The sequence below is a fragment of the Desmodus rotundus genome, chromosome 8 (assembly GCF_022682495.2).
Source record: "Desmodus rotundus isolate HL8 chromosome 8, HLdesRot8A.1, whole genome shotgun sequence".
Taxonomy (NCBI): Eukaryota; Metazoa; Chordata; class Mammalia; order Chiroptera; family Phyllostomidae; genus Desmodus; species Desmodus rotundus.
This window is the reverse complement of record NC_071394.1, coordinates 48502188-48646366: the sequence shown is the minus strand read 5'-3', so window position 1 is coordinate 48646366 and position 144179 is coordinate 48502188. Positions and strand designations below refer to the sequence as shown.

General features: G+C 37.0%; 1 protein-coding gene and 1 pseudogene across 1 annotated transcript; one reads left to right on the top strand and one right to left on the bottom strand.

Annotated features, from left to right (window-relative positions):
- Positions 1–70354: 70354 nt before the first annotated feature.
- On the bottom strand, positions 70355–74092 carry PPDPFL (pancreatic progenitor cell differentiation and proliferation factor like). The gene is made up of 5 exons (XM_024578349.4): positions 73942–74092; positions 73519–73631; positions 72270–72335; positions 72067–72166; positions 70355–71237 (listed from the first exon to the last, which is right to left on the bottom strand). The coding sequence occupies exons 2-5, from the start codon at positions 73571–73573 to the stop codon at positions 71225–71227; spliced, it is 234 nt and encodes a 77-aa protein (XP_024434117.1). The 5' UTR covers positions 73574–73631; positions 73942–74092; the 3' UTR covers positions 70355–71224.
- An 8815-nt stretch (positions 74093–82907) lies between these two features.
- On the top strand, positions 82908–134578 carry LOC112320782 (dnaJ homolog subfamily B member 14-like; annotated as a pseudogene).
- Positions 134579–144179: the final 9601 nt, after the last annotated feature.

The window sequence follows — 144179 nt, the reverse complement described above, 5'->3', positions numbered from 1 at the left end:
TGTCTTGTTATTCACAGAGTAAGATAGATGATGCTGATTGTTATCCACTTGATAACATAGGTGATGACAACTTTATTACCATAGGGTGAACAGCATGGCATTTCTCTTCCTACACTTTAGGTGGGAAAAATTATTGGAAAATCCCTTGAAAAATATTGAAACAGTTTTGGTACACAGCAAGCTTTAAGCTAAAATTTATTAAATATGCTAAAAAGCAAGACAACAGAGCTGCTGAGAGACACTTAGGATCTCCTCCTACAGAGAGTGCCATCAGATTGTGGAGGCAATAGAAAGAAAAGAGTCTTCAGATGCCAAGACAGAAGAAGGCAATGCGAAGGGAACCTCTAAAGTGGCCAGAGGTGGACCAGGTGATGAAGACATCGATTCTGGAACAGCATCAAAATTGGATCTCCATTTTAACCGAGATGATAAAAGAAGACAGAGCTAAAATAATTACACACACACACACAAAATGATGATTTATCAGGGACACCTAAATGGTGCTTTAACTTTATGAAGAGACTTCTGGCCAAGATGGAGGTGTAGGTAGATACACTTTTCCTCCTTATACAACCAAAAGAAGGACAACAACCAAATTAAAAACAAAAAATAACCAGAACTTCCAGAAAATCAAACTGTATGGAAGTCCAACAACCAAGGAGTTAAAGAAGAAACATTCATCCAGACTGGTAGGAGGGATGAAGATGGGCAGCCAGGGTGGAGTGGACTTGTGGCAAGGTGGCAGCTTGCAGAGCCAATGGTCTCACATTTGTGTGCGGATAAACCAGGAGGAACAAATGGGAAGCAAGACAGACCGCGCAACTCAAGATTCCAGTGTGGGGAAATAAAGCCTCAAATACTCTGACTGAAAAATCCTGTGGGGGTTGAGGTGGCAGGAGAAACCTCCAGTGTGATAGGAGAGTTCGTTGGAGAGACCCACAGGGTCCTAAAACTTATGCAAAACCACTCACCTGGGAATCAGCACCAGAAGGGCCCAATTTGCTTATGGATAGCAGGGGAAGTGACTAAAAGCCTACTGAGAGCTGAGCAAGAGAAATCGATTCCTCTCTCACCCCTTTCCCACATACAGTGCCACAACGCAGTGAAGTGTATTGCCCTGCCCTGGCAAATACCTAAGGCTCCATCCCTTACTAAGTAACAGGCAGGCCAAAACTTGGAAAAAATATGGCCGAAATGAAAGAACAGATCAAAGCTCCAGAAAAAATACAACTAAGCAATGAAGAGATAGCCAACCTATCAGATGCAGTGTTCAAAACACTGGTAATCAAGATGCTCACAGAAATAGTTGAGTATGTTTGCAAAATAGAAAAACTGAAGGCTATGAAAAGTGATATAAAGGAATATGTACAGGGAACCAACAGTAAAGGGAAGGAAACCGGGATTCAAATCAATGGTTTGGATCAGAAGAACAAAATAAACATTCACCCAGAAAAGAATGAAGAAACAAGAATTTGAAAATATGAGGAGAGGCTTAGGAACCTCTGTGACAACTTTAAACATTCCACATCCAAATCATAGGGGTGCCAGAAGGAGAAGAGGAAGAGCAAGGAATTGAAAACTTACTTGAACAAATAATGAAGAACTTCCCTAATCTGGAAAAGGAAATAGACTTCTAAGAAGTCCAGGAAATTCACAAAGTTGGACCCAAGAAAGCACACACCCAAGGCACATCATAATTACATTACCCAAGGTTAAAGATAAGGAAAAAATCTTGAAAGCAGAAAAAGAAAAGGAGACAGTTACCTACAAAGGAGTTCCCATGAAACTGTCAGCTGGCTTCTCAAAAGAAACCTTACAGGCAAGAAGGGGCTGGAAAGGAGTATTCCAAGTCATGAAAGTCAAGGACCTACATCCAAGATTACTCTATCCAGCAAAGCTATCATTTAGAATGGAAGGGCAGATTAAGTGCCTCCCAGATAAGGTCAAGTTAAAGGAGGTCATCAACACCAAGCTGTTATTATGGTAAATGTTAAAGGGACTTATATAAGAAATTGAAGAAGATCAAAAATATGAACAATGAAATGACAACAAATTCACAACTATCAACAACTGAACCTAACCCCCTCCCCCAAAAAACAAACTAAGCAAACAACTGGAACGGGAACAGAATCATAGATATGGAGATCACATGGAGGGTTATCAACAGGGAGGTGGAAGGGGTAGAATGGGGGAAAAGTTACAGGGAATAAGAAGCATAAATTGGTAGGTACAAAATAGACAGGGGGAGGTTAAGAATAGTATGGGAAATGGAGAAGCCAAAGATCTTATATGTATGACCCATGGTAATGAACTAAGGTGGAGGAATGACGCTGGGAGGGGCGGTCCTGGGAAAAGGGGAATAAATGGTAGAAAAAATTGGGACAAATATAATAGAATAATCAATAAAATATATTTTAAAAAACTGTATGAAGAGATAAAGTTTGAGCATAAGAACACAAATAAAACTTGCCCTAAACCTTCTGGCAGCCTATGAGAATCAAGTTTTGGAATTTAATTCTTATGTTACAATCTTCAAAATACTTACAACTTTGAGCTGTCCCAAATTGCTAATATGGATAAGGCCCCACTCACATTTGATGTGCCATCCAACAAAGCTGTGGATGTCAAAGGAGCAAAGACTGTGGCTGTTAAAACTAGTGGTCATAAGAAAACACATTTCACTGTTGTTCTAGACTGTTGTGCAGATGGGACACAGCTACCACCTATGATCATTTTTAAAAGAAAAACATTTCCAAAAGAAGAGATTCCAAGTGCAGTTATTGTCCATATGCATGAAAAATGATGGATGAATGAAGAAGGCATGAAAATTTGTTTTATCAAAGTCTGGTCACAAAGGCCTGGAGGATTACTTTTAAAACCAGCTTTGCTTGTATTTGATCATATCAAAGCCCATGTTACACAAACTGCAAAAATAATGGCTGTGGACTTGAAAATCCAACTTACTGTGATACCTGGTGGGCTAACCAGACAACTGCATCCTCTAAATGTGTCAGTAAATAAGTCCTTAAAGGCCCCAGTGAAGAAAGAGTGGACATCGTGAATGCAGTCAGCTGGTAGTAATTTAACACCTACAGAAAGAATCAAGAAAGCATCCATCGCCCAGGTTTGTGACTGGATCCTAAGATCATGGAATAGTGTCAAGAAAGAAGTCATTGTGAAATCATTTTAAAAATGTGGCAACAGTTCCATCCATGCTGTCTCAAAGTGTAGGAGCTCCTTCTTTCTTTCTGCTGTGTAGTATTCCATTGTGTAAATGTACTACAGTTTTTTTGTCCACTCATTTGCTCATAGACACTCAGACTATTTCCAGCATTTGGCTATTGTAAATAACACTGCTATGGATATTGGGGTGCATAGGTTCTTTTGAATTGGTGTTTCAGGATTCTTAGGGTTTAATCTCAGCAGTGAAATCATGGGATCAAAAGGCAGTTCCATGTTTGGTTTTCTGAGGAACATCTATCCTGTTTTCCACAGTGGCTGCACCAGTCAGCATTCCCAACAACAGTGTACCCTTTTCTCTACAACATTGCCAGCACTTGTTTGTTGACTTGTTAATGATGGCCATTCTGACCAGTGTAAAGTGGTGTCTCACTGTGGTTTTAATTTGCATCTCTTTGATGGCTAGTGATGCTGAGCATCCTTTCATATGTCTGTGGGCCCTCTGTATGTCCTCTTTAAAGAAGTGTTTGTTCAGGTCCTTTGTCCATTTTTTAATTGGATTGTTTGGAACTGGAGAGCATTATGCTGTGTGAAGTAAGCCAGGCAGTGAAAGACTAATACCATGTGATCTCACCTATAAGTGGAACCTAATCAACAAAACAAACAAACAAGCAAAATAGAGCCAGAGACATTGAAATAAAGAACAAAAGGCCAGTAACCATAAGGGAAAGGAGAAGAAGATCATGAGGAAAGAAGGGATAGGGTCAGGGAACATGTATAAAGAACCCATTGACACGGGGATCAGCTGCATGAGTGGGAGGTGGGTAGGGCAGGGGAGAACAACAGGGGACAAATTGGGACAAAAGCCTTAAATATAAGTTGTGACACCATAAAAATCCTTCAGGAGAACATAGGCAGGAAAATCTCAGATATTCCACACAGCAATATTTTCACCGATATGTCCCCTAGAGCAAGGGACATAAAGGAAAGAATAAACAAATGGGAGGTCATCAAAATAAAAAGCTTCTGCATGGCTAAAGAAAAGAGCATTAAAATGAAACAAGAACCAATCATATGGGAAAACATACTTGCCAGTGAGATCTCAGACAAGGGCCTGATCTCCAAATTATATAAAGAACTCACATGACTCCACTCTAATAAGACAAACAACCCAATCAAAATATGAGCAAAGGACTTGAACAGACACTTCTCCAAGGAAAACATACAAAGGGTCCAGAGACATATGAAAAGATGCTCAGTATTGCTAGCCATCAGAAAGATTGGAATTAAAACCACAATGAGATAACACTTTACACCTGTCAGAATGGCCAACATAAACAAAGCAATAAACAAGTGTTGGAGAGGTTGTGGACAAAGGGGAACCCTAGTGCACCTTTGGTGGGATTGCAGACTGGTGCAACTACTATGGAAAACAGTATGGAATTTCCTCAGAAATCTAAACGTGGAACTGTTTTTTGACCCAGCAATTCAACTGATAGTAGTATATTCTAAGAACCCTGAAACACCAATCCAAAAGAACATATGCACCTCAATGTTCATTCAGTACAATTTATGATAAACAAGTGCTGAAACTACCTAAGTGTCCATCAGTAAATGAGTGGATCATAAAACTTTTGTATATTTACACAGTGGAATTCTATGCAGCAGAAAGAAAGAAGGAGCTCCTACCTTTCCTGACAGCATGGATGGAACTGGAGAGCATTATGCTAAGTGAAATAAGCCAGATGGTGAAATACAAATACTATATGATCTCACCTTTAACTGGAACCTAATGAATAAACAAATAAGCAAGCCAAATATAACCAAAGACATTGAAATTAAGAACAAACTGACAGTAACCAAAGGGGAGAGAGGAGGGGATAATGGGGGGAAAAGTTTGAAGGGTTTACAGGAACAATTATAAAGGACACATGGACAGAAACAAGGTGGGGTGGAAACAGGGGAGGGATGTGGGGATGGCTTGGGTGGTTAGGAGGGGTGGGGGGAAAAGGCAGAAAATTGTTCTTGAACAACAATAAAATTCAAAAGTATTTAATTTAAAAAAATAAAAATGCAAAAAAAAGAAAGAAAGCTAAGTAGAGCTCAGTGTTTTATTTCCACTGTGTACTAGTGAGCACACTTCCATTTCCACCAGGATGTCTGTGGATGCTGTGTGTTGTGGCAGTAATGAGACCATCTTACCCTTCAAAGTAAGCTGTTATCTTCAGAAGCCAGAATGCCAACTTACACACTCTTGTTCCCTGAGTGTCAGAGGATGATACCTAGGGAGTCTTTCTTTTCTTATGACTTTAAAAAAATATTTTATCAATTATGCTATTGCTGTTGTCTTGATTTTCCCCCTTTCCCCCCTGCACCTAGCACTTCCCATTCCCTCAGGCAATCCCCCACCCATTGTTCATGTCCATGGATCATGTGTATAAGTTCCTTAGCTACTCCATTTCCTATGCTGTAATTTACATCCTCATGACTATTGTAACTACTCATTTGTATTTCTTAATCTCCTCACCCCTTTTCTCATCACTCTTAATTGATTTTATTTATTTATTTGTTTGTTTATTTTCCATTACAATTTATCCCCCTTAAACCCTCTTCCACCTCCATGTCTATGAGCCCTTTTTCTTTTTCCTCGATCTCCTCACCCCTAACCACCACTCCCACAGAGCTGTCAGCCTGCTTTCTATGAGTCTATCTCTGTTTTGCTTGTTAGTTCAGTTTCATCCCACAGAAACAATAAGACACTGCTGCCCATTTCCTCTACTGAATTGTCAAGAGAAGCCAACTACAACATAATATTTAAACAACATCCAGAGTCTCATAACACCCAAAAAGTCCAATGCCAATAGGAAAATTAGTTATCAGTATCATACCACAAGCCACAGAAATCTCAACTTGAATGAAGAATGATAATTAATAAACATTAACACTTAGATGACAGAGAACTTGAAATTATCTGAGAATAATTTAAAATAGCCATTATGACATATTTCATAAAAAATTAAGAATATGCTTAAAATAAATGAAAAAAGTTAGGTATCACTAAATAAATAGAAAGTCTTAGCAAGGTGTTACATAGAAGATATAAAGAAAAACCAAGTATAAATTTTAGAACTAAATATACAAAAAATCAATTAGGAGAAAAAAATTAATAAATAGGTACAAAATGGAAGAAAAAAGAAAAGATTTCAAGTGAGTTTGGAGGCAGAAAAATATAAACTACTCAATCTGAACAACAAAAATATATATATTTAAAATAATGAGTAAAACACTAGAGACATAGGGGACTTAACAGTGAAGCTGAAAATTATTTTAAAAAGATGGCTAAACATTCTTAAATTCCCTCTCCCAAGTAAAATTACAGATTTAACTAGCTAAGTAAACCACAAAGAGTGTGAGAGTATATACTTTAAAAAAATCAAAAAACAAACAAGCAAGCAAAATATAACCAGAGACATTCAAATTAAGAATAAACTGACAGTAACCAGAGGGGAGGTGGGAGAGGATAATGGGCAGGAAAGGGGGAAGGCCTTTCAGGAACAAAACCATAGGGGGGTAAGCCAAAGAAGGGTAGGATCAAGGGTGGGAAGTGGGGATGGCTGGGGTGGGGGAGTGGCTGGGGGGAAATGGAGACTACTGTACTTGAACAATAAAAAAGAGTTAAAAAAAATTTAAAAATACACCAAATCACATCAAGTCAAATGGAAAACTGAAGGCTCATAAAAAATCTTCAAATCAGTGAGAAAAATGGCACCTTATTTCAAGAGGAAAACAATGAAAAGAGCAGCATATCTGCAAGTGTGAACATGAAAAAGAAAAAACACCAGATTAAAAAAAAAATTTGTTGTTATTCAGTTACAGTTGTCTGCCTTTTCTCCCCATCCCTCCACCCCACCCCAGATGAACCCACCTCCCTCCCCCACGATTTTGTCCATGTGTCCTTTATAATAGTTCCTGTAGTCCCCTCTTCCCACTGTCCCCTCCCCACTCCCCTCTGGCTATTGTTAGATTGTTCTTAACTTCAATGTCTCTGGTTATATTTTGTTTGCTTTTTTCTTTTGTTGATTATGTTCCAGTTAAAGGTGAGATCATATTAATGGAACTAGAGAGCATTATGCTAAGTGAAATTAGCCAGGTGGTGAGGGACACCACATTTTTTAAAGGAGGAAGAAAAATAACCTGAAACAGCAAATCATATATTCAAAAAAATATCCTTCAGAAATAAAGTGGAAATCAAAACATTCTCATATCAAGAAACACCAAAAAATTTTTTCACACATAGACCTACCCTAAAAGAATGGGTAGAGAATTCTCTAAACAAAAAGTAAATGATACAAGAACTTTTAGAATATCAGTGAGAAAGAGTGATAGAAAGAGTAAAAATATAGCACTACAACGCATTGTTTTCTCCTTATGCTACTTGATTAAATATAACATTGGCTGTAACAGAAAAATATTGGAGAAATCTAATTTTTTATCTAGAAAAATGATTAAATACATTATATTCATCCAAAAAATACAATATATTATAGAATATATATTAGAGCTATCAAAAACAATAGGTAGGTTAAAAAAACTGATAATAGTGATTTCCAAGATATATGGCAAAGGATAAATATGAAAAATAATGTTACCACCCAATTCTAAGGTATTATAAGCATGACATGCGTTAAATAAAGCACATAAATCTATGGCATTCATTCCATTAGCTTCTGGTTTGTAAACCTGTTCCAGGCATTTTCTTAGGCCTAGATCATGGACATGTGTACCTTAATTACATTTAAGCAAATTGTTTTTAACTTTTTTTTTTTTTGTATCTTTGGGACTCTCATAAAGGTTATATGTTCTCTCTTTTTAGAAAAACACACAACTAAAATTTTGGACACAGATTAAAAATCATACATGGCACCCCCAATGGAATTCAGAATGTTCAATAACCCCAGACACTGAAATATCTAAATTATCTTCCTAAAATTAATAATCCAAATCATCACATGGAGTCTTTTTCTAAAGATAATGATTTTATTAAGCCAGCATCCCCATAGTATCACTTTGAACTGTGTGGCTGATGGTGGACAGAATAATGATCCTCAAGATGACCACATTCTAATTCCTGAAAGGTATCAATATATTACCTTCCATCACAAAAGGGACTTTGTAAATGTGATCAAATTAATGGCATTAGCATGGGAAATTATTCTGAATTATTGTGTAGGCCCAGCATAATCACAAAGGTTCTTACAACAGAAAGAATGTGACAGAGGAGTCAGAGAAAGAAATGTGCTTATGAGTAGAGAAGTCAGAGCAGTGTAACCATCGAATGTAGACAGTCTCCAGAAAAAGAAAAAAAAATGAAGTTCTGCTGACATCTTGATTTTAATCCCATAAGACTCATTTTAGAGATCCATCCTCCAGCACTTTAAAATATTAAATTTATGGATTTTCTTTAAGCCATGAAGTTTGTGGTAATTTGTTAAAACACCAATAAGAAACCAATACAAAGCACAAGGAAGAAATGCTTGATATGTCTTACAAAGTATTTAGCGATAAGCCTCATTGACTTGCCTCCCATCACATCTACTGCCATGTCCCTTTGATCTCTTCGAGCTACTCCAATGCTTTCAGTTACCTCAATATCTTTTTTCTTCTTTTTGCCAGTGATTTCCTCACATTTCTGTATCTACCTAAAATGCCAACCTCATTCACTCTTCACCTCACCAACTGATTCTTCAACCCTCAATTTAGACACCATATAATTTGTTTAAACATTTTGTACACATCACTTCTCTTCCTTTCCATCCTTTGTTCTGTCCAGATTCATCCAACACATATATTTGTATTGTCAAAGTCCATTAATTTCTACATTTCAATTCAAGTTCAGAGAGCCCTTTCAAAGATTTTAAAAGAAGAGATGGATAATATTTAACTTAATTGCCTTAATATTAGATACTTATTTAGTTTTATCCTCAGTATATAAAATAATATATAGACCAAGGTAAATGAATAAGAATGAATAGAAGACTCATGGGCATGGAAAATGTTGGGGATTGACTGTGGGATTGTGGGGGGAGATGGGGCTGGAGTGAGCAATGGAGAAAAAGGTGGGACAAGTGTAATTGAAAAACAATAAATTAAAAAAAGAAATAAATATATTTTGAATAAATAGATAAATTAAAACAGCAATAAAAGGCATTATAAATAAATAATCATGAATAAGGCTTACCAGTGATTTCAGGGTAAACTTGTACAGAAAAACAAGGTGGTTCTGCCTGGTGTAGCTCAGTGGATTGAGCACAGGCCTGCAAACCAAAGGGTCACCGGTTTGATTTCCAGTCAGGGCATATGCCTGGGTTGCGGGCCAGGTCCCTAGTAAGGGTTGCACCAGAAGCAACCACACATTGATGTCTCCCTCTCTTTCTCCCTCCCCTCTCTTCTCTCTAAAAATAAATAAATAAAATCTTTAAAATAAAAAACCCAAAATATCCCCATGTTAACAAATTGTCATTGATTTTTCCTAGTAAAGTTTTAAATCATATATCAATTTCAGCGTGCAGTATCTACTTAATGAATAACTGGATAAAACAAAACAAACAAAAATCCCTGTAGTATTTCAGGAGGTATTTTGCACATTTAAATGTGTTCTGGTTATAAAAAGCAATTTTACACAATGGAATACTATGCAGCAGAGAGAAGGAACTCCTACCTTTTGCAACAGCATGAATGGGACTGGAGAATATTACACTAAGTGAAATAAGCCAGTTGGTGAATGACAAATACCATTTCATCTCACCTATGAGAGGAATCTAATGAAGTAAATAAGCTAACAAGCAAAATAGACCCAGAAATATGGACACATGGAACAGACTGACAGCAACCACAGGAGAAGGAGGTGGACAACGGTAGAAAGGAGAAGGGACAAGTCAAAGAACATGTATGACTGACCCATGGACATAGGCAACAATGTGAGGATTGGCTGTGGGACCAGGGGGTGGGCTGGGTGGAGAAGGGCAAAGGTGGAAAAATTGGGACAACTGTAATAGAATAACAATAAAAATTTTTAAAAAAAAATTTAGAAAGCTGGTACAAGTAGCAGAAAGTTAGTTGGTTGACAACTGGAAACTTGCCTTACTGCTTGAAAAGTTATAGGTTATATAATAATCTTTTCCATATTAACAAAAAAAGAAATATGTCATTTTCATAAGGTTTTAATTATTAATATTTCTAACTCTCTAATTATGTGCTAGCCTGAGCGCAGCCTGGGCAAGAGGGACACAGTGATGAATGCTATGGGATGCTATGGCAGTGATTCTGCCATAGCCCTGAGGTAACTGCTATAAGATACAGACAAAATGTGCTGTGGTCAGAGGTGACAGAGCAAAAAGTTAGCTGGGGATTGGAAGTTTTCTCTTTTTTAAATATATTTTATTGATCATGCTACTACAGTTGTCCCATTTTTTTCTCCTCTTTATTCCCCTCACCCTATACCCACTCCCTCCAGCATTTCCATCCTTACTTCATATCCATGGGTTGTACATATAAGTTCTTTGGCTTCTCCATTTCCTATACTGTTCTTAACCTCCTCCTGTCTATTTTGTACCTACCATTTATGCTTCTTATTCCCTGTATCTTTTCCTCCATTCTCCCCACTCACATCCCCACTGATAACACTCTATGTGATCTCCATTTCTGTGATTCTGTTCCTGTTCTAGTTGTTTGCTTAGTTAGATTTTATTTTTACTTTTTTTTTTTTTTAGATTCGGCAGTTGATAGTTGTGCATTTGTTGTCATTTCACTGTTCATATATTTGATCATCTTCGATTTCTTAGATAAGTCCCTTTAACATTTCATGTAATAAGGGTTTTGTGATTATGAATTCCTTTAACTTGGCCTTATCTGGGAAGCACTTTGTCTGCCTTTCCATTCTAAATGATAGCTTTGCTGGATAGAGCAATCTTGGATGTAGATCCTTGCCTTTCATGGCTTTGAATACATACTTCCAGCCCTTCTTGCCTGCAAGGTTTCTTTAAAAAAATCAGCTGATAGTTTTATGGGAACTCCTTTGTAGGTAACTCCTTCCTTTTCTATTGCTGCTTTTTAAAATTTATTTTTATTTTTTTAAAGATTTTATTTATTTATTTTTAGAGAGAGGGGAAAGGAAGAAGAAAGAGGGAGAGAAACATCAATGTGTGGTTGCCTCCCATACTCTCCCAACCCAGGCATATGCCTTGACTGGGAATTGAACCGTCAACTCTTTGATTCACCGGCCAGCACTCAATCCACTGAGCCACACCACCAGGGATTCTCTTGCTGCTTTTAAAGTTCTGTCCTTATCTTTAATCTTGGGTAATGTAATTATGGTGTGCCTTAGTCCGTGCTTCCTTGGGTGCAACTTCTATGGGACTCTCTGAGTTTCGTGGACTTCCTGGAAGTCTATTTCCTTTGCCAAATTAGGGAAGTTCTCCTTCATTATATTTTCAAATAAGTTTTCAACTTCTTGTTCTTTCTCTTCTCCTCTAGCACCCATATGATTCAGATGATGAATGTTGGAGGTTCAAGGTTCCCAAGACTCTCTTCATTTTTTTTCAATTCCTGTTTCTTCATTCCTTTCTGGTTGAATGTTTATTTCTTCCTTCTGGTCCAAACAGTTGATTTGATTCCTGGTTTCCTTCCTCTCACCATTGGTTCCCAGTACATTTTACTTTATTTCACTTTGCATAGCTTTCATTTCCTCCTCTATTTTGTGACCATACTCAACCATTTCTGTGAGCATCCTGATTATCAGTGTTTTTGAAATCTGCATCTGATAGGTTGGCTATCTCTTAATTGCTTAGTTGTATTTTTTCTGGAGCTTTGATCTGTTCTTTTGTATGGGACACATTTTTTTGTTTCAGCGCACCCATTACTTAGTAAAGGATGGAACCTTAGGTATTTGCCAGGGTGGGGCAACCCACATAGCTGCATTGTGGCACTGTTTGGAGGCGGGGTTCGAAAGTGAGCAATGCTGCTTGCTGGGCCCTCAGTGGCTTTCAGTCACTTTCTCTGCTACCCACAAGCAAATCGGGCCCTTCTGTCACTGATTCCTGGGTGGGTGGTATTGTGTAAGTTCTAGGACCCTATGGGTCTCTCCAACAAACTCTTCTGTGAGGCTGGGAGTTTCTCCCCCTGCTGCAATTCCCATGGATTTTTTTCAATCAGAGTTTTTGAGGCTTTATTTCCCCATTCTGGAAACCTGGGTTATGCAGTCTGTTTCACTCCCCATTTGTTCCTCCAGGTTTATTAGCATGGAAATGTGGGACAACCTGGCCCACCAGCCACCACCTTGCCGTGAGTCTTCTCCGCCCCAGCTGCCTGTCTCCACCCCTCCTAGCTGTCTGACTGAATTTTTTTTTTTTAATTCCTTGGTCATTGGACTTCCATACAGTTCAATTTTCTGGCAGTTCTGGTTATTTCTTTTTTACTCTTAATGTTGTCCTTCTTTTAATTGTGCGAGGAAGGAAAGTGTATCTACCTATGCCTCCATCTTGGCCGGAAATCTTGGAAGCTTTTCTTAATTTTTTTTTTTTTGTGGAGGCAACGGGGGTTTTAATAGAGGGGTTACTATTCGTTATGGATCTTGCAGAAAGAGGTGTTTCATAGACCTTGAAAAGAGCAAAGACGAATTTCAGGAGCAGGATCAGGTTAAGAATTTCAGCAGTCCTCAATAATGAACTATTTTTGTGTAATGTCTCCAAGCCAAATATTTGATAAGATAATAATGCTGATCTGTTTTTGCAAAAAGAAACTCAATAATTCTTATCGTTTTTTTAAAAAAGATTTTATTTATTTATTTTTGGACAGAGGGTAAGAGAGGAAGATAATCATCAATGTGTGGTTGCCCCCTACTAGGGACCTGGCCTGCTACACAGGCATGTGCCCTGACTGGGAATCGAACCAGTGACCCTTTGGTTCATAGGCCGGTGCTCAGTCTACTGTGTCACACCAGACAGAGCTCAACCGATTTTTTCAAATAAAATTTCAGTAATGATTCTTTGGATGCTTTTCTTTTTTTTAAAGGTCAGCTATCAAATTGTTTTTAAATCATACTTTAATTTTCTGCTTCCCTATTGAAAGTTTGTTCTTTCTACTAGATATCCATCTCTGCTCAAGAGCAGCATGATATATCTGGTAAATAGGGATGAGACCATTTTGGCAGAAGCAAAGTAGGGGGAGAGAGCAAGAACAGAGCAATATTTGACATTGGATGGTTTTATAGAGGACATATTGTGAGGAGGGGTTACCATTTAATGAGGAAGAGATTACAGAAGATGAAAAGTTATGTTTTGGGTGGAAGATACTAAATTTGGAATTGAATGTGTTAAAAGGTGACTATCATAATATCCCAAAGGAAAAATAAAAAGAAATCATGAATTGGACATATGTGCGTGCCATATTTATGGATGAAGTCCAAATTTCCCTCCATCAAACACAAAAACCAAAAATAGAGAATGAAAAATTAAACACAGAGAAGGCTTGTTATGACTCTTCATTTTAATCATACTTCAAAGAATAGTGATGCATAAACATGGCATAATTGAAAGAAGTAAGTGGATGACATCCACACTTAAGAAGGTACATGGTCCAATGATTTTTAAAAAATAATTTAGTTAGGAAATGAAACAAAGCTTTGGGTTCTAACAAAATTCTCTTAGGCAGGGCTGTAGTTTGCTGTTCTAGAGGCAGAAGCCAGACCAGATGCACTGGGCAAGAATCTCGTAATTACGAGCAGGAGTTGGTAATTACCTTTTTCTGTTATGAGGGGGGGAAAACAAATAAATAGCCAAGTCAAAGCAGATGCTCACAAAGGGCTTCTGATTGTGAAGGAGAGTCCTAATTTGTACCTAAAAATATCAGGAAATTATTATTTTTCCTACACTATTGAATATTTTGTAAAATAATTATTTCAGGTTTGAAGCAATTGTACAGGTTCATTTAAAATTAGAGCAACAGATATTATTAAATAACTACCAGAGATAGGCATGCATTGAGATTTAGTTAATATGATGAAGTCCACGTCCTCAAGGTCACAGCCTATTGCAATTATCTGGTGGGAGCCAGTATATAATTTAAAGTGCTTATTTAATTTAAGTTTCTCTTTTTACCCTTCAAAGCAGAGGAGTTTAGACCACAGGTTTTAGCCACCAGAAAAACTTTAAGTCTTCGTCATATGGTGATTTAAGGTGCCATCTGATCTGAGAGCTGAGTGAGATGGAGCCAGTTCTGTGACAACACTGAGGAAGCAGCATAATCAAAACCATCTAGCTACCAATAAGGTGGGCCTTTTGGAAGAATAGAAATCAGGTCAGTGTGGCTGATGTGAGTGAGAAAAAGATGGCTGGTAGAAGTCAAGTTAACGTACACTGCAGGTCAGAGATGTGGCTAGTGTAGTAAACTGTTTGCAAAAATGGAAAAGGCAATTTCCTTCTCATTACCCAGCCCTCTGTGTTGTTCCAGCTGCTCTCACCGAGAGGTGGAATCGGTTTCTCACCCCTTCAGTCTGGTTTGCCTTTGGGCAAAGAATACACAGGATGTGCTGTTGTACCTCCAATACTAAGCTCAAAAAGCTTTGTACAATTCTACTCTCCCTCATCAAACATTACCTCTATGCAAATAAACTGACTGTTATGCCAGGGAAGCAATTTTCAAACTTTTTAATCTCATGGCACACATACGAGAACTAATTAGTAAAGCTCTGTGGCACACCAAAAAATATGTTTTTTGCCAATTTGACAAAAACAATAGGTATAATTTTGATTCCTTCACACTGAACGGTTATTGTCTAAGGGAAAAAAGGTCAGTGCCCCCCAACTAAATAGTTCAAGTATTACATGTTTTAAAAATTCTGTGGTACACCAGTGTGCCCCAGCAGTCTGCATTCCCACCAACAGTGCACTAGGGTTCCCTTTTCTCCGCATCCTCTCCAACATTTGTTTGTTGATTTGCTTATGATGGCCATTCTGACCAGTGTGAGATGGTACCTCATTGTGGTTTTAATTTGCATCTCTCTAATGGCTAGTGATGCATATGATCTCGCCTTTAAATGGAACATAATGAACAGAAGAAAAAAGCAAACAAAATATAACCAGAGACATTGAAGTTAAGAACAATCTAACAATAGCCAGGGGGGAGTGGGGAGGGGGCAGTGAGGAGAGGGGATTACAGGAAGTACTATAAAGGACACATGGACAAAATCAGGGGGGAGGGTGGAGGTGGGGGAGGGAGGTGGGTTCAGCTGGGGTGGGGTGGAGGGATGGGGAGAAAAGGCATACAACTGTAATTGAATAACAATAAGTTAAAAAAAAGAAAAATAAAGAAAATCACTGTGCTAAAGGATGGAAGTACACATGGAGAATTGAGGCATCTCAGTTAAGTGTTAGCTCGTCCCCAGTGGACTTGGCAGCTCCCCACAGGTGCAGGAGTGAGCCCAGCCCAGATCATCTGAACTTTGAACTTTGTCTCAGAGCCCAGCCCAACTTTTCAAAAAACCAAATTGTAAACCCAAAAATGTGGTTCTCAGCTGCTAAATTCTGGGATAATTTGTCATGGATTTGTTGTGGAACAAAACTAGCTGATTGAGATTGGAAGCTGATTATATTGAACATTAGACTATGTTAAATAGTTTAGATATCTGTACATTTACAATGCAAAGACACTGGGGTGTTTGAAATTAGTTTTATGTTTTAATATGAACATTCTAAATTGAGAAAGGTTGAGAATAGAAACACTAAACATTATTTAGGAAAAAATTGCATAAACAAGTAATACTGTTATTTAGAGAGGTATGGTGGAAATAGGGTAAAAAGATAGATTTATGTATATTTTGAAAGTATAATAGGGCTTAATGAATGGTGATGTATTGTTAATGAGGAAAAATCAAAATCAAGGATTCTTTCAAAAATTAATTGCACACTTACAAGTTCCTGAGAATAATAATGTATTCTCTGAATAAAAGGAGATACATGTTACTATCTTAAAACTATGATATTCTAGGTGTTAACCAAAAATTCACAAAAATAACCACAAAATTCTTCTTATTATAATGTTTTTAGAGGAAAATTGCACATACTGGTGTACAAGCTGTTTTACACCAGAGTCCATATAGTTCAACACTGCTATAAGGAATCATGTTTCAAACTACAGATTAGGTGTCAAAGTAAATTTATTTTTTCATTATTCATGTCTAGAAATATTTTTGAAAATAAAATAGATAAGAACAATAATAAATATCAGGTTACATAGCAAAGGTTAATAATACTTATAATCTTAGAAATGCATGTTTTAATTTATGTAATGCATTGGGAAGTAATGCTCGTTTATTACCCTATTGTCAATTGCAAAACAAAAATGTTGTGGAAACACTGCTATACTTCTAAAATTTTAACTGTATTCTGCATTTATATGATTTAGGTCAAATGCTTATCAAATTCTTGTGAAAACCATCCTCTAATGTTCAGAAGAACAGAGACGAATACATTCTAAGTTAAAGACCTCAAAATAAAAACATCCCATTTCATTTGACTTAATAATTAGGTACGCATTTGGTTTTCTAGCCCCGAACTAACTGATGTTAAACAACTTCAATAGTTGGTATACAATGTTATATTAGCTTCGGGTGTGCAACGTAGTGTCAACATTTTTATGCCTTACTGCATGGACACTAAGATGTCTGGTGACTATCTCTTACCATACCAAGTTATAACATTACCAACTATATTCTTTATGCTCTTCATTAAATCCCTGTGACTTATTTATTTTATAAGTGAAAGTTTATATCTCTTATTCCCTTCACCTTTTTCACGCATTCCCCCACCCCTTTCTCCTCTGGTGATCAGTTTGTTGTTTATATCTGTGTGTCTGCTTCTGTTTTGTTTGTTAATTTGTTTTGTGTTCTTTTAGATTCCATATGTAAGTGAAACTATGTGGCATTTGTGCATATGTCTTTCTCTGTCTCACTTATTTCACTTAGCATAATACCCTCTAGAGCCATCCATATTGTAAATGGCAAGATTTCATTCTTTTTAATTGCTGAATAATATTCCACACACAATGTGAAGTACTATATATAAATTCACAACATATATGTATATATGTGTGAGCATGTAATTATATATAAGTACATGTATGTATATGTGTATACATATATGTATATGTGTGTATATACACATCTTTATCCATTCACTCATTGATGGATCCTGGGTTAAACTTACCCATTTTGAACAGATTATCCTTCTCAACTTATTGTATTTTGAGAATTAAGAGAGTTGTAGAAGAAATTGCTAGCTTCTATATTATAGTACATACAATAAATAGAATAATGTTCCCTTCAAAGATATCTGTGTCCTAACCCCTAGAACCTGTAATTTAATGGCAAAAAAGACTAGCATTAGTGATTATATTGAGCCACATGACTGAAAATTTTATTGGATTATAAGGTTGAGGCCAAAGTAATCACAAAGATCCTTAAAAGTGAAAGGGAAGAGGGGAGTTAGAATCATAGAAGTAGATGTCACAATGCAACCCGAAGTGAGCTTGATGATTGTCCAGGAGACAAAAAAATGCATGCAGCCTCTACAAGTTAGAAAGGCAAGAAAGTGAATTTGCTCCTACAAACTCCAGAAAATATTCAACCCTGCTCACACCTTGATTTAGCCCATTAACACCAGCTTTGGACTTATAAAGACAACGACTTTAAAATAAGTTTGCATTATTTTAAGTTCAAAAATTTGTGGTAATTTGTTGCAGCAACAATAGGAAACAAATATAGCATATTCTATTCATTAAATCAAACTGACTTTATTCTAGCTAACAATGTACTTAGCTGAAGTAAATTATAGTAACCACAGTGCCTATATAATTTATATATATACATATATATATAATTTCTTAAATAAATTTATTTTACTAAAAATTGAGTAAATTAAATGTTCTACATAGATAAATAAAGTTTAAGGTATACAGAATCCATATATTACTTTTCACTCTCAAATAGGTAATTTGGTTGGCATATCTTTTATATTTATTCATATTTTCTAAATATTTATCTTTTTAAATAACTTTGTAAAATTTTCTTTATTTTCCCATTACCATTTACCCCATACTAAACAGTTCCCAAAGCAATCACCACACCATTGTTCATGTCCAGGAGTCCATTTCCTTTTTGCTCAATCCTTCTAACTTCTCACCTCTCCCCACACTAGCTGTCATCCTGCTCGCCACCTATCAGTACAATTTTGTTGTTAGCTAAGTTTGCTCCTTAGATTCCACATATGAGTGACATCATATGGTATTTATCTTTCTCTGACTGGCTTATTCAACTTCGCATCATGTTCTCCAGGTCCACCCATGCTGTCACAAAGAGTAAAATTTTCTCCTTTTTATGGCTGACTGGTACTCCATTGTATAAATGTCCCATAGTTGTTTAACTCATTTACATGCTGATGGACACTTGGGCTGCTTCTATATCTTGGCAATTACATATAATGCTGCAATGAACATAGGGGTGCTTATGTTCTTTTGAATTGGTGTTTTGGGTTTCTTTAGATATATTCCCAGTAGTGGGATAGCTGGGTCAAAAGGCAGATCCACTTTTAATTTTTTGTGGTATCTCCATACTGCTTTCCACAGTGGTTGCACCATCTGCATTCCCACCAACAGTTCAAAAGGGTTCCTCTTTCTCCACATTTTCACTAGCACATGCTGTTTGTTGATTTATTTCGATTGCTCTTCTGACAGGTGTGAGGTGATATTTCATTTTGGTTTTAATTTGAGTATCTATGATGATTAGTGACAAGGAGCATCTTTTCTTATGTTTATTGGACATCTGTATGTCCTCCTTGGAGAAGTGTCTATTCAGTTCCTTTACCCATTTTTTAAGTGGGTTGTTTGTTTTTTTGGTGTTCAGTTTTCTAAGTTCTTTGTACATCTTGGAAATTAACCCCTTATCAGATGTATCAATGAATATGTTCTCCCTTTCTGTGAGTTGTCTTTCTATTTTGTTGTTTATTTTTCCTTTGCTGTGCAAAACCTTTTTAGTTTGATGTATCCCTATTTGTTTCTTTTTCTTTTTTTCCCCATGCCTGGGGAAATATATCTGATAAAACATTGCTATGGGCTATGTCTGCAATGTACGGCCTATGTTTTCTCAGTATTTTGTGGTTTGGGGTCTAACATTTATGTCTTTAATCCATTTTGAATTTTTTCTTGTGTGTGTTGTGAAAAGATGGTCTAATTTTATTTTTCTGCATATATTGACCCAATTTTCCAAACATTATTTATTGAATAAACTATCGCTAGCCCAATGTATGTACTTGCTTCCTCTGTTGAATATTAATTGACTATAAATGTATGGGTTTATGCCTGAGCTTTCTATTCTGTTCCATTGATCTATGTATCTATTTTTATGCTAATACCATGCTATTTTGATTACTATGGCCTTATAGTATAGTTTGATAATAGGCAGCATGATTCCTCCAACTTTATTCTTCTTTCTCAGGATTGCTGTTGCAGGGTCTTTTGTGGATGCATATAAATTTTTGAAATATTTGTTCTAGTTCAGTGAAATATATCATTTGAATCTTGATAGATAGGAATTGCATTGTATCTATCGATTGCTTTGGGTGGTATGGACATTTTAATGATGTTAATTCTTCCTATCCCTGAACATGATGTGTGCTTCCACTTATTAGTATCTTCAATTTCTTTCTTCAGTGTCCTAAATTTTTCTGAGTACAAGTCTTTTAAATACTTGGTTAGATTTATTCCTAGGTATTTTATTGTTTTTGAAGCAATTGTGAATGAGATTGTTTTCTTAATTTCCCTTTCTGTTAGTTTGTCATTGGCATATAAATACAACTGATATCTGGATATTAATTTTATATCCTGCTACTTTCATTAATTCATTAATTAGTTCTAGTAGTTTCTTGTTGGAAACTTTGTTTCTCTATGTATAGTATTATATCGTCTGCAAATAATGGCAGTTTTACTTCTTCCTCTCCAACTTGGGTGCCTTTATTTCTTCTTCTTCTTGTCTGATTGCTGTGGTTATGACTTCCAGTACTATGTTGAATAAGAGAGGTGAACCTGGATATCCTTTTCTTTTTTCTGAACTTAAAAGAGACACTTGTAGTTTTTTCCCATTGAGTATGATGCTGGCAGTGGTTTTGTCCTATATAGCCTTTACTATGTTTAGGTATGTTCCCTCGATTCCCAATTTGTTGAGAGTTTTATTCACAAGTGCTGTTGGATTTTATCAAATGTTTCTTCTGCATGTGGTTTTCATCCTTCATTTTGTTTATGTGGTGAATCACATGTATTGATTTGGGAATGTGGTGCCAATCTTGAATTAACAGAGTACATCCCACTTGCTCATGTTGTATTATCTCTTTGATGCATTGATATATTTGGTTTGCTAATATTTTGTTGAGGATTTTAGGATCTATGTTCATCAGGAACATTGGCCTATAATTTTCTTTCTTTGTAGTGTCTTTATCTGGTTTTGGAATTAGGATAATGCTGGCCTTGTAAAATGAGTTTGGAAGCCTTCCTGCTCTTGAATTTTTTTTTTTTGAAATTGACAAGGAGAGGTGTTAGTTCTTCCCAGAATGTTTGATAAAATTCACCTGTGATGCCATCTGGTCAAGAGCCTTTGTTGGGAGTTTTTGATTACTGACTCAAAGCCACTAGGGGTAATCTATCTATTCAGAGCCTCTGATTCTTCCTGATTTAGTTTTGAAAGATTGGATGTTTCTAGGAATTTATCCATTTCATCAAGGTTGTCCAGTTTGTTGGCAGATGTTAAAATTTTCTTACAGTCCTTTGTATTTCTTTGCTTCAGTAATCATTTTTCTTTTTTTGTTGTTGTTGTTGGTGAGTCTAGTTAAAGGTTTGTAAAAGTTTTTTATCTTTTCAAAGAATCAGACATTGGATTCATTGATCTTTTTTTGTTATATATATATATGTATATACACACACACACACACACACACACACACACACACACACACACATATATATATATATATATATATATATATATATATAACATTATTGGTATTTTCAGTAACATGTTCAACTGTTTCATCATTAAATGCATATATACCTAATTTCTTATTGTATAGTGTGGGCAGTTATCATATCAAGAAAAGGGCAATTTAAATATTTCATGCAATTATGAAAGTACATAAGAAGAAACAAAATGATATCCCAAAGAATATTGTTTTATGGGGTTACACCAGTGGATACTAATGTTAAATTAGTAAATGATTAATTATAGTAATCCCTTATTTTCATTTTAGAATTTTTTTTTCACTTTGCAACAGCCATAAATGTAAACCTCTGCCTAAAACTCTGGTCTCAAGACTTGTTTCTCTGATAATTAGTGATGTTGAACATTTTTTCATATGTCTTCTGGCCCTCCCTATGTTCTCTTCGGAGAAGTGTTTGTTCAGGTTCTTTGCCCATTTTTTACATTTTATTTGTTTTTTTTTACGAAGTCAAAACTATTTTTATTATCATACTAAAATGCTAATTTTTACTCCCATTCTATTATGAATCTATGGTTTTCCGAAGACTACCTGAGATAGTGCAACAGATTGAATACAGCAGATATGAAAGTCCAATTGATACCCATTAAGCCAGACATTAAAGATATTTGAAAAACTTTTTTTTTTTGCTGGTAACAGTAGGCTTTTTATTTATTTTTTCCCACTGGAATTAATACATATTTATTTATTTAGCATTTTTAAGATCATTACCAATTTTGTTTATTTTTTTAACAATTTTTTTATTGTTTTCCAAGGACAGTTGACTCCATTTCCATGAACCTTGGCCCCCCACCCCACCCATCCCCACCTCCCACCCTCAACCTTACCCAACTTTGGCTTTGTCTATGGGCCCTTTATACATGTTCTTTGGTACTCTGGTTTCTCTTCAGATCGTATAAATCTTTTGCCTTTTATACATGTTCTTTGAGTTGTTTACATTCTTTACATATTTTGGATATTAACCTCTTATCAGATGTGTCATTGGAAAATATGTTATCCCATACAGTGGGTTCCCTTTATATTTTATTGATGGTTTATTTTGCTGTGCAGAAACTTTTTAAGTTAATGTTGTCCCATTTTTTTTTTCTTTATTCCCATTGCTGTAGCAGACATATATGCCAAAATATTGCTCTGAGAGATGTCTGAGGTTTTACTTCTGTGAAAGAAGATGGAGGGGTTAGCCCAGGAACATATATGTATAACACATGTGCACATACAACTGTTGTGATGGTCAGAGGTAAGAGGGAGTAGGAGTTAGGAGGAGAAGGGCAAAGAGAAAAATTTGGGGTATCTGCAATAGTATCAACAATAAAAATAAAGAAAAAAAAGAGTTCTTGTTGTCTCCTCTTTTTGAAACATGAACCAATAGAAGCACAAAATATTGAATCATTTTGATCAAACATTTCATGCATTTTTATTTAGCCAACTATATTTGTTTGATCTGACTAGATTTGTTATTTTTGTTTTTCTAAGTGATGTAATTGATTCAAAAGGAGAAAATAAAACATGAGCAATGAACAATTTGAAAGAAAAATATTTTACTTATGAAGCTATAACAGATGGGAGTTGTAAAAATTATGGATATGCTCACAACACCTGCAAGAATATAATTTATGGACATCATAAGTCAAAATGAAATCTCTTTTCAGCCTCTACAAAAGCTTCTTTTTATTCAATAATGATAGCTAAGGAATGCCTCCTTCTGGTGCCTGTATGAGTACAGTAGCTCAAGTGTATATTATCCTAGTTACTTTTCTTGAATGTATTTTTTAGTAGAAAAATCTGGAGTTCTTCCAATAAAATGAAGAATATATCAGAAACTCTCAGTTGTGCATCTGCTTGTATTTTTTTCTTATTCTGTCCTCAGAATTGTTTTTGATTTTTCACCTAAGGAAAAAACAGAAAGGCATACATAAAAGAAAATGTACATATGAAGTTTCAATTACTGCCAAAAAAATTTCTATTGGTATAATACAGCCATAGTGAGAATATTTGAAGTAAAACAGCTTTATCAACATTTAAAAAAGTATATTAGAATTATTAGTACATGCATTGAATGCTTGGGAATCATTCATTCTATTCTTATAAACATGGGTATTTAATTACTTGAAAAGCATTTTATCATTTATTGTTATAATAATTGTGTAACATTGCATTCCAAAGCTCACTTGCTCCAAACAGCTATTTTTTTTTCTCACACGACTCTGCAGGGGCTGTGCGCTGACTGATCCACAATTAGGTTAGGCAGAGTTTCCACCTGCAGGCTGTGTACAGGGGGCCACCTCCTGTCTCTCACTTACCTTAACCAGTGGGCTACCTGATGCATCTTGTTCTCTAGCTGATGGGAGGTATGAGCTGAGCCTTTCTTTTTAGTGTGTCTGCTAATATCCCACAGGAAAAAAAACAAATCAAACATCAATAAGGAAGGGAAATAAATATACTCCCATTCCTTGTAGGAGAAACTATAAATTCACATGGAAAAGGACATGGATACATGGAGTTAAGATTAAAGCATTGTAACAAGAATGCAATCTACCACAGGTATGTTGTATAGGACAGTATGTGATACATAGTTGTATATCATATATAATTATAATAACACATATATGTTCATAAGAAAGATATTTTGGCATCTTTCCCTGCAACTATAATGCATCATAATTTTAGTATAATTTAAACGAACAGCTGTCTCCATAACTCACACAGGGTAAGTTCTCTTGTACAGGTATCAGTGGTCAACCTATTTCACATAAGGTGAGTAACCGTGGCTTTCAAGAGATAACTGGTATATAGTGATTGCTCTGCTCCCTGACATTATCTTATTGTGTCTCTTAGACACTTTTTCTGACATCTGTCCAAATCAAGTAACAGAACTGAGATCCTAAATGATATCAGATTCTAGGATTGTAAAAGAGGAAGAATCATCCTCTGAGAATTTGAACACATTCGTTTTGCTCCAACAGCTGCTCACCCAATCCCCTATGTCAGCTATGTGTGGTTTTGTTTGGATGCATAATGCATATCGTAATAACATATATTACAATTTCATTTTTAGAGAGTTGTGATTACTAGACATATCTATAAATAATTGATAATTATTTGAATATTCTATGAGCAATTTAGATATTTTAGTGTTGAAAGTATAGTATAATTTTTCTTTGAGCTATATATTAAATGTATATTAAATGAGCAAATCTGATGGGAGAAAACTATAAACCCATATGTTAAAAAATAAATTCTTTTCTAATGTTATCCATTAATGACAAATGCTTATTATTTCTAATACTGAAATGTTCAAAAATTATGTTTTTAAAGACAACATGAAATAATCAGTCTAGGGAAAACACGGTTTCCAATAATTAAGGAGTGAAAAATACACAAAAATGAATTTATTAAAAGAGAGATTATAGAAGAGGGAGGCACATTTTAATAGCTGATAAAAGACAAGACATTTTTTTATTATATCAGACATTCATTAAATAAACGTTAATTGTACACATGTCACCTACACAAAGTGCTGGGTATAAAACATAAGCATAAAATACATTTCTTGACTTTCAAAGATTTTATCACTGTGGATTTTAGAACTATGTGGAAACAGAACAATGTATTAAATATTTAAACATAACTACATATGATATTATAGGGCTTTTACCAGATTATTTGGGCCATGTATGAAAAGGGTATAAATGATAAACAACCCTAAGGTTAATGCTTTATTATAAAAACCAATTACATCAAATAAGAATGTTTATTGGATTATTTTCCCCATTGATGAACAAATGTAGAACTGATAAAAAGTGATTATGATTTCCGTACATTTATAGGCCTAGGACTTTGGGAATATTAAGTTTGATTTTATACTGTACAGATATAATGACTCACAGACTAATTCCACAATCTGTGCATACTTTATATTATAATACATATTTAGGCATCAGTTAAAAATTATATTCATTTTTTATTGTCACCCTAACAAATCACACATACATGGTATGTTATAACCTATTTATTATCTCATGTTACTCTTAGTTGAAAGTCTAGCTCAGAGTGGCTGGGTTCTCTGGGTCTCACAGGGCAGAAATCAAGTTGTGGATGGGTGTTGTCATTCTTATCAGAAGCCCAGAGTCCTCTTCCAGGTTCCCTGGTGTTGGCGGAATTCAGTTTTTGCCTATACTTTCCAAGTGGTCCCCTCCATCTTCAAACCAGGTACAGCCCTTCTTCTGCTTGGATTTCTCTCCTTCCTCTTCTGTGATTACACTGAACCCATCCAGGCTAATCTCACTACATTCTTGGATTTCAGGGATTGTTACATATACATCTTTGAGGGTCTATAGTCTATTTTCTACAAATATACAACATCTTTTCTCGAGAATAAAAATCTATATGAAGAAAGGTAAATATACCTTTGCAAAACATTTCAGATAGTGGAAGTCTCCAGCTCATTAACATATTTTCTTTTCTCTTTTTTAGAAGAGAAGTCATCATATGCTATTTGGAAATTGATAAAAGCAGAATGTTTGCAATCCACTTATGGATGATAAAGTAATACATTTGGTTTAAGCTTGGTTGCAAATGGTAAGACCATTCCTACAACTCTGGGAGCCACTTAAGAAGGAAATTCCTATTAATGTACCAATGACATATTTCACAGTTATAGAACAAATATTTCAAAAATTATATGGAACCATAAACAACCACAAATAGCTGCAGCAATGTTGAGAAAGAAGAACAAAGCAGGAGGGATCACAATGCCTGATATCAAACTGTATTACAAGGCCACAGTAATCAAAACAATCTGGTACTGGCATAAGAACAGACACATAGACCAATGGAACAGAATTGAGAGCCCAGAAATAAACCCAAGTCTCTATGGTCAATTAATATTTGACAAGGGGGACAGAAGCATAAAATGGAGCAAAAATAGCCTCTTCAACAAGTTGTGTTGGGAGAGCTGGACAGCTACAGGCAAAAAAAAAAGAAACTTGATCACCAACTTACACGATACACAAAAATAAATTCAAGGTGAATAAAAGACTTATATATAAGCTGTGACACCATAAAAGTCCTAGAGGAGAACATAGGCAGGAAAATCTCAGATATTCCATACAGCAATATTTTCACTGATATGTCCCCTAGAGCAAGGGACATAAAGAAAAGAATAAACAAATTAGACCTCATCAAAATAAAAAGCTTCTGTATGGCTAAAGGAAACAGCATTAAAATGAAAAGAGAACCAACCATATGAGCACACATATTTCCCTATGATATCTCGAGCAAGGGTTTGATCTCCAAGGGGAGATCTAAATTATTTTTGAGGATGAGTTTTTGAACTAGACTCTGAATAATCAAATGTGACTGCTGAAAATTTATGGAACATTCACAGAATGTAATAGGGACACCAAAGAGAAATTTAATATGCCATTAAAATAAGAATAATGATAAAAACATGATTATTAGTTTATAATCAGGTAGATTAAGATGGTATGGAATGTCCCAAGGTATTAGTGATTTATATCATCCTTAGGAAAAAAGGAAGCAAATGATTTATATATAGAACACATGTACATATATATCTCGAGTCATGACAGAAAATATACCTTTAGTTCTGAGTAGTCACGGCATGTGTATGTATGTACTAAAAGAAGAGAGAGGAGGCATAATGGGAGGGCGAGACAGAGAGAGAGAAACGACAGCCAGAATGAATGGCTACCTACTTACCTCTGTAGGTCAGAAATGGGCTACAGAGTGTCACCAGCGCCAAGCCACTGAACAACAAATATACTGAGTTTACCTTATTGCTATTGGGTGTGCTCTTTTGTAAGGATTTCTGTAAGGTAAATATTTAGAATTTAAAAAATGTCTCTTATTCTCAAAGGTTTAAAACTTAGTATGTTTTTGAACTATTATATTTTCCCTTTAAATACTGAAGCTATGGTCAGTGCAGCATCCTGTAGCTACAATAAGATATGGGGCTTGAGCATTTCCAGAAGTTGCTCAAGTGAAGACCTGATTAGCACAGGCTTGGAGTCAAACAGAACATCGTTTTACCTCTGCTAACTACCAAGGTGACCTCAGGCAAGTTCCATTATGTCTCTGAAGTTCGATTTCCAAAAGCTGTGTGAAGATGAAACCAGCATGATAAAAGAAAGACATCTAGAACATGTAGCCACTAAATACATGCCATGTACCTTCTTTACTTAACATTCTGTTTTGTCCTGGCTGGTATGGCTCAGTAGATTGAGTGCTGGCCTGTGAACCAAAGGGTCACCAGTTCGATTCCCAGTCAGAGCACATGCAGGCCAGGTCCCCAGTAGGGGGTGTGTGAGAGGCAACCACACAATAATGTTCCTCTCTCTCCTTCCCTTACCCTCTCTCTAAAAATAAATAAATAAAATATTTAAAAAAACATTCTGTTTCATTTTTACAATCTACACCTGTGCTAAGCAGCCTCTGAGATACCCCACAGTGGTCTGACCTCCTGAAATCTGTGCGCTTTCGTAGTACCTTCCATTTGAGTGACTCACTTCTAGGAATACAATTGGGCAGAAGTGTTAGAATGCCACCCACTGGATTAGATCATTAAAAGGCTGTGAGTTTTGCCTTGGAATCCTCTCCACAATCTCTGTTACCTTACCAAAGAGGAAGCCAACTGTTATGGTATAAGCAGCCTTATAGAGAAGCCCAGGTGATAAAGAACTGAGATCCCAACCAATAGCTGGTAAAGATCTGAACGTGCCAGCAACCGCATGAATGAGCTTGGAAGCAGATCTCTCATTGCTTGGTGAGTCTTAAGAGACTGCAGCCCCACTTGACATCTTACCTGCAACTGCATAAGAGGACTTGAGACAGAAGCACCAGCTAAACTCTGCCCCGACTCTTTACTACAGAAATTGTGAAATGTAAAAATCTGTTATTTACATCATGCATTGAGGTCACTTATTACATAGCAATAAGTAAAGAATACAGAGACCAACTTTAAAAGACATTGTGTTCCATAAAATATACACTGCAAATGTGATTATATGGAATGATTTTTGCTTATAGAAAATATTGTAAACCCAGGAAATGGTGTAACTTTCATAAACAGATGATGTGTTTTTACAAGATATTTTTAACATCTCAGAACACCAAAGCCAAAGTGTGCTTCACAGTGCAGAGGGAAGATTAAAAGATTGTATCATTTTCAAAGCTATGAGGTCTTTGCAGCCACTCTGTGGCTCCTCTAGAACACTGTCACATGAATTTTTCCACCAGCTTCTTTTTAATAAAGTCTGGTGGAAATCTTATACATAAATCCAAGGTGCTGATTTTTCTGCAGTGCATTTTTCAAAGAAAACCTGTATTCTGAACCTTTCAAAATATTCTACTTTACTTTGTATTTATACTCAAAACAAAAATCCACTATCTTACTGGATTAAAGATAAAAATTGCTTAAGTGGCCACATATTTATTGACATAAAATATACTATCAAAGAATTAGCAAACAGTGTTTCAGTGATTTTATTTCATTTTATATTAAAATTACTATTAGTTGTTGTTGAAAGAACTGATAAAGTTGAAAGTGAGATCCAATGAAACCCACCTTCTTGGGTTTACACCTTTGTGTAAGGATACTCACATCCTTGTATGCGGACAAAAACTATGACTTATTTATAACCAATAAAATATAGTAAAGATACCAGGATGTCACTTCCATGATTATGTTATGTCAGACAATTTTCTGTCTTAGCAAATAGACCTAGAGACCTAAGGTTGGAGAATCCACATGGCAAGGAGCTGCAGGGTCCTCTAAGAACTTGGAGTGGCTTCTAGCTGACTACCAGCAAAAGGACTAACCTTCAGTCATGTAGCTGCAAGAAAACGAACTCTATCAACAACTGATGAATTTGGAAGCAGATTCTTCCCTAGTTCAGCCTTCGGATGAGAACTTAGCTGGGCACCAACATGATTGACACTCCAAGGAGGGGCATCCACTGAAGCCATGCCTACCTAGATGTCTGCAAATTGTGAAATTCTAAATATGTGCCATTTTATATGCAGTTTGTGATCATTTTGATATGCAACAATAAAAAAAACTAAGAGGTAATAAATAGGAAGACTATAGCAATGGACTCCAAAGATATGTTTTCTTAACCTATATAATCAATTCTAAACAATTTTTTCAAAGCCAAGTATAGTTTTAGAAATTTCCTAAAGAAATTAAGATATACCTATCGACCTTTTTTTTTTTAACTTCAATCACATAGTGCAAAGACTTTCCACTCTATAACTAACAATGATGATTATTTTGATTTTAGCAGTTTAATTTATATGGTCAACATTTTCACAATTTTCCACAATTCAAGTTTTTCACAAATTATTATTATATGCTCAATGGTGTTTTTGAAAGAAAACCAGAATAAGAGTCAAAAAACTTGAGTTAGAGTCTATTGTTTGTGAGTTGCAATCCTGTGACACACACGCACAAAATTCCTAAACATTCCAAAGTTCTACTTCTGAATTCCAGCTCTTATTGCCTACAATATTACTAGGAGCTTCTAGTTATTGAGTATTTATTCCAGTGGTTTATAGTGTCAAGAAACAAATAGAATCAAAATGTCCTAAATTAAATTGCAGGAGGTCAAAGGTGGAAGGAAGAAACAAGAAAGCTTAGGCATTTAAAAACTGCTGGGCAAAACCAACAAAAGACTGCTTACATTTCTCAATGTAGATTGAAACTTTGAATTAACTTATAAGTGGCTACTTTCATAATTATCTAAAGACGATAGCTGAGTGATCAAACATCAGACACCTCTGCATCTTGCTTATACATGAACTTTCAGGACCACTGCCTACAAGCAATCCTGAAGAGCAAATACTTTTTCTTTGTAGACTATAGAGTTATCCCAGAACGAACCCCACTGCAACTTCTCACATGTCCTGTAACTATAGCCAATGTAAAGTTTTTTTTCAAAATAACTTACATGTTTCATTTCCTTACTTGATTATAAAAAAGTCCATCAACTGCAGGACATGTCTTCTCCTTCTAGCCCTGCTGTGGGTGGTTTAGACTTATGCCCTAGGACCTAGCCCTTTTTCTGGCTACGACTTGGGTCAATATGGAGGCATAGGTAGAGATGCTTTGCTTCCTTGCACAAACAAAAGAAGGGCAACAGCCAATTTAAAAACAAATACAAAACAAAACAAAAAAACAACCAGAATTGCCAGAAAACCAAACTGTATAGAAGTCTGACAACAAGGGAGTTTAAGAACAAACATTCATCCAGACTGGTAGGAGGGGTGGAGATGGGCAACCAGGGCAGAGAAGAAGCACAACGAGGTGACCGCTGATGCAACAGGTGGGCAAGGCAGTGGCTGGAAGACCAAATGGTCCCATATTCACATGTGGATAAATTAGGAGGAACAACTGGGGAACGAGACAGACCGTGCAACCCACTGTTCCAGCACAGGGAAATAAAGCCTCAAACCCTCTGGCTATAAAAATCTGTTGGGCTTCTGGTTGTGGGAGAAACTCCCAGCCTTATGGGAGAATTTGTTGGAGGGACCCGTGGGTCCTAGAACATACACAAACCGATACATCCAGGAATCAGCACCAGAAAGGACTAATTTGCTTCTGGGTAGCAGGGGAAGTGACTAAAAGCAGGGCAAGAACCCAGCAAGTGGCCTTGTTCCCTCTCTGACTCCTCCCCCACATACAGCACCACAAAGCAGCAATGTGGGTTGCCCCGCCCTGGCAAATACCCTGCCCCTTACTACTTAACAGGTGCACCAAGACAAAAATAATATGGCCCACATGAAAGAAGAGATCAAAACTCCAGAGAAAGAAATAAGCAATGAAGAGGTAGCCAACTTATCACATGAAGAGTTCAAAACGCTGGTAATCAGGATGCTTACAGAAATTATTGAATACTGATGCAAAATAGAGGAAGAAGTGAAGGCTACACAAAGTGAAATAAAAAAAATATATATACAGGGAACCAACAGTGAAGGGAAGGAAACCTGGACTCAGATCAATGATTTGGAACAGAATGAAGAAAGAAATATTGAACTGGAATAGAATGAAGAAACAAGAGTTCAAAAAAATGAGGAGAAGCTTAGGAACATCTGGGACAACTTTAAACTTCCCAAAATCCGAATCATAGGGGTGCCAGAAGAAGAAGAGGAAGAGCAACAAATTGAAAACTTATTTGAAAAAATAATGAAGGAAAATTTCCCAAACCTGGGGAAGGAACTACACATGCAATTCCAGGAAGCTTAGAGTCCCTAAGAAGTTGAACCAAAGGAAGCACACACCAAGGCACATCGTAATTACATTACCCAAGATTAAAGATAAGGAGAGAATCTTAAAAGCAGTGAGAGAAAAGGAAACAGTTACCTACAAAGGAGTTCCCATAAGACTATCAGATGGTTTCTAAAAATAAAACTTACAGAGAAGAAGGGTCTGGAAAGAAGTACCGTATTTTTCAGACTATAAGATGCAACAGACCATAAGACATACCTAAGTTTTAGAGGAGGAAAATAGGGGGGAAAAAAACCCACTCCACCTCTGCTCTCTCTTCCCCAGTGAGCCAAGTAAGCCACATTTGGACTATAAGATTCACCCCCATTTTCCTCCCAAATTTAGGGGGGGAGTGTGTCTTATAGTCTGAAAAATGCGGTATTCAAAGTCATGAAAGGCAAGGACCTACACCCAAGATTACTCTGTCCAACAAAACTATCACTTAGAATGGAAGGGCAGATAAAGGGCTCCCAGTTAAGGTCAAGGTAAAGCAGTTCATCATCACCAAACCCTTATTATATGAAATTTTAAAGGGACTTATCTAAGATAAACAAGAAGATCAAAACTATGAACAGGAAAATGAACACAAACTCATGCCTATCAACAACTGAACCTATACAAACAAATAAACTAAACAAGTAGAACAGGAACAGAATCACAGAAATAGAGATCACATGGAGGGTTATCAGTGGGGAGGGGGATGAGGGAAAAGATACAGGGAATAAGAAGCATAAATGGTAGGTACAAAATAGACAGGAAGAGGTTAAGAACAGTATAGGAAATGTAGAAGCCAAAGAATTTATATGTATGACCCATGGACATGAAATAAGGATGGAAATGCTGGAGGGAGGTAGGGTACAGTGTGGAGGGGCATAAAAAAGAGACAAAAAGGATGGGACAACTCTAATAAAATATACTTAAAAAAGAAAACTTTTTAGAATGTAAAAGTTTTTGTTTAACAATAGTGACTTTAAAAACATTCTTTTTAATTCTTAAAATAACCTCACAAAGAAGATTCTATTTCCATATTATAAATGACAAAACAGACTCTGAGCTACTAAGTAAGTTGTCCATTTATTGAATGAAAGTAAAAGTATTTGTATCCAAGTTGTTCTGGTACTAAAACTAGAGACCTCTTCTCCTTATGGTTCTTCTGCTCAGTATTTTCACAACAAATACATGTTAACAATAAATAAATATGAAACCTGTCCCTAGTTATTATTCATTAATAACATAAAAAACTATATTTTCTATATAACCAAAGACACTGAAATTGAGAAAAGGCCAACAGTGACCAGAGGGGACAGGGGCAGGAATTTCAGGGGGAAGGGGTGAAGGATTTGTGGGAACAATTATAAAGGACACATGGACAATAATGGGGGGGGTGGAAATGGAAGGGAGGTGGGAAGGGATAGGGGGTAGGCTGGGCTGAGGGGAAAAGGCAGACAACTGTACTTGTACAACAATAAAATTACAGAGAAAAGAAAACTATATTTTCTAAAGGATCATGCAATAGTTATTTGAGTATCTAAGCACAAAAAAGACAAAGTCCCTACAAATGTCATTTGTTAGAAATTATCTCTGTGACAGATATCTTTTGGTTCACTTTTAAGAAGGATAACAATGACCAGTCTTTTAAAGCTTCAAATTAGGTACTGTGAAATCCTTTTATTTTTATTTTTTTATTCAGTTACAATTGTCTGCACTTTCTCCCCATACCTCCACCCCACCCCAACCAGTGCCACCTCCCTCCCCCACCTCTACCCTCCCACTTGATTTTGTCCTTGTGTCCCTATAGTAGCTCCTGTAAACCCCTCTCCCCACTATCCCCTCCCCACTCCCCTCTGGCTACTGTTACATTGTTCTTAATTTCAATGTCTCTGGTTATATTTTGTTTGCTTTTTTTCTTTTGTTGATTATGTTCCAGTTAAAGGTGAGCTCATATGGTATTACAATATCCTTTTAAACATCTCTTAATTTCAAACATTCTCACAATGATAATTTTATTTTTAAATTCCCACATAAAAAGAATAAAGAAGGAATTAACAAGATAAATCTACATTTTATTCTGGATTTATATATTAATTCCAAAGGATCTTAATGTTCCTCATTAATGACTTGAAAAAAATAGAACTTCTCCTTAAGATTGTTTTAATCACTTTTATCTACAATATTAAACATATTATTTAATAACAAAGCAACTGAATTCGCTTATCTTATTTTGTAATCCAAATACAATATATTGACTTAGTAAAAGTTAATATTTTCCCAAGATGCCTACATTTATCTCTGTATCTTTTTCTATTACAATTTGGAAATCCTGCCATCTCTTATAAAAAAATACAGTGAGTGATATGCAGGAACCAGCTCAAAGTGTCTTGAGAAAGCCGATTGTTAGCATCCCTGCTCAACTTCCTCAGTGAGGACTAACATCAGTGATGTCACATTGGGAGCTTGAACTGTGCTTGGTGAAGTGGATTTACACTACAAAAAATGAGCAGTACATGGTACAATCAAGGTTTTTCTTTTTAAATAAATCCTTCTACCAGTCCAGATAATAATCTATGGAAAAAAATAAAATAATGCAAGCTGTTTTTCATTTACAATAAAAGGAAATTTGGAAATTTTAATGATAAAATACTAAATTTGATAAGTATATTAAAATCTATATCAATCAAGCATATTTTAGATGAACAAGGTACATTTTTGAGCCAATGCAATGAGAAAATACAGAAAAATTTGAGCCTGAGTACTGGATATTAGGTAGAGAGAATCACTCAGGTTTGTTGAATAGATGAGGTTTATATGATAACAAGGCCAAATGTAAGTGAATTTTACTTTTCACATTTTTGTAACTTATTTTTCAGAAGTTAATTTTTAGCCTATCAGATTGTTGCTGTTCCATCCATTTTCATAAATGTAAGAGAAGAAAGGGGGCCAAGTCAAGAGGACCAGCATATTGACAACTCAGGAAGTCCACCTGAGCTCCCCTGGTGTCCAGAGTTCTTACTGAGGCTTTATTATTTCAGCATAACTGATCCAGTTATTGTTTACATCATTGAATTTAATCTCCAGTCCTTCTCTCTCTGTAACCCCACACTCTTTGAGGTTGGTCTGATTTTACTTGTCCCAAAGCTCTTTCTAATCATGCGATTGGTCTTTCTGCCTGGCCCTATTCTGAGTCATCTTTCAGCATAAACTATCAAATATGGCCTCAGAGGTCCCCAGGAATAACAAAGGTATTGTTATCACTTAGGAAATTCCAAGGGTTAGCGGTTACCTCCCATAAACTGGGACAAAGTTCAGATCTTTCTCTGGGTAAGGTTAATTCTTCACTACACAAAGGCTAAGGACCAAATCTATGTTTTAAACATTGTATCTCAAGCACCTAGAATTATATGTAGCAAATAATCAGTAGCTCAACCTAAAATTATGAAAAGTTGATTTGAATTGAATGAATCAAAGCAGGAAAGAAGGAATTGCTTTTATTTCTGTTAAAATAAGTATTTATTAGCACTGTACTCCAGCTGGCATCTATTTTCCCATTTCTTGGTGATTTTTTTCCCTTTAGCTATAAAAAAATAGTAGATTCTGCTGCCTTGTGTTCAAAAAATGCCATCTGTTAATTGGTTTTTGCTTCTTCATCTCAATCTTTATTTCTTGTTGTTCTCCAATTTAATTACTTTCTTTATTTAAACAGTGTATTAGTAAACACAGTACTATAAAGCAAGATGTCTATATTTAATAAAGTTCTAATATTTTACTGCCAGTTTAAGTATCATTATCCCTGTAGCAATACAGCATTATGCCCACTTTCTTCCAAAGATTGAATTTTTTCTTCTTTCCAAATCATAATTCTCCTGAAGGACTGGCTTTGGCTTTGCAGGATAGGCTGACACATAATAAAGTCTCTATAATTCTTACATAATATGTGTTGTCATAATTTAAGTGGTGGAAATTTCATCCCTGCTGTTCTGTTACAGAACATCAATCTTAAGAGCCCACAGTGTTGATTAAAATATCAGAAGTGGAAAAAAAAACAGATTCTATTAAAAATTGCATTAAACATATCAATTAATCCATTTAATCTAGTGTGTCATTTAAGGGCACTGTCTCCTTGTTGATTTTCTGCCTGGGAGATCTATCCACTGAAGTCAATGGATGTTAAAATCCCCAACCGCAACTGTATTTCTATCAATTTCTCCCTGTATGTCCAACATGATTTGCTTTACATATTTAGGTGCTCCTATGTTGGGTGCATAAATGTTTACTAGGGTTATATCCTCTTGTTGGATTGTTCCCATTATCATTATGTAGTGTCTTTCTTTGTCTTTTACTATATCCTTGGTTTTAAAGTCTATTCTGTCAAATATAAATATTGCTATCTCAGCTTTTATTCCTTTCCTTTGCGTGAAATAGCTTTCTTTATCCCTTTATTTTTAGTCTGAGTATATCTTTCAATCTGAGGTGGATTTCTTGGAGGCAGCATATATATGGGTCTTGTTTTCTCACACATTCAGCTACCCTATGTCTTCCGGTTTGAGCATTTCAGTCATTTACAGTTAAGGTGATTATTGATAGATATGTATTTAATACCATTGTATTGTTAGACTATTTTCCTCTGTTTGATACCTTCAGAACACTTCATACCAAAGCAGAAGAAAATACATACTTTTCAAGTACACACAGAACATTTTCAAAGACAGACTACATATTAGGACACAAAACAAGCCTCAAAAATTTAAGAAGATTAAAATCTTATCTAAAATCTTTTCTGACCATAATGCTATGAAACTAGAAATCAATCATAAGAAGAAAACTGAACAAACCACAAAGACAAGAAAGTTAAATAACATGTTACAAACAATGAGTGGGTCAACAAGATCAAGGAAGAAATCAAATATTCCTTGAAACAAATGAAAATGTGACCACAACAATCAAAATCTGTGGGACACTGGGAAAGAAATCCTAAGAAGGAAATTCATAGCATTTACAAGCCTTCTCAAAGAAAGAAAGAGCTCAAATAAACAATCTAACTTTACACCTAAAGGATCTTGAAAAAGAATAGCAAATAATGCCTAATGTGAGTAGAAGAAAAAAAATAATAAAAGTCAAAACAGAAATCAATGAAAGAGAGTCTAAAAACATATTCAGAAGATCAATGAATCCAGAAGATGGTTCTTTGAAAAGATAAACAAAATTAACAAACCTTTAACCAGTCTTTTCCAGAAAGAAAGAAAGTGGACCCAAATAAATAAAATCAGAAGTGAAAGAGGAGAAATAACAACTGGCATGAAAGAAATTTTAAAAATTGTAAGGAAATAATATGAACAACTATATGCCAACAAACTGGACAACCTGGATGAAATGAATAAATTCCTAGAAACATACAGTCTTCCAAAATTGAATCAGGAAGAACCAGAGAATCTGAATGGACAGATTACCACTAATGAAATTAAAGCAGTAATAATAATAATAGTAAAAAAACCCCTCTGAACAAACAAAAACCTTGGACTGGACAACTTCACAGTTGAATTTTACTAAACATTCCAAGAAGAAATAAGAACTCATCTCCTCAAACTATTTCAAAAAATTCAAGAGGAGAGAAGACTCCCATGTTCATTTTAGAATGCCAGCATTATCCTAATTCTAAAACCAGATGAAGACACTACAAAAAAATAAAATTATAGGCCAATATACCTGATGAACATAGATTCTAAGATCCTCAACAAAATATTAGCAAACCAAATACAGTAATGCTTCAAAAAGATCATACAGCATGATCAAATGAATTTATTCTAGAAATGCAAAGTTGGTACAACATTTGCAAACCAATAAATGTGACTCACCACATAAACGAAATAAAGCATAAAATAACATGATCATATCAATAGATGCAGAAAAAGCATTTGATAAAATCCAGCACCCATTTATGATATAGACTCTCAGCAAAGTGAGAATAGAGGGAACATACCTAAACATAATAAAGGCCATATATGACCAACTCACTGCCAACATCATACTCAATGGGCAAAAACTATAAGCATTTCCCATATTATTGGGCACGAAACAGGGATGTCCACTTTCGCTTCTTTTGTTCAACATAGTACGCAAGTCCTAACCACAGCAATTAGAGGAAAAGAAGAAAAAGGCATTCAAATTGGAAAGGAAGAAGTAAAATTGTCTTTATTTGCAGATGACATAATACTATTTGGAGGTGCCCAAAGTTCTGGTATCTCTGGGCCACACGGGAAGAAGAGTTGTTTTCAGCTACACATTAAATATGTTGTGACATGTAATCACAAAAAATACTCAATGTTTTAGTAAAGTTTTGATTTTGTGTTGGGCCACATTCACAGCCATCCTGGCTTACATGTGGCTCGTGGGCCACAGGTTGGACACCCTTGCATACATAGAGAACCCCAAAGACTTCATGAAGAAACTACCAGAGCTGATAAATGAATTCAGTAAAATAGCAGAATACAAAGTTAATATCCAGATATCAGTGCATTTTATATGCCAAAAATTAGCTAACAGAAAGGGAAATTAAGCAAACAATCTCATTCACAATTGCTTCAAAAACATTAAAATACCTAGGAATAAACCTAACCAAGGATGGTAAGAGACCTGTACTGAGAAAATTTTAAGACACGGAAGAAAGAAATTGAAAAAGATACTAGTAAGTGGCAGCACATACAATGTACATTGATAGGAAGAATTAACATTATTGAAATGTCCATACCACCCAAAGCAATCGATAGATTCAATGAAGTCACTATCAAGATTCCAATGATATATTTCACTGCACTAAAACAAATATTTCAAAAATTTATATAAAACCATAGAAGGCCCTGCATAGCATCAGCAATCCAGAGAAAAAAGAACAAAGTTGAAGGAATCATGCTACCTATTATCAAACTATACTATAAGGCCATAGTAATCAAAACAGCATGGTACTAGCATAAAAATAGACATGTAGATCAATGGAACAGAATAGAGAGCTCAGACATGAAACCACACATTTATAGTCAATTAATATTCAACAGAGGAAGTAAGCACATACAAGGACTAAAGATGGTTTATTCAATCAATGGTGTTCAGAAAATTGGACTGTTATATGCAGAAAAATGAAACTAGACCACCTTCTTATACCACACACAAGAATAAATTCAAAATGGATTAAAAATTTAATGTTAGACCTGAAACCTTAAAAATCTGAGAAGAAATCATAGGCAGAAAATCTCGGGTATAGCTTGTAGCAATATTTTCTCAAAATATATCTTCCCAGGCAAGGGAAAAAAAAAGAAAAAAGAAACAAATGGGGCTATATCAAACTAAAAATACTTTTGCACAGCAAAGGAAAACATCAACAAAATAAAAAGATAACCCACAGAATGGGAGAACATATTCACTGATACATCTGATAATGGGTTAACATCCAAAATTTGCAAAGAACTTACCAGCCTCAACACCAAAACAACGAAACAACCCAATTAAAAAATGGTCAAAGACCTGAACAGACTCATCTCCAAAAGGACATGCAGATGGCCAATAGACATATGAAAACATGCTCAACATCACTAATCATCAGAGAAATGCAAATTAAAACCACAATGAGATATTATCTCTCACCTGACAGAATGGTTACCATCAATAAATCAACAAACAATATGTGCTGGCAAGGATGTGGAGAGGGGAACTCTTTTGCACTGTTGGTGGGAATGTGGATTGGTGCAGCCACTATGGAAGGCAGTATGGAGATACCTCAAAAAATTAAAAATGGATCTGTCTTTTGACCCAGCAATCCTACTTCTAGGAACACATCTGAAGGACCCCAATACATTAATTCAAAAGAGCATAAGCACTCCTATGTTCATTGCAGTGTTATTTACATTCTTGGTAAGATATGGAAACAGCCCAAGTGTCCACTGGATGAGTGAATAAAACAACTATGGGACATTTACACAATGGAATATTACTTGGCTGTAAACAAGAAGGAAGTTTTACCCTTTGTGGCAGTGTGGATAGATATGAAGGACATTATCCTAAGTGAAATAAGCCAGTCAGGAAAACAAATACCATATGATTTTACTCACATGTGGAATCTAATGAACAAACTGAACTAACAAGTAAAATAGTGAGAGACTCATAGAGAGCAGGATGGCAGTTTAGGAGTGGGGGAGGTTAAGGGGTAGAGGGATGAGCAAAAAGGAAAAAGGACTCATGGACGTGGACAACAGTGCGGTGATTGCAGGTGTAAGGATGTATAAGAGGACTAAATGGTAATGGAAAAAATACAATAAAAATAAGAAAAATAAATAAATAAAATTGTACTTTGTAAATAAAAAGATGCACTAAAAATTAAAGTCACTAACTACTCTTGCTTAGCAGTTCTACTTCTTCTCTTTGGCTCCTATTAGATTGTTAAGTAATGGAGCTTAGTTGAGAAACCTATATCAGTTTATGGAAATAACAACAATAGACAGAAATGTCTAAGCCATATTCCCTGGGATTATATAATAACTAAAAATGTAAATAACATAAGCATCTGAAATTATTTTCTGTACCAAATGTGAGAAACACTTTCATAATCATTGCATAGCAATATATAGTAATTTTCCCTTTAAATCTAATAATCTAGTCATGACAAAAGATCATAAGCAAGTGAGTCAGGATGGAAAGAAGTTAGAGAAAACACCCAACAAGTGGAATAAGGAAGTAGAAACCAACATCACAGGTTGTTAAGCTGGAAGCTCCTCTCCCAGAGGTCCAGTCCACCCATGATCCAAGGGAAACTGCTTATGGCAGGAAAGCCATATGTTGGTATGTGCCTGCAGAAGTCAACAAGAAGAATTAGCGAAAAGCTGGTCAATCCAAGGTGAGGGAAAATTGATCAGCGAACAACTCTAAAGATCATTATATCATCACTATAATGAAAACTGACAAACCTCGTGACACTTCCTGAATGGACCAGAGTAGGAACAAGAAGCTTTCTCCCAACCAGGAGCCAGAGACAGAATTTGACACCACAAAATTAAAAAACTGGAAACACATAAAATCCCAAGAACTAACTGACCACGTGTGCAGCTCACTCACCCGAGTCCCTTTGGGTGACTACTTTCACTCCTTTCACAGCAGCGCCTCCCAGCCTCTTTGTCTCTACCTGGATAAAACTTGCCATCACTCTCACTCAGACTCTCACTCAGATTCCTTCTTGAAATCTTTTCTGCATGAGTCAGGAACTTGGAGGTCCTGCACCATACCTGGGATAGGGCCAGCCCCCATCACAGAACCAGTCCAGTGGTCCAGTGACACAAGGGCTGAAAGAAAGGCAACAAGATATGTCAGTGTCACAATAGAAGCAGAGAGAGTGTCTTATAACCCTGGTTACTAGTAAGAACTCTGTAAAAATATGATTTCTGGGGTATGTGCCCACTTACTCAACTCCCCTACTTCGCGTGTATGTTCTGGGGAATGGTGACACACATTTGGTAGCTCAGCTCAGTCATGCAAAAAGAGGATCCAATCTAAACTAGATAGAGACGTGAGAGCAACTCTGGATCAGTCATGTGCTACCCCTGAAAATAGGTTGGATAAGAGACAAGGCAAAGAGATTCGGGAGTCCTGCAGCCTCCAGAAACTGAGGACAGGCAGTTAGCAACATATACAAGCAGACAATAGCAAAGTCAGAAGTAAGACAAGACTGATTTGTGCTAGCTTTTAACTTAAATCAAACATACCAGCAAGGCAAGCAAAATTAAGTTGAAAAGGGACATATAGCTAAAGCAAATAGAGAAAGAATACCTGTTCTAAGAACCATAGGACATTCCTGAAGCCACGGAGTCATTCAAAGCATCAAGAAAGCAGAAGGAAGAAGAAGATAATGGCATTCTTTATCGTTATTATGGTAATTAAGAAAATAGTCTCAATGCCAAATCTCTCAATGCCAAAGACTGGTGAAAAGGAAAGAAATTATTTATTGAAAAGTTACACAGACTTAGAGTAATGACTTAATGTCTTCATTAAGATACTAAAGTCCTCTAGAATACCCACAGATACACAGTCCTTCCCACTCCCTCTGCCCAGTCCGGGGTACCGTGTCTCAGGAAAAGAAGTAGAAGTCGGTGATTCAGGCTCTCGGCACCATCAGCTGGGTGGTCGCTGCAATCTCCAGTTAATCCAAAACCATGTGGCACCTTCTCATGGCCCACCAGCAAGAGTGCTTCCTCCCCTTTTCTTCCCGGCAAAGTCTCTCCTGCTGCCTAAGTCACGTGCCAAAAAGAAGCACTCCAAAACCACATGGTCCTCTCCTATTCACTCCATCAGAACCTCATGGTCCTCTCCTTTCCCCTCAGAACCACGTGGCCCTCCCTATTTACTTCAGAACTGCAAGGTCCTCTCTATTTACTCCAGAATTGCGTGGTCCTCCCTCTCTATCGCTGTTGCGCCTAGGTATAAATCCCAGCACCCATCTTCCTTTGCAGCCCCATTTCAGACTCCTCCTACAGTCAGTTACACCTGCTGGCATCCCCATATTCTTCCAGCTTTACTGGGCTGCCATGGTAAGTCTGGGCAGTTGTGGCCCCATGGCATGGAGTCAATCATCTCCAAGCTCTCACACAGGCCCTGTAACCAGTGGGAGTTGCTTCCCAGTCCCATCCTGGGTGGAATTTGCTCCCATCCCCCCTGCCTCAAAGCAGGGCCACAGCTATTTAACATATGTATGAAACCAGTTAAAGGTTATAGATATGTTGAATGACCATGCCAGGGGTTAACTGCAAAGCTGTTGCTACCCGAAACAGCTCTGAATGGCCCTGTTCCATGTGTCCCATTCTCCCCTGGCTCAGGCTTGTGGGGGTGAGAACATACTATATATATTTTTCTAATATTTCCTGGACACCTTGAGTTCTGGACCCCATTACAAATCCCTTCTTGGGTCCCTCCTCTTGGCTGCACCCTCCTTCAATATGTTTCCTTCTTTTCCTCCTTATTCTTCTTTCTCTTCTTACTGATATTAAGCACACAATGCTTCTTGAGGAACGTATATTTTCTCTACACAACTGAGTTATAATACCAGTTGAATATTTTGAAGAGCATTATATAACTTGAAAATGGACCAACTATTACTCTTGAAAGCATTTTTAAACATCTAAAGTAAATTAATTGATTGAGGAGAGAATTATTTAACTATACCATCATAGTGAGGCTAATATTGAGCAAGAGTCAGAGTCTCATTCAAATCCCAGCTCCACAACAAACAAGCAAGCAAAATATAACCCGAGACACTGAAATTAAGAACAAACTGACAGTAACCAGAGGGGACGTGGGACAGAAGAAAAGGGGAAAAATGGGGAAGGCTTTTCAGGAACACGTATAAAGGACACATGGACAAAACCAAAGGGGGTAGGGAATCAAGGGCGGGAAGTGGGGATGGCTGGGGCGGGTGGTAGTGGTGAGGGGGAAATGGAGACAGCAGTACTTGAACAACAATTAAAAAAAGTTAAAAATAAAAATCCCAGCTCCATCATAATTAGTTGTTAGGGAAGTTACTAAACTTCTCTGAGTCTTAGAACATTTGTGCCTAAGTTACTACATACATGTAACAGGCCGTAGCCAGGCCCCCCTCAAAGAGGGATTTGTAATTGGGCCCAGAGCTCAGGGTGTCTAGAAAATATTAAAAATAAGATGTCCTCACCCCCACAATTCTGAACTGGGGGATGGGACACATGGAGCAGGGCCATTGAGTTATTTAGCATATCAACTGTTTTGCAAATAACATCTAGAATGGTCATTTAACATACCTATAACTTTTAACTGGTTTTATGAATATGTTGAATAGCTGTGGCCATGCTTTGAATCAGCAAGATGGGAGTGACTTCAATCCATGACTTAACTAGGAGGCAATTCCCCCTGGTTACAAAGCCTGCGTGAGAGCTTGGAGAAGATTGGCTCTATGCCACGGGGCCACACCTGCCCGGACTTACCATGGCAGCCCAGTAAACTTGGAAGAATACGGGGATGCCGGCAGGTGTAGCTGATTGTGAAAGGAGTTGGAAATGAGGATGCAAAGGAAAATTGGCACTGGGATTTAAACCTAGGCACAGCAACCATACGGGTCGTAACCACATGGCTTTTGGTGCTCCCTTTGCCACAAGGCTTAGGAAGCAGGAGAGACCTTGCAGGAAGGAAAGGGGTGGAAAGACTCTTGCTGGTGGGCCATGAGAAGGGTGCCCTGTGGGTTTTGGATTAAGAAATAGAGATCATGGCGGCTACACAGCTGGTGGCACTGGGAACACGGGAGGCCTGCCAGCCAAGTATGGATTACTCAGAAGAACCGGGGGTTACCTGGGCCACAGACTTCTATTTCTTTGCCTGAGATATGGTACCCCAGACTGGGAAAAGGGGGGGAAGAAAGGACTGAAGCAGGGTGCAGCCAAGAGGAGAGCCCCAAGAATGGATTTGTAATGGGGTCCAGAACTCAAGGTGTCCACGAAATATTAGAAAAATATATATAGGATGTCCTCACCCCCACAAGCCTGAGCCAGGGGGGATGGGACACATGGAACAGGGCCATTCAGAGCTCTTTTGGGTAGCAACAGCTTTGCAGCTAACCCCTGGCATGGTCATTTAACATATCTATAACCTTTAACTGGTTTCATATATATGTTAAGTAGCTGTGGCCCTGCTTTGATCCAGGGGGATGAAAGCGAATTCCCCCTAAGATGGGACTAGGAAGCAACTGCCCCTGGTTACAGGGCCTGCGTGAGAGCTTGGAGATGATTGGCTCCATGTCATGGGGCCACACCTGCCCAGACTTATCATGGCAGCCCAGTAAAACTGGAAGAATACAGGGATGCTGGCAGGTGTAACTGATTGTGGGAGGAGTCAGAAATGGGGCTGCAAAGGAAGATGGGTGCTAGGATTTATACCTAGGAGCAACAGTGATGGATAGGGAGGACAACGCGTTTCTGGAGTGAATAGAGAGGACCATGAGGTTTTGGGGAAGAAAGGAGAGGATCATGTAGCTTTGGCAGAGTGAATAGGGAGGACCATGTGGTTTTGGAGTGCTTCTTTTTGCCACGTGGCTTAGGTAACAGGAGAGACTTTGCAGGGAAGAAAAGGGGAGGAAGCACTCTTGCTAGTGGGTGAGAAGGTGCCACATGGCTTTGGATTAACTGGAGATTGCATTAGCCACACAGCTGATGGTGCTGGGAGCCTGAATCATGGACTTCTACTTCTTTTCCTGAGATACAGTACCCTGGACTGGGCAGAGGGACAGGGAAGGACTGTGTATCTGTGGGTATTCTAGAGGACTTTAGTATCTTAATGAAGACATTAAGTCATTACTCTAAGTCTGTGTAACTTTTCAATAAATAATTTCTTTCCTTTTCACCAGTCTCTGGCATTGAGAGACGTCTTTTCCTCTGGCGGCAGGCATTTCGAACCTAGGAGGTTTGTGTGGGGGGAACCTCCAGAGACAGAAAGGGGGAATCCTTTCTATAATAATGTATTGTGAACCACCCCCCGCCTACTCTGTAACAGGACTGTGTGCATTTGTAGGTGTTTTAAGGGACTTTGGGATTTTAACAAAGACATTAAGTCATTACTCTAAGTATAACTTTTGAATGAATAGTTTCTCTTCTTTTCACCATCTCTGGCACTGAGAGATATAATCCCCTGGCAGTGGGCAAGGCAAACCTAGTATAAGGAGACCCTAGGAAAAGGCAGAGCCTATTCGGTAATAGTATTCATTCCCCCCACGGTCCATTCTGTAACATACATAAAGCTCCTAGGTTTATTTTTGACACATAGGATATAGATCCCAGTAAGTGGAAGATATTATTATAAATATTTTAAAATAACTAATATACAATAAAGAGAAATACCTAAAAAATATTAAGCTGTATATACCTAGGAAATAGTCTATTACAATATTCATTTTAAATAGCTATTTACTCCCTAAAAATGACTTTTCCTATTTTCTTTTTTTAATTTTAATTTTAATTTTTTATTGTTGTTCAAATACAGTTGTCTCCATTTTCCCCACACCAAGCTCCCCCACCCCACCCATCTCCACCTCCCACCCTTGATCCTACCCCTCTATGGCTTTGTCCCTGTGTCCTTTATACATGTTCCTTGATGACCCTTCCAATTTTCTCTTGCATAATCTCCCTCACCCCTTCCCTCTGGTCACTGTCAGTTTATTCTTTATTTCAATGTGTCTGGTTATATTTTGCTTGCTTGTGTGTTTTGTTGATTAGGTTCCACTTATAGGTGAGATCATATGGTATTTGTCTTTCACCCCCTGGATTATTTCACAGCATAGTGCTCTCCAGATCCACCCACATTCATCCATGCTGCCAAGAAGGGTAGGAGCTCCTTCTTTCTTTCTGCTACATAGTATTCCATTGTGTAAATGTACCATAGTTTTTTGATCCATTCATTTACTGATGGGTACTTGGGTGGCTTCTAGCACTTGGCTATTGTAAATTGTGCTGCTATGAACATTGGGGTGCATAGGTTCTTTTGAATTGCTGTTTCAGGGTTCTTAGGATATAATCCCAGCAGTGGAATTGCCAGTTCAAAAGGCAGATCCATTTTTAGTTTTTTGAGGAAATTCCATACTGTTTTCCACAGTGGCTGCACCAGTCTGTATTCCCACCAACTGTGTACTAGGGTTCCCTTTTCTCCACATCATTGCCAGCACTTGTTGTTTTTTAATTTGTTAATGATGGCTATTCTGACCAGTGTGAAGTGGTATCTCATTGTGTTTTTTAAAAAATTTTTATTGTTATTCAATTACAGTTGTTTGCATTTTATCCCCACCCCTCCACCCCACCCCAGCCAATCCCACCTCCCACCCCAACCTCTACGCTCCCCCTTGATTTTGCCCATGTGTCCTTTATAGTAGCTCCTGTAAGCCCCTCTCCCCACTATCCCCTCCCCACTCACCTCTGGCTATTGTTACATTGTTCTTAATTTCAATGTCTTGTGGCTTTAATTTGCATCTCTCTGATGGCTAGTGATGCTGAGCATCCTTTCACGTCTCTGGGCCCTCTGTATGTCCTCCTTGGAGAGTTGTATTTCAGGTCCTTTGCCCATTTTTTAAATTGGGTTATTTGTCTTCCTGGAGTGGAGTTGTGTGAGTTCTTTATATATTTTGGAGACCAAACCCTTGTCTGAGGTATCATTTGCACTATTTTATTTTACACACATTAATAAGTAAAGTGAAAACTCCACCAAAATATTAAAGGTGCAAAAATACTAGAATACATACTCTGACCCATGAGGATGCTCTGAGGAGTACATGGTTACAGTGAGAAGATGGAAGGGCTTTGAAGAAATAAGATTTCATTTTATAACATTTCTACTTTTCCTGAAAAATTGCCAGCTTTGTTACTGTTTTGTTTGTTTGTTTTAGATTCTATACATGAGTGAAATCATATGGTATTTGTTGCTCTGTAGCTGATTTTACTTAGCATAATACACTCTAAGTCCATCCATATATTCACAAATGGCAAGATTTCATTCCTGTTTATAGTTGAGTTATATTCCATTGTATACATGCACCACTTCTTTATCCATTCATTTGCCCATGAAACTTAGGTTGCTTCCATATGTTGGCTATTGTAAATAACACTGCAATGAACATAGTGTTGCATATATCTTTTTGAAGTACTTAAAAAAATTTTTTTGGATAAATACACAGAAGTGGAGTAGTTGGGTCATATATAGTAGCTCTATTTTTAATTTTTTAAGGAACTTCATACTATTTTCCCTAGGGGTTGCACCAATTTACAATACCACTAGCAGTGTGTGCATTCTCTTTTCTTCACATCTTCTCCAGCACTTGTTTGTTAATTTATTGATGATAAGCCATTGACAGGAATGAGATATCTCATTGTGGTTTTAATTTGCATTTTCCTGATGATTAGTAATATTGAGCCTGTTTTCTTATGTCTTTTGTCTGTCTTTCTGTCCTCTCTGGAGAACTGTCTGTTCAAGTCTTGCCCATTTTTTAAATTGGATTGATTGGAGTTTGGGGGGAGTGTTAATTTGTATGAGTTTCTTACATAGTTTGGATTTAAATTTCAATAACAATGATGTTCTTATTATTTTCCAGTATAACTGAGCTACCGCGAGCCCACAGTTAACATAGTTAAATGCAATCCAATCCATTTCAAGGAAATAGATATGCAATTATAATAAATTAATACTAGCTTTATGGGTTTAAAATGAAAGGGAAAATTATAATTTTTTACGATTTACAATTCCTTTTAAACTTTGTGAACAATTCACTCTCTTGATATAATGATATACTTATTACATTTGTAGAGTAAAAATAAATACTGGTAGTTACTACACTGAACAACTACAATGTATGCAATTAAATCAAAGCACCTTTATTTTTGTCTCTAACTGTTCATATAAAGATATATCTGAAATTCATTGTTCCCTTTTCCATGCATGAAATTTAAGGTAGGTTACATTAATTCTCATTTCTTAAAGGTGATAAAAAATCTCCAGGCAGTAATAAATATATTTTGTCAAAGGCAATAACAACTTAAACTCCAAGTCACAGCTCCATATTATATCCTGATGACAGCAGGCCATAAAATACAAGAGAGGTGTGGTTGATGAAGAAACCAATCACACCTCTTTTTCATGCTGTATTCTTAATGAGTTGGTACCAGAGTCTTTGGGCCTGGCTGAAACTAAAAATAGACAGACTCTCTTTCATAGATTTTTCAAAGCACACTGTTTCTGCCACAGCCATCATTAGGATTCTCTTGTTTGCAGTTCTCTAGATTGAGGTGGATGCCCTCCTCTCTAGCTGGTCACTCCTATTATGTGCTGTCAGAAACAACCCTCCACACACACACACACACACACACACACATTTTGTTGCTTGATCACATGGAAATGAAATGTGCACACTAAAGGATTCTGTTCCACACACAAATTTAGAAATCCAGGAACCCCTGTGGGACACCATCTACAATATCTGACATTCAAGACTCTGCATGAGGTAAGACGAACATTTGTGTAATATTCTATAAGCCAGTCTGAAAATAGAATGTATCATTTTTGCCCACCTTCTCTTGAATAGAACTTAGTCAAAAAGTCTCACATGTTTGCAATGCATTCAAGGAAATGTAGTCTTTTTCTTTGGATGCACATAAGAGAAGTTTGGCAAACAGATATCATTGGGTTCCTTCTTTTTTCCCTGTGACCCTGTGGTCCCCCACATGTTTGGTGGACAGGATCTGAGATAACCCCATCCATCGCTCATGTGCATATAGCCTACATGGGTTATACTGATCTAGAGAAACTTCTCACGGATTCTTTATGAAACAGAATAATAAATCCTAACATAGTCACCTCTTCTATCTATACTACCAGGAGTGCTTGTTGACATTTTTTTCAGGGATAAGTTATAAATCTGTTCACGAAATCCACCCTATGAAAGCTTTTAAAGTAGATCAACTACAGCCCCTGTCCCTAGGCCTCAGGTGGAATTATGGGGTCCCCCACTCTTTCTCCTTGTGCATTTGAAACCACAGAAGACCCACATCCCTCTCTTCTTTAGACTCTCTTATGTAGTAAAAAGTACAAATACAGTTTTATTTCTTTAATTAAAAGAAATAAATGTGTGGTGATGTCAACCATCTCTTTAAAATGAGGGTGTTTGTCATCTTAAAACATTAGCCAAACCTGAGGCTAAAAAGTAGTAAAGTGACATAATAACATTTTCTTATGTTTTATAAGTGTAACAAATTTCACAAGTAGTCTTTAATTTTGGACAACAGATCATAGACTTAGAATAACATTTAAAAATTTTCTGTGAGTAAAATGCCTTGGCCTTGGATCAAAATAGGCAAAATCATTAACATTTATATTTTTTAATTCAGATAAAAATGTATAAATTTTTATGTACATATTTTATAATTTTCTGGCATAAGGTGTTTATGAATGACCCAATACTGGTTCAAGGTAGAGACTAATGACATTTAAAAATATATAATATAATAAAATAAAATCTTCTGTGAGTTGTTTGAAAAAAAGGTTTTCATATTTTAAAATGTCTATTCAATATAATTCAGAATAAAAACAGGTTTGCAATTAATTAATCAAATTTCATTGAGCAACTAATCTGGAAGATAATATCAAATTTAGCAACCATATTAACTGAGTTAAAACATGGCCTAGTGACACCCTTGATGACAAGCTCACATTTCTCTTTCTATCATAACTTCCACCAAAAATTCATCAGAACAAATTTCAGTTAAATCTGGTCTTGATCATGAAGTTTGTACAGGGCATGCACACAATGATTACTCACCCCACAATAGGATGGTCCTTTCTTTCTAACCAAACAGAATTTAGACCTAGATACTGTACTTAGCTACTACCATCTGAAAAATAGTCAGCTCAAAATGCTTTTACCATCCCAGAATAGAAAATATATATGCTCATAAATCCACACAAGTAACAAATCACTTTCCACAAATGATACCTACCAAACCTGCTGGATAGGAAACAAAGATCATTGGTTCTACTATAACCACTAAGTATGTTTGCTGTAGGTTGTTGCAAATTTTATTAATCAGATCTAAGAATTGACTTTTATTTCTCAGACTAGTATAACAGCCACTTCATGGCTATCAACTTAATCAAAATGGCTATCAAATTTTATCAAAAGTCTTTTCTATATTTATTAATATGATCATATGATTTTTAAAATAATCTATATTAATATGATAAATTTCATTGATTAAAATTTAACTCTTCTACTGACTTCACATTTCTTGAATAAACACTTTTGATTTTAATGTAATATCTTTTTTACATATTGCTATATTGGATTTAATATTTCTAAAAAATATGTTCCTAAGAGATTTTTTCTTTTCTATTTTTTCTTTTCTAATATCTTTTGCAATCAAAATTATGCTGATATCATAAAATATCTTGGAATTTCCAGATTCTAGGAGAGTTTTTGTAATTTAAATGCCATTCTTTCCTCAAATTTTAAAAAAGATTAGTCAGTGAGAACATCTGGTCTTGAATTACTATTTAAAAACTTGTCTTTTTTTAAAATTTTGATTTCAATTTCTTATTTGTTATAAGAGAACTCAATTATTTATTTCTTGTTTTGTCTAATATAAGTTTTAATTTTTAAATGATTTTATCACACACAAATCATCAAATTTATTGATGTAAAATTGTTCATAGTATTCTTTCTTTATGTCCTTCATGACATTACGATCTGTAGCGATGCTTATATTTTATTCCTGATAATGGTAATACCTGATTTTGCTCTTTTTTCCCCTTATTCAGTCTTGGTAGATGTTTATCAATGTTATATATAATTTCCCAAAACAAATCTTTAATTTCATGGATTTTCTTTATTAAGTGTTTGTTTTAAATTTCTTTATGCTCTCATTTCTATAATTTATTTCTTCTTATTTTCTTTGGATTCTGTTTACTCTTGTTTCTTGACATGAACTTGGGGCCATTAATTTTCAACTATTTTTTTTGGTGGAATATCATTTATTTTTTAAATTGTTTTTAAAAAATTTTATTGTTATTCAATTACATTTGTCTGCATTCTCTCCCCATCCCTCCACCCCACCCCCACCAATCCCACCTCCCTCCCCCACCTCTACCCTCCCCCTTGATTTTGTCCTTGTGTCCTTTATAGTAGCTCCTGTAAACCCCTCTCCCCACTATCCCCTCCCCACTCCCTCTGGCTACTGTTAGATTGCTCTTAACTTCAATGTCTCTGGTTATATTTTGTATGCTTTTTTCTTTTTTTGATTATGTTCCAGTTAAAGGTGAGATCATATGGTATTTGTCCCTCACCACCTGGTTTATTTCACTTAGCATAATGCTCTCCAGTTCCATCCATGCTGTTGCAAAGGGTATAAGCTCCTTCTTTCTCAACTTTTTAAAAAATATATGCATTTAAAACTATGAATTTTCTCTAACTCTTGCTGTATCTGTATCCCACATGTTTTTATATGACCTTTTATTTTAGTTCAAAAGTTTTCTGATTTTTATTAAGATTGATTTTTTGGAGCAACAGGTTTAGAATTGTCCTTAATTTCCAACCTTTGGAAATTTTGTTTGTTTTATTTTCCTTCTGTTGATTTCTTGTTTAATGGTACCCTGGTCAAAGAACATTTTTGTTGCAAATGGAATAATTTTAAATTTTTCGATACCTGTTGTATGGCTGAGGTAAATCTTCTAATTTCACTTGAAATAAACATGAATGCTTCTGCACTTCTATTTCGAATAACTATACACATACCAAAAAGTCGTCAGACAATTGTGTTACTCAGTTCTTCTAAAGCCTTACAGATATTTTTCTCAGCTTGTTACATAAGTTATGAGAAAAAAACCATATTAAAAATCTTCAAATGTATTTTTCCATTTCTTTTTTTGTTTGCAAAAGATATATTATTAGATACACGGACACTTAGGAGCATTATGTCTTTAAATTGAGTTGATTCTCTTATCATTATGAATCACACTTCTTTATTTCTAGCAATATTTTTAATTGTTATACATAAATTATGTTTTACTTGCTATTATTTTAGCCATGCTGAATTTCTTTTGCTTGGTTTTTGCATAGTATACATTTTTCTATCTTTTTATATTCAACCAATTTGTCCCCTTGTATTTAAAGTATGTCCCTTTGTAAGCTCCCCCTTTCTTAATCCTCTCTGACATGTTTTAACTTTGAATTACAATGTCTTCTCCAGTTATATGTAATGTAATTATTGCTTTGTATACCATATATTCTTACTCATTTTCTCTTTGGGAAAGTCAGTAATCATTGACCAAGTTCTGATCATTTCTGAGCCAATCACTACAGAGACTATGGGGTTCAGTATCCTGAGCTGGCTGCTGTTGTTTGTGGTTTTGGACACTGGGCTGGTTGCTGCAGAGGTATGGATTCAAGTCTGACTGTTACAGGTGGTGTAACTATTATTCGTAAATTCAGTGTCTTGGTAGTTATCTTGTTTTTCTCTTTTTGTTTATTTGTTTGTTTTTTACCTAATTTACCTGCTTCTAAATATATCTAGTACTTTGATTACATGCCAAACATAAGAAGAACCCTCAAGATCCCAGGTAGTATGCCTCCCCCACTTTCCTATGATAAATAAATAGGGTGAGGGGTTCAGCTACACACTCCAATAAAGAATTGATTTGGGACAGGTTTTAGTTACAGTGTACATAAGACAGGGGTTACCTGTGTTTTGCCCCTGCTCTTAAAGCAGAGTCTTTTTAGATTTTGATTAAAACCCTGGTGCTCCTTAGTTCTAAAAGACTGGGAGAACCAGCCCTGGCTTCAGATTCTCCAGCCCAATTCTCCAGCCTCCCATAACAGAAAGTTTACAATCTGAAAATTATCTTGAAGAGATTAAAATTGTATCTGAGTACATGATTGGATATCAGGATATTTCAGTCTCCTATTTAGATGTTATCAGCATTTTACTGGTTTTCTTTATCCAATCAGAATCTTTCTGTCTTGTCCTCACCAAGAATAAGAAAATGACTACAGAGCAAAATAGGTAGATATCGTAAAATACCACATCACCTCTCAAATTTTAGTTTACTATATCTATATCTTTGTTTCTTTTGACTGGTCATATCATTACAATATGGTTTATGCATTTTATTCACTTGTTGTATCTATTGTACCAAGAGAATTAGTTTGCTGTGACACATTATGTTTGAAACAGAGGGATTAATATACATATTTTTAAAATATTTTTTAAAACATGTTTATTGATTTTAGAGAGAGAGAGAGAGTTAGAAACATCGTTTGGTTGCCTCCCATATGTGTCCTGACTGGGTACTGAACCCACAACCTAGGAATGTCCCCTGACCAGGAACTGAACCCTCTGGTTTTTGGTGTACAGGACAACTTTTCAACCAACTGAGCCATGCTGGCCTGGCTAAACATGTCTTTATACTCATAAGTCTAATTCTAATTATATACCACAGGATTTTTCCTCATCTTCACTGTATTTTCATTTTCCTGTCTATCATAAGACCTGACTCCCAACACCTTTATACTTAATCATTGCCCAATGATATACAAAATTACTACATTAATACCACTAAAAAATCATTCTACCAATTAAATGTTTGGTTTAACCTCCAGTTTTATTTGTATTTTGTCTGTGACTACATATTCAAAATTTTATGGATAATATGGACAATCTCCTAGTTTTAGTTTAAAATTTCTTACTTAATGTTGAATAACAACAAGGAGAGAAGTGCTGGTGGATTTTGAGCATCATCATTAATTGTAGCACTATCATAAACAAAATCTCTCTGATGGCCACAGTCAAAGGGAAATTCAAACAACAGTAGAGAGGATCTAAGCAGATACTTTCATTGTTATGTAATAGTACTGTATAGGAGAAAGTAGCTATGTAAAAGTTGTTATCGTGTTAAAGACATAATTACTGATACATACTAAATATAATTAATACTACTTTTACAGTGTTCTCCATTATAATTATTCTTTCACCTCTGTACTGTGTAGTTTCCTCAGAAGTTAACTAAATAGTTATTTTTATCAGTAACACATGTGGCACCCAAGTGTCTATCAGGACATCTGTCACTATTCTTCATTCATATTCTACAGCAAGTGAACAAGGAAAGCAGCCCTGCTCTGAGAAACCGTCATGACCAGGTCTCAGATCCCTTCAGGATGAGGGTCTGTATCACTCAACCAGCTAATCTATCTCAACTAGCAGAAATGCTAGCTGAAGATTAAGTGAATGTAGAATAGTTAGTATGGAGGCCGATGATGAGTTTCATCAAGACAAGGAGCTGTAGTGGGAGCATAGCTCATGTTACTAACACTCACCTTAGGGGAAAGCTGCCCTCCAAGAGGAAAATGGTTCTATATGAAGCAAGCGAATCTGAACAGCACAGGGATGAGTGTAGTGTGTGTTGCTTTCAAGACTTCTTCCAGGAGTATTGGCTGCTGATGGCTCACAGCTGACTCCTTGTTAAAGAAGTGCTCTTGGACCAAGGGCACTGCCTTAACTCAGATTATGTCTCTTTCCAGAGGCAGACAAAATCCAGTGTGTTAAGTACAAAGACTGATCTCTTTGCCTCTATTAAATGCAACTCTTAAAAGCCAACCCTGTTCGAGTTCCGCCTCCAATCAACAGGGTGCTCCATTGCCACTGCATCACAGTCTAACTTGATCCTCTGCCCCCTTAAGCTTCCATCTTTTTTTCCTTACAGGTTTCTCACAATGCTGTTCATTATACTTCCTGCCTGAAATCCTTTGCTTCAGTGTGTTTTCCAGGAAACTGACTTCAGGCATCAAATTAACAGAAAAAAATTCTTTTATTTGGTATCAGAGGTCCTGCCTAGGAAGCTCTGCCTTGAGGAAATCAAGGAAGACTTTCTGATGTAACTCTGTGTGAAAAAGATATGTAGGAATTTCTGAACTAAACTTGGGAGAGACTACATTTCAGGCTTCACAAAGACCCTAATACTATTAGGAAATTGGGAAAGGAGTAGTGTGAGAGAAACACTGAGTAGATGAACACAGAAGTGGTTGAGACTTGAAAAGTTAGAGCCAAAATGCATAGTATTCCTCTTCACACCAAGAAAGAGCCATATCACACTGAGAGCCTAGTGCATTGAGATTTAACTGAAAGATCTAACACTGTACTAATACCCTCCTTAAGCTACATTCTACCTGGACAAAAAGAACCAGTGTTTTTTCTAGTGCTATGGAACAGAGCGGTGGCTTATATGAGGTTCCTTTGGGCCCAGGGAGATGCCATGGTCCGGGCCATAATTCGTCTTGCAACACCTTAAGTTTGTTTCACTGAAACCTTGGGAAAAGGCACTTGAAAAATGAACCTTCCATATAGGTCAAACATAAATATCAGCTAGGAATGTGACAGAAAGACCTTTGGATTTGGAATTGCAGAAAGCTTGGAAGAGGCTGGAGTAAACTAATGGTTTGACGAGGTAGGCTATTCATTCTTGAGGGCTGTGAGGCCTGAGAAATACACAATTTCTTATTTCTCAGACCTCACAGCCCCGGGGGATATATATCTATATCATCAATATCTTATATCTATACCATTGATATCTATATCATCTATATCTACACCTACATCTATATCTATATATAATGTAATTTGAGAAAAAATACAGAAATATAGAAAGGAATTAAAAGAATATTGCCTACATTAGTGGAATTACTGAGATTTTTATAAGCCCCTGGTGTACTCTAGTGATTGCTATTTCTCTTTGTTTACTTCTTAAAGTAAAGTAATGGTTATAAGAGTAACAAAAATAACTTTTAAAAAAACTAAAGGGGAGTAAAAATAAAATCATGAGAACTGGCTTTTGTTTTTCATAAAATTTCTTCTAAATGCTGATGCCAGAGAAGAGATGGCAAGTCTTGCTCTTGGCAGGACTAAGAAACCACCGTTGCAGCCCTCACCTCAGCAGTGGTAACTGGGGCTGGAACACTGGCTCTCCTTGTCCCAGACACTCAGAGAGCACAGCCAGAGCTCTCACACTGCTAATCCCATCAACCAGATGACCTTTAACTAGTAAATCGAAGGTCTCACTAACTCCCTGAAATAATGCTCCTCTTATGCTAAGAGAGTTGAGTCTTTGTTTTTCATTTTTTATTGTTCCTGTTTCTTCTTTATAAAATTTATCGGGATGATATTGGTTAATAAGATTGTACAGTTTACAAGGGTACATTTCTATGATACCTTACCTGTTTGCCGCGTCATGTGCCCAGTACCTAAAGTCAGATCATCGTCTGCCACCATATATTTGACCCCCTTTACACTTAACTACTTCACGTCCTCCTTCCCTCTGGTAACACCCATACCGTTACCTATGTCTGTGAGTTTTTCTTTGTTTTTCTTGTTTATTCATTTGTTGATTTCAGTTTTATATACCATATATATGATTTAATTTGTTTCTAACGACTTTGGTTACTGCAAATGCAGAGGTGATGATCCAGAGTTTAAACTTCAAATGATGGGTTATTTACAAAAAAAAAAATTATTGTGAGGGAAAGGCAAATGGAAGATCACGTCTTGTTATCTAACACAATTTCTTTCTATACAGCTTTTCTGATTTATAATTACAATGTTAAATAAAACTGGACTTTTAAAGCCTCCTCACTTATGCTCTCTTTTCTTTACAGCCTAGGAATATTTTATTTATTAGACAAATAATAATGCAATATGTTTCCAGATGCATGGGACATGCCAACCAGAGCTTTGCTTTTGCTCTGCTGTTATGCTCTGCTAACAGGGTTATTACAGCTCAGAAAACTAAGTTATTTAAGTGATTAGCAAATCTTTGTCTTAACACACTGAAATTTAAGTAGTCAAGAGAAAAAAAGAATTTTATTTTAATGCATATCAAATAAATAATGTCAAACATTATAAACAAGTCTCAAAATAATTCAAGTATTTCAATGAGATAATAGACCCCCCAAATTTTGATGATAACATCAACAATGAAACTATCAGCAATGTTTTATTTATTTATAATTATCACAAAAAGAAGCCTAAACATTTCTGTACATATGTTAGGTATTTAATATTTATTTTTGTGTATCCTTTTATTTTTTTTGGTTGTATAATATGAATGAAAAATACAGGAAATGATATATAAGTATTTCTCAGTGTGTTGCCAAGAGGAAAAACACAATATTCTCTACGCTGTCCATGTCAGATACTCACACACAGAAACACACTTATGCAACATAATTATATCAGGAAAAGGTCAGAGATTTCCCAGAATAAATGCTTGACTTTTCATTTGTCAAAAAATGAAGACAAAAAGAGTAATTGAATTTCCCATTGCCACATATATATTGGGTTGGTCAAAATGTCCATGTAGTTTTTTTTTTTCATAAAAGGCACATTTTTCATTTTCACTAATAACTATTGATTTGGATATTTTGAGCATGTCAGCTATCTCCTACATGGCATAACATTAATTGTTCTCAATGAATGTCTCAATTTGATCACTATCAACTTCAACTCATCTACCCAACTGTGGAGCATCATCCACCGAGAAATCTCTAGCATGAAGTTTTTCAAAACACTTTTGACACATTCAATCACTTTCTCCATACACTACACAAATATTTTTTGTACTTCAGTTGTATTTTTAGTTTTATTGAAATAATAAAGCATAATATGCCAAAAAATGTTGCTTATTTTCTTTCACCTTCAATGTTAAAATGGATACACAAAAATTCACCAATTTTGATATTTTTTTCAAATACACTCTGACATGATGGCTGTCACAATACAGTCTAACAAAATTGTGTTGAATGAAGTTAAGGTAACTAAGCACTACTAAAGCCATCATCCTGAAAAATACCAAATGAACTTTTTGGCCAACCCCATTCTTAGTAGCATAGCCCCAATAGAAGACTCAACCCTTGAAACAGTACCTGAATTGGCTCTACATAATAGCAATATAATGTCTATGCTATTGAGTTAAGTTAAATCAAGTATGATTTTTAAATAATTCATTTAAAATAATGCTAGTAATGGTAATAATTAAACTAATATTCTAGCATTATTGCAAGAAGGGTGGCAAGCATCAGGGAAGCTTCCTTATGCCTGAGGATGTTGCTTATCACTTCCTCATGCCTGAAGATGTTCCTCTGGAGAAAAGAAAGTGGATATAACTGAAAAGCAAATCCTCTGTTTATCGAATGATCAGATGAGAAATAATAAATATGAAATCCAGTAAATAAAAGTCATTTTGGGATTTAGAATATAATGTTTCCCCAATACTCTGTGGGCAGTTTTACTCCATAGTAGTAAATTTCACAGTTCTTGCCGGCCTTGGCTGGGTGGCTCAGTTGGTTGGAGTGTCATCCCATACACCAAAAGGTTGTGGGTTTGAACCCCAGTCTCAGGGTGCATGTGAGAGGTAACCATTGATGTTTTGGGGTTTTGTAGCCATCTGGTGAGTCTAAGAATAATAAAAAGTGCAGACTGTGTTTAAGCCCTTCAAATTCTGGCTTTCCTAAAGGTCCTTTAAATTGTGCTAGAAACCTGAATAGTTTCTTTTTCAGTTCATCTGCACACCCCTAATCCCAAAGCAAACGCCATACGTTTTAGGTTTTTGTTACAGAAGCATCATTATTTCAGGTACTAAGTTATTTTGTTAATATTTATCACTTTTTACAAATCACCCCTCAAAATTGAGTGGCTTTGAACACCATTTTATAATTATGTCTCATGTTTGTGGAGGTTGACCGGGCTCAGTGAGGCAGTCAACCTGCCACAAACCGAGGGCAGTTCTTCATCAGGGTTCTCACACAGCTGAGGATGGAGACATCTCAGAGGCGTCCTTAACTTATGTGAGACAGAGGTCAATGCCTACCTTTTGGGGTTTCAGATGGGCCTGTTGGCAGGAGCCCTTCCATGTGGTTTCTCCATGTGATCTAGGCTCCCTCACTGCATGGTTGCTCAGTAGCAAGACTTGTCATGCTCAAAGGCAGAAAGTAGAAGTTGTCAGCTTTTTCAACCTTTGTCCTAGAAACAGATAGTGATATTCTTTTGTAATCCAATGTTCAAGAAGACACAGAGCCTAGATTCAAGGAAAAGAACATGGACTTCATCTGTTGATGATATGACTATTAATAAATTTTGTTCCCCATGTTTTAAAACTACCTGATAGTTTAAATCACAGAAAGTTAACAGAATCACAGTATCCACTAAGATACTTAAATGCACTAATTGCTTTGAACACAGAGAATTCCATCTAGAACAAAAGTCAGGAGAATTTTCAACTTTCTATTTAAGAATAATTTGTAGTGTTGCTCATTAGTTTTCAGTATCAAAGCAGTTACAGAATTGCTTAACTGCTGCCTCTTCACCCCACCATACACACACACCTTTTTAAATTATTGTGATTAAGTTATTAGACTAAGTCATAGCTATTAAAATTGAACCAAGAGCCATATTTTTTACTAAAGATTTCAACATAAATATAAATGGGCAATTTTAATAACATTAAAAGTAATATTGCTAACTGATTATATATGACCATTAAATTCCAAGTAATAACAAAAAAATAAGACATTTTATTGTTTATTATATAGTTATTACAAAGTTAATACAAAACTTGTATAAAATACAAGTTTTTCTTTATAAAATCAATAACTTACTAAAATTATAATGGAAGAAAATATTTCATGTGTAGTACCTATATATAATAAAAACCTGCAAAAACTTTAACAAGCAATATAGAGTTCCTAAAAATTAGTAAACTTTAAAATGTATTATGACCACAAATGAAATTTTTGTAAATGGAATGATATGTCTTATTTTCAAATGCAAAGACATAATATTGTAAAGGTGTCATAATTATCCCAATAATTTATAAAATACAATGCAACTTCAATAGGATATTTGTCAGAGAGAAAGCTGTAAAATGATAGGAAGAATTTTTTTATAAAAAGAAGAAGAGAATTGGGAGGAAAGGAGAATGAACCTGGTGATAACACATAAACACAAAGTAATACAAACTTAATGTCAGTGGCCTTAATGATAATGAACTAAGACTAGGCCCCTAAGTAATGTAACTTCATTGAAAATCTGAACATTGACCCACATATATGTAGGAATTTGTTATATAATGAACATATACTATGTTTTTAATAAATTGGAATATTTATATTAACATTAAATAATATTGCTATACTTTCCAAATAAATTGGAGAAAAATCACTAGACTTTTCTAGTGAGAAAATCACTAGACTAAAATATATATATATATTTGTGTGTGTGTGTATGAGGGGAGGCTGTTCCTAATTCCTTTTTTGCACCAAAATGTATTCCAAATATATCAAAGATTTAAATGTAACAATTTGAAACCTTAAAAATAATAAAATATAAGCCCTCGCTGGTATGGCTCAGTGGACTGAGCACCAACCTGAGAATGAAAGGGTCGCCAGTTCAATTCCCAGTGTAGGGCACAGCCTGAGTTTCGGACCAGGTCCCCAGTAGGTGCAACCACACATTGATGTTTCTCTCCCTCTTTCCCTTCTGCTCTCTAAAAATAAATAAATAAAATTTAATTGAAAATAAAAATAATAAAATATAGACAATGTTTTCTTGAGTATTTCTAATACTGAAGATTTGCCCATTGAAATATAAACTCAAAATTACAACAATGGAGAACATTCATGTTGACCACCTCAATGTTAATCTGCCTACTACAGACTATCTAGACAAAGTAAAACACTGAAGAAAAATCTGTTTACAAAACACAGTATGTTTTGCTTCCCTTAATAACAAAAAAACTTGTTATAAATTATTAAAACACACTAAAATGCTATTTTAAATGGTCCAATATAATAATACAAACATTCTCACCTCTTTTTACCATTAAAGAAATGCAAAATAAAGCAATGGCCAAGTATGACAAAGCTTCATAGTTCCATTTAGCAATATATAACTCTGTAACACACTCACAGGCTTTTAAAGGAGGTGGTAATTCTTCTCTTTTTGAAATAGTCTACTATATATTTACAGTAGGCAATTAATCAAACACATTATTCATAAGAACCGGAATATTTTGCCTGCTTTCTTAAGCCATATTGATTGTAAAGCTTTTGATATGACTTGAAAATATATCCTGCTAGAATATATTGGCCTCATAGATCTTTTTAAAAAGCAAAATAAGCAAGTTTTTGTGAATTTATTATTTCACATTAACCACCAAGAAGATTCTGCAAAGAACTCATGACTTGGGATGAAATGCGTTAGGACTACGTGCGTGAACTTCCAGTTTCACATACTGCTTAATTGCTGCAAAATTCAATGACTGTAAGTCTCTCAGTTGCTCTAACAGGTTTTCACAGGCAGTGAAGTATGTAAGTGGAAATGAATGTCATGAGTTTCAAATACACAATACCATTTAATTGGCTATTTTGTTATCTGAAAATAGTTTGCTTAATTTGAGGTCAAATAACCTTGAAATCAACCATGGTTGGTATTAATAGGGTGACTGTTTAACCATACTTCCTGGTTAGACCCAATTAACATATACTATCCTCACATCCACTTGGATGACTATGATCAAAAAGATAAACAATAACAAGCATTGACTGTAAACAGGATTCAAATCCACATAAATTTCTAATGGAAATATAAAATGATTCAGTATGTTGGAAAAAAGTCTGTCAGCCTTTCAAAAGTTAAATATAGAGTTACCATATGACCCAGCAATTCTATTAGTAGGTATATAAGCAAGAGAAATAAAACTTGTACATAATAGTGTTATTCACATTAATAAGAAAGGAGAAACAACCCAAATATGATTTAACTTGTTAACTTATTCTTTCATATGGATATTCCAGAATTTATTTATTGTGGAATATCCATAAGTAGAATAATATTCAGCTATAAAGAGGAAGAAAGTAGTAACACATCTAACAATATGGGTGAACCTTTAAAACATTATAAGTAAAAGAAGCTAATCACAAAAATATTCATATATTGTATGATTCTACTCACATGAAATATCCAAAATAAGCAAATCCAGACAAGCAGAAAGTAAACTCTTAATTTCTAAGGTGTTTTTTTTTTTTTTGGTTTTATGAGTTGTTTTGACTGTTTTTTCTTTCCTTTTTAAATTTACTTTTATTTTTTATTGTTCAAGTACAGTTGTCTCCATTCTCCCCTCCACTCAATTTCTAGGGTCTTGAAGGAGGTAGTAAGAAAGGGTGAGTGCTGATGGATTTTGGAAGGGGCATAATTGAATTAGAATTGGTGGAGATGGTTATACAACTCTGTGAATATAGTAAGTGAATTATACAATTAAAAAGAGTACATTTTATGGTAAACAGGTTATATTTGAATTTCAAAACTGTATTATGAAAATATAAAAATTAGAACTCAAATATAAAATAAGTATATTCAAGGAAAGAACTAGAACTGGAAACAGGAAAAAATTTAATTATATCACTAAAGAAAAATTTCAATGTATAAAGAATTCCTTAAATTTTATATTTAAAAGAACAACCATATGTGTAGGAAAGGAAAATGATACAAAACAGGTAACAATAAACTATGGCCTCATGAATTTACTTAAAAATAATAATTTGAACATCTATATAAAATACTATATTTCCTATAGAAAAATAAGAAAAAAGCAGGACACATGTATACATGCACTGTTTCAAGGCAAGATTATTTTAGGTTAATGCTTATGTAGTCCTCCAGGAAAGAAAGAATGAGATGGTATCTCATTTTGGTTTTTATTTTCATTTCTCTGATGGTTAGTGATGTTGAGCACCTTCTCATATTTCTAATGGCCGTCTGTATGTCCTCTTTGGAGAACTGTCTATTCAGGTCCCTTGTCTATTTTTTAATGAGGTTGTTTTTGGCATTGAATTGTATAAGTAATTTATAAATTTTGGATATTAACCCATTATCAGATGTATCAGCAATATATTCTCCCATTCTGTTGGTTGTCTCTTTATTTTGTTGACAATTTCCTTTGCTGTGCAAAAACTTTTCAGTTTGATGAAGTCCCATTTGTTCCTTTTTTCTTTTGATCCCCTTGCCTGGGGAGATGTATCCAGTAAAAATCTTCTATGAGAAAAGTCCAAGATTTTGCTGCTTAAGTTTTCATTCTAGGATTTTTATGTTTTGTGATATAACAATTAAGTCTTTAATCCATTTTGAAATTATTTTTTATGTGGCATAAGAAGATGGTCTAGTTTCATTTTTCTATATGTATCATTCCAATTTTCCCAACACTTATTGAATATCCTTATCCCACTGTATGTGCTTGCTTCCTTTGTCAAATATTAATTGACTGTAAAGATGTGGGTTTATTTATGTCTGAGCTCTCTATTCTCTTCCATTGATTCTGTCCCAGACTCTCCTCAAGCCTCTCTAGTCCACTCTGCCCTCCCTTGCTGGCACCCAAGATAAGGGGCTTCAAATGAAATTTTGAGCATTTGCCATTTAAGAGGCCCTCTGAATCTCCATCTCTCTCTCTCTCCCTGGCAGACAGAACTCCAGCTGCTTTTCACAGCTGGATGTTATCTGGGTTCCTTTATGGCCGTGGTACTGTAGGCTAGGGAGCCCAGCCTAGGATTTAGACCCCGCACTTCTCTGGGGGAATCTCCAGCCACTGGAATATCCCTCCAGCACTTCAGCTGCCACCCATAGGAGCCCAGCCAGCCCTCTTTTGATTTCTCCTCACTCCCTACCAGTCACATTGTGCAGAAGTGTTTTCTTCTGTATGTCCATGGTTGTAAGGCTTTTCTCCAGTTAGTGTTCAGTTGGTTATTCAAGGGGATTCCTCTGCAATTTAATTGTAATTCCAGATTGGTCCTGGGAGGAGGTTAGCATAGCTTTCACTTACTCCTCCACCATCTTGGATCTCCACATCTCTTTTTAAATTTTTTTTAAAAGAGCTGGTTGACAGAGATATAATAAAATCTGTTATGATACGTGTTACAAATATAAGTATATTAAGAGTTATGAAGATAAACCCATATATATGTATATGTATTTATATTTGTATTTATATTTATATTCAACCTGCAGTTAATACGTTGGTGGAGAAAATAAAGGAAATATTCTACAATTCTTTTTCTGAAATTCTTAAATCCTAAAAGTTCTGAAGTTAGTAAATATTTAAGTAATAATTCAGTTCAAAACTTGATCTGAATGGGAGGCTATAGTCTCTTTTTCTGTACTGTGTGAATGACCACATTTTGCTACAGTAATATTAATGTGCTTAATTGTATGTTAGTATGTAATAAATACATAGTCTAAGCACTTTGTTACCTTTCTAAAACTCTAAAAATTAGAAATTCTGAACATGTGGCTCCATGGGTTTTTACTAAGGAAAGCTCTTCTTAATTCTATCATTGTACAGAATAGAAAAAAAAATAGATATTATATAAAGATGTGTACAGGTATCTTTAAAGTTGTGATTACCTTAGGTAGCCATTAGAGAAAGTAGTAACACTTAGGAAATATATTTTAAAATCTATAAAACAAGTCAGAAAAACATATGAGCAAATAAATAAGTCAGACATATCTATTATATATGTGTGTATATATGTATACATATATAAGTATAAATAAACTCATATACTAAAAGAAACTAAAGAATTGAAATTTAAAGTAATATCTAATTTTAAGTTGCAGATAAACAATGTATAATAAACAAAAAAGGCAAAAAGTTTATACAAAAACATTCCAAAGGAAAACACAGGAATCCTCACTGAGTTCATGATATAAATATGCAAATAAATATCTGATACAAAGAAAGGTACTTTACAAATATAACCTTTGTAATCCACACTGCAGATCTAACAGTAATTATTATCCATGTGAGAATAGCATAATATCAACATTATAAAAGTGACAACAGTGGGGAGTACAAGGGAAAACAGAAAATATCAGTTGTAGGAAATGATTTCACCTCTCTCAATTTGTGACAGATAAAGTTGATTAAAAATAAAAATGATTATAGAAAACCAAAAATAACTGATAACTCAATAACTCTAATTGATATATGTATAATAAGAATATGCAAAAATGACCCCCGTGGCCTACCCCATTGTACAATAACACCCTTGAGTGTGGATGGCACATGAAACCTGTTTCTAACAATAAAGTAGGACAAAGGTAATGGGATCACTCCTCTGATTGTTATTTTACATGGCACAGATGAGGTATTTTGGCAGTATAAATAAGATCTATAGTCTATTGGCTTCAGCTTGATCAAAAGAGAGATTACCTTGGGTAGGCCTCACCTAATCATTCAAGCTTCTTTAAAGAAGAGTTAGAAGTCAGAGAATGGGACATTAGAGAGATGCTCTACCTCTGGCCATACAGCAGCAACCAAAAATGCTATAAATTTCACTTAAGATTGACTTTGGAAGCTAACAAAAGCCCACTGGAGAAATGGCCTGGTACCTTTTTTGGTCATGTGGTTCATGGCAGTCTTTCCAGGGAAGGACCGAAGGTTGCTTTCTTGAAAGGTGTCAAGGAGGAACTTTAAGACATGATGAGAACCTCAAGGACTTGAGAAACACAGGTACTGCAGGCAAAACTGCACGGCAGTTGTGGGGCTTGGCTACCATGCTCTGAAGGGCTGTCTACGTGTCAGTCTGAAGGTTCATTGTGGAAGTTCCGGCAGAGCACACTTGAAAAAAGCTTATGTATTCAGCACTGCTCTTGTTGTTTTTATGCAAACTATGTGGCAAAAATTAAAAACTGGCAGTCTGTTTTGAGGTTAAGAGGATGATCTTAGGGAAAGGGATCAGGTTTTAAAGAAATTCATAATGCTCAATCATGATCATCAGACTCTAGTACAGCTAACTCTCTTCAAAGTTTGTTTTTGCTTGAGAGAACCTGATGATATCAAATTGTCAGTGCTTAGTATATTTCAACAAAGGCCTTGCAACTAAACATCTCAGAAGACAATCTTGTAGACTCAGAAAAGGTGTAGGCCCTACTTAGGAAGCCCACCTGCATCACTGTTTCCTGGGACTCAATGGTTTTGCTTGATTAAATGGTTGAGTTGGTGAAGTACAGGGAAGTCTATCAACTTCACTTTAAAACTGCTTTCTTTTTTTTTTTTCCTTAATAGTTTGAACAGAAGGTTCCCAGAAGTCTGAAAGGGAGGAATCTCAGGATATTCCCATAAGCCTAATTTAAGTTGAGTAAAGTCAGCATTAAGTCTTCAAACACGTGTGACATGCCTTGCACACCTTCCTCCAAGGAAGCCAAATTTTTCATAATCCAAGACACTGTAGAATTAGTTCCTACCTTTGTTATAGTTGCTATAGTTTTGACTGTGCCTTCTAACCCTCATGACATATTTGTCACCTCCAGAGCAAGACAAGGATGACAACTTGCCCAGTAATGCCATCCTTTGGACAACATGCACACCCCTGCTTTCCAGGGACAACCAACTGATACAGATTTTGAAAGATCCTTCTCTCTCATGTGAAGGCTCCCCTCTACTCCAGACCCCCTTTATTAGAGAACTCTGGACCAGGGCATAGGTAAGACTCTGTGCCTCGGTCAGCAGGAAGTAATTACAGAAGAAGGAGACTTTCATCCATCTGCCCTTGTAAGATTACAAGTGAACAGAGTGCTAAAGGGGTGAATTGTAGTGGGGGAAACTCCCCCCCAGAAATGGGAAAGACGGAGAGACACTGAAGATGGCACCTGCATGCATCACCCCAGCAACCAGGACAACATGTGCATAACACACACAAAAAAAGTGTGCAATGCCCACACCAAAAACCAAGATGATTGCATGAGAGGCACATATCCTCCCATCTGCTTCTGCCTCACAGGGATTCCAGGTAAAGACTTTAAAAGGAGAGTGCATGGGAATGCCGCTGTCTCAGATTCTCTCATCCTTCTGGACTGACTGGGGCTGGAGTTCCTGAGCCCCAGACCTTGGGGACTGGGTGGCCTAGAAGCATTTCCCCAGGGCAGGGTTGGGGGGGCTCCCTGGGTCACTCAGGGAAGACCTGGAGTGCAGCACGCTCCAGTAAGATGGAAGGAGAGGAAGCAAAGGTAGTGGGCTCAGGGAGGCACAGGTCAGAGAAGCCCCCACACCCCTCCCCAAAGTGGAAAGTCCATGTGGCTGCCTCCTGCCTGTGGCCCATGCCAGTGTGGGCCAGATGGCTGTGTCCCCAGTTCAGCCAGGGAAGGTCAGGCACCACGCACCTCCCTGAGCGTTTCAGGCCTGACTGGCGACATTGTCGGTACTAGAGCAAGGCTGATAAGAAGGTAGTGGTGGGTGGGGAGAGGAAATTAGAGCCAGCAGGTCCTGGGAGGCTGCAACCTCAGTGACAAACCCCATGCTCCTCCCTCCCCTGTGCACGAAGCCATGGGAAACTGCTAGTGGCTTCCTAAAAGTCAGTGGCCCCCTGCCAGCAACCCGCTCCTTCCTTCAGTAGTAGGGGCAGGGGTGGGCATCAAGTAATGTACAGTGTATATCTATATCTACATATCTATCTATATCTATATCTACCTATATCATCTATCATCTATATCTCTATGTAAAAATTCCATATTCCTTTCCATCAGATTCTATCTCTAGAGGTATTGCCTGTGGGTGGCAGGCAGTGGGTCCCCACTGGTTGTTTGGTTACAATAACAGAAGATAAATAGATATGTGAAATCCACATAAGAAGAACATGAACAAAGTAACGTGATCAATTTACTCTGTGGGGTTTATCTCTCTTCACTTTTCACGGTGAAATTTAGCTTGAAATTTAAATATGGATCACACCTTAAATGTGCTTTTGAAGATTGCATAAATATTTTCAAAGGTGGTTTATTTGAAAGTAAAATGTTTGTCACTCCTCCTTGCAAAGGAATTTCAAAATCTAACTTTTGTAATAAGCTGACATACAAATCATAGTTCCAGTAACTATTCATTCACTGATTTGAAAACCTCTGCTACAGATGTAAACAGGATGAGATTCACATTCCAGCAGGCAGATTGCTTGATCCAATTTCAGTTAAACTATTACTATAGTACAAAATTTAATATATTTTGGGGGAAGCAAATGCATTTTAATACGTCTAATTAAAAATGAAGCAAAACTTCTATATCCCATCTATTTAGATAAAGCTATAACAAAAATGCAAGCCATTATTCTTAATAAATGAAATGCATATTTGTTTGTAATAAATTTAGTTAAAATGTACTTAAACTTTAAATAAAAGTTGTTTAAAGCATTAGAAACTCATCACACTTTTTTCGTTCCCTCAACCTTTGCAACATCAAGTAATTATACTTTAAGAGGAAAAAATGTTCAGACACCAAAACTGAGCCACATTCTTTCTGTGAACTATTGAGGAAGGAAAATAACTGTGTAGCACTCTCCTTTTTTTCTCCTTTGATATGAAATAGTTCTAAAAACGCAATTTTGGAAAGAAACTGGAAAAAATCTTTCAAATGATAGAAATGCATTTATCCATTTGGTGTGAAAGGTAGGAGGAAAACAGTAAGGTAAAACTTACCTTGTTTCAAAAAAATGTTTTAGGAACTAGAAACACTCATGAGGCTGTGCCCCATATGACTCAAGACATTCCTAACGTGACTGGTGACTTTACGTTCATGCTGTGATGCAGTGTGATTTGGGACAATTCATAGATCACCCTGAAGAACTTTAGGAGAACATATGTAGCCCCAAACCTCTCCATTTCTCTTCCTGGGTTTAGGTGGAAATAAACCAAACACTATAGACAATTTGATCTCCAAGTGGAAAATGCCAAATTCTTTCAAAGCAGCTGTCACTTTACAACAGTGTAACAGGAGACTGGACAGATTTATATAACGCATGGTAAATTGCACTGGTTATTTTTTTCTGCCTAGAGTACTTTTCCCTAAATTGGCTGCTTCCCCTCTTTCAGAACTCAGTCCCCAAGTCATCCTCTCAATGAGTCCTTTCCTAACGACACCTATTACAGCAGCCTTCCCTTAACCTCTGTTCTATCCCATCACTCTTCAACAAAATACCTTGTTTTGTTTACTTTACAGCATTTATAGGAAGACAAATAGCTAGCCAAACATAAAATTATAATTGTGATAGGTGCTAGGAAGAAGAGAAACATGGGCTATGAGAACCTATAATGAAAAATCTAATTTAGTTAAGTATATTGGAAGTTTTTCTGAGGGAGATTGTAGGAAAATTGTACTAGAAGCAATTAACTGGAATTTACCTTGAAATCATTTTGTTTTCTTTCTTTATTTTTATCATTTTAATTCTATAGAATCTCTGGGATAGCACACAAGAATACTTTCAATTTTTAAATCATTTTCTAAAATATCACATTAACATCATATTTCAGGAAGATTCCTTATATTATCATTAATTGATCTAAATATCCTCACAAATCCAAATATGCTTAATAACTATATATGGCCATGATAATATATTTGATTTAAAAAGCCTTTGTAAAATTCAACTACTTCAAACAATAACTGTTAGCAACAGTAACACTATTTTAAACTAATGTAAAAGCAACAATTTTGACACTTTTGTGAAATTTATCAAATAACCTAAACAATCTGTTCCCACATACACCAAGCTGTTCAGTAAAAAGGAACTTGTTGATAATCTGAAAGTAAAAACAGATAATCCCAAAATTTACCATTTTGTTTTACCATATTTTTCTCTCACTCTAGGAAAAATCAGTCTTCAATTAATGTAATTCAATTTTAGACTAAAGCCAAGTGAAATATATAGTCTAAAACTTTAACTGACCTCTACACATATATAAAAATTATAAATTCAAGCAACCATAAGGGGCAATAATATGCAAACAATGATATGCTACTGGGCTAACATGATATTTGAGTCACCTTCATTGACTGCAAAGTGCTAGAAGGTCACAGAATTGAAGCAATGTATTTCCCATTGTGAAAGAGTAATAAATGGTCAGTAGTGTACTTTGCTGGGAGTAGTCTTGATGTTACATCATGGTTACGTGGTGGGATAAAAGGACAGTTGGATAATAATCAGTCATGTGTGCTGAGTCTAGAGGATGTTTAATGCAGCATCAGCCACAAAACACCATAGTGCTCATCTACCTCTGGGGGAGTACATCATCCCTAATTTCTTAACATTTATCACCTTACATTAAAAATGTCTGCAAGCAGTACATAGAAACTTTTATATTGAAACTCATTAAATATTCTCTATCCAATATTGAGGAAAGTGGGAAATGCTGAAACTAATGTAGGATTTATTCACATTCAGAAAATTTATTCCAGGGCTCTTTTTAAATACATTTTATTATTTTCTAATTATATACAAAAACTGGTTGTGTTAGAAAATTTGAGAAGATACAGAAAAATATAAAGGAGAAAATGGAAACCACCCATAATTTCATCTCCAAAACTAGCCGTTGTTCATATTTTGTTAATGTTGTCTTTCAATCTTAGGCATATATATCTTTTTAGTACAACTAAAATCATGCATGTATAGATTATCCTACTTTTTTCACTTGACATTGTACCATCGATTTTCTGTGTTGTTAAATATTGTTAAAGTTATAAATTTAAAAATCTACACAATAGTCAATTGGTTAAATGTACAGTAATGTAATTAACAAGTAATGCATTTATGGGTATGCTTGCTATTTCCAATGTTCATTATTAAAAGAAAAAATTTGCAGCTTTTCTGTATGTTCAAATCCAATGACCTCTAAACCCTTGTTATCTGTTATAGCTTTGGTTTTAAGGTATAATAAAATAAATCATTCAACAAACATAAAGAGAGTCTAATGAATTTTTTGAAAATTAAAAATTAATTTTTATTTGTTTTGAAAATATAATATGGATAATAAAAGTCTACTACATTTGAAGATTCATTACTTTACAGGGACACATGATTCTAAAAGCATGCTTCTCTAATATTTTCCATGAAGCTGATGCCACTTATAGTAAGTGTTTTAGTAGTGAAGAAAATGCCTGAATTTTAGGGGTGGCTGCTGAGATCTTGGGCAGGTTTTTCTCTTTTTGTAATGGAGAAGAGTCTTCTGGAACAGCCTGCGTGCTGGAGGGTATTGTTCACACGTGTGGCACCTCAGCAGGTAGAGTCACTTTGTCACAATCAAAAATTGGTGCTGTATAAAATAGACAGTTGTTACAACCCTGTTCATTGAATCGCAACACAAAGATGATGAACTGAGAAATGCTTATCTGTAAGTCAGGTTGTCTGTTTAGTCAAAGTGGAAAATAAGTAAAACACCTACATAATTCAGATCAATATACTTGATAAAGAGAGTAAAAAATACATCTTTTCAAAAACTTGTCTGTCTTTGGTTTTAAAAATTATCAATATTTAAGTGATTCCATTTTAAATTTATTATATTGGAAAATTAATCAAAGCTTGTTTTTACATTAATGATGGAGCCTATGGGCTCCATCATTATTCATTTTTTTAAATTTTATTGTTGTTCAAGTACAGTTTTCTGCCTTTTCCCCCACCCCAGCCATCATTATTTATTTTTTAATTCCATTTAGTGACTGGTCATCAGTGTTAGTATCAGCTATTGTCTAAAAAACAAAAGTACATTTTTAAAAAGTAACAGTGGGACTAATCTAGGTTATTATGGACAGCAACTGTATAATTGTTTCCTGAAGTAATTAAAAAGAAACACATTTAGAACCTTGCCTCTGCTGCCCAATCTATCTCCCCTAAACAACAGTAAAGATCGGCACGTGATTTTTCCATCGCTCTTCAGTGGAATGAGACCAAGTGCTCCTGATCTGACTGACGTTTAACTGGAGAGGGGAGCACAGCTTTCTCGCTCTGCATCCCACAGGTATGCTTTACATCAAAGTCTTCACCATCCTCAGGAAAAAACAATTTCATCTGCATTGGTTAATAATTACATGCAAAGTTTCATTCACTCAGTAAGAAATATCCTTCACAGAAGAGCTGAAACTTACCCACTAGCAGACAGATCTTTTCTTATTACATTTGTAAGTGCAGGTTCAGAATAAAAAAAGGATTTAATCCACCAGTTGGGTTCTGCCACTTCAGGTAACCCTATCAAACAAAATTTATATTACTTCCTCATATAACACATCTGAGAGATTAAAAAACAAAGACAGACAGTGAGGGTGATAGTGATAACAAATAAACTAAATACCTTGCTGGGATTTGTCCTCATCTGTGAAATTAATAGAGTCAGAGCTAACTGAAGAAATACTGGCCTCTACAAAAGAAACAAAAATAAATAAGCAAACACATACATACATTTATCTCTAAACTCTCAAGTAGTATGGCTTGAAATTATTTACTTCTAGCTCATACATTCGTGAATTAAAAATTAAATAATAAATTAATTTAAAAGTCTTCTGGAATAATAAGGCATATTTCAATTTTTTACTAATATATTATATTCCTTCCCATGGCAGACATTCTCTATCTTCTCTCTCCATGGCTGTAGATATAGAATTTAAAATGTTATAAATGTTGTCAAATTAAAAACTTTAGGAAGTTAATGAATATTATTTTACTGCATTAGAAATATTGTGTGTATATATTTAAATAGCATACAAAAGCTATCAAATTTAGAAATACAAGAATTATTTTTAAAAAATATAAAGTTTATTTCTGTTATCATACTTGTATTTGAAACCTATAAACCTTTTAAAAGATCAGTATATAAAAATAACTTATGTGGGGATATAATAACCCTAAGTAAACAGGCATAGTTTAACCTTGTTATAAAAAAAAATATTAATAGATGTTTCCAACACAAACTTGGAAGCACCTAAAAATAAGAGGGTTTTCTTTACATGTCCCTTGCATATTTTCAATAAATGATAATTTGATTTTAATAAAATTATTTTATTTAATGAAATTTCTGAATTTTATTTAAGAAGCTACAGTTTTCTGTTGAGTTATAAATACTCATAAGTGCATAAAACTAAAACTAGCAGGACAGATGCTCACCTATTATCCATAGCAGCAAAGTGGAAATTAGAAAACCCCTGAAGCATAGTCATGCCATCCCTTCTTTTCTAAGAAATGAGTAATATTTTATTTTTATAAAAGTATTAGTTTTTAAGGTATCCTATAAAATGCAAGGTGTTGAAATTAAATATAATTATGAAATATGAACTTATTTTCACTTATTTATAAGTATTAACGGTTTCATAGATATAATAGAACATAGTTAAAATGAAGAAATGAGCCTCCCTTGTTAACACTAATTCAGAGAGGACTCTGATGAGTTCTATTCCTATTTCTCTCACTATTGCGAGCAGTTGTCAGTCTTTTTCTTTAAGTTGTGACTAGGACACAACATGTAGATTACTAATATCCTACAGACATCACCTCAGATCATATTCTCCAGGGGTAACCGCTAGCAATCTAGCAATGATATGACTTACTTCGATAATACTGATTTTTGGCCAGAAGGCAACCAACGGAAGGTACTGATGCCATTGCTTTCCCCGTGAACAAGCACCAGAAAGACTGTGAAGAGCAGTCTGAGAGACAGTGTCTGGGAAAGAGAGGTTGATATTAATAACATGGAGTTTCCTTTTTGTTTTTTCTACATGGATATTTATTGAAAAGCAACATAATTCAATACCATGTAATATATATCTGATAAAAAGAAATGAAATATTTACACAAAATTATAACCAAGTATATTATAATAAACAAAAATGCAATCAGTGAGTGTGTTTATTTGAAAAATCAAGGAAAATAGTATGTATCCAACTACAAACAAGGCCCACAACTTATTTCATCTGAAACAAACCTAAAGGTCAGAGAAAAAAAATTAACACAACCATGACATAGTCACTCACCTGTTTCTTCTCTTTAATTTGTTCTTTTAAAATAAAGGTGATTCTAAAGTTTCCTCAGAAAATGCATAATTTGACACAATCAGTTTGTAGTGGTTGAAGATAAACTGTTTTGACCCAGTAGGCCAGGAGGCTGTGTGGTGACATTGCATGAGGTCTGGGGCGCCTGAGCACACCTTATATTTAGAAGGCTGAAACCCGAGCCGTGAGTGACCAGAGGCATGGTGGGCACACAGCCAGCCAGTGGCAGCATGGAGAAGCTCTCCGCCTTTCTACTCTTGGTCATGTCAATGTGCCAAGTGGGGCTGCCCGCAGCAGAGTTAGGCTTGGCCCAGATGTTGTTTTGCACTTGCCCTCTGCAAGGTCACAGCTAAGACTGCTGCTCTGTGCAGAGAAGGAGGTAATAGCCACACATCCTCTCACCACTGGATCTAATCACACAGTCTGGGATAGAACACTATGCTGGGCTCCATATGGGACACAACAGACAGGCTGCAGTGCAGGCCAGCTGGGGGGATTGGGCAGACACCCACAAATACACTGACGCAAGAGAGTCACAGGGTCACAGAGAGCAGTGGAGAACATAAAACATTGAAGTCTTCATGAGAAGACACATATTCTGTAGAACTTGATGGATGATGTGTTAGAAATTCCAGTGAGAATAATATAAGACATGGAAATCAGGCATATGGGGGAAATTACCTGACTTTATCACATTATATAATATTATTTATTGATACCAAAGCTAATTTTCTATTCCAATTTTAGGAATATTCTTCATATAAACTATTCTGCCACTTCATAGACTTAGTTTATGAAGTGCTCTCAGAACAGGGAAAAGCCCCAAGACTAAAAATCTACCTCTGTAAAAAAGAGACTAGTTTGGAAATTAATAGAGTTATTAAGAAAAACTTACATACAAGTCATGTTTCAGGTGGCTACAAGATGAAATGGATCCCCATACAGCTTGGCAGGTGCCAAAGAATTAGAAAAGGGTCACGGGTGGGGGCAGAGGGAATAGTCATGGGTACTAGTAAGTGAATGTCATCAGGTATGAAAATTACATACTTGACCAAGTTAAGACAATAATCTACTCCAGGAACCAGAACATAGCAGGAAGCAAGAGAGTGGTGGTGATTTACGTCAGAATGATCATCAATTCTGATCAGACAATCTGGAAAGGGGGTTTGCAGAATACAAACTCTGCGCTGGCCCAGGTCCAGCTCCTGGGACACACTGCAGTCATGTCCTCTCAATGGCTTTCTATACATTTGAGAATAATAAATATTCTTTATTTATTGCATACATCATTACATCTGTCCATTAGATTGTGTCAGTTAATTCTGTTAAACAAAGAGTCTATACACTTACCAATGTTGCTGCTTGACCACCAGTTTCTACACCATGCATTGTTATTGCATCATCTAATTCTACCAATTTTTAACAAGTGAAGCTATGTGCATAAAAATAATGACTGTAATATCTTCTGTATAGGTCTTTGCTTTTATCTTCCTTTATCAGCACCAGCACTTTATTTTTGCTCTAGATTCTAATGGGTATAATATTAATTTTGCTGCACCGGTTTTTTTATAAGTACAAGTTACTTCATTTTGCATGTCTTTATTTTCAACTCACTGTATACTTCATTTTAGAAACCACTTATAAGCACTGGTTAGCTGTATTATTTTCTAACTTTACACACAAACACATACTTTTTTAAAAATATGGATTTAATCCATTAACATTTGCTGAAATTAATCATATATTTGAACATTTTTCTCTCATCTTATTAAGTGATTTCAATATAACCACATTTCTTTCCTTCGTGTGTAGGCCTTTCTCCTTCCTTCTATGAAAAATATATTGTAATTTTGTTTTATTTATTTATTTTTTATTCTTTGAATGGATATTCTTATTTTTATTACCATAGATACTCAATTCTAAGTTTTTTATTTTTATTTTATTTTTTAAAAATAGTAATTATATTTTCCATTACCATCTAGTCCCTTTATTGTCACCTCCTCCTGCAATCACCACGCTGTTGTCCGTGTCCATGAGCCCTTCTCCTTCTTGCTCAATCCCTCCACCACTAACCTCTGCTGCTCCCTGTCATCCTGCTCTCTATCTATGCATCTGCTTCTATTTGGCTTGTTTGTTCTGTTTTTCCATTGGATTCCACATATGTGTGAAACCATATGGTATTTGTCTTTCTCTGGCTGGCTTATTTCTCTTAGCATAATGTTCTCCAGGTCCACCCATACTGTGGCAAAGGGTAAAATTTCCTTCTTTTTTACGGCTGAGTAGTATTCCACTGTGTAAATGTCTCATAGTTGTTTTATTTACTCATCTACCGATGGACAATTGGGCCACTTCCATATCTTGCAATTGTAAATAATGTTGCAATGAACTAAGTTTTTTAAAAGTCCCTTCTGCAGTTGTGCTGAATTCGTCTAAGTGTAGAATTTACTTGATTAATTCTGTACTGTAGTAAGAATGCATATTTAACCTAAGAGCTTATTTTCTGTTTTGATTTGGAAAATTCTGAGTTATTTTTCCTTCAAATGTTGCTTTTATACTGTATTAATTCGATCCTTTCACAATAATTGATCATAAACACACGTGTGCACATACACTGGTAACTGGCATGAAACAGTAAGCATATATTTCTTATATCAGTTGATACAAGCAGTATATGTGCTTACACATTTGCAGATTAGCTGAAGAGGCTCTTCTAGGGCAGGTCTACAGATTGGTTAAGATTTGGGTGATCTAGATATGGCTCCAGGCCATGAATTTGGTTTTGGTCAGTTTCATGTGCCTCTGATTGCTCGGAGAACAGCCAGCTAATGAGTACATGTTGTTTTGCTATGGCTGGATGGAAACTCCCAGAAGAGTTATTGAAAATATTTAATGACTTTTACGTCTAGGCTGGGAACTGTCACATCTGCCTATATTCCAATTGCCAAACATATAATATACCTAGAGCCAACATTAATGGAGTAGGGGCATATACTACTACCATAATGGTTTGAAGTATAAGGAAGGTAAGAATTTGCTGCACAATAATTTAATCTACACCATACCCATCATTCCTCCTGTTCTATATTTCTTGATCTCCTATTAGTGAGATATCAGCGTCTTCCTCTAAGGGTTTCATGTTTCAAGCACAAATTTATGTATAAATTTAAATATTTTATACAAATAGTCTTAAATTCATCATGTGTCTACTACGTTTTAAATGATCAGTTCACTACTTCTCTGCTGAAGTATTTTTAACTGAAAGTTTATCCTGTTGACATTTTTTAAAAATTTCATTGACATCATTTTTATAGTATTTATAAGTACCTTTTTTTACTACATCTTCCCAATTTACCTCTTAATTGAGTTTTTATGCCTCCCCCCCCTAATATTCCTTCATTTGTTTCTTTGACTGTCTTTAACTTGGTCATTATGAAATCTTGATTAGATGCCTTCATAAAATTAACTTAACTTCATGTACTTTCTATCACTATTGTTTATCTATTGGTTGTCTTTCTCACCATTAGATTCCTTAATAAGTTTTGGAACATGGGTTCACAGGTTCATTTTAAGTGGATGATAACTTTTATTGCTCTTTGCCCCCCTCACCCTGCACCCTGCATCACTCCCATCTATGACACCATTGCCCTCTCTAGTGGTATCCTAGTTGCACTCACCTGAATCCAAGTTGTTGTTTTTTTTTAAGCTTTCTATTATAAGAGTACTCACATTTAACTGAGGCATTTGTTTCTATCACACATCAGAATGGGTGTTCTCAAAGGCAGAGTGTATCCTATTTATTTCTGCTTTAGATATATCCAGCATGAAACCTGATACCCATAATTGTACATGTTCTAAAAATCTGATAAAACCAATGTATTCCTCCTGTGTATATAATGATGATTCCATCCTTGGATAATAATTGAAATGTCAGGCTCAAATTTCCATGCTATAACTATGATCTAATGAGATAAATTTTTACCTGGATTTTTTCTGATTCATGGTTTGCTTTTCAACATCTAACTGTTAAAATTAGTTACAACCACGTTTTCATAGTCTTTCGTCCTAGAATTAAGTTATGCTAACATTTTTCTTTGATAATAATGAGAAGAGAATGACTGTCCAGCTGTGATGATACACTTCAAACCAACATGGAAGATGGAGCTATCATTCACATGTCTGTTTAGACAAGTTGCAAAGTGTTCCTGAATGAAATCTCCTATAGAAAAGAGAAAGACAGATTCAAGAAGGAGTAAGCCCTAATTAAAGTCAACTGCAACCTTTCTGATGGGTGATTTCTTCAGCACATGTAAGATACTGTTACTCTTTCTAATTTTATTGACATTGAATGACATAGTAAATAGATATCAGATTGCTGTTTTGTAGAGCATGGAAATTCATAGCAAGAAAAATGCTCAAGCTTGTAGATAATTTATCATGACTCTGTGCTGTCACAGGCAACTGGCCAATTGAGCAGTGTAAGTAGGTCAATATCTGACTCTTCTGGAAGAATTAAACTGTCTACATCTAATTTCAATCTGCACTTATAAATATAAGATGTCAGGGATTTTAAATATACAGTAATATCCAGACCAGTAAATGTGCCATATTAAACATAGAATAGTCACCTGTAATAGCTAATGTTGCAAATGAACATGTGTACCAAGTAGTTTTTAAAGGAATGGCAGTCTGCATGAAAACATTTAAAAAAAATAATCATTGTAGGAAAAATTACCAATAACTAGTCACTGAATATCTCTGGGCCTCGACATGTAATATATAAAATGGGGATATTAATATCTTGCTTTATTTGAGATCCAATTAAGTCCCAAAATAATTCAATTGTGTGTTTAAATTTTATATTTCTCTGGGACACATTTAGTGTATTAGTCGATTACCATGTTTCTACACAACAGAAACCAATTCCACCTGGAAGCAGAGAAAGAATTTATTAAGAGAAGTGTGGACAGACAATTCATAAAATCAATAGGAAACACAGAGAGCTTGACCTAAGAAACAAAATCATCTAATGAGATCTTGAGAATTTATGTGGAGTTATCTGGTCGATGAATCACAGGAGTGGTGATTGGGAAGAGGTGCAGCCAAACTGAATGACCCATGGTACAAGAAACTAAAATTGCCAAAACCTCACCTTCCAAGACCTGGGCTGCTGACTTTCCTCGAAAATTCCTCTAAAAACCTGTAAAAAGTAGGCACCCATCTAGTCTGCCTTATAAAATGCTGTCTGTTTAGTTCTCCATGGAGAAAGTTGTATTACGCTTTAAGAAGAGAGAAACATAATAATGAAGTACTACAGCATATTCACCAAAAAATCTTGACCCTAGGGGTATAATGGTAGGCTGGGGTTTGGAGTGTCTTCTTATACTGATCCCTGGTTCATAGAGTTTCCCAATAAATCCTGTTTTTCAACTGATATTATGAAATATTATACACACTGTACTGAGAGCTATTGTACTTCTGGGGAGCTCTCCAGAGGAACCGGGCTTAGAACATGGCAGGAACCTAATACACTCAAGCAGGAAAACACCTACCCAGGTCACACCCAGGAAGAAGTTGATGACCACCCTGCTGTCAGCTATCATCAACCCTCCAATCCAAAGCACCCACTGGAACTGATCTTACTGTCTAAACCTTGCTCAGCTTATCTGTCTGCATAGTTAGAGGACATATCCTCATGATAAAAATTGGTAACAGTCCTTCCAGGTCTATGCTCTTCTTTTCTTTTTAATATTCAATGACTCTAGTCCATTCAACTAGAGGCTACATTTATCAGCTTCCCTTCTAGTTAGAGATTGATGAGGGTCAATGAAATGTGAGAATTATGTGATTCATCTTCAAGGTCATGTCCTTAAAGACCAATTCACTTGCCTGGACTTTCTGTCAAAGGTAAGTGGTCACAGCGCATGGGGTGGGAAAGTGTTCTTACATAAGAATGAAATAAAATTCTCCTTTTAGACAATGTATTCTAGTTTTGTTATTAAGCCTAGCCTTCATTCTTACCATACAAATCACTCTGACATCCATAGTGAGAGGTACAGATTGCTGGACTCACAAATAGATGCTCGACTGCTAGGAGCAGAAGCTGATGCCACCATCATGTTCCTTATTCCTAACATGCTTTATTGAACAATTTTAGCCATTTTCTTCAACTTGTGCGGGTCTCACTCCCATCATGTACCTTACTCACATTGTTTACCTTATTTACAAGTGTTTCTCTTCAGTTCTCTTTCTTGATCCCTTTGAAGCAAAGAATTAAGTTCAATGCCTTCTCATGAATGTATTACTATTGGAAGAAATAATGAGTCAGTTGCCAACTGTGTAAATAGTCAAACATAAAAAATTGACCCCAGTTTTTATCTTCTCTCCTCTGATCCACATCCTCCCTGGCCAGTCTCCAAACATCAATCACAATATAAAACATTGTTTGATCATCTAGTAACAAGCACTGGTCTTGATTCTTGAGGTTTTACCCAGAGGTCACCTGCACATCATGTGGAAAGTGATCATGCAGCTGAGTAACCACTGTGGTAGCGAAACCTCTGAGAACAGTCACAAGATTCTTTCTCCTCAAGGTTAATTTATAGACTAAGGAAAAGACAGTTTCCCTCTCTGTGCAAAGACCATTTTTCAATAGGCTCTCTCTTCAGGAATCTTTCAGTTGCCATTTTTTAAATTATTGTTAATTTTTTCTTTTCTAGCAAAGCCTACAAAGCAGCATAATAACTGCAGAACTCCCCAAGGCTCTGGCATCCTACATTCTCCAGGACCAGCAGGGCAGAGTCTGGAGAGCTGGTGAGGAAGCCCACAACAATTATTTAATCAAATACATTTTATTTCTTAATTTCTGAGGTATTTAGGTAAGCAAATGCACAGAAAATAATAAATATACTACAGCCAAAATGATTTCAGTGTAATTTTCTCTTGGTTTTATGATTTGCAGCATAGATAAAATCAAACATAGTGTTTCTAGCTTGTGAATTTTATGTCTGTCAAGTAGATGCTTACTTTTCATAATGATTATTATAACAACCATTTGGAGACCTGTGAAGAAGTTTGGAAACATGAATGTATTTTTCCTTTCATATCTTTCGTAATATCTGTAAAAAAAAGAAAAATTCATAGAATTCTTTTTAAAATACAGGTTGCTTTTAAAGGTCAGGTCAAACTGCTATACATCATTTTTCTTTCCCTTAATCTAATCAGCCCATTTCCCCACATATCCACATTGTAATATGAAAAGGTTGTTTACTTTGATATGCCTCAAAATCCTAATCTAAAATACATAAGTGCACCTGACCATCTGATCCCAGGTGTCTTAGGCTCTTTGTTCTCAAGAAAACAAATAATTTGCCTACAGTTGTTAGGTTTCTCTCTGAGAGGAAAAAAATAACACACAGAAAGCAAGTGAGGGAAGCAGAAGTTGAGAAAAGTTGAATTGCAACAAACTTGCCTCAGTCGATTATATAAAGAGCTCTGAAAATAAAATGGCCCCTCTGAGTAGTCCCAAATTAGGGAACGGATCAGGAGTTTACCACGTAAACTGACTAGTCCTTGAACGTGGGCTGCCCCTGAGGGGACACAACAATGGAAGGGTAAGCGCCCTTCTACTGTACTGATAGAGTTCTGAGACATCAGCTAGAATCTTCTAAGAGTGAGCAGTAGTTATAGCTGGGAGATGAGCAACTTTGTCCTAAGGGGAATCTTGACAACACAATCAGGTAGCCACAGTTCACCCCTTGCAATTACTAAAATCAAATGCTCTGAATAGTAAGTTCATCTTGTTTGGGAAAACCTCTGTGGAAACTCAGGTAAGTTTATTTTCCTGGGGAAACTGAAGAAGGTCAATAGGTTGAAGTATAATGCCTGCCACTTGAGCTGTACTTGTGTCACATCAGATAGCCATCCTCTCCATCCTTTACTGTGCATCTTATATTTTCCTTTCCCTTGGCTAGCCCTGCTGCTGTTCCAAGTGCTTTGGCAGGAGGGCTTATCTAAATCTCCATCTTGAGTTTTTTGAGCCACCGGTCATTATGTCCTTCTTAAGCTTAGGCTGTTTGTGTGGAGAAGGCACATTCCCAGAAAGGCCTATTTAAAAATTTTTTTTTTAGTTTATTTTTAGAGAGGGGGAAAAGAGGGAGAGAGGGAGAAAAGCATTGATGTTTGTGAGCATCAGTTGCCTCTCGTACACCCCTAACCAGGGGCCTGGCCTGTAGCCCAAGCATGTGCCCTGACTGTGAATCAAACCTGTGACCTTTTCAGTTTGCAGAATGATGCCCAACCCAGTGAGCCACACCAGTCAGGCAAAAGGCCTATTTTTATGACTGCACCTTGGTTGGCTCCAGAGAACCAACTGAGCTCCTGAAATGTCCTGTATCATCAGAGTGTTTTACATACCGATGGCCTTCAGCCATGCTGTCCCAGTTGTCTGGAAGGTTTATTCCAACAGTGTGACTGATGGTGATCTGGAGCTTCATAATGAGGTAAGTCATGCTGGTGTCACACGCCTACGTGACTGGCCCTCAGGCACCCTGGGCTCGAAGGCTGTGGTATACTTCCCTGATGGAGCACCTCATACATGTCACACCTTTGCTAGGGAAATTAAGTGTGTCCCAAGTGGCACTACTGAGAAGGGACACCTGGATATTTTCTCCTAACTTTCCCCAGACTTATCCCCAAACAGGAGAACTTCCGGAAATCTACCATCATCTACAGAATCCAGCTGGTGTTTACAGGGGGCAGGCAGTTAAAAGGAATGGGGATCTGATGGCTAATATCATTCATACATTCTTCGAATCTTTAGAAGTAGCACTAATATCACCGTTCCTCCCAAAATGCAATTTGTAAAAATTCACCTTTTTGGCCACACTATGCAAATGGACAGTTTTGGAGGCTTTCACCTGGCCTTTCTCACCACAGTCATTTTGATGAGTATGGTGGTTCTGCCATCCAAGGAAATGACCACAAGGCCCAGTGGACAGAACAAGTGTGAACAAGCCTTGCAACAGGACTCTGTTAATGACCTGTGCCCAATACATCACATTATAGCAAGTATGTCATGATGAGTTTCTAATCCCTAGGGATCAATTTTAACATAGTCCATTTGTTTGCAAGTCCTCGAAATGTCTATATATTTCCTTTTCACAGTGTATCAATGCCCCTTAGGCCCCATTGGGGAAGAACTAGGAGAATTATTCTCATACACTTTTCATGGTGTTATAGGATCGTAACTCATAGGAACCCAGTGCTCCTTAAGTCAATGAGTTTCAGGTATGAAAACTGTCTCCTCTATCTTGGCCCTGGGGACACGATGATCTATAAGTCATCTCACTGTAGGTCAGGTTCCCTTTGCTATTGCTCTTGCCTTACAACCCGTTATGATAAGGGCACTCACTAAGCTTCTGATGGTTAAGTGCCACTGCCTGGCCTCCTTTTGGTGACCTTGTTACTCCCATAGCATTAGGTGTCAGCTCTATAACAGTACATATTACTCTTCTAAGCTATATAGAATTCCTCACCGAACAAGTCAGTGAAGTTGGTGCTCCTTTCTCCAATGTGTTCCTTCTCATTTGGGAAAACAGAGCAGTTCCTGAGAAACGTAGACAGCCATGTTTTCTGGTCTTATGTAGGATATTTACCCTAGCTGCTCTTATTTACCCATGTATGAGTTGTTGTTTTTTGTTTGTTTGTTTTATTTTGTTTTGTTTTGTTTTTGATGCATGCTTCATCCACCTTTCACAAAAATTCTGGAATTTATATTTCACTTTGTATAGGTCATTGTTTCTTCGAAAAAAAAATCTGGACAATATATTAGCATTTTATGGTGATTGGGGGTTAGATCCTATATCACAAGAAAACCATCCCTATCAATGTACTTTTCCTCTGCCAACTCTAAGACTGGCACTCTTTGACCAGGACCATAAAGATACAGTTCCACTTGTATTAATCCATGTACTTGTATTAACCCAGGTAAATCCTGCAGCTCCTTTAGAATATAGTCCCTTTGCATTTCAGCAGGCCCAGCAGGTCTCAGCTAACTAATGTAACTAATCTGAGTTATTTATCCGATGGCCAGAAGAGGTGGCAAAGGGAGGTTTTGAGGGGGCATCTGGGGTCTTGTAAACCAGAGGCATACACATCATCTGTAAGTAAGGGAGGAGCTGTGACTTTTACAAAGATAAGTTGGCCATTTCTGTAGACACAGAAGGTTTGGCTGTCGAGTGTGTGTGTGTGTCTTGACTCAGATGTCCCTATTTCAAATCTCAGTGTCTAGTTTCTTCCCAACCACGGCCCTGGCTTTGGAGAAGCAGACTTGCCAGGGTTGAGAATTAACCTTCACTGAGCTCTGATCCTTTTAGCAGCAGAAGATAATAGTCCTATCAATTGCTATGTCCTGTCCTCTGAGCTTCTCAAACACCTGAGATGTTGCAAGTGCTAGTGCATCTTTTTCCATCATTGTACTGTCCCAATTTAACATTGATAAATGTTTTAACTGTTTCCCTGTATACTGGTTTGCTAAGCTACCATAACGAAGTACCACAGACTCCTGGCTTAAACAATAGAAATTAAATTCTCACAGTTCTGGAGACTAAAAGCCCAAGATCAAGGAGTAGACATAGTTTGTTTCTTCCAAGGCCTCTCTTTGAGACTTACAGATCATCTTTATCTTTCTGTCTTCACATGGTCTTCCTCTTTCTATGTCAGTAACCTTCTCTCTTATAAGAACCTCCAGTTTGTACTGGATTAGGATCCCAGCCTAAGGACAATATTTAATATTAGTTGATGCGGATCCTGGCCAGCAGGATCCTGTGTTGTGGCTGCAATAGGCAAATTCACACAGACTACTGAGTTCTGTGGAGGAAAAGGGACTGCACGGCCACTCTCTCAAGAGGAGAAGGCCACGACCCTTGCCTTGACAGGCTTTTATTGCTTTTCTGAGCACATTACCCTGAGGGTGATCCTCATTTTACTATGCACAGGTTTAGGCTGTTATAGAAAACAAAGGAGAGGGTGTTGCTAATTACATAAAAGAGGAAGGATATTTGCAAATGTAAAGGGAAAAGTGGTTAAGCTGGTTACACCAGTCCTTGGAAGGTTCAGCGTAGATTTTAGAAAGTTACTTTGAAGATATGCAGTAAACGTTTGCTGCCTCAATTCAGGGTGAGGGAGTTTTAGCAAAAAGCATGTCTCAAAGGGCCTAGTTACAATGAGGGCCTGATTCCCCATGGGAGAACCTATCCATGGGCGTGGGTCCTGTGTGCTGGACATTGCTCCCCACTGGCCTTTCTGAGTGGGAGCTGGGCCCATGCCACAGAGAACGGTCTCCTATAATTAGTTACCTCTTCAAAGACCTTATCTCCAAACAGTCACATTCTGAGACACTGAGGTTAGGACTTCCACATGTGAACTGTGAGGGAACACATTTTATCTCAGACAGCCCTCTGGGCATGCCAGACACTGTTGACACTTTACCTATCACCAATGACAGGGTCCACATTGCCAGCCAGCAGAAGGGTTATCCAGCTCCAAAATCCTAGCCCACTGTCGTACTATCTTTGGCCGAAATCCCTGGGAAGCAGACTCTGAGATGGGCTTGAGGAGGTTTATGGGGCGTGTCAGAAAGAAGCTTTGAGCATCGCCTGTTCAACACCTCTTGCTCTTCATCTGTTTCATTATAATATCATTCATATAATTTGCCAAATAAAAGTGAGATTTCAAATACAAATTGTGTGCAAAAGATAAAAATTTTTAATGTTGGACATGAATTATCTGTTTAATTGAATATCCAGAATGTTATCAATTTTGATTTATCTTTACCTATAAGTGTAAGCTATGCTATTACAAGAATGTAATATAGATTTTCTTTTTTATATTTACATAAAATTTCACATACTGCAATCTTTTTTTTTGCTGATCCTTCAAATAAACTTACACAAAACAATTTCTTAGTCAGAATATAACCAGAAATGCAATGAGCTTTAGAGGAAGAGAAAAAAGATACATTTTAAATAGCTTAATGGTAATTATCACAGAGCCTAAATCAACTCAAATTGTTAAAAGCATTAAACTGTACATTATTTATATAAAATAGTTTTAAAATCTAAATCCTACACATAAAAAGGAAGAATACTTTTAATATTAGTGTTTATTTCATTATACTTTTCACTCTTTATGCCTAATTGAGTATATATTTTTTAACTATGGTGTCATCTCACTTCTTATCTGCTTTTTTCTCTTATGGAAATAAGCACTGCTAAACTTTCAGATAAGGTGTTAACTTTTATCAGATTATTCAAAGCTCAAAATGGATTTTGAACTTGAGCCCAGGAAGAACAATATACCTTAATAAGTTTCACCACAAGAAAGGAGCGAAGAAAAATTACTTTGGGCAGAATCTTCCCAAGTTGTTGCTAGAAACCAAAGAAAACTCACTTGTATTGGAAATCCATTATAACACTATAAAATTATTTTATATAATCAAGATCAGTAGCTTAAGGTAATTTATGAATAGTTAACTGTGAAAAGGCACAAACAATTAATGTTGGATCACAGAGAACTTGTCTAAAATATCGTGTCTATGTGTGCTCAAACGCATGCACTCAGTTACAGAACATGCAAGGAGATAGACTTTTAGATGCTGTACAATAATGTGTGTAAAATGGCAGTTTTACTTGCAGCCTAGGGAAAATATTGGCAAAACATGTGCTGAAAATGGAATTACCTCAATATATGGCAAAATTTTTCATTTATGCAACTATAACATTGGGCTCAAAGATAAAATTTGGTATTCTTTGATGAATCCACACTCATTTCAAATTATTGGTAAATTGTGAACAAATATTTTGAAGTTTTACAATTTCTTGACTAAGCTTTATATCCCTCACCAACACATCCTTAGTACTACCATCCTATTCTATCCTTATCTCCACTTTGTTTAGGGCCCAAGAGATTTGTGTTTTGTTTTCTGTTCTCTTCTACTCTCCTCTCCCAAACCCCCAAAACATGGAATACCTGGATGTGGGACCTGGAAACAAGATAATAACATTGGAAGGCAACTGTAAGTGTCACGGTGAGACAGGAAATAGAGCCTATCATGTGTACACTGCTTTCAGTCAAGCGACACAAACGCTCCTTTCATGGAACGTGTCCATTCTAATGGAGCCACGGCAGTAGCTGTTCAGTCAGCATCACTATTCTGACTGTGTAATGTAATATTTCAAACATAGTGGCAAGACAAAAGAAATATCCTGACATTAGGTTAATTAATGGAGATAACTTTATACACAGACACCCCTCAAAAATGCCATTAGAAAGGAATCTGTAAGTGGGTGGAAGTGGCATTTGGAAGCTGAGGAGAAGCACAGAGAGATTCTCAGCGTGGAGCTGATCAGGCAAATTTTCTAGGCTAAGAAGATTTCTGAGGTTAAGATTTCTTTAAGGTTCTTTATTACATATATAAATCCATTGTCTTTCTCTAGCCTCTTCTGTTATGATGAGACAACAAAACTTTGTAAGTGAGGTAATTTTTTAGATATCCCATTGTACGTAATATGCTAAGTATAAAACATCAAGGTAACAGGAATAAAATGCTTCAATCTTTGCCTATTAGTATTTTGAATGCATTTAAGCTGTAATGAAGACACAGTTTTTTCTTAGATTCACTTTAATATGCTGAGTAATATTGATGAAATACCCTAAGCAAACTGATCTTTTCCCTTTCGGTTTCCAAGATGGCATATGTACTGATTCAGCATCTCAGTTGGGATTTTTCCATTGTCTTCATCTCTCACATATTCCAAATGAGGACGTCAAGCAACGACAGAATATCTGAACATGGAATTTGAATAATACATCATAGAATCTCAAATTGTAATATAGTATGCATAATATACCATTTAACAATAAATTATCAATCTTTTTCGTTAGACTATGTTTACTTCACAGAATTGAAAGAAATATAATCCAGATTTCCAAATTGAAAATTGGATATCACAGTTTCCAGGTTTTACATTAGTTTGAGTTAATCACACAAAGTAAAACAAATTTCCTTGTATTTATTTTCCACAATGCATAAATTTCACAGACGTGTTGGTAAAGAAGACTATTGAAATTCAAAAGCCAGTCCATTTAGGTCTGGATTTTGTCTAAATGTATTGGGGTAAGCAGGACAGCATGTATCTCCCTGGTGTCTCTATTTTTTATTTTTTAATAGGGCTATTAAAATTTAAATGTTCTTCAAGTGTTATATATAGGAATCTTTAAGTTCTCATGTGCATCTAAAAAACATGACACATTATTTCACTTGTTACCAATTTAACCTAATTAGTGTTCTCTTTTTACTTTTAAATTATTCTCTAATTGTACATTAGACATCTGTGAAAGATCATGAACCATTTGCAGCTTTTGGCAGATCCCTAGGAGGAAATGTCTACTGGAGTTCAGTTACCGATGTATATAATTTTATTAGAAGATGTGAATGACTTCTTTCAGTGATTTTTATTAAAACTAACTTCCCTTGATCATTAAAATATAGCCTGCCTTTGTAGCAGCTTTTCTTGGAGAATGTAGACCTTTTTGTGAAGCATCCTACACTCCGATATTTTTATTTCAGACTCTATTTAGAATTACTGACAGAATTAGCAGTGTTTATGCTATCAACACATGTAATGACAGCAAATTCACTGATATTACTTTATAAAGTATAATCTGTAATGGGTTCAGAGTGAATAGAACAGAATCCACTCTTTCATAGCAAATAGGAATACTCTGAAAGAGTTTGCTTTAATTTTTAATTAAATTAAATTTTTCATACAAGACATGAAGTGTTTATTATATTGCAATGAATATTTACAAAAGCTTATTGTCCAAAATTCAAAAGCCTTCATTCAGACTCATAAAATATAAGTAATTCATCAAAAACTGAGGTTATAAAATAAGACTTTATAATTCTTTCTATAGCCAAAAAAGAATGCCCATGAATTAAAATCATACATATATTAGTAAACATTAGTTTTTCCCCTTCAGAATATACATTATAAATGCTTATTTAGGATCAATAGTATTTTAAACACCACCTATCATTTTAGAGGGAGGTATTAACTTCTGAATAACACATATATGCTTATATCCCTCAAAAATCTTGAGGGGAAAAATACAAAGTTCTAATATCAATTTTAGAGGTAATAATTACCAAATACTGAAATATTGGAAAACCAATTTTATGGTCTAAAAGTCAAGGATCCATGCATCATCAGCTAACAGACTAAGAAAGATGATAACAAATTTTCCAACAAGTAGTCAATGTAGTATTTATAGAGTAGCTGCCCTGTGTCAGTCACTACGCTGCTATTTTTATTTCCCACGATCATGTGGACTCCACTCCGATGAAGAATACCAAAGTTTTACCGAGTATCATATCCCTGTCTACAATAAAATGGAAAGGTAAGGATTGAAATCAGAAATACATTTCCAAATGTTACCATTCATGAGGATTAGATATTTTTGTGTATGTGGTTCCACAAGTATGGTGAGAGCCAGTATTCTATCTATCTGTAAATTCTCAGTATCACTGAATAGTTAGTTGGGTTGCTTACACAGGAATAGTAGTGAGCTTCAATCAATTCATTCATTCAAAGAGGGTTTTTGAATATATACTGTATACCAGGGCCTATTATCATGCTGATACGTAAGGCTAACAAGACAAAGTCCCTTAGCCTAGGAGGCACTAGTGAGCAAATAGATTAATATCATTTCCAGTAGGGAAACATGTTACATATAAAATATAGATGATTAAGCAGGAAGAGTGTTGGAGCAGGGAAGCTAAATTAAGTATGGTCATAAAAATAGCTTCCCTGAAACAGCATCCATTTGGGGAGAGTCTGAATGAAAAATCAAACTTATACATTATATCAGCATGAGAAAAATTCCAAACAAGACCAGAAAGTATGAATGGTCTAGGTAGGGTAAATCTTGGAAATACAAGAATAGACCAGTTGTAGATTCAAATAGGTGAGTGAGATGAAGAGAGGGAAGGGACTGATAGGAAATATATTCAGAGAGGTCAGTGGAGACAACTTCATATGAGCACTTGTAGGTCTTGAAAGAACATTTATGGTGTTTTATTAAGGAATATGATAAGGACCTACTTATCAATATTTCATTTATAGAATACCTATTTATTCATTCAATAGAAGCATGACGTATCTGATTTTCATGTTTAAAAAATCTTTCTGGCTGTTCTATGGAATAAAGACCAAAGTTAGCAAGGTAAAAGCAAATAGTTAAGTTAGGAGGTAATTGCAAATCCCTTAGAGCAGAGGTGGCAAACACAAGGCCGACGGGCTGAATTCAGCCCTCCACCTTGTTTTATCTGTCTCAGCACCTTGTTTCTACCTGGCAGCAGCACCGAGCTCTCGCTTAACTGTTAAGGAGTAGTTATGTTTATACAGTCCTAAAATTACATTTGGCCCTTTGAAGGCAACCACGAGGCTGATGTGGCCCGTGGTGATAGTGAGTTTGACACCCCTGCCTTAGAGAATGTTAACAGGAGCTTGGAAAATAATGATAGGGACAGAGATCAAATTTCATATTTTAAATGTAGAGCTGATGAAATATGCCTATTAATATAGGGATAAAATGATTTTAAAAAATAAGAATGGTCCTGGCCAGTGTGGCTCAGTTGGTTGGAGCATCATTCGGTAACTGAAAGGTTCTCAGTCTGGGCACATATATGAGACAGTCAATCAATGCTTCTCTGTCACACTAATGTTTATTTCTCCCCCTTCCTTTCTCCCTTCCTCTCTTCTTCTTCTCTCAGGTGAAGATTAAAGGAAAAAGGAATGACTGCAAGTTTTCTGTCTCAGTAACTGCTGATACCATTGACTGATATGGATGAGATTGACAACAAATTGACTTCGATGTCTTGTGTGTTAGAGGGTAGAGATCAAAGGTTCTAGTTTAGAAAAATTTGAAAAGCCTATTAGACATTTAAATGGAGATAAACATGGTCATCTGGATCTTAGAAGAGACTCCAGAGATCCAGCTGAAGGTGACAATTCTGGGTATGTAACTGAAACCAAGGTTTGGCTGCCTGCCACCACAAAAGCCAAACTCATGACAGGTGCTGGTGAAAAGGAAAGTGATTTATTCAGGTTCCAGCAACCTGAGAAAATGGCAAGCTCATGCCTCAAAGACCATCTAAATATCTCAATGCAAGCAGGACTTTTTATAAGGAGAGATAGGGAAAGCAGAACAAAGATGCCAGGGGGAGGGGCTGTGGGCATGCAGTAAGTATCCTTGCTGGTCCTGTTATGGATCTTTAACATCAGCATCCTGGAGCTGGTCAGTGCCAGCCAAATTCCTGCAGTTGGATGATCTACATCAACTAAAGTCATGGTCAAGGCCATTTCTTGTACAAGTAGGAACTAGAACTGCTGATACCTGCAACATGCTTATAAGAAAATTGTCAGTATATGAGTTCTTTATTTTATTTTATTTTATTGTTGTTCTATTACTCTGTTTATCAGTTTGTTAGTACATTTTATTCTATTTCTATCTCATGGTTAATCACATTAGTATAAAGTTTTTATTCCCTGTTACAGGTATTACTAATGTTATATGGTACTTAAACCCAAGAGCCTGCATGAGATTACCTAGTGATATGGTGTACAGAGATATGCAAATAATGTGGAAGACTAATCCCAAAGTATGTTAAGAAATCAAACAGAAGATCAAGAGCCAGCATAAGAAATTTAGTTTAAGCAAATAGTTTAGCGCAAGAAAATTTTACAAATGTGTTGTTTGAGGAGCAAAGTAAGATAGATAAAGGTGGCAAGAAGGAGAATCTGTCAATGACTTCAAAACAGGAACTGTTAATTTGCAAAGTGGAAGCCACTGAGGACTTTGACTGGAAATCTAGGGGCAGCATGCTGTAGGCTTCCAATAACTAAACTAAAATCAGAAATAGCAATGGGGAAGAACAGGAAGGAAATAATGTGAATGCTAATTAACAAAGTGAAGTCTATAGAACTCAAAAACCAATTGACCATAGAGCAAAGGATGACTCACAGATTGAGACAACAGTGCCATTCCTGAAAGAAAAAAAACAAAGAAATAATTTCATTTTAGGAAAATTCAATGAATTCAGGTTTAGGTGTTTGAAGCACACATGGGGATACAAAAAAAATGGATTAACAGGGCTCCAGTCAGTGTTAAAAAGATAAACAAACACACACACACAGATTTAAGTAACACTAACACCAGCATTTACAGAGTTTATTGGACAAAATAACCCTGCTCTAGAAAATTAGAGAGAGGAAAACTAAGATAATTAATTGACATATATGTGGCATATGCTTCTTGAATGATGATGCATTGCCTTAGTATTTCCCAAACTTCTTCAATCTAGCCCTAAATCTTTGCATGGAAAACAGTCAGATTGATGTATATAGTTCCTTCCATGTGGTAAAAGAGAGAGGAAATGGAGGAGTTCTAGAGGGGTGTGTGTGTGTGTGTGTGTGTGTGTGTGTGTGTGTATTCCAGCCATTGTTAGTATAATGAGAACAGTTTGCTCAACATTGATGCAACCTGGCAGCCAAGGAGAGTGGACTGGAATGCACATGTATGAACAATGATGACTTCACTGTAGTAGTCAGTTGGGGCAGTAGACACCGTTGAGTGAGCATGTGTACTGTGTGACTGATGCATTCAAAATTACTGAGCAAGAAGAACAATGAATCTGCATCAAATTTTGGATTAGGCTTGAAAAGTCTTCTGCAGAAACTATTTAGATTATGCAGAAGGCCACATCTATGGGCAACTGGTGATTGACAGCTTCATTACAACAACATGTCTGCTCATGCACCATGTCTCCTGTAGAGTTTTTGGCGAAACATCAAATCACCCAGGTGACTCAGCCCACCTTCAGTCCAGGTTTGGAGCCCTGCAACTTCTGGCTTTTCCCAAAACTAAAATCACCTTTGAAAGGGAAGAGATTTCATACCATCAATAAGATTCAGGAAGATACAATGGGGCAGCTGATGGCGACTGGGAGAACTGTGTGAGGTCCCAAGATGCCTACTTTGAAGAGGACTAAAGTATCATTATCCTGTGTACAATGTTTCTTGTATCTTGTATCTTCTTCAATAAATGTCTCTATTTTCATATTATATGTCTGGATACCTCCTGGACAGACTATGTGTACACACACACACACACACACATACAGTATATATATAATACATCTAAAATTATTTTTATAATAAACATTAATTTTAAACAATGTACTTACATATTCTAGATTTTCTTCAGTGATTAAATTTATATGATGATATAATATTTATGACTAAGTGTACAATTTGGGTGTCTGAAATATTATGTCCCTTTGGGACAGACACACTTTTTTATTATTTTCTTATTGGAGTTGAAATTCAACATTATATTAGTTTCAGGAGTATAGTATGGAGGTTAGACACTTATATAACTTATAAATCCTCCCATTGTCTTGTAGCCATCTGGAACCATACATAGTTTTTACAGTATTATTCACTATATTCCCTATGCCATACTTTACATTCCCAAGACTATTTTGTTACTACCAATTTGTGCTTCTTAATCCCTCCATTTTTTCATGTAGACCCTCAACACCCTCACCTCTGGCAACTATCAGTTGTTTCTCTGCACCTGTGAGTTTATTTCTGTTTTGTTTGTGTTTTGTTATTGTTGTTTTTAAAACTCCCATATAAGTAAAATCAGATGGTATTTGTCTTTGTCCGACTTAGTTCACTTAGCATAAAACCATCTAGGCCCATCTATATTGTTTCAAATAGTAAGATTTTATTCATTTTTATGGCAGAGTAATATTTCATTGTATATATTTACCGTATCTTCTTTATGTAGTCATTAATCAGTGGGCACTTGGGTTACTTCCATAGCTTGGCTATTGTAAATAGTGCTGCAGTGAACATAGGGATGCACATATCTTTTCAAATTAGTGTTTTGGATTTCTTCAGATAAATACCCAAAAGTGGGATTTTTGGGTCATATAGTAACAGTGGCCTTAAACGACACATTAGACCAGATGGATGAAGACTATACTTTCAGGGATCATTTCTATAGTTCATTACTATACCAGATGGATTTGATTGGTATTTTTAGAGCACTTGACTCCCAAGCAGAGGACTATACAGCCTTTTCAAGTTCACATAGAACATTTTTCAGAATAAACCATGTTCTGCTACAAAACAAGTCTCAATAAACTTAAGAAGATTGAAATCATATCAAGCATCTTCTTCAATCACAATGGTATGAAACTAGAAATCAATTACAAGAAAAAAAATTGAAAAATATGAAAACGCATGGAGGCTAAATTAGATGCTACAAAACCATAAATGGGTTAACAAGATCAAGAAAAAAATAAAAAGATACCTTTAGACAAGTGAAAATAAAAACACAATGATCCAAAATCTATGGGGCACAGCCACAACTCTAAGGGAAAAATTCATAGCATTACACACCTACCTGAAGAAACAACAAAAATCTCAAATAAACAATCTAACCTTATATCTACAGAACTAGAAAAAAGAACAAAAACCCACACCCACAGTGAGTAGAAGGAAGAAAATAATCAAAATCAGAACAGAAATAATGAAGTGGGGTCTAAAAAGAATGGAAAAGATCAATGAAACCAAGAGCTGGTTATTTGAAAAGATAAACAAAATTGATAAAACTTTAGTCAGACTCATCAAGAAACAAGAAAGAGGATGCAAATAAATAAAATCAGAAATAAAGGCGAAGTTATAACTAAACACAGAATTACAAAGATTGTAAGAAAATACTATAAACAATTATATGGCAAGAAATTGAACAACCTGGAACAAATAGATAAATTTCTAGAAACATACAATCACCCAGGACCGAATCAAGAAGAATCAGAAAATCTGAACTAATAACTACTAACAAAATTGAATAAATGATTTAAAGAAAAACCCAAAAAACACTCCCAACAAACAAAAGTTCTGAACCAGACAGACTCATAGGTGAATTTGGCCAAATATTCAAAAAAGAATTAACAACTATTCTCATCAAACTATTCCAAGACTTTGAAGGGAAAGAAGGCTTTCAAGCCTATTTTCAAAGGCCAACATACACTCTTACAAATAGATTACAAGAAAGAAAATGATAGGTCAATATCTCTGATAAACATAGACACAAATACCTCAAAAAATATTAGCAAACCAAATTCAGAAACACCTTAATAGATCAAATACCACGAGCAAATGAGAGCAGTCACATTTCTAATCTACCAGATTTACTACTTGCTTTCTAAACTGACGTGAGATTAAATTAGAAAGTTTTGCACCTAGTATCTCTAAAATTAAAAAAAAAACATTAGTAGTCATTAAAAACTTTAACATCAGAAATTATAACAGTAATATGAACAAAGTGCCACAAGGTTTTCAGAAGGGCTACATGAATTTATATAGCTGATGATTACTAATAATACTTTGAAGTGCTACCCTTTTAGAATCTGTTCATAGTGTCCCAAGAAATACAAATTCAAGTTCAGTCTTCAGAGGAAATTTAATTTTATAATCTGAAATTTATAAAATAATTTTCAAAGCATTCCTTGTTATTTAAACTATGGTAAAAACATATCCAGGACCTCAAATTATTATTTTTTTTCTTTTTTGTGGATGGATCATTTATTTATTTTTTTAAATTACTTTATTGTTGTTCAATTACAGTTGTCTGCATTTTCTCCCCACCACTCCCATCCAACCCCAATTGAATTATTTTTATACTAACCTTTCAGAAAATAATCATCTCTAAAGTTGAACAGTGAGAGGAAGTCTGTTTTATCACTCCATAATGAAAAATACCATTTCTGTAAATTGATGAAAAATGACCACTTTAAGTTGTCTGACCATTGTCATTTTGCAGTTTATAAAATGTGCCAGTTTTATAATTGTTTCTCCTTTCTAAAACATCTGTATATTGAGCAAATAACTGCCGATTTGATATGTCTGCATATACACTATTAAAACAATGGGTCTTTCCTACTCTCTACCTGATTTTATATATTTTTAACTAAGTTGGAGTTAATAACCATACGCATGTCAATACCAGGCAGACATCAGGTCAGAAGTCAACCCTCCTACTTATTCTGACCTGATGTGAATGCTTTGCCCACAATGGGCAGAAGATGGGAAGCTGTGAAGATGTGAAATCACAAGCCTCTGCCCCAGGTGAACCCCACAATTTTTTCTTGATTATTACAAAATGCCTGTCAAATTTCTGTTTTTCCTAATATAGGGGACTGAGGTGACTGCTCCTGTTGCTACTGAATAAAAAGGAAAGTTGTTCCTTTCAGGCCACCTCCCCCTCTTTGCCAAAACTAGGGGACTCCAGGTGCCCAGTTCTTGGCTCCCAGCAACTGACACTAAGGACCCTGCCTTTGCCCACTGCTGCAGAACCACTGGCACCTGGACCTTTCAGCACTCCTCGGACCATTGCAGCCAATCTGCCCTTTTAGTTTTTATGCACTTTTAAATATGGTTTTCCCATCCTGATGCGTGGCTTCGTTCTGTAAGTGCTCAGCCTGGGAAAACTCCTAGGGATGCACATGCTGCACTCAGACCAGTACTTGCCTCCACCCTGGCACTGTCCTAATCCAGACGTGCAGGTCGCTTCTTTTCCTTTCCTTAGGAACCATCTATAAATTTCTTTGACAGCACATGCAGAAGGGCCCCTGGAGGGACAACACCATCAGAAAGCCAGATATTCAGGATGTGACCTTGGCCAACAAACCGCCTGAGGTAGCACACCCACACCCACTTCTCTAGGAACAGGTGCCCACTTTCCTTCCTCCAAATCTACTACCCTAATCCTCTTTCCCCTGGCTTTCTGCACCACCCCCTTCCAATCCACAACTGCTCCCACCAATGTCTGAAATTCTCTGCTTTTGCAGCATCTGTGGATGTGATCTTCTGGGACATAGAAGCCTAACTTGTAAAGAGATGAGAGCTTTGCCGTTTAAAAAATCTGCAGGATGAACTTTTGTTCTCAAATTTATTTTTCGGTGAGGAAGACCAGAAACCCCCAGACTATGTATCGTTGTCAAATCACTTCAACCCAATGAATTTGTTCCTTTACTTTAAATAGAAAATGGTCAGTAAAGTTATACTTCAAAGAACACCATGTAATTTGAAGTAATTGGGCCTCACATTTTCAATTATCATCCCTTAAAATCGTGAGATAGCATTATTGGTTGGCACAGTCATGACTCATGTAACTCACCTAAGCAGTTGAAACCCTGGTGACAAAGAGTTACTGGCTTGATCATTTCAACCATGAAATTTACCTACTTTAGACTCTAAGTAAGGTGTCCGCATCCCCCAGGGCCACAGCAGGAGGTGAGCAGTGGGCAAAGAAGTGCAGCTTCGTCTGTATTTACAGCTGCGCCCCACTGCTCGCATTACCACCTGAGCTCCGTCTCCTGTCAGATCAGCAGCGGCATTAGATCCTCATAGGAACGTGAACCCTATTGTGAACGGTGCCTGCAAGGGATCTAGGCTGTACACTCCTTATGAGAATCTAATGCCTCATGATCTGAGGTGGGTCTGAGGTGGTGATGCTAGTGCTGGGGAGTGGCTGCAAATATGGATTATCATTGGCAGAGAGGCTTGAGTGCACAGAGACCATAATAAATTAATTGTTTGCAGACTCATATCAAAACCCTATCAGTGAGTGGCACGTGAAAATTAAGCCACATCTGGTGGCAGGCTTTATAGCAGTAAGTGAGTTGATGTACTTCAATTGCACAACTGCATCCGGTGGCAGGCTTTAAGTCAGAATCTGACACATTTTAGTCTGTGCATGGCCCACCCATTGTTTTATTAACCACTCCATCCATGCCTCTTTCCTACACTGCACACTTGTCTCAGTCACAGATTTGGTGAGCCCACAAGCTAACCCCAGCCAAAATGAGTGAAAAACAAATGTTGCTGAAGAACTTCTTTGAAAAGGGGGAAGACCCAGTGATGAAACAGCAGAAGACTTTACAGGTTCATTGCAATAGCTGATTTACACTCTCCAAGCCTGCTTTGTATAATATGTGGCTACTGGCTATGCAAAGAAACCATGAAAGCTTCAAAACTGCTTCACCACATGGAGACCAAGCACCCTGAATTAAAATACAAGTCTTTGGAGTTAAAAAAATTGAACATGAAGAAAAGAAATGTGCAGGGGCTCCACCTGCAGGACTCCACCCCCTCCACCACCACAGATGGGAGTAAGTCTACCAAGACACAATCTGCTTGAGGAGGAAACAAGACCAATCTCTCAAAGGAGAGGGGCCAGAAGCCTTTTCCTCAATGGGCTTTTATTAGGTTGAATTTGCATAGGATCGCAAGGCGTGCGTGCGTGTGTTGTGTGTGTGTGTGTGTGTGTGTGTGTAGTAAAGCTCAATTACTGTCAGGCAGTAATGATCAAAGAATAGATAACATTCAAAGAACTATGAGGGCTTATTTAGAGTCAGGGTCAGATAGCTAAAGGGCTATAAAACTTTGGGGAATAAACTCTTTTAGTGCTTGTACCCTTATCAGAAAACTGAGGGCATTCTTAGCAAATCAGGTTTCACAGGGTTTTATGTATTCTTTCTTAGGCCTGATGGCCCCTGGGGGATCCGCCCTTTCCAGCACAGGACTGCACCTCCCTCTGTCATTGTTTCAGGCTTAAGTCAGGCAGGGGAAGTAAGGCAGCCAAGAGATTAGGAGAGCCCTCTGCCTTTCACTTCCCAGCTGCCAAGATCTTGGAAGCTTTGAAGCTCAGCCAAGAAGGGAATCCACTGAGAATAGTCTGTGAAGAATGAGATTCTCCTTATTAATGAGAGACCAGAGTAATTTCAGAAGATGGCCAATAAATAAAAGTATTTGATGAAATGAAACAATCTGGACTTTGGAAGATGGCGGCAACATAGGTGGGAGCGGAGTCCACTTCCCCTCAACGCCAGGGAAATACCTAGCTGATCTGAGGAGCAGAGCGAACAGCCAACAGTATTCCAGCATATACGAAGATCAGAGACCAAAGATAGAGGACACTGAAAGATCTGACGGTAAGAAGAGTGCTCAAGGACAATAAGGTCCACGGGACCCAGGACCGCACGGTACAAGGGCGGCAGAAGCGCCAGCCCTGGCGCAGGGGCTGCGGCAGGAGTCTTGGGAGAGGGCCAGGCTGCGCTGTGAGCAGCCAGGTGCTTGATTAGACCAGGGGGCCTTGAAAAGGAGGAATTTCTCAAAAAGAAAAAGAAAATAGAGACACTCAGGGGCTAATTAGAGAACCCTCGGTAGTAGCCGAGGCCCCTGGCGCCCCTCCCCCTCCACCCCTGGACTGCTACGCTCACCTGAGGTCCGGTCGCGCGCGCGAGCAGATTAGCGAACGGGACCCACACTTGAAACCCCGGAGGGGCGCCCACACCTGAAACCTCCGAGATAATTTGGAGCAGAGACTAGCTGCTCCACCCACAGGCCCAAAACCTCGGAACCGAGTGCCGCGTGATCCAGTCCCAGGGCGGCCCCGCCCGCCCGAGAGACTCAAGCCCAGGGCGGCTGGATCGGGCCCCCAAGCACAGAGCCTGTGGCTCAGCGGGCTGCGCGCGCTCACTAAGCTCAGGGCCGGCTGGGTGCCTGTTTTCCAAATACAAAGCTGCTGGCGAGTGTCCTAACCCCAAGGCGGCTGAATCCGCCACCTGCGCGCCAGCGTTCCAAGCCCTGGCGGCTCGATTGGTCCGCCAGCTGCGCGCTCAGGGCACAAAATAACGTCACAGACCCAAATCGGCTGGATTCCCCGGCTGCGCGCGCACGCGTCACAAGCCAAAGCGGCTGGATTGGCTGATCAACGGACTGATTGACTGCCAGGGACCACACTTACAAAACAGCGAAGAGTGTGACCCAGGAAGAGAGAAAAGTGAAACCAATCCTTCCAACCACCCCCTCCCGTTTCACAGACAGGACACCAGCAGAAATAACCTGACCGGTTTAAAGCCAACAGAAGATTTTTTTTTTTTTTTATCCTTTTTCTTTTTTTTCCTTTCCCCCTGAATTCCTTCTTCCTCTCTCTTTTTTTCTTTTTTTTCATTCCTTCTTCCTCCCATCCTTTACCATTTTTATGTCTTCTTCCTGCCTTCTTTTATCTATTTCTATGTTTTAATTTTTGCTAAAATTCCTTCTTATCTTGCCTCCGATCTTTCTTTATTCCTTCTTCCCTCCTTCCTTCCTTTCCTCCTTTCCTATTTCCTTTTTCCCTCCTTCCCATCTTTGTTTTGGTTTGTTTTGTGTGTGTGGTTTTTTTTTCTTTTCTTTTGCCCCCCCTTTCTCTTTTTCCCACAGGTGAGACAACAAAACCTGGAGTGCTGAAAAGACTAGAGTTAGACCGTGTTAAACACATAAACGTCAGCTCAAGACCAGTGAGCACAGGAGAGTAAGGAGACAGCACCACCGAATCCCATTGGCATTCTACCATAGAAGTTCATATCATAAATCCAGGGAGTCAGAACAAAGCAATTTAAGACGCAGAGGCCAACAAGAAGAGCCTCACAAACAATGGGAAGACAAAGAAACAATTCCCAAATGAAAGGAAAGGAGGAAGTCTCAGAAAGAATACTAACCGAAAAAGAGGCAAGTCAACTATCAGATACTGAGTTCAAAGCAATGGTCATCAGGAAACTCACTGAGCTCTCTGAGCTCAAAGAGAACTACCAGAAACTACAGGGAAACTACAATGAACTCACTGCAAACTATATCAACATGAAAAAGGAAATAGAAAATATCAACAAGAGCCAAGAGGAAATGAAGAATACAATTTCTGAATTGAAGAACACAGTAGAAGGAATTAAAAGCAGACTTGACGAAGCAGAGGATCGGATCAGCGAGCTGGAGGACAAAGTAGAAAAAAACACCCAGAAGGAGCAAGAAAAGGAAAAGAGGCTCAGAAAGAATGAAGAGGCAATAAGGGAAATGCAGGACAACATGAAACGTAACAATATCCGTATAATAGGAATACCAGAAGGAGAAGAAGAAGAGCAAGGGATAGAAAACCTGTTTGAAAAAGTAATGATGGAAAATTTCCCTAATCTGAGAAGAGAAAAAGTCACCCAAATCCAGGAATCACAGAGAGTCCCAAACAAGAGGAACCCAAAGAGACCCACTGCAAGACACATCATAATTAAAATGGCAAATTTCCAAGACAAAGAGAGGATCTTAAAGGCAGCAAGGGAGAAAAAGGAAGTAACATACAAGGGAGCCCCAATAAGGTTAGCAACTGACTTCTCAATGGAAACGCTCCAAGCCAGAAGAGAATGGCAAAAAATATTCCAAGTACTGAGAACCAGAGGCCTGCAACCAAGACTACTTTACCCAGCAAGGCTCTCAATCAAGATAGAAGACCAAATAAAGAGTTTCCCAGACAAAAGAAGTCTAAAAGAATACAGCTCCACCAAACCAGCTCTGCAAGAGATGCTAAAGGGACTGCTTTAAGGAAAGGAAGGAAAAGAGAAAGACAGAGGAACACAGGTAGGAAATAATGGCAATGAATAACTACCTATCGATAATAACCTTAAACGTAAATGGATTAAATGCTCCAATCAAAAGACATAGAACAGCTGAATGGATAAGAAAACATGACCCACACATATGCTGCCTACAAGAAACCCATCTCAGGACAAAAGACTTACACAGACTGAAAGTGAAGGGCTGGAAACAAATGTTCCAAGCAAACGGACAGGAAAAAAAAGCAGGGGTAGCAATACTCATATCTGACAAAATAGACTTCCAAAGAAGGGCCATAAAGAGAGACCCAGAAGGTCACTTCATAATACTCAAAGGAAGGATCCACCAAGAAGACATAAACATTGTAAATATATATGCACCCAACATAGGAGCACCCAAATACATAAAGAAAATCTTGGAGGATTTCAAGAAAGATATTGACAGCAACACAATTATAGTAGGGGATTTTAACACCCCACTATCAAAAATGGACAGGTCTTCCAAACAAAAGATCAACAAAGATATTGTGTCACTTAACAATACCTTAGAGGAAATGGACTTAACTGATATATACAGAGCTTTTCATCCCAAAGAAGCAAAATACACGTTCTTTTCAAGTGTCCATGGAACTTTTTCAAAGATAGACCACATGATAGGACACAAAGCAAGCCTCAACAAATTCAAGAAAATTGAAATCATATCAAGCATCTTCTCTGACCACAAGGGTCTGAAACTAGAAACCAATGCCAAGGGTAAAAACCCAAAACACTCAAAAGCATGGAGACTGAATAGCATGCTATTAAACAATGAATGGGTCAAGAATGAGATTAAGGAAGAAATCAAAAACTTCCTGGAAACAAATGAAAACGAACTCACAACAACCCAAAACCTATGGGACACAGCAAAGGCAGTCCTGAGAGGGAAGTTCATAGCAATACAGGCCTACCTTAAGAAGTTAGAAACAGTTCAAACAAACAACCTAACCCTACGCCTACAAGAACTGGAGGAACAACAACAAAGACAGCCCAGAGCAAGCAGAAGGAAGGAAATAACCAAGATCAGAGCAGAACTAAATGACATAGAGACTAAAAGCACAATTGTAAGGATCAATGAATCCAGGAGCTGGTTCTTTGAAAAGATAAACAAAATCGACAAGCCTTTAAGTAGGCTCATCAAGAAAAAAAGAGAGAGGATCCAAATAAACAGAATTAGAAATGAAAGTGGAGAGATTACAACTGATACCACAGAAATACAAAGGATCGTAAGAAATTACTATGAAGACCTGTATGCTAAGAAATTTGAAAACCTAGATGAAATGGACACATTTCTAGAAAAATATAATCTTCCAAAACTGAATGAAGAAGAAGCAGAAAACCTGAACAGACCAATATCAGCAAAGGAAATTGAAGCAGTCATCAAGAAACTCCCATCACACAAAAGCCCTGGACCAGATGGTTTCACAGGAGATTTCTACAAAGCATTTAAGGAAGAACTAACCCCTATCCTTCACAGACTATTCGAAAAAATCCAAACTGATGGAAGACTCCCAAACTCTTTTTATGAAGCCAGCATCATCCTAATCCCAAAACCAGATAAAGACACAACGAAGAAAGAAAACTTCAGGCCAATATCGCTGATGAACATAGACGCTAAAATTCTCAACAAAATATTAGCAAACCGCATCCAGCAATATATTAAAAAGATCATCCACCATGACCAAGTGGGATTCATCCCAGGGATGCAAGGATGGTACAATATTCGCAAATCAATAAACATAATACATCACATCAACAACAGCAAAGACAAAAATCACATGATCATATCAATAGATGCGGAAAAAGCATTTGATAAGATACAGCACCCATTTCTGATAAAAACACTCAGCAAAGTGGGAATAAAGGGAGCAGTCCTCAACATAATTAAGGCCATATATGAGAGACCTACAGCCAACATCACACTCAATGGACAAAAACTTAGAGCTTTCCCACTAAGATCAGGAACTAGACAAGGATGCCCTCTCTCACCACTCCTATTCAACATAGTATTGGAAGTCCTAGCCACAGCAATCAGACAAGAAAAAGCAATAAAAGGCATCCAAATTGGAAAGGAGGAAATGAAACTGTCACTGTTTGCAGACGACATGATAGTGTACATGGAAAACCCTATAGACTCCACTCAAAAACTACTCGACCTAATAAATGAATTTGGCAAAACAGCGGGATACAGAGTCAATACCCAGAAATCAAAGGCATTCCTGTACACCAGCAACGAAACTGCAGAAACAGAAATCAGGAAAAAAATCCCATTCGATATAGCAACAAGAAAAATAAAGTACCTAGGAATAAACCTAACCAAGGAGGTAAAAGACCTGTACTCAGAAAACTACACAACACTGAAGAAAGAAATTAAGGAAGATACAAACAAATGGAAGCATGTACCATGTTCATGGATTGGAAGAATCAACATTATCAAAATGGCCATACTACCCAAAGCAATTTATAGATTCAATGCAATCCCTATTAGAGTACCCATGACATATTTCACAGATATAGAACAAACATTGCAGAAATTCATATGGAACCATAAACGACCTCGAATAGCTGCAGCAATTTTGAGAAAGAAGAACAAAGCAGGAGGGATCGCAATACCTGATATCAAACTGTATTACAAGGCCACTGTAATCAAAACAGCCTGGTACTGGCATAAAAACAGGCTCATAGACCAATGGAACAGAATAGAGAGCCCAGAAATAAACTCAAGTCTATACGATCAATTAATATTTGACAAAGGAGGCAGGAGCATAAAATGGAGCAAAAACAGCCTCTTCAACAGATGGTGTTGGGAGATCTGGACAGCTACGTGCAAAAAAATGAAACTCGATCACCAACTTACGCCATACACGAAAATAAACTCAAGATGGATAAAAGACTTAAATATAAGCCGTAACACCATAAAAGTCCTTGAGGAAAACATTGGCAGGAAAATCTCAGACATTCCATGCATCAACATCCTCACAGACACATCCCCTAAAGCAAGGGACATAAAGGAAAGAATAAACAAATGGGACCTCATCAAAATAAAAAGCTTCTGCATGGCTAAAGAAAACAGCACCAAATTACAAAGAGTACCAACAGTATGGGAAAACATATTTGCCAACGATACCTCAGACAAGGGCCTGATCTCCAAAATATATAAAGAACTCACTCGACTCCACTCCAGGAAGACAAACAACCCAATTAAAAAATGGGCAAAGGACTTGAACAGACACTTCTCCAAGGAAGACATACAGAGGGCCCAGAGACATATGAAAAGATGCTCAGCATCACTAGCCATCAGAGAGATGCAAATTAAAACCACAATGAGGTATCATCTCACACCAGTCAGAATGGCCAACATAAACAAATCCACAAACAAATGTTGGAGAGGATGCGGAGAAAAGGGAACCCTTGTGCACTGTTGGTGGGAATGCAGACTGGTGAGGCCACTGTGGAAAACAATATGGAATTTCCTCAGAAAACTAAAAATGGAACTGCCCTTTGACCCAGTAATTCCGCTGCTGGGATTATACCCTAAGAACACTGAAACACCAATCCAAAAGAATCTGTGCACCCCAATGTTCATAGCAGCACAATTTACAATAGCCAAGTACTGGAAGCAACCGAAGTGCCCATCAGCAAACGAGTGGATCCAAAAACTATGGTATATTTACACAATGGAATTCTACGCAGCAGAGAGAAAGAAGGAGCTTATACCCTTTGCAACAGCATGGATGAAACTGGAGAGCATTATGCTAAGTGAAATAAGCCAGGAAGTGAGGGACAAGTACCATATGATCTCACCTTTAACTGGAACATAAGCAATAGAAGAAAAAAGCAAACAAAATATAACCAGAGACATTGAAGTTAAGAACAATCTAACAATAGCCAGGGCGGGGGTGGGGGGTGGGGGCGGGGATAGTGGGAAGAGGGTATTACAGGAACTACTATAAAGGACACATGGACAAAACCAAGGGGGAGGGTGGAGAGGGGGGAGGGAGGTGGGTTCACCTGGGGTGGGGTAGAGGGATGGGGAGAAAAGGCATACAACTGTAATTGCATAACAATAAAAAAAAAAAAAAAAAAGAGATTAGGAGACTTCTTGCAGACAGAATGAGGACTCAGGCTATGTCAAAGCTGAGGGGTGAGGGTCCATCACCCTCTTTTTCTATAGCCCCCCAAGTCCTTCCCTGAGGGTCTCTTCTTGACCGTGTCTGTCTTAGGTCATCCCTCCCTTGAGGAGTCTTACCCATCATTGGCTAACTGGTCATGAACTGGGGGCCAAGCAGGGTGAAGTAAAGTGGGCAGAGGTGACACCCCTGCCAGGGAGATAACCTTTGTCTCCTTAGTGGCTTATGGTCCCAACGTCTCTCACTCAGCCTTAGCCATGGAGGGTTACAGCTTCTGAAACCAGGCAGGGCGGTTCCCAACACAGAAGCAGTTATTGAAGGGCACCACTTCATTAAATGTGTCTGCACTGAGAGCATCATTCTTAGTCGGTAACCACCTTGCTAAAGCTAAAAAGCCTTTGCTATTGGTGAAGAGTTGATCCTGCCTGCTGCTAAGGACCTTTGTTGTGAACTTTCAGGAGAAGCTGCAGTTCAAAAGGTGGCACATGTTCCTCTTTTGATTAGCACCATAGCTAGATGAATTGATGAAATAGTAGAGGATATTGAGGCACAATTGTTAGAGAGGATTAATGAGTCACCGTGGTACGCAATCCAGGCTGGCAAGTCTAACAATGTGGAAAATAAGGCAACAAACAATGCTTGTTTTTGTGCAATACATTTTTCAGGAGAATGTGCATGAGGATATGACATGTACACTTTTGTTGCCAAGCAACACCAAAGCTGCAGAATTATTCAAGTCTTTGAATGATTACATATTAGGAAAGCTGAACTGGTCATTTTGTGTCAGTACATGCATGGACAGAGTGGCTACAATGACTGGACAGATTTCTGGTTTCACTACTTGTGTCAAAGAGGTCGCTTCTAAATGTGAGTCCACACACTGTGTCTCCATAGAGAAATGCTGGTTACCTGAAAAGTGTCACCTGAACTTAACAACGTTTTGCAGGATGTGATTAAAATGATCAACCACATTAAAGCACATGTCCCTAACCCAGGTCTGTTCATGCAGCTCTGTGACTAGATGGAGGCAGAGCACACACGTCTTCTCTTGCACACAGGAGAGAGATGGCTTTCGAAAGGGAGATCACTGGCCAGAGTTTTTGAGTTACAGGAGCCACTCCAGATATTTCTTTTAGAAAAACAGTCACCACTGGCAGCACATTTCAGTGACACACAATGTGTCACAGGACTTGCTTACTTGTGTGACACAGTCAACCTGCTCAACAAACTCAATCTGTCACTTCAGGGGAGAACAACTGTGTTCAAATTGGCAGATAAAGTGGCCGCATTCAAAGACAAACTGGAATTATGGGGGCAACGAGTGAACACTGGGTATTTTGACATGTTTCAAACATTAGCAGAGATTTTAAAGAAACTGAACCAGGGCCTTCCTTCTCCCAGCTGCTTCATGATCACCTGTCTCAGCTTTTAAAAGAGTTTGAGCATCACTTCCCAACCACAAAAGACCCCCATCTGGGAAGGAATGAATCTGTGGCTCATTTGTGAATAAGCCAGGTGAATAGACTTTGTCCGTGCTAGAACAGGATCAACTGCTTGATATCACAAATGACAATGGACTTAAAAGTGTGTTTGTGACAACTTCAAATCTCCATCCATTCTGGATTAAAGTCAAGGCGGAACATCCTGAGATTGCCACAAAAGCACTGAAAAGCCCGTGTCCGTTTCCAATATCCTATCTTTGTGAAGCAGGGTTTTTTGCAGTGACAGCCACCAAAACTGGAGTAGACTGGACATAAGCAACACACTTTGTGTGTCCCTGTCTCCCATCACCCCCAGATGGGACCACCCAGTTGCAGGAAAAAAAGCTCAGGACTCCCACTGATTCTTCATTATGGTGAGTTGTGTAATTATTTCATTACATATCACAATGTAATAATAATAGAAATAAAGTACATAATACATGCAATGCACTTGAATCTTCTCGAAACTATTCCCCCACCCCCTGGTCCTTGGAAAACTTGTCTTCCAAGAAAGTGGACCCTAGTGCCAAAAAGGTTGGGGACTGCTGCTCTAACTGACCACACTTGTGGGAGACCATACCCATGGGAGTCCCCGCCTCAGAACTCGATGTCTACAACATAAAATAAGCTAAACTCATATATTTAGGCTAGAATAAACATATAGAATAACAATGAATTCCACATAGTGACTTCTCATAAAACTTCAGTTCCTCCTCACTAAATAAACCCAAACCAGAGTGTAAAACAGAACAACTGCCCAGGCTCACCCCCACCCCCCAACATTTTTATTTCGGACATTACTTTCTTTTTTTTTCTAGCCCAGTGTTACTCACTGCACTTCCCAGGCTCTCATATGTTAATGTTACATTTTATTTCAGTATAGGCTGTGCCAGTTCAGAGGTTTAGCCTCCTCAAATGTCCCCTTGAAAAAAGGCCACTTGCCTGCTTGTCCTGTTAAACTGAGGGAGGGATTATTATTATAGAATCTGTGTTTTCTGCGCTGATCCACATTCCTGTCCATGCATCAAACATTCAGAGTATGTGCGGGCATTGTGGCAGACACCCCGTTTTCCGGCTGTTCATCCTCATTGCCCACCCTTGGTTGCACCCATTGCTCCTTTCACAAAGAGTTTGTGATAACTCCTTTAACAAATGTTCCCAGGTTTTTATCAACCTCGCCACTACGGACATTGGAGACTGGATAATTTTGTTCTGTGGGGCATTTGTTCTGCTTATTGCAGGATGCTTGGTGGCACCCCTGGCCTCCACTCACCAGAAGCCACTAGCACCCCCTCTCCAGTCATGACAACTAGCCATGTCTCCAGATACTGAAAGTGTTTCCTGGGCAGGGGGTGGGAGTGGGTGATGGATGGAGCAGAACCATCCTAGGTTGAAAACCTCAGGAGTAGCCTAACAGCAACCCACCTGAGCGCCAGCATGCCTCTGACACTACCATGAGAGATGGTGCAGGTGCCACCCTGCCGCATCCCAGCTTGCACAGGCAAGGATAATTGTATTCTGTTCTTCTTCATTCTTCTTCTTCTCTGCTGTCAATCATTCTAGACATTTGGATGAGATTGTTTGGTGGCTAAGTTATTGAATGCCTTAGCTAGACAGGTACATAATATCTTATGTTCTATATGTTAGAGAAAATAGGTTCTTGCTATTCCTGTTACTTAAATTGAAACATGTCCACCTGTGCAAAAGCAGGCAAAGACACACATTCTTACAAGCACGGATGATGAGAGAGAACCCAAGGGAGCTCTATGTATCCAGCTGTGTCCCATTTCCAAGTGGCTTTATCTCAGCCACTGGGAAAATAATAGCTATGATCATTATGCTTTTCCCAGATCATGATCCAAATTTATCCCAATACTAAGACAGCTGAATGGCTCATTCATCATGGTCAAAATGAAAAACATAGCAGAAAGGTGTTATTCTATTCCCAAATGTCCAGTTCTCTTTGCAAGTAGACTCACTTATTCATATTTATGTAAATGGGATGAACAAGGAGATGTACTTGGAAATTCATAGTATAGTTCCAAACGTAGAAATGTTGACAAAATAAAGAAGGGTTCCAACTAAAGAAAAGGCTCTTTTTAAAATATTTTATTTATTTATTTGTTTAATTTTAGAGAGGGGGAAGGGAGGGAGGAGAGAGAGAGAGAAACATCAATGTGTGGTTGCTCCTTGTTTGCCCCCTACTGGGGACCTGGCCTGCAACCCAGGTGTGTACTCTGACTGGGCATTGAACCAGCGACCCTTGGGTTCGCAGGTCAGCCTTCAATCCACTGATCCACACCAGCTGGGGTAAAAAGGCTCTTAAAAGATAAAAAAGCTTTCACTTCAAAAATATTTGAGTTGCCTAGAACAGAAAAAAATTTACCTAATAATAGAAATACATTCAGCATATTAAAAGAAAATACACTTGAAAATAAAAGGAGATATTTTAAAAGGAGATAGAAAAGATTGTGTTATGAATGCTTACTAAAAGATAGATATGGAAGCATAGAAAGTAAACATTGGAAATTAATTCAATCCTAAAATCCTTTTGATGGCACAGATGCTGGGTATAATCCATGCACATGTGAGTGGAGGCAAATAGGATGGCTCGTGGGAAAAAGCTGTTCACAGCTCTCCACCTACCTCACTGCTTTACCTTCCATCCCATTTGGAGGGGCGTGCCAGATACGAGGGTACCACCTCTCATTCACACAACTGCTTTAGAATCCTTTCCTTTAAATGGGGAAAGGGTGGAGTTTGTTCTATTTCTCTTTGAATCTAAGAATTGTAGCAGTCAGCCTGAAGATGACTTTCAGCCATCCTTTGAGCAGAATGGTGGTGATGATTTTCAAAATTAAAAAGAAACTAATAAACCAACAAAACTTTGGGACATAACATTTTAGATTAGTCCCTTTCTATTTGTAAGAGTATGTGAGTTGGGTATTCAATTTTTTTCTTCTTTTGCCCATTCAGAACTTGAATTGAACACTTTTTATACATTTGGTAACTTCCCGCTTGTAGTCTTGTTGGGATAGAACATTCATTCTCCATCATGGAAGCAAAAAGAAAAAAAAGCTAGATAATCACTTTTCCAATTTCTCTTGCACCCAAGGCATGGGTAAGTGGTCTCAGTTCAGCAATGTGATATGCTCATCAGAGTGAGGCCAGTAAAACCTTCATTCCGGTAATTGCGGAATCAAGGTTGACAGTACTTTCCTGTTTTAATGCGATGGTACTTGCCATCAAACTGTGCCAGTATTAAGGGCCATCAGTAGAAGTAATCCTGGCTTCAGCATTTAGCGGTCAGCAACAGTGATACTGTCATTGAATTGAGTTTGTGGTGTATTTTTAATTGCCATTTTGGCTAATCAACCCATCTTTTAACCAGTCCAATTATATCTTGTTATGTCTACCTTATTCTCTAAACTACTTAGTAATGTTGTTGTGATCTAGCTTTCTTTGGTTAATCAGTGTTACCAATTCTATCCATGTCTCTAAGTCATTAATTAAATAGCTGGTTCTTCTTTGAAGACATCATGTTTAAAGGTGGTTTATTACACAGCAAAAGCTAATTGATGTAATTGATCTTAAGTGGTTTTTGTTATCTGCACCTAAAAAACCTTAAATACCCTGGTTTATGTGAGCCTTCAGTAGGCAATAATGTTAAGTGGCTATAAGCAGGGGAAATGCCATCAGGAAGCATCCCTGTAATTTTCACTAGCTTGTCCGTATTCTTCATTTCCAGCAAAGAAAATAACACGACGGGTATTCAACAGGAACATATGCACATGTACCAAATGATTTCCATGACCTAAAAGAATCAAATACCTTAACTATAAAGAGTATGAAATCAATTATAGGTTAAGATTAATCCAGTGCCTTCAATGTTATTTTCAGTATTATAAAAATAAAATGATAGTTATCAACAACTAGCTACATCATTCAATGATGAGCACTGTTTTCCTTGTTTTTTATTCCTTCTTTTTTTTGAGAAAGTCAGTGTTTCCAAAGCTATCCTGTTAATTGTCATTATTCATGGATTCCATATTTGTGAATGCTCTTATTTGCAACTCCAAGATCAATAACTGTTTCAGCTGTATTATAAACAAGTATGTTCTTCATGGTCTATTTAGTGCCATATATTGAGGGGAGGGTTGGTTTGATTTTGTTTTTGTTTTCATTTTTATATTTGCATGCTTTTTGTTGGTTGCTTTCCTGTTTAAACAAAAATACATAAAACAAGGTTACATATTAATCATTTGATAAAAAGGCAGGCTGAAAAGTTACATGTAAAATTGTAAAATTCTAGGTCCCAGAAATGTAAACACAAACCAAAAGATATAGAAGAAATCTTAGTCATAATATTGTCTTAATTTCTTATTAGCACATCATACATGGTACAAAAGCAGGGATTCTTTTGTTCTTCATGAATTACTGTCTTCATTGTACTACACCATGTCTGAAATTCTTTAAATGTGCCCTGGATGGTGTGGCTCAGTTGACTGAGCAGCAGCCTGAGAACCAAAGTGTCACCAGTTTGATTCCCAGTCAGGGCACATGTAGGTACCCAGTAGGGGGCACGTCAGAGGCAACCACACATTGATGTTTCTCTCCCTTTCTTTCTCCCTCCCTTCCCCTCTGTCTAAAAATAAATAAATAAATAATAAAATTCTTTAAATGTTCCTGGAGCCATTATGACTGGTATATTTCAGGAACAGACTGATTTAAGCATATATTTGTGAGTCCACACTGGGCCCAGTTCATCAGAATTTAGAGCTACATCCTTTCCCAATGCTGCCTTATGACACAGGGTCAGGCTTCTTTGATTAAGGAACTTCCATTAGAGAAAATAGTAAAATAAGCATCTCCAAACTCATGTTACTCCACAAAAAATATTGAAAAACAAGCAGAAAGCATTGCTGAAAGAGTTAAAGATTTACAGCAGTTAAACAAAAGATGGAAATAGGAAAAAGCCACTTTAAAATGGAAATCTGTTAAAACATTAGCTGAACACAGATAAAAAAATAAAGTGTTCAGTGACCACACAAGACAAAGGATACAATCTTTGAAAAAAAAATACTTTAGAAAAGTCTATAAAAATAGAAAAATACTGCAGCCAATAATTAAAAAAAACACATCAAACTGGGGAAGAGGGGTAATCTAATTAATCTAATTATTAGTATTACCATATAGAATATTCAAATGTCCATAGCACCATAATAATTACAAGGCATACAAAAAAAGAAAATACAATTCACTCACAGAAAATAAACTAGTAATAAATTGACAGAAACCATCCTTGAGGAAGCGCAGACTTTGGAATAACTACAGTGACTTTAAATCAACTGTCTGAATAGGAAACCAGGAAAACAATGTCTAAACAGAGTGTAATAAAGAGTTATAGCAATAAATAGATAGAAATTATTAAAAGGAACTAAATAGCAATCCTGGGGGTGAAGAGTATAATAACTAAAATAAAATATTCGTTACCGGGCTTCCACATCAGATTGGAGCAGACAGAGAAAAACCAGCACATTTGGATGCAGGACTGTTGACATTACCCAGTCTGAAGAGTATAACAATAAAGAAAAGAGGACCAAGTCTAGGGCAATATTATTGTATTTGGGCAATGTAACTCCCCTCTTTATTTCCAATATGATTTAAAAAACAAATTCATAAAAAATTATGAATACATGTTTTGGGTACATAATGAATAAAGATGTAATTTTTGACAACATTAAAAAATAGGGGAATAGGTGTCCAGGAGCAGCATTTTGTTATGCTGTTGAAGTTATGTTGGTATCAATTCAAACTGATTGATTAGTAGGGGCAGGAGCTCCCTCTGCACTGGAGGCTATGCAGGGGGTTTGGACACCCCCACCCCATGGCCTAGAGGCCCCAGCTGCCAAGGCTGAGAACAAAGTGCTCATTGAGTATGTGAAGGCTGCACAGGTTCAAAGCACCAGGGACCAGGCAACAGGCAGGTGTCAAAAGAGGTCAGTGTCCAGGACCTGGTTGTTGAAAGGGATAAGGAATATGACTAAGTAAAAGCCTTCACCACACATGTGGGATTTCCCCCCATAAGGTTGAAGTACAAAAACATGGACTGGCTTGCCAGGGAAAGACCAGGAGGGCTGGCCATGGTTTTCTCAAGTGAAAGACACCTGCATGTCTCTAATGACTGGAGAAGCCTGTCCATGAGCCGGCTCCTAGGACATGGCCTCCCCTAACGTCTGCCTGTTACCCTGTGTCCTGGACCTGCACAAAATGCTCATGAGCTATAGGCGCCTTCTCTGCCAACCTAGGGCCACTGGGGTCCTCCAGGACTTGGGAGCTCCTCAGGGCAATTCCCAAACCCCAGAGAGGAGAGCCCCTACCTGTCCAGGAAATTGTTGTGAGGTAGCAGCTCTAAAGCAACAACAGCCAGTCAGACCTCATTTAGATTTGCTGCCTAATGGCGCTTTTGGCTTTCCAGCCATCAAGGTGACCAGGTGTCTCTCAATGGGGGAAACAGTGGCCAGTTTGCCGGGCTGTTCCAGATAGAGCCATCCAGAACTTCCCAGCTCAACCTTCAGAGGGGAATCACACATGTGGTTAGTGTAGGGCATTTAATAGGACCTATGCCTTTTTACCAAATCCTAAAACCCAAACTGTCCAACACCTGCCTGGTCCCTGGTCCTTGGTGTCCCAGACCTGCTCAGCCCAAACTTATACAATAGGCACCCTGTCTGCCAGCCTGGGGAATCCAGTGTCCTCCAGGCCTAGGAGGCTCCTCAGGGTGGTTCCCACCCCCCTGCATAACCATCAGCTGGTAGGATGCCCCTATCCCTTCTGAAATCTTGGTGAGTCAGTCAGTCCTTATTTAAACTTGCTGTCTAATGGCTTCCACAGGTATCAGATATCCAGGTGCCTCCCATTGGTGGGAACCTTGGATGCCCAGTCAAGGATGGCCCTGGTAGGATAGTTCAGTTTTTCCCTGTTCAGCATTCAGGGGAAATAGCACACATGGTAGGTCAGGGCTTTTAATTTGGTGTATGAGTTGTCCCTCTAACAACCAGATCCTGAAACCCTGTGCCCCATCCTTCGTGACCGGCCCAGCCCAGCCCACGTGTGCATATTAGGCACCCTGTCTACTGGCCTAGGGAAGCCAGAGCCATCCAAGTCTGTAGCCTTTTCACAGCAGTGCCCAAACCTCTACACAACTCCCAGCATATAAAATTCCCCACCACTCCCAAAATCTTTGTGAAGCAGTGATTGTAAAGAAGACAATATCCCAGGCTTTATTTAGACTTCCTAACTCACAGAATCCTGGGCTTATCCAACCACCACGAGGCCCCAGTGTCTTTCATTGGAGGGAACCTTGGCCAGCTCTGCCAGGCTTGAATGAATCCCAGCTTCTCCCAGATATTCCTAGCTTAGACTTCTAGAAGAACACGCTCTTATGGTAGGTGAGTGCTTTTAATAATACATATGCCTCCTTACCCCTAGAATTGAATTCTAAAACCTGGCCTCTCTGGCATCTACTTGTTACCTAGTTCTTAGTGCCCAGGCCTGTACAGCCCACACATGTGCAACAGGCACCCCATCTGCCAGCCTGGGGATTCTGGGGCCCCGTGGGTCTGGGAGATTCCTCAGGGTGGTTCCTGACCCCTGCATAAACCCCAACATTTAGGATGCTCCCACCCCTCTTGACAATCCTTATGAGGCAGTAGCTTTAAAGATGCCACGGTTGTTATTTGGGCATACTGTTTGATGGGGTCCCGGCCTTCTCCATCCAGCAACAGGTACCGGGGTCTCCCACTGCAGGGGATGTTGACTGGCTCTGCCTGTCCTCAACCTGATAAGGCAGCCCATATTTTCCCAGCTAAGCTTTCATGGAGGAAAATCATATGTGGGTAGTTGAGTCCTTTTAATTGGGCAGACGCTTTGTCCCTCAAAACAGATTTGTTGATTCTTGGCCTTTCTAGACACCAGCTTCTTGCCCGGTTCCTGGTGCACTGCATCTGTGAGGCCCCCATGTTCACTCAGGCAGTCCATTGTCCATTGGTCTAAGGAATTCAGGGCCCTCCAGGCCTGGGACCTTCTCAGGGCAGCTTCTAATCCCTATGTAACCCCCAGCATGTACAATGCCCCACCTTCCCATAAATTTTTGTGAGACTACAGCTTTATAGCTACCATAGTCAGCTTATTTAAAGTTGATAACTGACAGGGTCCTGGGTTTCTCCAGCCATCGAGAGATCCAACTGCCTCCCACTTTGACCTCTCCAGATGCCAGCCTGTGGCTGAGTTTCAGTTGTCCCTGTGCTATAAGGTCCGGACATTTACAATAGGTGACAAGTCTGATGTCTGAGGGGCATCAGGGCTTCTATAGGCCTTCTGAGCTTCTGGAATAAGTTCCTACCTTTCAGCTTAGTACCAGCATGGAGGGGCTCCTCCTCCTTCAGAAAATTGTTGTGACTTAACAGCTTGAATACAGTGACAGTCAATCAGGCCTCATTTGGACTTGATGCCTAATGGTGTTCCTGGATATCCAGACATCAAGATGTCCAAGTACCTCTCATTGGAAGGGACAGTGGCTGGCCCTGCCCAGGCTGGCCAAGGTAAAGTAGTCCTGATTTTCTCAGCTCAGGCTTCAGGGGAAATAGCACATATGGGTATGTTAGGACTTTTAATTAGGAATATTGCTTGTCCCTCCAAGAACCAGCTACTAGTACCAGGCTTCCCCTGACACTAGCCTGGTACCCTAAACCTATAGGCCCTGCACATGCCCAATGGGTGCTCTGTCTACCAAACCAGGAAAGCAAAAGCATTCCAGGTCCGGGAGTCTCCTTAGGGCATTTTCCAACTGCCTGCAAAACTCGCAGCATATAGGAAACCTCCACCCCTCCCAAAAATTCTTATGAGGCAGTAGCTATAATACAGAAATGGTCATTCAGTCCTTATTTGGACTTCTTTCTTCACGAGATCCCAGCTTCTCCAGGTATCAAGTGGTTCAGGTGTCTCTCATTGTGAGAAATCATGGCCATTCCCTCTATACTTTGCCCTGAAAAGCCAGCCCAGATTTTCCCAGCCCAGACTTCACTACGGAAATCCTCATATGAGTATATCAGGTCTTTAAATAAGACATGCCTTATTATTCTGAGAACTAAATCCTAAAAACAGACCTAAAAACAAGACACCTGCCTTCTGCTTATTTCTTGTTTTCCCCAACTTGTGAGGCCTGCATGTGTGCCACAGGCAATCTGTCTGCTGGCCTGGGGCATGCAGGGCCCTCCAGACCTGGCAGGCTCTGCAAGGTGGTTCTCAATACCTGCAAAACTCTCGGAGTACAGGGTGCCCCCACCCCTCACACAAATCTTTATGAGGCAGTAGCTATTAAGCAGAGATGGTCACTCAGTCCTTATTTGGACTTCTTTTCTCCTTATGTCCCTGGCTTCTCTAGCCATCAAGGGGTCCAAGTGTTTCTTAGTGAAGGAAACCATGGTGGTTTTCACAGGGGCTTACCCCGGGAAGCCAGTCTCTATTTTCCCACCTCAGTCTTCAGGGTAGAATTGCCATATATGTAGGTTAGGGCTTTACATTGGGCATATGCCTTGTCCCTGAAAAAGGAGCTGTAGTACTTGGCCTCTCCAGACACCAGCCTGTGACCATCTCCCCAGCACCCTGCCCTATGAGATCTGTGCATCTGCAAGAGGTGCCATGTGTGATGCCTTAGAGCATGGAAGTTCTCCAGCCCTAGAGAACTCCTAGAAGCAGTTTCCAATGTTCCGCTTAGGCTCCGGCTTGGAGGGGGCCCCCATCCCACCACAAAATTTTTGTGAGTTGACTGCTTGAAAGCGGCAACTGTCAGTCAGTCTTCATTCTGGGACTTTAGGATTTTCAGCTGTCGAGATATTCAAAGGTCTTTCAGTGCAGGGAACAATGCTGGTCCCTGGTCTGGTCTAGCAAGGCAGTCCGGATTTCCCCAGCTCAGCTCCAGGCAGTAATAACCCCTGTGGTTCGGTTAGGGCTTTCAATAGGCAAATGGCTTATCCTCTCACTGGTCCTTAAGCAGCAGTTTCCCAAACAGGTTACTGGTCATTTACCCTGGATCTGCCATCAGTAAACAAAGCAGCCCTTTGTTGTTCGACTGAGAGCTGTTCATAGGTCACTGGCCATGTGGCAATCAGTTCTGGCTGCTCCTCAGGTGGCTCTAGAATCTGCTTTCAATGAAAAGAGGCTGCTTGCTCATGGATATGGTGTGTACCTTCTTGCATGCTCCTGTGTGAACCATCTTAATTATATTATGGAACTAATTGGGAACTGCCATGCTTATTAGAGTGTTTCTTTGAAAACATTCAAGACACTATGGGTATCACAGGTCTTATAATTGTTTTACGTCCTTCAGTCATTGAGGCAGTCTGAATTAATTCTCAATAGCAGTCTAATTGTCTCTTAAAGAATGTACACAAGGGCAGCATCACCTGGAAATCTTCTAATCCAAAATCCCAATGGTTGCTGCTGGGAGGCACTCATGACTTTTGCCATAAGCATCAGTCTACGCGAGTGCTGGCAACAGACACTTCCAAACCCACATCTGAGTGGGGATTGTAAGGGCCCAAAGTTGCTGAGAGTGCTACCACTTTTGGTAACTCCAACATGGTCTGCTTTTGCCCTGGTCTGCACTAAAATACAGCTTTTCTTCAGGTAATCTTGGGTAGGAATTAGCAATGTTCTCAAGTGTGGAATTCATATTTTCCAAAATCCAAGTAACCAACCAAATGCTGGTGTTTTTGTTTGATCCTATGGGTTGATAGTGACAGCAGTTTATTTTTAGTCACTTGTAGAATATCCTGAGTGGCTCCTGCCCAAGTTATTCTTAAGAACTTTACTGCCTTATTGTCTGGCAGGCCCTTGGATATTTACTGGATTTATTAATTAGCCCCGGTTGGTCATGTGTTCATTCAAATTGCATTCAAATCAGTGCTAACCTGATTTTCAGTTTCCAATATTATCATAATGTCATCAATGTAAAGTACTATTACATGTGAAACCTGCCTCATGTCCAAATTCCTTCTGACCAGATATGACAACGATAACTCTGTGGCAGCACAGGAAAACTAAATGTCAGTCCTTTCCATGTGAAGGAAAACTGTGGTTGGCTGTTTTCTGAGACTGAGCTTGAGAAGAAATCATTTTCAAGGTCCGTCACTGAGCACCAGCCTCCTGCAGCCTGCTGTATTTTCTGTATGCCTGAGACCATGTCCTAACTGCTGAGACTATGAGCAGCAAGTCTAAGAATTTTTGTAGTATAGCTATTGCTTTAGCATCAAATTCTGTAACATGTTTAGGAGTACAGGAGAGGTTCCAGGTTATAGACTCATTTGTATTTACTCCTAACCAGGAAAGTAGAAACCTGACAAAGAACATGAATCTTGAATCATGAAAGCCGCCTGGTAGGTACTTTCTAACTCAACAATGTAAATTTAAGGGGATCAATCAGTGCGGTGTCCCAGTTTGTTTGACAACAGTTAGTGGCAAAATGAGGTAATCTAAGAGGCATTGCTAGCCATCTAGGCATTTATAGACCCAAGCAGAATGATAACCACTACAGACAGAGATAAATCCTGTTAGACACAGACCACTGCCATTAAGGTGGCACTGTTAATGTTTTCTTTTGCGGGATTGTTGCATTTGCCCACTCAAGCAAAGGGTCGGATTTTCTCCTTTCCTGAAATAATAAGATGTTCTAAATTTTAGAGTTTACCCCCTTTAGCAATGGCCTAGGAAGTATGAATGATGGCATTATCTTTCCAGACCAATGCCAGAGTAACAGAAATAAAGAAAAAAAAAGGATTCCATGTTTAAAGTATGAAGTATTGATGTGGTATCTTGGGAGAGGCAGTTTACCTTGATGCTAGTTACTTTTTTCTTCCTGTTCAATTGGATTTGAAGGTCTCTAGCATTTGTACAGAAGCAGATGTCAGATTGAGCCATTTTTAATATCCAAGGTTCAAGTTACTAAAGTTTGGCTGCCATCTGGGTATTGAATAGGACCTGGTGTAGCACTTTTCAAGGACATTTTTGTTTTTAATGATGCCAAATTGGAAGAGTGGGAGAAAATTGTACATGTTCACTAGGAGAAATGAAGTCAGATATTTTGAGAAAACTGGAAGAACTGAGGATCTAGTCCAGTTTACAGGTATATAACAAAACCTCAAAGAGAATTAACATGATTAGAACTTAATATATTCAAAAGTGCAAATACACTTTTCTCTCTATAATTACCCCATATTTTATCAGAGATAATTATACTAAAACTAATTTGTTTGCATTAAACTTGGTATGATTATTTAAGTAAGTGTAGCAAGGATAACACTTGACCATGTAAACTATTTTTAAGACTGCTTTGCTATACATTTTATAAAGAATCTCAGGTGGAATGTGTAAGTGCCTGTGAGATCAGGAAACCAAGCGAAGTCTCCAGCAGTTCCATAAGCTGTCTGAGCCCATGTACCTGTCTCTCAAATTTCACATTCCTGTCAAAGCCGTGGTGATATCGCCAAGGTTTCCGATTGTGTCCTGTTACAAGGAGAGTCATCGTCTACAGCTATTGCTCTTTTTACTGGCAAATTTGTTAAAAGATAACATGAACTTACAATAAGTAAGTTGTAAGTTACTCATGTTATAATTAAACCTACATAGAATAAAAGCATTATATTTAATTCTGATAACTTTAAAGACATGCCTATGTTAATCAAACCAACAAATACAAACTAGAATTTACTTACTAATGATTAATCCCCAATCATATGGATAAATAAAAGGTGGGTTCTGTGGACATTAACCTCACAGAGTGATCTGATCACAAATCCCTAACTGAGCAGGTCATGGTGGGGTTTATGCCACAGGCTTGTAACTTCTGTAAAGGCTTCTCTCTGTGTCAGGCAAGCCCTGGACATTGTTTCTGTGCATCTAAGTTAGCATATATTCGAAATGCCTCTTTTCAGACCCCTCCTTCTAATACAGGACTTCCCTGGTAGATCGTTCCTTCTAAAGCATGGCCACCCTCACTGCACTTGAACAACAATAAAATAAAATAAATGAAAAAAAAGGGAGCACACAATCTTACCTGTCCTCTAATCCAATCTGTGCCTTTCTGCCACCTTCATGTAATCTTTAGGTTCCTTCTTTCATCTCAAAAGCATAAAAGAAACTGCAAACTGTTATTCTCTAAAGCATTTATCTCTGTCTTTTGAGATCTTGCTTCCAGGTGTATCTTCTGTTTGACTCAAATAATTTTTTAAATAAAAATTCTCTACAGGTTTGTATGTTCTTACATTGTCAATCATATAAACATGAAAAACATTTAGGTTAATTTTTTATATTATTTCTGGGATTTTATGAATGCTTAATTCATATAAGTGTTTAATGTTCTTTAAGCCAGTTAAATAGAGGTCTTCTACAAATTAATGTTAGTAATACCATCTGAAGGTAGAAAATATCACACATTTATAGCATCTATGTACCTATATAGATGCACATAAACATATAGGAAGGCACAGAGTTTATAGCTTCTGTTTTAAAAATTTTGCCATGAATTAGGTGCAATAATAGAAAACTCACTATTGTGAATTTAAAAAAAGGTGGGGAAGAGTTTTATGGAAATTAACCTCACAGGATGATCTGATCATAAATTTCTAACTAGGGAAGTCATGGTGGGTAGTCACGCCCCAGGCCTGTAACATTTTACTAATAAAATCCAGGGTCCTTAGGACTTTGATTAAATTTAGTTTTAAATTCTAGCTCTAGAAATCAGATTTTTCTTTCTATACACATACTCCTCAGAGATCTAGCCCTTCCCTGGGATAATCAGCAGCCCCGAGGCAGCAGAAGACAGTAGTCTGACCTGGACTAATGATCACAAAGTCCAGACCGTCTAGCAAGGCAGAAATAACATCAGGACCTAAGTAATGTTTCACCTCCCGAGTCCTAAGCTGGAACGACCCCCTGGCTACTTTCCCATGAAACCAGGCAGAAGGGGAAGGGAATAGACCTCACAACTCTCTTAAAACCTGTCAGCTCCCAGCATGACTTTGAGACCCTTAATCCACAATGTCTATAATTTTGCCTTATATAACCATCAAGGAGTTCTGGCTTTTGAGCATTTATTTGACACAGAAAAGAGGAAAGCTACCTGTCTTAAATAAAATGATTAAATATTCCCTGATATAATATATATTTAAATCAGTCAAAAAAGACTCTGTAAATGTTTAAATCATTTCCTATTATTATATACTTTTCTTTCTTTTTAAATTATATTTTATTGATTATGTTATTATAGTTGTCCAATTTTTCCCCCTTTGTTCCCCTCCATCCAGCAGCCCCCACTCGCTCAGGTAATCCCTCCACCATTGTTCATGTCTGTGGGTCATGTGTATATGTTCTTTGGCTACTCCATTTCCTATATTGTACTTTACATCCCCATGGCTATTCCATAACTACCTATTTATGCTTCTCAATCCCCTCACCTCTTCACCAATTTATATAATTTAAAATGAGTCGTGGAATAAATGATTACTTAATTTTGGCAATTTATGGCATATTTAATGTGTCCAATTTCAATCTGAACTATTTTATTTGTGTATATGTATTTCGTAAAATATGTTTAAGTCTCTATGTTCCATTATCTGCATTTAAACTTTCCAGTTAGATTTTTTGAAATGTTCATTTTCCAAAAAAAATCAGTACTTATAGTCTTGAGTATATCATGCTAAAAAAAATAAGTCAGATGGAAAATGACAAAAACTGTATGACTTCGCTCATTAGTGAAATATAAAATAAAAAGTAACAAACTAACAAAACAAACTCATACACGCAGACAATGGTGGTTGCCAGAGGGGAAGAAGGTGGGAGGAGGGCAGAGTGGAGAATGGGGGTAAATATATGGCGATACAACAGAGTACACATGTCAAATTATAATCACATAAACCTAAAATTATATAATGTTACTAACCAATGTTACACCAGTTACCTTAATTTTAAACATCACCACTTGAAGCTTTTATTAAGTTGAGGGGAAATGAGTATGTAAAAGTAAAGGGGAAAACTTGAATAGCTTTTAACTACTGAAAATATTTTTTACATACTAGAAAAATTATCAACAAAAATAAATTTTTTAATCCCTGATGTTTCTGTCTAGTCAAAATTAGTGGAAAGAAAAAGAGGGCATTGGACCAAACACTTCTGTTTGAATATTTAAAAAGACTAAGACCTTAAAATTATTCTTTAAAAATATTACTCCCAACTTTTAAGAAGATGAGAGAGTATTTTTGTACATAGTTAACTTATTTTTGATATCTCAGCTGCTAGTTTTAATTCCAACATATTTTAAAAGAAATAAACATTTTTCTGGGTTGCATGGAAACTCTTACTAATTAGATACTTTCAATATTAATGTATATTTTCTATAATTCTCACTAATAAAAGTATAGCTGTGTTTAAAAATAAAATGAGTTAAAGCTCATTTCTCATTAAGGACATTCACATTATTTTTTAATCAAAACTTTGTAATTAGTCAGATTAGCAAATCTATAAAAGTTTAATATTACACTGTATTAACAGAGTTAGAAAGAATATACTCTCCTATGTACATGCATCACCATCTTAGAGGGAAATAAGACAATAACCACAAATATTTAAATGTGTATCTCTTTGATTCAGCAACTCTAAGCTCAGGACATTACAAGACTGATGTAATCATATGTATGCAGCAAAATAAATAAATAATAAAAACAATGAAAAGAAGAAATATCTACCCTGTGTCTCTCACTGAGCAACTAGATTAGTAAATTGTGATATAACCATAAACTGGATTATACTTCATGTCTACTGCAATGAGAGAGTTCCAAAATATTGGGTTGGCAAAAAATTCCACTTAGTTTTTCCATAAAATAAAGACACATTTTTCATTTCACCAATAATTTTATTGATTTGGACATTTTGAGTATGTTAGCTATCTCCCATGTGTTATAATGTAGATTGTTTCAGTTAATGTCTTGATTTGATAACTATCTACTTCAACTGGTCTACCCAACCATGGAGCATTGTCCAGTGAGAAATCTCCAGCACAAACTTCCCAAACTAATTTTGACAGGTTCAATCAGTCATAGCACCTTCTCCAACAAACCGCCCAAATCTTTTTTTTTTCACTCCAGTTGTGTCTTTGCCTTCCTTGAAATAATAAAGCTTAGTATGCCAAAAATGTTTCTTCCATCTTCAATATCAAAATGACTACACAAAAATTCACCAATTTTGATAAGTTGTTTTTTAATGCATATTGATACAACAACTGTCACAATACGGTCAACAAAATTGTTTTAAATGAAGTTAAAGACAATTAAGCATTACTAGAGCCATCTTACGGAAAAAAACAAACTTTTTGGACAACAAAATATACTGTAGAGACAAAAAAACAAAGTGCTGAACTGTGTTCTTTACGTGCATGCTGGGCCTGGAGCATGGGCAGACCTGTGGCCTGGGCTCCAGACTTCTAAGTGGTGCCAAAGGTCAGGTCAGGTGCAGAAGTGTTTTCAGAGGTGGACTGGGACCAGAGAGGGTCTGCTGGATGGGGCTGGAAATAGATTCTTGCAAAGTCACAGGAAAAGCATTTTGTGGACTCATGCATGTAGGAGTATTTGAGCAGTAGTGTCAAGATTTGTTTATTAGAGGGGTGTGTAGGGCATAGATGCCCCTGGACAGGCTTCCACACTGCCTCATCCAGGACCAGGTAGCTTACCGCTGTCTTGCTGGGGAAGAAGTCCAGCCTCTAGGGCTGCAGCCTGCACTGGTCCTCGCTAAGCCCAGCAGGAAGGCCAGCAATCAGAGATGCTTTGCCATTTCTCCAGCATAGGCATCTGAAGCTTCAGTAGCCTGGCTTAGCCTCTGTTCCCCTCCAGCCCACTTTTGGCTGCACTTCAGCCCCCACAACAGCCACACCCAGGCCTGCATGGCTGCCATGGAGAGAAAATGCTATGCAAATGCCTTGGGCCTTTGTTAATCTTTGATGATATTCCCTTGGGTTTGGGAAGGGGTAAGCTTTCTTTCAAACTATGATTCTCCTTCCTAATTTTTCATGGGTTTGTGCTGGGCCCTACCCCATCCAATCCCTTTTCTGGATCTTCTGGGGTCTGTGCCCTTATCTTATCCAATCCTTCTTCATGATTTTCCCAGGCTAGACTCATCCCTATGGTCACCATTTACTCTTACTGCCCCTGCTTCATTTGCCTCATCGTCTGGTTTCTACTGTACATGCCCCAGCAGAGGGATTTCCCCCTCACTGGATCATCCTTCCCAGGGCAAAGCCAGTCTTTTCTGCCTGCTTGGGGATTAAGTCCCTTTGGGGAGGATGTGGCTGTCCCTTGGGGTATCTCTGAAGCTGCCTCTTCTGAGTTAATCTAGCTTAATTAGATATCTGGCTCCCTTCTTTTTCATTAATATCTAACCAGCTACCTACTGAAACAGAAGGGTCATGTGTTTTTCATCACATCAAACTTCTGAACTGTTGGAAATTTTACTATCAGCATGTGTGATTGTAATAAAAACAAACCAATATGGATACCTGAGCTGTTGAGGGGTGTCTGCTCAGGGATGGTGGCCTGCTTCCCCTCCACTGTGACTGGACACAGTGGCATGGCTGTGATTTTTTATTCCACCCCCCACTTTTAAAGCTGATTGAACTAGTAATAGACACTTGATTCTACATAATCCAATGAGATTCTCTCCTCCAAAGAATTTGCAATTGAGGCTAAAAGGGAACACCTTGTGAAGGTGAAATTGTTATTTAACTGAGCTGTATAACTGGATGATAGCAGCTGTATCATTTCCTGTGCATAAAAAGAAGCCAACTAACTGAGGGATTGAAAGGTAATGTCTGGTCCGTGTGCATCAGCTGTATGGACATTGAAGGAAGACGAGAATTCTTGGGATGCTCCAGAAGGAAGAGTATGTGCAAGAGCCCTGAGGCCAGGGGTTGCATCATTTTTAAGAAGCAGCATGTCAGTGGGCTAAGTAGAGTGTGGGCTAAGAAGAGAAATATGGGTGTAGTGAGTGGAGACAGGGAGTGAATGGTGTAGTCATAAGGTTCTGAGCTTTTTAAATTAAATAAAGTCCTGATGGTTCCTCTGAGTGAGGCAGAAACCATACATGATTTTAATCTGATTTCCAGCTTACTAAGATCACCTTGGTTTACAGGAAGCAAGGGCTGGTTGCAGTAATTTAGTAGAAAATGTTAGTTTCTTGTGTCAGAGCAGTAGAATGAAATTTCCAATAAACTGAAATAGAGACGAATGTGAGAAATGGAGACAGGCAGAGAAATATCCAATTCTCAGGTGTGCACAGGCAAGTTAAGTTTGAAATGTCTACAGGAAATGCAAGTGAAAATGTCAATAGGACAGTTAGATAAAGCAGCCTAGAGGTCAAGGGAGAAGTCCACAATGGAAATACAAATATGGGAATCATCAATGTGTAGGAGACATTTCAAGCCATGAGACTATGTGAGTCTACTTTGAAGTGAGTATGTAACAGAAGAGAGTCAAGGACTAGTATCAAAGGCAGTGCAGGGCTTGGAAGGTAGGAGGGTAGGTAGGAGCCAGCAGAGAAGTTTCAGAGAGGGACCAGATAGAATAGAGAAAGGGAAGGGAAGGAAAGGGAAAGGGAGGGGAGGGGAGTTAACAGCATAATGAGAGAGAGGGGATAAGGCAGGGGAGGAGAGGGCAAGAAAAGGGAAGAGGAAAGGAGGAGATGAGAGGGGAGAGAAGGGAAGGAAAAGCAAGGCAATGGCAGGAGAGTGCAGGGTCAGGAAAGCCAGAGAAAGAGTACAGGGGAGAGGAGAGAAGGAACAGAAAAATAAAATATAAAAACAAAAGCAAAAGTCACAAGGGCTCAACAGAAAATGGAGGCAACAGGAAAAAGAATTAGTGAACTTTCATTAGTGCAATGAAAACATGCACTACAGGAGAGAGAGAAAAAAAAAATAGATGAGCTATCTTAAGGCCCTGTGGATAATAACAAAAGATTCAATATCCATATCATCACAGTCTCAAGGAAAAAGAGAAAGTGGGGCTGAAAGTACATTTGAAGTAATAATGTCAAAAAAACCCCAAATTTGCTGAAATATATACAGTTTGAAGGAACTGAGGAAATCTGTCTACTATTTCTTATACTTGCATGTGAATTTAAATTTATTTCAGTAAAAATAGTAAAATGAAAAAAATTGATTCTCAGTTTTTAATGGTGATATCAGCATGATGGCAGAATAAAAGTTTTATACCATCATCTGTCTAACATCTGGGAGTCAAGTGGAAAAGTTCCAGCACACCATTAAAAGAATATCTGGGGCAGAAGTAACAAGTGGCTCTAAGGATTGCCAAAGATCCAAGGTTTGAACGATTGCTATGCACACACAAAGGAACCTATCTAGATGACTGATTAGTGTGGAGCATAACCCAGCACAAGTGTTACATCATGGCCACAGTTGACTGGCACCATAAACGAAGAATCAGGAAGATCCCTGGAGTTCCCTTCATGTACATTTCTAACCATAGGTACAACACTGAGTGGATGCCAGATGATCATGGAGCCTTTTGTTCTAATAATTAAATGGCAAAGTTCCTCGGCTTTCCTTAAACTAACTTTCTCCATTGCCAATTTATTTGCTCCACTCACCCATTTACACTGCTATGGGCTGAATATGGTTAAATACACTCACTTTTTGATGTTGTTTTGAAAATGAAAAAAAGAACTGAGATAAATTGAAAAGGGTAAGAAGAGCATTTTTACTACCCATATCACCCCTCCCCAAAGGCAGCATAGCTTAGTGCCCAGAAAGACCCTTTGACCTATAAATTTCCATGGGGAAAATGAGAGCATAGTGATTGAGTGCCCAGCATTCCCAGCCATGTGGGATAGCGGTCCAGAAGCCCATTTTTCCCCATCATACTCAGAATACTAAAGTTATTAGGGGTGGGGATAGCCTGGAAATAGGGAATGGAGGTGGAGTCTTATAGCAACAAAGGCTGAGGATTCATGCAAGGGCCAAGTATCATACTAACTGCTTTGTGGACCACAACAGGCAGCCCACCCATGAGCTGCTTGGGATACTTCGATTGCAAAACTCCCCAACTGACCCATAAGCACCCTAAGCACTCTGAATAGCTACCCACACCTGTGGTCAAATGCCTATGCATGCCCCAATGGACAGCAAGTGAGAGATCATGCAGACAGCTCCTGAGTGTACACAGAAAGAGTCCTCCTGACTCTTGGATTGGGAGGAGAAGCAAAAGCTTGAACATTTAAGGGCACAACCCTAGGAAAAATAAACTAGAAGATTTTAGAACATGGATTGGCTTTGTAGGATCAAGAAAAGGTATACAATTTCAAGAATTTCCCCTTAAGCCCTGGCTGGTGTAGATCAGTGGATTGAGCATGGGCTGTGAACCAAAGGGTTGCCAGTTCAATTCCTAGTCAGGGCACATTCCTAGGTTGTGGCCCAGGTCTCCAGTACAGGGTGTACAAGAGGCAACCACACATTGATATTTCTCTTCCTCTCTTCTTCTCTTCCCCTCTCTCTAAAAATGAATAAATAAAATGTTTTTAAAAAGAAGATAAAAAAAGAATTTCCCCTTAAGAAGAAATAAGAAGTGTATACAGGGCACATCCATTGAAAAGTTCTGAGAGAGGCTCAGAATCTCTAGCAAGTGACAATGAATGTGTTTCTCTCTCAGAACCAGTTAGTGAAGCCTAGAGTTGATGACTACATCTTTAACTGAGAAGGTAATAATGCAAGGCTGGAAGGAATGCTAAAAAGCAATGAATCATAATACTCCCAACAAAACAAAATAATTTTCTAGTATCTGACAATAAAAATGGAGATTTATTAATTTCCTGACAAAGAATTAAAAAATAATTCCTTTAAGATGGCTTACCATGGTAAAAAAGAACACAAATAGGCAACTAAATAAAATTAGGTAAATAATATATAAACAAAATAAGAGGTTCCACACAGAGATAGAAACCATAAAAATGTAACAAACTGAATACCAAAGCTAAGGAGTACAAATGAATGATGAGCAAACAGCACACTTGACCAAGCAGAAGAAAGATGCTGTAAACTACAGAGCAGTCATTTAAAATTATACAGTAAAAGCAGAGCAGAAGAAAAAATTTTAAAAAGAATGAGAAAACTTTATGAGATTTAGAGGAACCATCAAAGAACTAATACAGGTTTTTCTCAGATATAGTGAAGTTTCCATTCCAGAAAACCACAGAAAAAGTAAATATCATAATAAAGTGAGTCACACAATTTTTTTGGCTTCCCAGTGCATATAAAAGTTATTTTTACACTATACTGCAGTGTAGTCTATTAGTGTACAACAACATTATGTGTAAAACAAATGCGTACATAGCTTAATGAAAAAAAAAAAAACTGTATTGTAAAAAAAAAAAAGGACAGAAAACCAACCTAACCTTCATCTGACCCTTCAATGATTTGTAATCTTTTTTCTGGTGGAGAGTCTTGTCTCAGTGTGGATGGCTGCTGACTGATCAGGTTGTTTCTAGCAATTTCTTAAAATAAGCCAGCAATAAGTTTGTCACGTTGATTGACTCTTCCTTTCATGAACAATTTCTCTGTAGCTTGTGATGCTGTTTGATGGCATTTTAACAACAGTAGGACTTCTTTCAGAATTGGAGTCATATCTCTCAACTGGTGATAAGAAGCATTTGATGAAATTCAACACTACTGATGTTTTTTTTAAAAAAATATGAAATAGAAATATAAGAATACATCCTAAATTTTATAAGGGAAATATTTTAAAAAATACAGTTAACCTTATGCCTACTGGTAAAAGATGAACTGCATCCCTCTAGGATTAAAAACAAGGCAAGGATGTCCACTTTCACTGCTTTTATTGAACGTAGTACTAGAGCTCTGGTTAGTGTAATGAGGCAAGGAAAAGAAATTACCATATAATTTAGAAAAGAAGAAACAATGATGCTACTATTTCAGAAGACATGATAGCCTATGTAGAAAGTCTAAAGAATCTACAAAAAGTAAAACCTCCTAGAACAATAAGCTTGTTCAACAACATCTCAGGATACTAGTAAACATACAAAAATCAAATCTATCTCTATATATCTATATACTATCAATGAACACACAGATAGAAAAATTAAAAGGCAATACAATTTATAATTAGTAGTAAAGTAAAATAAGTGTAATTTTAACATTATATGTACTGGACTTATAAGGTAAAACACTTATTAAACCAATCAAATGTGATGTAAATAATTGATGAGACAAACTTTGGTTCATAGATTGTAAGATAAAGCATAATAAAAATGTCATTTTTTCCTAAATTGATATATAGATTTTGCCCAATTCCTATTAAAATTTCCACAAGATTTTTTGTAGAAATACATAAAATTATTCTAAAATGTATATAAAAAGACAGAATAAATATAATACCAAAACCACCCTGAAAAATATGAAAATAAATGTGGAAGTACCAGTCTACCCTGATTCAGGACATCTGCAGTAATTTGCACTGTATGTACCAATGCAAGGAAAGACACATAGATGCGTGGGATAGAATAGAAAATGCAAAAAGATACTTATAAAAATAAGCTCAACTCTATTTTCACAAATTTGCAAAACAGTTCAATTGAGGATGAATGGTTTTTTCAACATATGGCATTCATAGGCAAGAAAATGAACCTTGATCTACACTTAATACCATATATAAAAACTAAATCAAAATGAACGAGGGATTTAAATATAGAATATAAAATTATGAAACATAGAAAAATAAGAAAAAATCTTCAGGAATTAGGGCTAGACAAAGAATTCTCAGACTTTTCACCATAAGTACAATCCATAAAAGGAAATGTTAGTAAATTAGAATTTGACAATATTTAAAACTTTTGCTCTGTGTAAACCCCTGTTAAGAAAATAAAAAATGATTTCCAGATTTGGAGAAAATACTTTCCAACAACATATCTGACAGAAGACTAATCCTCTGAATGTACTATTCCATAGTATCTTGAATACCCTATTATCTTTCAAAGTTCAACAGTAGAAAAAGAAACAATATAATCAGAAAAAAATGGCTAAATACATTTAATTAAAGAACATATACAGATGGAAAATTAGAACATGAAAATATGATCAACTTTATTTGCCTTTAGGAAATGCAAATTAAAACCATGAGAGCCTTGGCTGGTGTGGCTTAGTTGGTTGGAGCTTCATCCTATAGACCAAAAGGCCATGGGCTTGATTCCCACTTAGGGCACATACCCAGGTTGCGGGTTCAGTCCTTGGTGGGGGCACGTACCTTGGTCAGGATGCACACCAGAGAAGGCAACCAGCCAATATTTCTCTTTCACATTGATGTTTTTCTCTCCCTTCCACTCTATCCTAAAACAATGAAAAAATGTCCTTGGGTAAAGATAAAAAATTAAAAAATCATGATATATCATTACATACATACCAAAATGTTTAAAACAAATAGTGACCAAAACAAATGTCAGTGAAATTTGAGAAGATAGGATAACTCATACATTGTTGAAGAGAGTATAAAATGGTAAAGCTACGTTGGAAGACATTTTGTGCCCAACAATGGTGCTCCTGGCCATTTATCCCAGAGATACAAAACCTTACATTATAGATGTTTCATTTGTAGTAGACAAAAACTGGAAACAACCCAAAGAACGACAAATGATTTCGACAGGTGAATAATTAAATAAACTTTAGAGTATTTATATCATGGGAGACTAATCAGCAAAAAACATAAAGGAAAAGATTATTGATATATGCAATGTTACTTCTCGGTACTGTATCTTACAACTACGTAACAAAAGATAATTATCTCAAAATAGAAATTTTGATTATAAATAATTCATAAAGAGTAAACAAAAATATAGAGGTAAATAGACATACATCATTTTTTCAGAAAGTAAATGCTTCAAATACAACACATTTTTATATCTAAAAATATAGTATTAATATTCTTCAATAGTTTTCTGTTGAACATATGCTAGAACAACCTTCATTTTCTGTGGCTGACTGCTCTTTAAATGTCATTCTATCTTCACTCTCTGTTGGGTGAGAATTGGACAGTGACTGAAAAGAGAACAATGTTTCAGAAAAACAGAATTCAGAGCAAGGCAGTGGTACTGGTCTTGGAGAGCGAGAAACATCAATGTGGCTCTATTCCTGGTCCATTCCTGAAATGGTACCTCTGTGCAGGACTTTCAATAGATTTTCTTTTTCATATCATTTTGTTACATGGATCTATAAAGACTGTGTATCCTTTGAGCACTTCTCTGGTAATGAACAATAATGATAAAGGGAGGTGCAAGCCATGGCAGGGAACCAGGATGAGGGGAGAACTCTGCAGAGATCGCCCTGGAGGCCCTGAATGCCAGCACCATGGAAAAGGCCAGCTTCCTGCAGAAAGCACGAAAACTCTACTTAGTGCCCTGGGCGCAGGGCACCAGTTCTGGTGATTATTCACATGGAAAACCTTGCTAATTTCATTTTTAAGATAATAAAACTGGATAGTGTGGCCCAGAGTACTATTGGAAATAATTAGGAAAAATGGAAGCACAGCTGCAAATAGCTCTAATTGCTGAAAACTGTCAGGCAGCAGTGATCAAAGCAAGTCCAGTTGCACAAAGGACAGCACAACTGGTAGTGGGGAAAATGGAAAGGCTACCCCAAAGACCAAGGAGATGGAGTGCAGCATAAGCAATTGTAAAAGTCACTGTGAAGTTCTTGAAATTACCAAAGATGGTGATGATGAAGACTTGAAAAAAGCTTATAGAAAGCTTGATTGGAGTTTAATCCAGACAAAACCATGCTCCTGGAGCAACAGACACTTTTAAAAAGATTGGAAATGCTTATGCTGTTTTAAGCAGTCAAAACAAAAAACAAACAAACAAAAAACAATATAATCTCACCGGCAATGCAGAACAACCATGGGTTTGATGTAGTTCCATTTGTTTATTTTTTCTTTTATGTCTCTTGCCTCAGGAGATACGTCCAATAAAATATCACTACAGGCAATGTCTGAGATTTTCTGCCTATGTTTTCTTCTTCAAGTTTTATGGTTTCAGGGTGAACATTTCAGTCTTTAATCCAATTTGAATTTATTCTTGTGTGTGGTGTAAGAAATATCAAATTAAAAAGTTTCTGCACAGCAAAGAAAAACATCAACAAAATAAAAAGACAACCCACAGAATGGGAGACCATATCCACCCATACATCTGATAAGGGGTTAATATCCCAAATTTATAAAGAACTTACAAAACTCAACACTGAAAAACAAACAACCCAATTAAAAAATGGAAAAGGGACCGAATAGGCACTTCTCCAAAGAGGACATACAGATGGCCAATAGACATATGAAAACATGCTCAACATCACTAATCACCTGAGGAATGTGAATTAAAACCACAATGAGATATCATCTCACACCTGTCAGAATGTCTGTCATCAATAAATCAACAAACAACAAGTTCTGGTGTGGGTGTGGAGAAAGGGGAACCATTTAGTACTGTTGGTGGGAAGGCAGACTGGTGCAGCCACTGTGGAAAGCAGTATGGAGGTACCTCAAAACATTAAAAATGGATCTGCCTTTTGACCCAGCAATTCCACTTTCAGAATATATCCAAAGGAACCCAAAACACTAATTCAAAAGGACATGAACACCCCTATGTTCATTGCAGCATTATTTACAATTGCCAAGATGTGGAAGCAGCCCAAGTGTCCATCAGTATAAAACAATTATGAGACATTTACACAATGGAATACTACTCGGCTATAAAAAAGAGAATTTTACCATTTGCAACAGTATGGGTGGACCTGGAGAACATTATGCTAAATGAAATAAGCCAGTAAGAGAAAGACAAGTGATTTCACTCATATGTGGAATCTAATGTACAAACTGAACTAACAAGTAAAACAGAGACAGACTCATAGACAGAGCAAGATGACAGCCAAGGGGTTGTGGGGAGGGTTAGGGAGTGGAGGGATTGAGCAAAAAGGGAGAAGGAATCATGGACAAGGACAACAGTGTGTTGATAATGAGGGGGAAGCGGGGCTGAAGGGGACTAAATGGTAATGGAAAATACAATAAAAATTTTAAAAATAAAATAAATTTTTAAAAAGCATAAGTAATCATGTAGAAACTTTATTTCTTTAATATGGCCTTTTTTCTTTTGTTTCCTTTTGATTCAAATTAGCCTTAATCAGCACCCTGACTAACCTGCCACCTTCCCCCTTGCAGACCACTCCCTTAATCATTAAACCTTCAGAACAATGAGGCTCTGACCCTCATCAAATAATCCTAGGAACAAAATCTCAGGTCCATTGACCCTAGAAACAAAGTTTCAGTCAAAGTAGAGATAACATCTAGGCTTCAGTTGTGTTTCAGCTTCAGCCCAGAAAAGTATCAAAACCAGATGAAGAGATGCCACGGTTGACATCTGGACCAGACACAATGACCAATTGCCCCCTAACCTAGCACTGACCAATCAATAGAGACCATGACCCTAACTCTCTTAGTCATCATGATTAATGATTTTTCCCTTATGTAACCCATGCCCTGGAAGTCATCAGGGAGCCAGGTCTTTGAGCATAAGCTAACCTGTCTCTGCTCGTGGGCCTCTTCCTAAACATGAACCATTACTTTCTTTGCTGGAATCTCCTGTTTGGTGTCTTATTGGGCTCTGATGCACACAGACAAATGGACCCCTTTAGTCCAGTAACACAAGTAATCACCAAAACAATGGTATATTTAATTTTCATAGAGCTTGTGAAACTAATAAAACACCAGAAGACTTTTAAAATATATTCTTTAGTAGTGGATTTCCTTCAGGTAGTGTGTGTCCATTTTCAAGTGTGTGAGCTGGTTATAGCCATCAACATCAGCACCAACATAGTGAACATGGAAGAAAGGAAGAAAGAGGAGACGGAGGCTTTTCTGCACTTATCCAGCTGATGTCCACTATTGTATTGATCTTCATGTCATACTAAGCCAATGGATGATCTCTAATCCTCCTTATTCCTTATATCCCAGATATGGATCAGGGTAAATTATTAAAATGCAGACAGAAAAGCTGGGTGTCATTTATTATGTCAACAAAGACTTTAAAAATGAATATAAAAGAATGTTACTACAAAAGGTAGAAAAGAGGGCGGAAGAAGATTACGTGACTAATACTGGAAATAATTACTGAAAAGTAAGACAATGGAAAACAGATATGTAATGTGCGGCAAAAGGGAACTGTGATGATCGACTCCGAAGGAAGCAGACGACTTGAGCGTGCATGGCTGTAAAGAACGGGAGTGGCTGGCCAGTATTTATACAAGCTGATGAACTGGAATTTTATTATATTATTTAGTGTACTCTTTAGTATTTCCTGTGTTCTGTTCCATCATGAGAGCTAGTGAAAGTGATTTGAAGTAAAAAAGTAAACATCTTAATAGTTGGTCCCTGTTCATGACCTACTGACTCTTTTAAATAGTAAGAGACTGAAAACTAAAATTAACATTTTAGTTATACTTCTGCAATTATTTTTACTTTAAAAGTTTATAGGATCACTAACTAAAAATTTCTCAAGAAAGGATTATCACACCTACAGCAGTTTACCATTTTAGTGATTCTCCATTTTTCCCTTGTCATGTAAATATTTATTAAGTGATTATTTTGTATACATACAGATCTTTACCTTTTTCTGTAAATTCTATTAGTGTTTAGTTCCATGAGACATTTCAGTTTAAATCGATGGAGTAAATGTTCTATGGCAAAATTATTTTAAAAATAATAATAAAAGTTGAGCTCTTTGAAAATAAATTCCAGTATAACTAAATGATTTCTGCTACTTGTATAGATTTGAATGTTGATTTCAGGCCAAGCAACTTGTGGAAAATGCAATTAAGTACCCAGTTGTGTGCTACATAATGACATTTCAGTCACCAAGATACCACATATATGATGGCGGTTCAATAACATTATAATAGAGCTGAAAAGTTCTTATCCCCTAGTGACATCATAATGTCATAGTGTAATACATTACCAGTGTGTTTGTGGCAATGCTCTTGTGAACAAACCTAATGAGCTGCCAGTTATATAAAAGTATAGCACATACAGTCATGTACAGTACCTATACTTGATAACAATAATAAACAACTATGCTACTTGTTTATGTATTTACTAGGCTATACTTTTAGTTATTATTTTAGAGTGTACTTTTTCCAGTTATTTAAAAGAAGAAGTTTGCTATAAAAGTTTATGTTGTGTTATGCTGGCAGCAATTTCATGCTTCCTGTGTTTACTGCATCTCTTGATTGCATAAATTTTGTGTTTGATTTAATCTTGTGGTATGTTATAGTTTGGGTAGCTTGAGTGTACAGTGTTTATAAAGCCTACAGTAGCCTACAGTAATATTCTAGGCCTGCGTATTTATTCACCACTGACTCACTCACTTGCCCAGAGCAACTTCCAGTCTTGCAAGCTCTATTCATGTTGTGTCCTATATAGGTGTACCATTTGTAAGTATCATTTATACTGTATATTTACTGAATCATTTTATGTTTAGATAGGTTTATATATATTACACATATACATACAAATAATGACCATTGTGCCACAGTCGTCTACAATTGTGTTCAATACAGTGACAGTCTGTGCAAGTTTATAAACTAAGAGCATCAGACTATACCCTGGAGCCTGAGTGTGCACTAGGCTACACTCTCTGGGTTCCTGTAATTGCATTCTGTTATGTTCACACAATGATGATATGACCTAATGATACATTTTTCAGAACACACCTCTAGTTAGGAGGCCATGACTGTACTTAAGAAACTTTAATTGTAACTAGACTTTGTCCCATCTTGCTACGTGACTTTGGATAAGTCATCAATATTCTGTTTTCTTGCTTATAACTTTGGTAAATTGCCAGCTTGCTTCCTAAAAATATGTCTAACTTATTAAATGTGAAAAATGTTACAAATTAAGGAAAGTTAAAAGAAACTAAGATACTGATTTATTTTTCAATTCATGAGGCAATGATATTCGTTGACCTCCTGTCCCAAATTTGTACCAAGCATTTTCCATTGCTTCCCATGTTCTAAGGTTGCATTTATAGGTGGTAAATGAAATAGATTTATCAAAAATTATGTAGGTAGAAATTAACTTTCAGCCTGACAGCATAAGTTGCTCCACTAAGCTGTTCACCAGTGAAAGTGGTGAAAATTATTTAAAAAACAACTAAATTCCTCTGGAAATAATCCTAAGGAAAAAGAGAAAATGATAAAAATATATATTCAATAAAATATATGAAAATTGGATGAGAAAAGTGCGTCTGTATTCTTTGTATCAAGATTGTGCTATTTTTTTCCTCCTATCCTGGCAAGGAAGAGGCTAAACTCCAGACTTACAGTTAAAAAAAAAGGGTTCCCAGTCAAAGGACTGTCTTCAAAAGAGAAAGTAACAGAGAATGGAGAGTTCAAGCCAAAAGTTATTGATAAAGACAATGGAGGGTTTGGTGAAAGAAATTGAGAGAAGATTTGCAGATTAAATGAATATAGAGTATAAACTGTAGGCCAGCTAATTTGCAGGAGAGAACACGGAAATAAGACAATTTAGGGTTAGAACTAATTCTTTCAAAGAAGCTTCAATCTGATTAAATTAATTTGTAGAGTAATTGTCTAAAAAGGGGAAAATTTAAATTGCTACAATCAAAAATGAAAGAAGGAGGAGACACTATTAATGACCCTACAGAAATGAAAAGGTTTATAATGTGAACTACTATATACCAATAAATTAGATAAATTATATAAAGTAGACAAATTCTTAGAAAGATACATACTATAAAATTAGCTCAAGAAGAAATGAACCATCTGCGTAGAGCTTTAACAAATAAAGAGATTGAGTGAGTAATTTAAAAACTACCCTCTGAGGAAATTCATTGGTGATTTCTATCAAAACTTTAATGAAGAATTAATATAATTCTTTACAATTTTTCAAAAAATAGAACATGACTTAGGACTTCCTCACTAATTTAAAGAAGTCAGTATTACCCTGATACTAAAACTACACAAATACATTACCCCCCCCCAAAAAAATAGACAAAATCTCTTATGAATATTAGTGCAAAAACCCTCAAAAAATATTAGCAACTTATAAAAACATTACACTACGGCCAAATGAGATGTATCTCAAGAATTTATTGTTTGTTCAACATATAAAAATCACTTAATATAATTTTTCATGTCAAAAGATTTAAAACCTAAATCTCTTGGTTTTAATATATACACACATGATATGTACATACACACAAAAGTATTTGACAAAAACCAACAACTTTTCATGATAGAAACAATTAACAAAGTAGGAAAGAAGGAAATTTCTTCAACCTAATAAAAGACATCTATGAAAAACTGGCAGCTCACATCATACTTAGTGATGAAAGACTAGATACTTTCCCCCTAAGATCAGGGCAAAAAACAAGCTCTTGCCTGCTAAAAGTGCACGAGAGATAGAGATGAGAGGAACCAGATGATCTAATCCAAGTGCCTGTATTTGAAGCTGCACTTACAGGAAGGCTGAGTCTGGGTAGACTGCAACAGTGGAGGGAGGCAAGACATATGTCTAAGGATATGAAGCATGTAAGCATATGAAAATATTCTCAGTATCATTAGCCTTAAGGGAAATGCAAATTAAAATCACAATGCACAATGAGATACCACTTCATACCTACTAAGTTGGCTAGAATCAAAAAGTCAGATAATAGCAAGTATTAAAAAGATACAGAGAACTTAGAATCCTCACACACTGCTTGTGGGAAATGTAAAATGGTGTAACCACTTTGGAAAATAGTATGACAGTTCCTCAAATGGTAAAATATATTTACCATAAAATCCAAAAATTCCACACATATATGTGTATGTGTACATATATATGTATATATATGAGACACATAAACATTTCCACACAGAAGCTTGTACACAAAGGTTTATAGTAGCACTATTTTTATAGCCAAACATGGCTATAAACTCAAATGTTGAAGGGGAAGAGGGTCTCAGGCCTGTGGGGACAAAGAGCCTTCCAATATAGAGACACTTGTTATGGCTTGATTTCTTTTATCTGTCCTGCTTGGCTGCTTCAGTGACTACGTGTCACTGAGCCCACAGGGATAAGGAGCCTTCCTGGGTTGGGCTACCTACTGTAGCTGAGTTTATCTTGTTAGACTCCCCAGTCTGAAGGGACGAGGAGTCTACATATACATATATACTAAAAAACATTATCAACCATAGAGACATCAGATGGAACCATAAAGAATGTGCAGATAACTTGAAGTGAATTGAGAAAAAAGAAGCAAAAGGATGAGAAGCAGAAGAAACAATTATAAAATATATAAATAAAATGTCAAGCTTTCTGAAAATCTTTGAGATTTAAGCTTTGTGGCTATTCAAAGAGTTCTTAAATTAAAATTAACAACACAACCCATAAAAAGAAATTTGATAAATTGAATTTGAATTTCAACTTGAGAAATTGAAATTTGAATTTGATCAAAATGAAAAACATATTCTCTATGTAAAAATCTGTCAGGAAGGTGAAAAGGCAAACTACAGTCAGAGGTAAAAGGTAAACTACAGGGAGAATACATTACAAACCAAAGAAATAGGCATTTTATTGAAGAAGATATATAAATTAAAAGTAAATCAAAGTATGCTCAATATCACTAACCATTAGAAAAATACAAATTAAAATCACAATTAGACATCAACACACATATAGAAAGACTGTAATTAAAAAGTGACAAAATAGGGAAACAAGATCACTCACTTTGCTGATGGGAATATGAAATGATATAGCCACTTTAGAAAACAGTTGTCATATTCTTAAAGAAAAAAAAAAAGAAACATGTAACCATCCAGCAAATACAGTACTGAACATTTACCTCAGAGAAATAAAACTCATGTTACACAAAAACTTGTACATGAATCTTCATAACAGCTTTATTTGTAACAATTAGAAACTGGAATCAGCCCAGCATCTCTAATAGGGGATTCGTTCAACCAACTGTAGCACATATGTACAGTGGAATACTATATGGCAGTAAAAATAAATATACTATTAATGCATGTATGTATGTGGATGTCTCCAGACAATCATGCTGAGTTAAAATATCCGGTCCCAACAGGCTACATAATGTGTGGTTCTACTCGGTAACATTTTTAAGAGACAACATTTTAAAAATGGGTTAAAGTTTCTGCATGCTTAAAGAAAACATCAGCAAAATAAAAATGGAACCAACCATGTGAGAAAATATATTTGCCAATGATACCTTGGACAAGGGTATGATCTCCAAAATATATAAGGAACTCACACAACTCCACACCAGGAAGAGAAACAATCCAAATAAAAAATAGGCAAAGGAACAGAACTGAAACTTCTCCAAGGAGGACATACAGAGGGCCCATAGGCAAATGAAAGGATGCCCAACATCACTCGCCATCAGAGAGATGTGAATTAAAGCCACAATGAGATACAACCTCACACCAGTAAGAATGGCCATCATACGCAAATTAGCAAACAACAAGTCCTGGAGAGGTTGTGGAGAAAAGGGAATCCTGGTGCACTGTTGGTGGAAAAGCAGATTGGTGCAGCCACTGTGGAAAACAGTATGGAATTTCCTCAGAAACCTAAAAATAGAACTGCCTTTTGATCCAGCAATTCCACTGCTGGGATTATAGCCTAAGAATCCTGAAACACCAATTCAAAAGAACCTATGCGACCCCTATGTTCATAGTAGCATTACTTATAAGACCCAAGTGCTAGAAACAGTCTGAATGCCATCAGTAAATGACTGGATCACAAAACTATGGTACATTTACACAGTGGAATACTATGCAGCAGAAAGAAATAAGGATCTCCTACCCTTCATGACAGCATGAATGGAACTGGAGAGCATTGTGCTAAGTGAAATAAGCCAGGTGGTGAAAGACAGATACTATATAATCTCACCTATAAGTGGAACCTAATCAACAAAACAAACATGCAAGCAAAAAAAGAATCAGAAACATGGAAATAAAGAAAAAAACTGACGGTGACCAGAGGGGAGGGGGAGGGGAGATAATGGGGTAAAGAAAGAGAAGGGTCATGGAACATGTACAAGGGACCTATGTCAAGGACAATGGGGTGGGAATTGTCTTTGGGAGCCATGGTTCGATGGGTCAGGGGAATGCAACAGGGGGAAAAATGGGGACAACTGCAACTGAACAACAATGAAAAAATAGATTCTAGATTAATGGTTGCCAATTGTTAGTGATGGTGTAGGAGGTGAAGACTTGGCTGTAGTCTTTAAAGGGCAATACAAAGAATCCTTGTGTGTTGGAACTGTTCGGTACTTGGCTTTGGTGGTGGCTATATGAACCTACCAGTTGATAATATTGTATAGAATTTAATATAAATACATACATGAATAAGTGTAAGTAAAGCTGGAAAAACCTTAATAAATTAATTGGATTGTATCAATATCCTGATTGAGATATTATACAACAGTTTTGCAAAATGTTACCATTGAAGAAACTGGACAAAGTGCACAGAGAATCTCTCTGCATTATTTCAAACAACTGCATATAAATCTATAATCATCAAATAAAAATTTTCATTTAAAAAGGGAATTTAAGCTCTGTAAGATACAGAGAATTAAACTGCTGTAAGAGCAAATAAGAGTATGAAACCACATCATTTCATTTTGGTTGATTAAACAGAGAAATGTACAAGATATAAATAAAAAGAAAATGCAGTGGGGAAACAGGAAAACAGCATAAAATCATATTTACCATGAGCAAGAGTTTAAAAAACCATAACACATTCCTTATTACTATCTCCCCATCAGAAAATTAACTGGGTCAAGGAACTGTTCTGCATTATACCTTAATGGGAGAAATATGTTGATTATTTTAGTTAATGTGTCTGTGTGGGATTGCTAGATAAAGACCTTCATTTCACTACCAGTGCCCCCTGGACCATGAAAGAACAGCTTCAGCGAAGAATATGTCGGTATATATGAAAGAGTGGAAGACTCTGATTTCTTTGTCTTCTAGTCCAACCTTCAATGAGAACACACAAAGCAGCCTGCGATAAATTATACAGATTTGCAAGAGATTGGAGGGACCAAGTATTTCAACACTGGCATATCCAAATGAGGAATCTAATGCTGGGACAGTTAAGTGAGTTGTTCAAATTGTTAGGAGGAAAAGCGAAATGGGAAACATGTTTGATGATAAAGTCTCTTCAAAGTACCTTATATATTCAAATATTTTGTCATGAAAAGGAACCTTGGTCCATCAGATAGCAGCGCCGCTGGGAACACAGCAGTGAAAGAGGCGGCATTTAGGGAATGAAGAAATACAGAGCTTTTCTGACTCACGTATATATTATTTTACATAAGAATGCTTGTTTTTATTTATACTGTACTTATGTGAGATTTTGTAAGTACATTTATGTGTTAATAGTCTAAGATATTCCCTTTTTAAAGGGACAGTAATTTTTTTCATCATCCAAAGGACAACTATGTTAAAATTCAGTTGAAAACTGGTAAACCCACATAAATCACTATTAGTTAGTGATAGTAAGTATTAGCACTTGGAATTTTTGAAAATAATAGAATTAATAAAGGAAGAGGAGAAAAAAGAGAAAAAAGGCAAGGAGACCAGGAAAAAGAAGAAGAAAGAGGAGGAAGAGGAGGAAGGAGAAGAAGGAGAAATGTTCTTCATGTGAGGCAACTTAAAATTAAAAATTGTTTGCTGCAGTATGAAATATGGGTGGAGACAATGCATTAACACATTTATTTCTAAGTCTCCTTATGTGGGGAGCTCCCTATACAAAAACTTAGGTGCTGTTAATAGTATCCCAACCATTATTGGAGAGATCGTTAGATGTTTTTTAAATTAACACTTTAAAATTGATTAGAAAGCTATTAAAATCAATTCCACGAAACCTATATTATTAACTAGGCACTATTATTAAGCCTTCTCATGGATATTAGTCTAGTGGACTCTTGTAGGAAAGAGTCCACTAGACTCTGTTAGCAGTCTGTTAACAATCACACAGTTTTAGAAACATACACTATCTTAAATTTAATGCAAACTGTGAGCTAGTGAATGACCTCTATTATAGATATAAAATTACAGATATAAAAACCTCAGAAAAACTAAGGTTTAGTGTGTAGTTACTAGAAAATATAGTAAGTAGACAAATATTGTACAAAATAGAGTAAGACCATGACTGTGACACACACACACATATGCACACAAGCCAGAAAAAGTTAGAGGGCTATTTTAGATGGGCCACGAAGTGTGATAGTAGTAATAATAATAAATATATTTGGTGAGTTTACTTCTACTAGGCACTGAACTCATTGCTTTATGTGGATTATCTCAGAATATTAATAACAGCTTCATTCAATAGGTACCATTATTATCCCAAGTTTGCAAATGAGAACAGGTGTAGAAAGGAAAAGTAACTCACCAGATATCACACAGTTAATAAGCAGTAATCTCAGGATTCAAACCCAAGCTAAATCTGTAGTCCCTCTAAACCAGCAATTTTCAACTTTTTTCATTTCACGGCACACATAAACTAATTACTAAAATTCTGCAGCATGCCAAAATATATTTTTGCCAATCTGACAAAAAAAAGTATAAGTTTGATTCATTCACAACAGACAGCTATTATTGTGTTAGCGGTTGTCATATTTTTATTTAACACACTAAGGGTAAAGAGGTCAGTGCCCCTGACTAAACAGTTAGGTATTACATGTTTCAAAAATTCTTGCAGCACATTTGTTGAAAATCACTCTTCTAAACCACTGTAATATATTGGTTAGAGTTCAGCAGAGTTTTACTGTAGGAAAAGGAATTGCAAGAGTTACCACTAACATTAGCAAATACAAGAAGTTTTAAAGTACTTGGGCCATTCAGTGAAGGTGAACATTCTGATTTTGATGAATTGTATTTTACTCTTAAAGAGAAAGTAAAAGCATAGTTGTAAATTATCTCAGGATTAGATAGTAAGTGGAACTTAATCAACAAAACAAACAAGCAAGCAAAATATAACCAGAGATGTTGAAATTAAGAACAAACTGACAGCAAGCAGACGGGAGGTGGGAGGGGATAATGGGAAGGAAAGGGGGAAGGGTTTTCAGGAACAACTATAAAGGACACATGGACAAAACCAAGGTGGGTGCAATCAGGGGAGGGAAATGGGGATGGCTGGAGGGGCAGTGGTGGGGGGAAAATGGAGACAACTATACTTGAACAACAATAAAATACAATAAATAAAAAGAAAGAAAGAAAAAAAGAAAAAGAAATAAAGATGAAGAAAATTTGTGTTTAACCTGGCAGGTGATGGGGAGCAGAGAATTCCAATGTTATGAGATTGTAACAGACCCCATAGAGTATAACAAAACCTTGATCTTTTGGTTTGAGTTGCCCAATCCGGCCCTAGCTCAGAAACTCCAAATATTCCCCACATGGACTAAGGGCATGTGCCCCAAGTCCTGTCTCTTTCTCTCAGTCTGCAGTTTGCTTCGACCTCTCCATGTGACCCCTTGAGGCATGACTTGTACTCCCTATAGGACTTATGAGTAATAAGCTTCTGTATTTCGATTTCTCTTACTGTCTGTTCCTCAACTGTTGTTCACCATCTGACATCCTGTGTTCCACTTAACAAATGTTAATCTAACAAAATCATAACAAGTTACAATGTCAAAGATCTCAAATACTTGCAGGCAATTGACAGCCTAAAAATAATTAATCCAGATAGTAGAAAAATAATTGATCTAGATAAATAGAAACAGAAACAATTGAAGATACAAAAGAAAGCATTTAAAAAATTCCAACTGCAACTCCGATCAAGATGGGGGTGAAGGTAGATACACTTTGCCTCTTTGCACAACCAA

Bases quoted from the DNA above. Each gene is read 5' to 3' on its own strand.
- PPDPFL (XM_024578349.4), bottom strand. From the start codon at position 73,573: ATGGCATCAGTACCTTCCGTTGGTTGCCTTCTGGCCAAAAATCAGTAT. The intron at 72,336-73,518 runs GTAAGTCATATC...TTTCTTTTGTAG, and splicing joins CAAAAATCAGTATTATCGAA to AGGCCAGTATTTCTTCAGTT. The intron at 72,167-72,269 runs GTATTTAGTTTA...TTTGTTTGATAG, and splicing joins TGAGGACAAATCCCAGCAAG to GGTTACCTGAAGTGGCAGAA.